Source organism: Mustela erminea, chromosome 15, assembly GCF_009829155.1.
Source record: "Mustela erminea isolate mMusErm1 chromosome 15, mMusErm1.Pri, whole genome shotgun sequence".
NCBI lineage: Eukaryota > Metazoa > Chordata > Mammalia > Carnivora > Mustelidae > Mustela > Mustela erminea.
Window position 1 is genome coordinate 30,733,568 of NC_045628.1, and position 144,179 is coordinate 30,877,746.

At 43.1% G+C, this 144,179-nt stretch overlaps 1 protein-coding gene and 1 long non-coding RNA gene across 4 annotated transcripts; both read left to right on the forward strand.

Moving 5' to 3' along the window:
• The first annotated feature begins 1,551 nt into the window (after positions 1-1,551).
• On the forward strand, positions 1,552-72,678 carry LOC116573981. Of its 3 annotated transcripts, none has more exons than XR_004279086.1 (4): positions 1,552-1,744; positions 52,373-52,481; positions 54,347-54,538; positions 70,596-72,678. It is a non-coding gene; the product is annotated as an uncharacterized LOC116573981 (long non-coding RNA). The 3 variants fall into 3 exon arrangements; XR_004279088.1 differs by having other exon boundaries at positions 54,347-54,454; XR_004279087.1 differs by lacking the exon at positions 1,552-1,744 and adding an exon at positions 37,936-38,196.
• On the forward strand, positions 2,189-8,721 carry KCTD12 (potassium channel tetramerization domain containing 12). The gene has a single exon (XM_032314458.1). The coding sequence runs from the start codon at positions 2,603-2,605 to the stop codon at positions 3,584-3,586; it is 984 nt and encodes a 327-aa protein (XP_032170349.1). The 5' UTR covers positions 2,189-2,602; the 3' UTR covers positions 3,587-8,721.
• Positions 72,679-144,179: the final 71,501 nt, after the last annotated feature.

A 144,179-nucleotide genomic window follows, 5' to 3' on the forward strand; every position in this document is an offset into this window, starting at 1 on the left:
GCAGAGAGTGAGGAAGGGAAGGAGGCTCCCCACCGAGCAGGGAGCCCGATATGAGAGTCGATCCCAGGACCCTGAGATCATGACCTGAGCCAAAGGCAGAGGCTTTAACCCACTGAGCCACCCAGGTGCCTTGAATCCTGTAGAGTCTTGTAGGCCAATGAAAGGAATTTGGTTTTTATTCTTTTGTCAAGTGGGAAGCCACTGGGAGGCTTTGGGCACAGAGACATGATCTGATTTAGGTTATAATAGGATCCCTCCTTTTGTTCTGGTGATAAAATATTAAATAAAAATATAAATATTTTAGGGGGCAAGGGGGGGTGCAGTTAGCAGACCAATGCAATAATCCAGGTAAGAGATGATGGGTGGCTTGGTCCAGGGTGGTGATTATGGGCAAGGGAGGACTTGTTGGTAGTCTGGATGTATTTTAAGGTGGAACTGAAAGGATCTGCTGGTACAGTGAACAAAGTAATGATACAAAAATATATATAGAAAGAAGGCCTTTCTGGGGTTTATAGAAAAGAGACTGCTTTTGTCAGTCTTGTGACGCTGATATACCAAATAGTAGCACAACCATCTAGAAATTCAGCTTCGGAACTTGGAACTTTTTGTGTCATCTATTATTTATCCGAAAGAACAAACAAAAAAGAGCAGTCAAATATATTCAGTATCAAAATCTGTACTTGCAATTAAGTGAGCTAGTTTGGGGCTGGATCCTATTTCAGCACTCTGACATGAATGAGATAATTGTTCAACAGACATAAACATTTCAAAGTAAAAAATGACACTTATCCGTGAGAAGACTGTAAAGTTCATTGGGTAGTTACAACACGGGAAAACATTATTATGGAGAACAAAGATCTGCCCTGATTTATCCTGACTGACGGTATGTACTTCAAACTGATCTGACAACCGCTCGGACTTCTGACCCTTTGCCTGCTGGGCTGCGCGGAAAGCACTTTGGATCTTATGTCAACCTTGCATTCTTCGCTATAGGGCCTTGGCAAAGAGCGGTGCAGAACTATTCATGGACATGGGGATTTCTTAAGATCCTCCCTCCGCCCTCTCTTCTGTTCTCGTTCTTCAGTGCTCAGTAGCGCTCTTATTTTCCGAAGTCAGGATCAGATCATCACCAACATGAAATTTCTGAATGTGTTGGGCCTGGCTGGGCTGGCACGTGGATGGAGCAATCCAGCGGGCTGCTCGGCCTTGCGAAGCCAGGGAAGGGTTGGCGAGGTGCGGCAGAAGGAGTCCTCTGGGCTGCAGCGCGCCGGGTGAATGCGGGGAGGGAGGATTCAGGGCACCAGGATCCCAGAGGGGCCTCCACAAGTCCAGAGGCCCTGAGACTTAGAGGCAACCTTCAGAGGACCGCCTGGAAGGACGGCGGTGCATGTGCCCTTTGAGAGGAGAAACACGCAGGGGCGGAAAGGTGGTTTTCCCAAATGACGTTAGATCTGCAAAACCTGCTTATTTTACCGCGAGATTCAGCGAAGGCTGAAGGGGACCGGGAGGCTCAGTGGTTCCTTCGGCCTCACCACACGCCGGCAGCCTGGCCTCGAAGGCGCCACGGGAGAAGGCCGCGACCTCCGCCCTCGGCAACGCGCCACCAAGTCACTCCTGCAGCGCACCCGACTTCTCCGGGAGCCACAGCAGCTCATTTCCTCCCACCTTGAGGTCTCTCAGCCAGAGTTTGCCTCCTCACCCATGGAAGAAACTGTCGGAGAGAGTTCGACGGCTGGAGCGCGAGGTTAGTTTTCTGTTCCTCGGCTTTTCCGAGACTACTCGTTAACGCCCGTAGTATCTGGCTGCCTCGGGCCTGGGGCGGCCCCTTCGTCCCTCCAGCTTTCTGGCCTCTCTTGAGAACTTTCGGGAACACAACATCCGACTAGGGCAGCGCCACAGCTCCGAGGTTTAAAGTGGCCAGTTCCGGAGGCGGCCGGGCCGGGGCGGCCACGCACTGGGACTGCCCGGGCGGGGGGAGCCGGAAAGTTCACGTCCTCCTCCCAGGCGGGGTTAGGAGGGCAGAGGGCGCCGCGACTGCCCCTCCGAAGGAAGCTGGTCCTCCGGAGCGGCCGGTCCCAAGCTCCATCCGTTTTGCAGGGGAACAAAGTTGGGCGGGAGCGCGAAGGGCTGGAGCGCGGGCCCGGCGAGGTGGAGGTGGGGCGGCGGGGGAGTCGGGTCGTCCCCGACGCGCGCGAGCCGGGGTGGAGCCAGCAGCCGGGCGCGGCGTCAGCGTTTAGGATGCAAATCGATTCCTGGCTCCGCCGGCGCCCCCTCCCGCCCGGGGGAGCAAGGCTCCGCCGCTCCACCGCCGCCCACGCCTCCTGCGCGCCGCGGCGCCGGAGCGGGCGGCTCTACTTAAGCCGCGCGCCGGCCGAGACCCGGCACTCGCCTGGAGCGCGCGGGTGAGGCGGGCCGAGCGCACCGCGGTCCTCGGGGGCGCACAGCAGCGCGCTTGCACCGCTGGGCTCTGCGCGGCTCCCGGCGGCTGCGGCGGCGGTGGCGGCCGGAGCGCAGGGCTGAGCCAGAGTCCGGCAAAGGCGGCGGCGGCTTCGGTGCGCGGCCCCGCTCCCTGCCATCACCCCGGACCGGCCCCCTCTTTGCCATGGCTCTAGCGGACAGCACACGTGGATTACCCAACGGGGGCGGCGGCGGGGGCGGCAGCGGCTCCTCGTCCTCCTCGGCGGAGCCGCCGCTCTTCCCCGATATCGTGGAGCTGAACGTGGGGGGCCAGGTGTATGTGACCCGGCGCTGCACCGTGGTGTCGGTGCCCGACTCGCTGCTCTGGCGCATGTTCACGCAGCAGCAGCCGCAGGAGCTGGCCCGGGACAGCAAAGGCCGCTTCTTTCTTGACCGAGACGGCTTCCTCTTCCGCTACATCCTGGATTACCTGCGGGACTTGCAGCTCGTGCTGCCCGACTATTTCCCCGAGCGCAGCCGGCTGCAGCGCGAGGCCGAGTACTTCGAGCTGCCCGAGCTCGTGCGCCGCCTCGGGGCGCCCCAGCAGCCCGGCCCCGGGCCGCCGCCTCCGCACTCGCGGCGCGGAGTGCAGAAGGAGGGCTCGCTGGGCGACGAGCTGCTGCCGCTCGGCTACGCGGAGCCCGAGCAGCAGGAGGGCTCGTCTGCCGGGGCGCCGTCGCCCACGCTGGAGCTGGCTAGCCGCAGCCCGTCCGGGGGTGCGGCCGGCCCGCTGCTCACGCCGTCCCAGTCGCTGGACGGCAGCCGGCGCTCGGGCTACATCACCATCGGCTACCGCGGCTCCTACACCATCGGGCGGGACGCGCAGGCAGACGCCAAGTTCCGGCGAGTGGCACGCATCACGGTGTGCGGCAAGACGTCGCTGGCCAAGGAGGTGTTCGGCGACACCCTGAATGAGAGCCGGGACCCGGACCGGCCTCCCGAGCGCTACACTTCGCGCTATTACCTCAAGTTCAACTTCCTGGAGCAGGCCTTCGACAAGCTGTCCGAGTCGGGCTTCCACATGGTGGCGTGCAGTTCCACGGGCACCTGCGCCTTCGCCAGCAGCACCGACCAGAGCGAGGACAAGATCTGGACCAGCTACACGGAGTACGTCTTCTGCCGGGAGTGAGCTCCCCAGACCCCCTCGCGACTCCAGCGCTCCCATCCCCCACCTTCCTGCTCCTACCCCACGCCTTTCCATGCCCCTGTCTCCCACCTTTAGTAGCTGGGCCAGGCCCACTTACGCCCCACTTGAGAACCTGCAGCCGCAGATCCTCTCGGCTTCTTCGTCTTCTTTGGACCCCGCTAACCGAGAGAGCCCCGATGTACCCCCTCCAGTGCTTCCTCTGCCCCACTGACTCAAACCACCCCTCCCCTGGATTGTCCTTCAGTCTGGATCTAATGAGGCAGTGTGGCCACAAAGTCACCAAGTATCTGGGAATGGCAGAATTGTTCAGAACCTGATGGGACTCTGTCCAGTGTGTAGAAGATTCCCTGAAATCCCAAGCTCTTTTGACTCTTTTCGGGGCTCGAGTGATCAGAATTGGTAACACTGGGACTAGTTAGTGTTTTCAAAGGTCATTACGTAGCCTTTGTGACCCTCTTTAAAGGTAGAGTTTGAGAGAGCTGGATGGAAGACTCTGGACCTGGAATTAGGATCCCGTGGAGACAGAGACTACGGAATGAATAAAGTTTTGACACGTGAATAGGTAGAAGTAGGAAAAGAATCTAGTGCTGGCACAATGAAGGATCGTATCTTTTCCGTGCACAATGAAAAGTCTTCGCCTGTGGCTTAAACTTGTAGAAAGTTACCCTCCTGCGTGGGGAGGCATCCTTTCTCCTTGGCTCCAGCGCCCGCTTCCCTTAGTTCGACAGGTCGACATGGCTGCCTTTACCGGCGAGAGGGAGCAAGAGTGCTGACGCCGGCAAGGGCGAGACAGCCCAGGTCACCCGGCACTGCGGGAAGCCACCTGGCTGTGACCGTACCCGGAGCTGGGTAGCCATAATGCACGTCGTGGGTATTAGGAAAGCCCGTATTGTTGCAGTGAATGGCAGTAGGACCTTAGCTTGTAAGACTTGGGGGGTGGGATGGGGAGGGAGGAAGGAGGGGTGAAGGGGTGGGAAGGGGGGAGCAGACACATTCCTTTATTATTTGAAAGTTGGAAGTTTGTGCCATCCGTTTGAGTACACGCACATTTAAAAAAAAATAGTACACACAAACATGCAAAGCATTTTGTAAAGATTAGTAACAGATCTACTCTTATCTGGCAGTTTATTGAACTAACTGTTTTGAGTCCTAAACTTAGAAGTTGCTGATACTTACATAACCTAACCAAAGAGTTACCCAGTAGTTTTTGAACTTTAGTTTAGGTTTTTCTGAACTTTATTTTCTTGTTGATTATACATCCTGATTTTAAGATCTATTAACGAGCAAAATCTGTTTGGTCTTGGTTACTTAAACTTAAGATCTCTTCTTAAAAATCCTTATTTTCTTCAAGCCCAGCCAATGTTGACTTCTGGGCAAACCCCGAAAACCTGAAAATGCCACTTCTTCCTGCAGATGGTTTGAAATTAAGGTGGAATCTCTTCGGGTGACAGAGCTGCAGAGAGACAGAAGCACCCAGGGCTGCCCATCTGTACATAGCTATACAATGAAACGTTTGTAAACAAAGGCAAGAAAGTGCTTACAAGTGGGTTCAGCAATAAAATCGTGTTTTTAGGTAAATGCAAGAGAAACAGAAGGAGACCTGGTTGCCTTATACCTTTACTCTAACATGGAATAAATCCCCACTGCATATTCTATCTACACTTTAGGTGAAGGGAAGTGCATCCTTGTCTTTTCATGCTGTGAGGCTCCTTTGGATATTCTGTGATGACAGAGAAGCCTTTCCTTTTTCATGAGTTACAGCAGTTCCTCTGAAGTATGTTTTTAAAGATTTTGTAAGAGTCGTTTTCAGTGTTCAAATTAGTGCTATTTTTTCTTCTTTTTAAAAATGAATCTTGTACTGTATCTTACTATGTCCGTAACAGATACTAAGAATTGGAACAGTTTTATTCTTACAACTCATGTGATCCAACCTGTATATACCATATATAAACATTTTACACGAATCATTTAGTTTTTTAATTCATTTACTAATGCTAAATAATTTCCTATATTTACTCCCAGTAACGTGCATCAGATGGTGTATATACTAAAGCAACATGTTTTCATGAGTTTCTTAGATCCTTGTCTCTGGGGACACTGGGTTAGGAAAAAAGATGTGATTATAAAACTGAGTTTGCTCCATACTTTTTTCCTTGGCTATTAATTATGTACTAATAATATGTCAGTTAACTGTCCACTTAAAAAGAAGGTACTTTTATTTTTAACCCACTAATTCTTTTTTTTTTTTTTTAATTGGTAAACAGATTTGAGGTCTTTTCATTGGACTTACATTTTTAGAAAGGTAAAGTTAGGTTGGTATATAAAGACTATAATTGTAAGGGAAATGGAAGTAGAAATCCAGGAAGTTGTGTTTGCGTATAAGTTGGGTGTGTTCTCAGAGTAGGTAGTGCAACAGAGCTTATCTCTGTTTCAAGCCTGAAATGATTTAGCAAAGTCACTTTCTGGACAAAAGAGCATCACAGATTTCTCTACCCTATGTGGTGTTCTGTTAGATTGTTTGGCAAACAACAAATATGTGAGAACATCTTAGGACAGTTCAAAGCCACTGAGAGGTGGCAAGACTCGGATTCTGATTTTCTCTGTTAAATCTGCACAATTCCAGGAGTCGTGGGACAGTGCTAAAGTTTTGTTTGTGCCACTCAAGTCTTAATGAATTTTCTGTCGTAAAACTTTGAGTTGAACTATTCTGCGTCTTTGGGCACATGGATTTTACTTTCCCTCACATTCTGGCTGCCCAGCAATGTTCCCCTCCCTTTGCATTATGTCAAAGACTGGGAATTTAAATGATCAGAGATCATATACTGACTTCTTTTCCTAGGAATGACTGTTTCCTCTAAGGTTGGCAGTCGAAAAATGCAAATATTCTACTTTCAGCCCTACGTGAAGGCTGGGTGGGAAACTCATTCTGTGCTGGGTGGCTTAGATTACTGTGGCTAGGTGACTTAGCATGGGTGCTTTTGGGTCCCTTCTCTTTCCTGTACTGTGGGCCACAGAAGGACCCTTTGTGATCTACAAAGTGGGCTGGAGTGTTATTTGTCACCTCTGATCTTGGATGGGATATCAAGGGTCCGTACCAGTAAGCCCTCCAAAGACACCATTCAGATAACCCGGGAGAATGTTATAAATTCTTCACGTAATTATGACTGCATGAAACTGACCCAGTATAGCGTGCAATTACCTATGTTATGGCTTTAATGACTGTTTGGTTCATCAGTACAAGTGAGTGACATGAGATTTAACAAATTTTATTAAAAAAAAAAAAAAGATCGTTGGCAGTGGTGGTTAGAGACACAGGTAACCTGGTCCAGTGCTTTTGCACCAGGAGTTGGATAAGTTGCCTATTTTTAAAGTACATGTAGACCATGAACTATATTCAGTCTAATTTTTCAGATTGTATGTTGTGGAAAATATTCCTTAGAGGTGTGAGACTTGGAAATTTTTGGAAAATTTTTTTTTCCCTTTCTGTACTGTTTTTATTCTTGTGCTGCTGCTGCTTTTTTTTTTTTTTTTTCCTTTCTTTCTTTCCTTTTTTTTTTTTTTTTGTGGTAGTGGTGGTGGCATTATTTTTTGTTTTTTTTTTGGCCTTTTTTTTTTTTTTTTTGGCATTGATAGCAAACTGAAAATTTGTGAAACTAGCCAAAATTGTCTTCATTTCAAACCAGATCCATATATGGGGCCTGTTGCTTCTCTGAGGAAATGCACAATCTGAATTCTCAGACAAAAATGGGCAACTGGCAATTCTCAAACATATCCCAATTTTTATTGGAATTTTCCATGGAATGTCATTACATTGAAGCCATGTAAGGTGAAGCTTTGGGAATTTTTTACTTTTTAAATTATGGTAAATTCTAATATTCAAAACATTTTGTACTCCACATGAAAAATGCTAAATTTTAGTGCACGTATTTAGAAAAGTATTGACTGGAGTGGTTGAATTCTGTAAGAATTTCTTTTATAGTCTCAATCATAAGTACTTTATTCAATTGACTTACATTTCTAAAATAGTAGACTGAATATTTTTTATTGTAAACTTAGCAGAGTAAATCCTTCAGAATTTCTTTTGTTTTTTCCTTATGATAACTCATTTAAAAAACTGAATTAGTTTTCTTAGATGACCTGTCTGTCTCTTGAGAATAAATAAAATACTCTTGGGTTTTCAGTGGCTATAGTACCTGGCACAGGGTTTCCTAGAGCCAGAAACAAGTTATGTTGAAGTTAATTTTTCTTTGTCACAATTTTGGACAATAAAATCTTAAAGATCTTTGAATTTGAAGATTTAGATTCTCTACTGGGGCCTTTGAAACTTAGATGGAAGAAATCCAAGCAGACTAATTTATATTAGAGTTTAATCTTGTGTGGTAGGAAGATGAATAGTTGACCAAGAATTCTTGTCATCTTATACATCTTGTGGGTCCCCCCCCCCGCCAAGTTTTTTTGTATTTTAAATGTATTTTGAGGTATGTGAACATTAATTGTAATGTAAAGTATTTTACAGCTGTGTTTGTGACTTTATAGGCAGGTGAATTTTGCCATTACTATTGATCACAAATGATGATAATTTGTGACCACTTACACATCATTAGTGACATTTAATGACAGAAGTTTAAGATGTCCACTGTGGATGTTAATTTTGAAGACCTAAATTATATGTTATTTAAATTTTTCCCTACATCTGAAAACTCTTAACTGCCAAACAATGTAAGATTCCCACAGAGCTCTCTGGATTATGCAATTGTTGAAAACATTACATGCTAAGTGATACGTATCACTTAGCCATTTTCTCAAAATAGAAGGGGAAAAGAAAAAAAAAATAACGATTATCAGACTTTCCTCATGAAACAGAAAGCCAAGAAAAAAAAAAATCCCTCTGTATTTTAAAAAAGACAATTGAGACGTGCCCAAACTTTAAGTGAGGATTTCTTCAGCCGTCTAAATGCTCTAGAGATTTTTGTTTTCCCTGTTCACAGCCAGTTGTATAAGAGACCCACTTGATACTGTTTTCCTCCCTGTGTGTGAAGTAATGAATCATGGATTATGTGACTTGTTATGTATTCTATTAAACACTAAAGAATTAAACATTCACTCCTTTAATTATTCCTTTTGGCTCCTGGGTATGGATTGGCTTGAAGAGTGGTCTGATTTCATTTAAGGGGTTAAGTACTGGGAGGGAATGCTTCCCAGGTTGTTGTGGGGCTGTTGATGAACACTGGGCCCTCAGAACTCCTCACGGTGTAACTGGCCAGCTTGGCCAGGAGTGAACAGGCTTCTGCCCCAGTTTATTGTCTGTTGAATGCCTGTTAAGGTGGGTTGTTAGGGTGGAGGAAGAGTCCTTCCCATTTTCTTGGACCTCAGTCTTAGCAGCACATGCCAATTATTTTCGAACGTGGGGAATGAAGGGAAAGATGCCTTTTAAAGTTTGTAGGGGTGGCTCAGTGAAGTGTCTCACTCCTGATTTCAGCTCAGGTCATGATCTCTGGGTCTTGATATCAAGCCCTGTGTTGGGATCCATGCTGGGCGTGGAGCCTGCTTAAGATTCTCTCTCTTTCTGTCTGTCCCTCCCTGGCTCATACTTGCATTCTCTCTGTCTCTCTCTCTCAAAAAAAAAAAAAAAAAAAAAAAAAAAAGTTTGTAGGGGAAAAAAATAGAAACTTCGAGACATGCCTTAATTAAAAGTAGAATTTGTGAAGATAAATTTCCACAGAATGTTGGGAGAGAATCTGCATTTTTATGATAGGGTCTCTCCCCTGTATCCCCTCCATCACTGGTGACCCTCCTCTTGAAAGAGAGCACAGAGTCTTCCAGACTGAGAAATCAGCCAAGCTGAAGGCCGTGGGCAACAGCCTGGTCTGCTGGGCTGTGGCACCGGAAGCCAGGAGTGGCGCGTGGAGAGGGAGCTGGGCTTCGCCCTTCCTCTTTGCTTTTGCCTGTACTTCCTCTAGATAGCTTTTGTTCTGAAAGTGTGTGTGTTTATGTACAAATACACACATAAACAATTTTGTTTTTGGAAAGTTTATGTGGAAACTTTGAGCAATGTAATTTTTGTATATCCTAGCAAATGAGTCTCCCTCCTCCAGTAATCCCTGGAGGGGTTTTTCTCCCCAGGGGGAACCATTGGTGTGTTGTTACAGAGACATTCTATATATAATATATATATTCCTCCCTTTTTTCTGTTCAGCAGGAATTATACCTGCCCCGTGTCCTGCGTTCTTTGAACCACACGTTCTGGAGCTCTTGCCATGCGTGCCTGAATGTGTAGCAATGATGCACCTCCTTTGACTTGATAGCTCCGTGGTATTTTGTGTGGTGGGTCATTGTCTGGATATGCTGGCATTTATTTCACCAGTCCTTGATGGGCGTTTAAGTTTTCAGGTGTTTTGTTTCTGCTCCAAAGAGTGCTGTATTGAGTATCTTTTCACGTAGATGCAAATATATGAGTCTTTTTTGTATGAAGTTATGCCAAGACAGAAATCACCTGTAGGTACTATTTTCTGTAGTGGCTATGGAAATGGTAAGATTCACTGGGAATTCTCAAGGGAATGGGGATATGGTGGATGGAGTAACTCCAGAATCATTAGATGTACAACTATGAAGTTTTTTTTTTTTTTTTTTTTTTTTAAAGATTCTATTTATTTGGGGCACCTGGTTGGCTCAGTGGGTTGAGCCTCTGCCTTCAGCTCAGGTCATGGTCTCAAGGTCCTGGGATCGAGTCCCGTGATGGGCTCTCTGCTCAGCAGGGAGCCTGCTTCCTCCTCTCTCTCTGCCTGTCTCTCTGCCTACTTGTGATCTTTCTCTGTGTATCCAATAAATAAATACAATCTTTAAAAAAAAAAACAAGATTCTATTTATTTGTTTGACAGAGAGAGTTCACAAGTAAGCAGAGCAGGAGGCAGAGAGGGAAGCAGGCTCCCTGCCGAGCAGAGAGCCCGATGCGGGGCTTGATTCCAGGACCCTGAGATCATGACCTGAGCAGAAGGCAGAGGTTTAACCCACTGAGCCACCCAGGCACCCCACAAGTATGAAGTTTTATGTGTGTTCTTCATACTGAGGACAAGTCCTCCCTCCCATGTCCTCCGTTTTTTCTATTTCTCAAGGTCACCCTTATCCATTTTTATTCTAGGGCTTTTTGCCCCCCATGAATTAAAGATGACACTTGGTTTTTAGGAATATAGTGTAGAAAGAGGAGCCTTAATGTCAATGTATTCTCTAGGGGGGAGTTGAAAAAGGATAGGAAGCTATAGAATAAATATGGGGCCCTTTCCTGGAATATCAGTTGGACTAAATGAGATGCATATACTTGAGTTGGGAAATTAAGTCATTTAACTGTCAGGTAATTTACAAAAAATTCGGTTTCGTTTTATGGAAAAAATGATAAATTTACAAAAACTTCCAAGAGAACCGTAAACATTAAAGATATTCTGACCTGACCTTGTAAACAATCCTCAGGACAGTTCACCTTCCTCTGTCATTAACAACTTGGTGGTAGGGTTGAGAACTTCTGCAGGTATGTGCTGGGCTTGTTTCTTGATGAATAGGGAAAATGCTAACCTCTTTTTTTTTTTTTTTTTAAGATTTTATTTATTCAGGGTGCCTGGGTGGCTCAGGTCATGATCAGGTCATGATCCCAGGATCCTGGGATCGAACCCCACATCGAGCTCTCTGCTCAGCAGGGAGCCTGCTTCCTCTTCTCTCTCTCTCTCTCTGCCTGCTTCTGCCTGCTTGTGATCTCTGTCAAATAAATACATAAAATATTTTTTAAAATTTTTTAAAAAATATTTTATGTATTCATTTGAGAGAGAGATGGGGGGAGAGAGAGTGAGAGAGAGTGTGAGAGTACAAGCAGGGGAGGGGCAGAGGAAGAAGCCAACTCCCAGTGAGCTGGGACCCCAGTGTGAGGCTTGATCCCAGTACCTGGAGATCACAACCTGAACTGAAGGCAGGCGTTCAACCATCTGAGCCACCCAGGTGCCCCAAATGTTAACCTCCTAAGTTCTTAGCTCTATTCTGCTCATATAAGAAGTTTCAAGGTCAGTGTCTCTTTGGGGCCAAAATGTACCTCTCTCTCCAATCACAGATCCCCCTGAGAGTGGCCTATGGGGCGAGGTAGAAAAGAGGCACTCAGGGGCCACTTTCGGCCATTAATTCTTAACTTGGCTGCTGCAACTTTTCCCCATGTACAGCCATCCAGCATTCATTCATTTATTCAGAATCTCTTGAGTATCCACTATGTGCCGGACTGTGCCAGTTCTGTGCCAGAATGAATAAGCAGTGAACATGAGAAGGGAGACAAATAATAAGAAACTTGGAGGTGCAGTGCTGGGATAGTCTGAGTAATTGTTGGAGAAAGGAAGGGGGATACCTGACTCAGCCTTATGCTTCCTGGAGGAGGAGGTGCCAGAAACGAGGCTTACAGGTAAAGAAGAGAAAGGGCAGAGGCCTTCTAAGCATAGGCCAGCTTCCTGAGGAAAGACCTGAACACAGTGAATACCAGAACCTCATGGGGGAGAAAAAAGCCCTCCCCCACAAAAACAAAAACAAAACAAAAAAACCTAGCCAACCAACAAAGAAGCTGGAGTGGAAGTGAGAGCCAGAGCACAGTGAACCTCATATACCGTGTTCAAAGGTAGAGATGTTAATTCTTAGTGTTTACTGAATAATTTTAAGCAAGGTGTGAAATAATAAAAAATAATGCCACTTTTTCAGAGATCCCTGGGAGCTTCGTGGGGGATGGTTTGATGGGCCTCGGGAGCTGGAAGCCAGTTAGGCAACTGTGTGCGCGGTCAGGTTTATGTACCCTGAGCCCCATGCGGAGCACCTGGTTGCAAGTGGGGTAAGGTTTTGTTCACCTTTCTCCTCCCGTTCTACCACCCAGGCTACTCGGTTTTCTGTGAGATTTGCTTGCAATGTATTGGGAACACCATGTTTGAATGAGGAATTCTATTAATCCCTAGATCTGAGGAGCAAGGACATTTTATGGAATCTTGGCAAGACCTAATTATTCACTAGGCAATTTATGGAGCACCTGTTAGAGTACATCAAGAGCTCTGAAATACCAACTCAACTTTTAGCTGCAACAGGCATTCGTTGAGTCCCCGAGTCCCCGATATGTTTGAGACACAACAGTCTCCTTTCAGGTGTATTTTCTTTACCTTCAACAGTGGAGAGCGAAACGGTAGACTGGCCAGGTGAAGGGCCTTTACTTCTGACACTACCAGAAATCAGGGAAAACTTAGCACTGATGGGCCGTATATACTTTCCATGTCTGGAGTTTTATGAACCTGACTTTTCCCCCACAGTTGTTTTGAATACACTTACTAGCTACTAAGCATGATTCACACCCTCCTCCCCCTGTTTTTCAATGGGAAAAAGTTTCAAAGGGAAAAAGAAGTACAGGATTGCTGAGCTGGTGGTGATGTGTGTGTGTGTGGTGGGTGGGTGTCCACCTTGGGCACTGAAGGGGTTTGGAGTAAGGGACATCCTGGACCGAGGAGGGGGTCCCATTCCTCTGGACTGGCCTTGACATGGAGGGAGCAGGAGAGGGCGGAGGAGAAGACGGTTGCTCCTGGTCGTGATGGAGAAACAACGACCACTCCAACCTGACTGAAGACACGTCTTTTTATTCATCGATGTGCAAAACCGTAGTGCAAGTAAAATTAAAGCAGAAGAACAAGAAGGAAAAAAGAGGAAGCGCAGTAATGACAGATCCTAAAATTAATTATGTGGACTTCCCCTTTGTTTTAGTAACAGACATTTCCCAAGTGATTTACAAATTGTTCCTCATACATTCATTCCCTCTCTCCCTTCGACTACTTTCCAAGTGGGTGAGGGAGAGAATCTAAGGTTAGAACAAGCCCTTGTTTCTGTATATGGAAGGGAAAGGGGAGTAGAAGTATCTTCCTGTTCAGCCTTTATCTGTCTCTGAAAAACAGTGAATGAAACCACGTGGTTTCCAGCGAGAGGAATGCGAGGGACGCTGGGCGTTCAGGCTGCCTGCTGACGGGGCTGCTTGCTTCTCCTTTATGCTGTGGTTTTTTTTTGTTTTTTTTTTTAAACATTTTATTTATTTATTTGACAGAGAGAGATCACAAGTAGGCAGAGAGGCAGGCAGAGAGAGAGAGGAGGAAGCAGGCCCCCTGCTGAGCAGAGAGCCCGATGCGGGACTCAATCCCAGGACCCTGAGATCATGACCTGAGCCGAAGGCAGCGGCTTAACCCACTGAGCCACCCAGGTGCCCCTATGGTGTAGTTTTTAGTCTTCACTCAGCCTTGACATTGATTTACCCCATTTATGAGGGATGGTGGTGGGGGGGAACATTTATTTCTTTGTATTGGCCTCAGGGCTCAACACAGTACCTAGCCCATAATAGATCATCGATAAAAGTTTGTTGAATAAATAAATGGATGCTCACATCATTCATCCTTTCTCAGGTGTTCGGGAGAAAAAGACCAAACTTAAAATTTGCCTTTTTTTTTTTTTTTTTTGGTAGTGCTTCTAAGAATCAATAATCCCTCTTTATACGTATATATTTTTTGAGAAATTATAACTGCAGTTTCTTAAATAAATAAATAGAAATGACTATGCCTCTATCTGACTTGAAAGTTACAAAGGTTACAAAAAGACCTAAACTAATGTGGGCATTTTTATTAGGTGACAGCTGCTCTGAAACCCCAAATCTTGACAATGTTTCCATTTTATGGTGGAAGTCAAGTTCACTGAGAGCCATGTTACAGGCTTTCATCCAGGGCTATTATTTATTACAAAGTTTTGAAAACCTTAACTGGAAAGTTTCAAGGATGCCTTTTAAGAGCTGTAGAAAAGAAACTTAACCTCCCTGGAACACTGGAGTATAAGGTTCCAAATGTTCTGCTGGTGAGGGTTGTGAGTTTTTAACATGACAGTTGCAAGGACTTAAAAAAAGATAAATGGTCTGTGCCATGATGCTCTGACCTTACAATTCTGCTCAGAACCACGTGTGTTCCAAGTATTAAGTAGTTTCCATGAGCTAATATAAGAGCCACTGCTAGTAGGTCACAGTGTGGCCTGCTCCATCTGGAAGTGATACTTGTAAAATATAAGTAAGAACAACAGTGCTGTGGACTGGATGTTTGTGTCTACCCCCAAAATTTATATGTTGACATCCTAACGCCCAGTGTGATGCTGTGCGGAGGTGGGGCCTTTGGGAGGTGACTAGTTCATGAGGGTGAGGCCCTCAAGAGTGGGATCCGTGCCCTCAGAGAAGAGAACCCGGGGAGCAACCTTGTCTTTTCCACCATTGGAGGACACAACTGGAAGCTGGATGTCTGTGAACCAGAAGTGTCCTCTCCTCAGACACCAAATCTGCCAGCGCCTTGATCTTGGACTTCCCCACTTCTGGAACTGAGAAGTAAATGTTTGTTATTTAAGCTCCTCCAGTGTATGGTATTTTTGTTACAGCAGCATGAACTATGACAAGTAACAGTGAAATTTGATTATATTGTTGTTGTATCTCTCCTCTGGAATTTAGAGTCTCCTTCTGGTATCTGAGAAGAATTCTCAAAACAAGTTTCATGTTATTATCATCGTATAGGTTTTTTTTGTTTTTTAAAGATTTTATTTATTTGACAGAGACCGTGAGAAAGGGAACACAAGCAGGGGGAGTGGGAGAGGGAAAAGCAGGCTTTCCGCTGAGCAGGGAGCCTGATGCAGGGCTCGATCCCAAGACCCTGGGATCATAAGCTGAGCTGAAGGCAGATGCTTACCAACTGAGCCACCCAGGCACCCTCATCAAAGAGTTTAATTCTAGGTTTGAGTCGATTTGGGGGATAAATAAGAAAATCAGTGCTTTGTTTTAGTTTTTGGACCTAACAGATGAAGAGAGTCTTTAGGGCTTGAATCCTTTGACATTTGTCTTTGATGCACTCTACTATATGACATAACTAATAAACCTGCCAGCAACTTCTGGTTAAGAGGATGGTATTAATTCTCACTTAGTTACAGCAAATTAAATAAGAATAATCATTAAGAAAGAGCAGAGAGAAGGAAGTCATTTTTTTTAAAAATGTTGAAGTTAAAATTGTCACATGCTGTTGTGAGAAACTATGGAGAACTCAACTTTTTATTGTGATATACAGCTTCCTTATCGAGAAGTTTTTAAACAAGAGCTAGAGTGTGGTGGGGATGATTGTTCGTGGTTCTATGAAAGACATGGATCTTGGAGACATGCCTTAGTGATTATCAATGCCGTCCACTTCAGTCTTTGTCTCTCACAAAATGAGAGTCTGCAGTTCCGGTATAAAAATCAATGTAGCAATGTTTTCCTCAATCCAAAGTTTGGAGTTTTGTGATAGTTGGGTAGTATGTTATGTTCCAGAGAAGCTGCTGTAGCCTTTAAAAGAGATGTGTGGCTAAAACAAACTTTATTAATAAAGCTAGGGTTGTGGGAGGCTAATGTAAACTTTATTAATAAAGCTTTACAAAACTTCTGTCTTCCTTAGTGATTAACACTTTGTACCTGTTGAACCAAAAGTGGTTTAGTCTAAAAGCCAAAGGGTTAAAACACACACACACACACACACCCTAAAAAGAAAAACAAAACCTCCAAATGAGCATGCTTTTGTTTTAGTATCCTATAAGCAATATCCATAATACTTTTTTAAGCAAAATGAGTTATATTTGTTAAAAATAACTTTCTAGGGGCACCTCGGTGGCTCAGTGGTTTAAAGCCTCTGCCTTCAGCTGAGGTCATGATCCCAGCGTCCTGGGATCAACCCCGGAATCGGAATCGGGCTCTCTGCTCAGCAGGGAGTCTGCTTCCTCCTCTCTCTTCCTGCTTCTCTGCCTACTTGTGATCTCTGTCAAATAAATAAATAAAATCTTAAAAAAAACTTTCTAATTTTGCAGATATAAAACCATAGTTGTCTAGTCAGCCACCTGTACTCTATGTACTGTTGGAGGCAACTGGAAGCTCTTGCACATGTTGATTTCCCCTGGAGTGCTGAAAGGAAAATGGTGAGGGGACAGGGTTAATCAGGCCTTGGGTAGCAGGAATGTATGAAGCATAACTATGAGAAGACAAGAATTCTTTTTATATAGGAGCATCAATAAACCCATATAAATCCTGTAGGTAGACTTAACTTTATTGCAATAAGAGCTACCACAAATTAACTTGAAATGATATTCAGCAGGTTATTAGTAGACAGAAGGGAGGGGCTATCTGTTAAGATATGTTGGACAAGATTAAAAAAATTCTGGAGACGGGTGGTAGCAATGGCGACACAACGATGTGAATGAAGTTAATGTCACAGAACTGGATATTTAGCAATGGTGAAATGGGGGGTGCCTGGGTGGCTGGGTTGGTTGAGCCTTGGACTCTTGGTTTCTGCTCAGGTGTTGATCTCATGGGTTGTGGGATTGAGCTCCTGGGGCTCCACACTCAGTGGGGTGTCAGCTTGGGTGGAGATTCTCTTCCTCTGCCGCTCTGTCCGTTGCACCTGTGCAGACCCCCCCAATAGATGAATAAATCTCTCAAAATTATGGTTAAATCATACATTTTCTGTATGTGTATTTTGTCACAATAAAAACAAGCGTTTAATGAAGATAACACGAAAAAATTATGACGAGAATAAAAATTTTATATGAAGCTACTGAAACAGCATTGACATTGAAATCACCTCTAATTACAGTGAGGAACTCCGGGAAGTTGCTCTTCTGGTTGTCTTATGTCAATAACATAATGCTCATATGTATTTGCAGTTCTTCAGTTGGAAGAATTCTGAATCATGCAATAAAATCAGCCTAATAACTTTAAGTCACCTTTTAATTTCTGAAAAATTGAGAATACATGTTTGTGTCAGTATGAGCTTAAATTTGTATAATATGAATATTCTATTTTTGGTGCTTTGTCCCTCTCCATTAGCTCAAGTAATTAAGAGTTGGTACTCGAATTGAAATGAAATTCCACCCCATTTGGAATTTCGGAGGTCTTTGCAAGAACATTACAATTCCCATTCCACAAGTCAGAGGCAGGAATAAATAATTGTTCAGGAGGGTAAGAGTGTTCAGAGTCAGGAATCAACTTGCATTTCTAATGTTAAGAAAGGTCCTGGTTTGGGGTGCCTGGCTGGCTCAATGGGTACAACTCTTGATCTTGGGATTGTAAGTTTGACCCCCATATTGGATGTAGAGATTACTTAAAAATAAGATCTAAAAAAAAAAAAAAAAAAAAAGTCCTGGTCTATGTTCTGTTAACATTCACATTGTTACATAAATTCATTTAGTGTTTGCAGGGTTTATAGCTTACGACCAATATTTTTTTTAATAGATTATTCATTTATTTATTTTAGAGAGAAAGAGAAAAGTGGGGGGAGGGGCAGGGGGAGAACCAGCCTCCCCACTGAGCTTGGGACCCCCGACACAGCTAGACCCCAGGACGATGGGTTCATGACCTGAGCTGAAGTCAGATGCTTAACCGACTGAGCCACCCAGGTGCCTCAGCATAAGACCACTCTTTATGCAACAAAGCTATGTAATGGAAAAATCACAGTAGTGATTTTTTTTTTTATAAAGATTTTATTTATTTATTTGACAGAGAGAAATCACAAGTAGTGGGAGAGGCAGGCAGAGAGAGAGAGAGGAGGAAGCAGGCTCCCTGCCAAGCAGAGAGCCCCATGTGGGACTCGATCCCAGGACCCTGAGATCATGACCTGAGCCGAAGGCAGCGGCTTAACCCACTGAGCCACCCAGGCGCCCCAGTGATTTTTTTTTTTTTTAAGATTTTATTTATTTATTTGACAGAGAGATCGCAAGTAGGCAGAGGCAGGCAGAGAGGGGGAAGCAGGCTCCCTGCTGAGCGGAGAGCCCGATGAGGGGCTTGATCCCATGACCCTGAGATCATGACCTGAGCTGAAGGCAGAGTCTTAACCCACTGAGCCACCCAGGTGCCCCTACAGTAGTGATTTTAAGGAGATTTCCGAATAACTGTATGGATTGGAACTCTGTGTTGGGATACGTTCCACAGAATTTGCCCAGTGGTCATCTGCGCAGGGGAGTTAAGGATGACCAGAGGATGTGAGAATCTGTTTTAACTGCTTTGGGGTTGGCATCATTTGGGAAGTGAATCAAAGCTGAAGGTTATCAACTCAGGACGAAGGAGATGCTTCAGAATAAATGGATTGTAAACTTGGATGAGAATTAGTACTGGAAGACTGTATATACCAGATGACAGACAAACCAACTTGATCGAAGTAGTTTGGGAGATTAGACATACAGATGGAGCAGTGGTTCTGAATGGGGTAGACACTGGGTAATTCTTCCCTCCTCCCCCAGGATCACTGGGCCATGTCTGGAGACATTTTTGTTTGTCACAAGTTGGGCTGCTCTCCTGGCATCTGGTGAGCAGAGACCAGGGACGCTGTCAAACATCTTAACATACAGGATAGCCTCCCACAACAAAGGGTTTATTTGGCGCTACATGGTGATAATTCTGAATGCGTAGGTAGGCAAGGGTATAGCCATGGTAAGGTGTTCGGTTCAAATGTGTACTAAGGCACAGAATGTCATGGGAGTTCCAAGGAGGAAAGGATTATGTGACTTATCAGATTTGGGATGTGCTAAAGTGAAGGAGGAAGATAGCCGGTGGGCAGGCGACTCTTGCTAAGGTGATTTTTGTGATCTTGGTGGATGTCCCATTGGAGCGAGGCGGGAGAAGCCAGGATCTGGAAAAGAATTGAACAGAAAGCCTTGCCAGGCAATGTATCCAGTCTGGAGAAGGGCAGGATAGTTCCACCACTTCAGGCAGCGAAATGAAGTTTAAAGGGCTCTAGAAGTGGATACATACGGTGGGCCTGGGGAGGTGAATGTGGAAGAGAGTCTGGGAAGACAGGACTGGTCAAAAGTAGTGGAAGCCAGCAAGCAGAGCAAGGCTTCTCAAACCTGCTTGCATATTAGAGTCACTTGGGGAATTAAGAAAATAGTGATGCTGGGGCCCCATGTCAGACCAACTCAATCCATGTTTGGGGGAAGGTATGAGACTTCAATTATGTTTATAGACGTTTCCCATATGTTTCTCATGTGCAGCTGGGGTTGAAAACCGCTGTCCTCATAGGTCAATAAAATCAAGGAGGAATAAACCGTGTGATAAGAACAAGGCTGAAGTAAGCTGCCCTGGGAGTTTAGGGGCTGCCTGTCCTCTGCCCACAGTTTTTCTACCTGCCCTTTGCAGGCACATGTACGGCTTGCTGCTGGCCGGCTCGGTGCCCAGAGCTGCAGGCTGGGTTTCGCTTCCAATTTGCTGAAAGGGAAGCCGAGCCGGGCAGGCAGCGGCTCACTTCTTACCAGTGACCAGTGACAGAGCTTTGCATTAAACTTCCAGAAAGACCTCAAATAGTCTTCTGATGAAAAGGAATCACTTAGGAGTAAAAAAGAATCTTTAGTTTTATGAGCAATTAACAATTAGTTCATATTTTATATGGATAAGAGAAGAATGACATTCTAAGAGAAGAAATGAAAAGCCATCAAACTATGGCTATCTTGGGGAAAGTGCACAATTTTCTTTACAGGTAGTTGATGAAAGCAGCCCATTATCTCACCTCGGTGCCCAAGGAAGTGGGACGGACTGGCCAGAAGGAGGCCTCCTTTTCAGAGGGCATCCCCTATCTGCCCTTTCCTGTGTGGAAACATTCCTGAGAAAACATCCCTTTCTAGCAGAAAGGGAATATGGGTGAAAGCATTCTCTGTCTCCAGATTCCTGGGACATTTTCAAAGGGATTGAGTAAGTGACTGGTGGTTAGAATCTGCTCTGTTTTCATTTGTCTCTGGCAGGGCCTGGTGGCAATTTAATATTCTTTATTATTATTTTACATGCAGCTTCCTTCCTAGCTTATGATTCCTGTCAGGACTGTGTCCTATTACCCATTAGTCATTTTTCTTGGGTTGGTCTAGAATGCTTCAGAAGAGGGCTGGCGTGTTTCAGTAATTTAGCCTACAATTTGATTTGCATTCTCTAGAATCCCAATTTAGTTTCATCAGCACATTTCCACATCCAACAGCTGGGCCCCTGGATGGGATCATTTACATACATTAGCCGCTGAAAGGTGAGCACCGGGCGACCAAAGCTGGCCTGACATTTTCCAAGCACCTCACCTGACATTTTGAGAAGTAAACTCTGCCTCCCTATTTGTAACCCTGTCAGTGACAATATTCTGTGGCCAAAAAAACCTGGTGGTCTCCAAGGCAACTTTTAAGCTAAAACACTTTGCTGGAAGGCACTGAAGGATAATCAGAGAACATGTTCTGTCCTACTTCAGGGTCAGGTCAGAGGATCGCTCGCTCCCATTACATGTATCTTTATTATTAGATAAATGGCCGAGAAATCGGCTTCCTCACTGACTGATGACTGCCTGAGGGCAGATAATCTATTAATCCATAAACGTCATTGTGACTGAGACCCTAAACGACTCTCTCTAACGCTGCCGTCAACAAGGACTTGAGAAAGATGTCGTGTGAGACTTGGAAAACTCAGATTTTTTTTTTTTCTTCATCATTTTCTTTACTCACAATTAAATTCTTGAGCTATGGTCTTGGTCTGTACAGTAAATTGAAACTGCCTCCCCACCTTCCCTCAGAGATCTCTCCAACCGAATTTCTGGAACTTGTACTTGTGAAGAGGAGGTCTTTGCAGATATTGGGTGAGTTAAGCATTTGACTTGAGATCATCTTGGGTTATGACAGAGGTCCCTAAATGCCATGGTGATTGTCCTTAAAAGAGAGAGGCAGAGGGAGATTGGAAGACAGAGAGAAGATGAGTAAACCATGCAACCACCGAGGCTGAAGTTGGAGTGGTGTGGCCACAAGCCAAGGGACGGCACAGCCACTGGAAGCTGAAGAGGCAAGGACAGGATTTTTTGCTAGAGCTTCTGGAGGGAACGTGGTCGTGCCAACACCTTAATTTCAGCCCAGTGAAGCTAATTTTGGACATCTGGCTGTCGGACTGTGAGAGAATTGCTGTTGTTTTAAGCCACCACATATATGATAATTTGTTACGGCAGTTTTAGGGAACTAATATGGTCTGTAGGAGTCTATCCCATGGATCTTGGACAGCTTACTTTTTATTCTAGTATATAAAAGTCAGTGAGGGGGGGGGCCTGGGTGGCTCAGTGGGTTAAAGCCTCTGCCTTCGGCTCAAGTCATGGTCCCAGGGTCCAGGGATTGAGCCCCACATTGGGCTCTCTGCTCAGCAGGGAGCCTGCTTCCCTCTCTCTCTCTCTCTCTCTCTGCCTCTCTGCCTACTTGTGATTTCTCTCTGCCAAATAAATAAATAAAATCTTTTTTTTTTAAAAAAGTTTTATTTCTGGAAATAAATTACTAATTTACTTGTTATTTTTCATTCAATATTTCACTTATGACCCATTTATTCTACTAAGTCCTTTCTGTTTAGGCAAATGATCTCCTGAAGAGATCCCCAGACACGGGGATCAAAAAAACATTTGTGAGCAAGTAACCTAGAAGACTCAGTGTTCCAGGAGAGAAAGAGAACATTCTCTGCTGTATATTGAACATTTCTCATTTCACTGTTTTACTTCTGTTCCAGTTTCTATGAGATAGATAGATCCACTCACTATATTTTATCAGTGTTGAATAGTGGTGTATAAGATACCATAGGATTGGAATTACACTCAACTATTCTCAGACTGTACCTTTACTTCCTCTGCTGTTATTTGGTCGTGATTCACTGGGCTGACTCAGGAGTTATGGGACACTGTGGTATAGGTGTCACTGAGGATAATGTGGGCCCTTGGGGGACCTATTTCTATATAAGTTGTAATGCCCAGTGAAATGTTTCAAGAAATGGTAATGGATTTTTGATTTTAGCTAAAGGTCCTAGAAATGGATGAAATAAACTGCTAGAGATTTTAAAAATGCTCTTCATAAAAGCACTTCATGAATTTTTCTATTAAAAACCAGAGAAACATAATTCTTTTTATAATCATTGACCCTCTCATATGACAATAACTGCTTCTTGAAGGGGATAGGACATAATCAAGTTGGAAAGCTGAATGGTTTCTTTTTTGCAAAGAATTTCAGTACATGCTATATGTGTGCATGTATGTGAAAGTGTATCAATAAGCAAGTATTTTTTTGAAAACTTACAATTTTATAGCAAAATTATAAAGTAAATTTTCAGTTAAATGTAAATGACTCTGTTTTCCCAAGTACCTTCCCGATGGAGATGGGAGAACTCTTCAAAATAGGTTTGAGTCATTTGTACAGGAAATCTATATTTAAAGCTTAATTTTGTTTGTGGGTGTAAAGGAGCAAATTTTGCCACCCCAAGATCTGCCTCTTTGGCATATTGACTGTTCCGAGCTGGTTATTTTAAGAAACTGCAGAGGCAAGAGAAACTCTGAAAACTGAGTAGAAGTTAGCTGGTAGTAAGAGACATTTACATGTGTAAGAGAAATCCCCATTCGTAAGTTTCTTCCTCAGTATCAAGAAAAAGGGGACACTCTTAAGTCATTAGAAATTTATCAGCAGAGAAGATGGGGGCTTAAATTTGCATAACAACCTAACTCTTCTTTACTGTGCTTTTCCTGGTAAGCTTCTGTAACTCACTCCCCAACTGCTTTTGCCTTTAGCTGGAGGTGATATTTAAGATGATAGCTTCAGCCATTTCAGTGAGTTACTCAGTTTTCCTTGATCTCTCTTATGTGTACAGGAGGTATACATATTATTAGACTTTGATTTTTTTCTCGTTTTTCTGTCTCCTGTCAGTTTGATTCTTAGCCCAGCTAGAAGAATGTTGAAAGGTAGAGTTAAGTTCTTTTCTCCCCTACACAGGCAAGCACCTATTTGTTTACAGTTTTCATATGCTCTCTGTTCCTTCCACAGTTCATTCCAAGGAACTGTGGTAGATACTGATTGAGGCAAATAAGACACTGTCTTTACTACTAAATGTTTTATTACGGATTCTGTGGATTTTCAGAGACATACAGCAATTGTGAACAAGGTGAGCCTGAGATCAGTTTGGGGAGAAGCTGTTCACTTCAGAATGAATATCTAAAATCTCTAATAAAGCCCGAGGATAAGTTAAATTTTACAATGTTGGGAAATGGGTTATACATGTATCATTTTTATTTGTAAAATAAACCTTTGATAATGAAAATGTTGAAGGACAATTGTAGGCTTTGCTCTGACGGGCCAGTGTGACTATTAACCAGAGAGATGGCATATGAATTATGAATTTTCTTTTCTAGTAAAATGTCTTTTATCACAATTCCCTGAGAAAATTTATATTGTGCATATTGAAGAGGATGAGAACTAATTTAATTATCTACTCTCTTGTTTATTTATTTTCTGTCTAAAAGAAAACACCCCATTTTCTTATATGACAAATTCAATACAGTTACCATATGACTCCTCAAATATTGTGTCAGAATACCATGCTACAGATATGTACTTTATATGATCAGTATTTCTTTTTATTTTTTATTTTTAAAGATTTTATTTATTTATTTGACAGACAGAGATTACAAGTAGGCAGAGAGGCAGGCAGAGAGAATGAAGCAGGCTCCCTGCTGAGCAGAGAGCCCAATGGGGCTCAATCCCAGGACCCTGAGATCATGACCTGAGGCAGAGGCTTTAACCCACTGAGCCACCCAGGCGCCCCATGATCAGTATTTCTAAACAGGTATAAATACAATTCTGTTCATGGACACTGGATTAAAGCAGAAGGAATTTTTTGTTACTCAACATGTCCTAATTTTTTTTTTTTTTTAAGATTTTATTTATTTATTTGACAGAGAGAAACAGCCAGAGAGGGAACACAAGCAGGGGGAGTGGGAGAGAGAGAAGCAAGCTTCCCACCAAGCAGGGAGCCCAATGTGGGGCCCAATCCCAGGACCCTGGGATCATGACCCGAGATGAAGGCAGATGCCGAATGACTGAGCCACCCAGGCGCCCCAACATGTTCTAATCTATATAGAGAGTGTGTTCTCTTTACCTGAGGCAATGCATACCGACTTACCTATATTAATATACTAAAAATATAAGAAGGTGGACAGTGAAATAATTTTGTGTAAAGTTGGAGTTTGCTAAGCTCAAGTAATTAGTTGATTGGGTTGTGGAAAGAGACTGTAAAAAGGGAAACAGAAAAGTCATTTCTTTGAATTTGAGGTAAAATGGCTTTCATGTTCAGAGAAGTAATGTGGGTACGAGGTCTGTATGTGGAGGAGAGGGGAAGGAGATTTGGTTGTGGGGAAGGTGAGAAATCACAGGGTTTTAAAAATCAGACGTAAGTGTTTCCTTGTTACTATCCAGCAGCCCTGCCTTCGCCACATGCTGAGTCCCCCTATTCATTTCTCATTTCACCCAGTTTTGAATTCCTGACATTGGCACCTCTCAGCTCCCACACTTTGTCAGAAGTCAAGGCTGTCTAAGAAACAGGCTGCTGGAGCTGAGATTCTCATCTGATTGTCAGTCAGAGAAGGTGTGATAGAGTGAAAAACCCAGGATTTCCATACAAGAGACCTCTTTTGAATCCTGGCAACTAATACTTATTAAATCTATGACCTTGGTAAGTCCTTTGTCTTCTTTGTGCTTCAGTTTTCTCATTATAAAATGGAAGTACTTCACAGTTTTCTTAGGACGCTACATAAAATAGCGTACATAAAAGCAGCTAAAAGTGATCTGTAAGTAGTAAGGGCTCAGTCTTCTTCTTCTTCTTTTTCTTCTTCTTTTTGGTAAAGAACACTCTGTTTGTCCAGTCATCAGAGCACCTCCTCTTGGTGGTGGGACAGATTCTAAAGATTGTCTGGAGATACATCACTAATATTTTATGATTTGGAAATAATAACAAATGAGCAGAAGTATAAGGAAGTATAAGGAAGTATAAAGAAGTATAAGGATTTTGTATGTGCACATGCCTCTGTGTGTGTGTGTGTATGTATATATGTGTATATATATGTATATATACACACATAAATATATATATATTTTTTTTTGGGGGGGGGAGGGTACATCTTAACTTTTCCTTTCTTCTTTTTTCCATATTTTTTCTCAGACTGGACTAACCTGGGCTGAGGTTAGTGAGATTAGTTGGCATAGGGCTGCCAACATGGGCCCTAGATGACATTTCAAATTTTATTTTGGTAGCAATTTTTGGGTACATCTTCATGCATGAGCCCCACTCTTGCTTCTTACCATTTCCCATTTATATCTCTAGGGATGACCAGCATATCATACTGCTTGTGGTAGCTGACCAGGCCAAAAAAATCTCGAAATTCATTTGTCAAGAGCTAGGATGTGAATTAGGTTAACATTCCTTAAGAGGAATTTCTTTTCATAAAGAGGAGTGGCGAGCCCAATGAGGAGGATAAGCAGGGATGGGAAAAAGCCTTCTCCAGTTGTTCTAATCCTCCTAACTGTAATCTCTTCCAGGCTTTGCAGGTGGAGCCAAGCATTTGCAAATGTAAGTAACAGATGTGATTTATTTGACTGGCATAGTATGCCCACCCAAATCTAGATTTAGGTGCTCTGAAAATGACCTGGCAACATTCCGACAGAGTAAGGATTGATAGACAATAAACAGCTGCCTTTAGAGGGGCAAGTGATCCCCAGTCTGGACAGTTCCCTTCTGCCTTGTGTAATTGCTTAAATTGGCTGTTTGGTCCTTGTAGGCATTTGGACTTGCCACATTCACCCTACACTTAGCATTGTATACCCGCTACCATCTCTGGCTGGCCACATCTTCCCTCTTCCTGCCCTGGCATCCCCCCACACCTATGGTATTCCAGCAGAGCCCATGAGCTCCATAAAAACAAGAACTGGTCTTCAGAGAAAGACAGGGTTTACCATAGCAAGCCAGTGATATTCAAAACCACAAACCATGATTCCAGAAATACCAGTTCTGTTTCTTGTTTCTTTTGAGAGGTGAATAATCTTATTTTGGAAGCCAAAACTGTAATTAGAACACAACAGAGATAGTAGTTTTATGGAATCATTTAAAAGGCAATGGATATGATAAAGAAAGATTGGATTAAAGGATTGAAAAAAACAAATCAGGCAAATTCTCACGAAAAGAAAGCTTATGTATTTATATTAATTTATTAAAAAAATAGGCTTTAAGGCAGAAAAGTATTACTAGAGATAAAGGTCACATGTTTAATTCTCTTGAATATTATAACAAATTTGGATGCTCCAAATAACTCAGTTTCAAAATATATAAAGCAAAATCCACAGAACTGTTAAGGGAAGTAAACAATTCTATAGTCATAGTGGGAAATTTTAATACGTCTTTCTAGGAAGTAATAGAATTAGTTAACAAGAAAGTAAACAAGGATAGGGTGTCTGGCTGGCTGAGTTGGTTGAGCATCTTGGGGTCCTGAGTTTAAGCCCCACATTGAGTGTAGAGCTTACTTTAAAAAAAAAAAAAAGAAAAGGACATTAATAAAGAGAAAATTTTGAGCAATAGATTAACAGATTTGATCTAATGGTCACATATGAGACATCTAAGAAATAAAAAATGCATTTCTTTTTAAGAACAGATGGGTTTAAAAAAAATTGATAGATCCCATATCATAATGGAAGTCTAAACAAATTTAAGATCATAAAATCATACAGAGTATGTCTTCTAACTACAAATGCAATTCAGAGAGAAATCACTAACAAAAAGATGTCTAGAAAAAAAAAGTCAGTATATGTGAAAACTAAAAAAGTTCTAAGTAACCCATGGGTCAAAGGAGAAATTGTAATATAATTAGAAGGTATTTCGAATCACAGCTAAATAAAGATACTGTATGTAAAAACTTATTGGGATGAACCAAAGCTGAAAAGAGGGCAATTTTTAGCTAATACATTTGAAGATATAGATGAATTCCTAGAAAAATAGAACTCCTCAAAATTGACTCACATAGAAATAAAAAGCCCTTTTCCAGTGAACATTTCAGGTCCAGATAAATTTACCAGAAGTTTTATAAAATCTTTAAGAAACAACTATCTGTACTATGCAGACTCAGAGAATAGAAAAAGTCGTGTCTAGTATAAAACACTTCTTAGAAGAAATATGAAAAAGATAATTCCATAGAAAAAGAGGCGGACGACTTGTACATTTTCGTAAAAGAACTTTCTTTTGTATTTTTGTTTTTAAAATAGCTTTATTGAGGTATAGTTGATGTATCAAAACAGAACAACAACAACAACAAAAAAACCAACCAAACAAAAATCCCTGAACACATTTAATGTATACAATTTGGTGCGTTTGGACATAAGCAGAAACTTGTGACACCATTACCACAATTAAAGCAATAAAATATCTATATCTCCAAAAGTTTTCTTCCTTCTGCTCAACCCTCCATTTGTGTGTGTATGTGTGTGTGTGAACACTTAGCATGAGACCTATCCTCTTCACAAATTTTTAAATGTGCAATACTGATTTCTTAACTATAGATGCCATGTCGTACCATAAATCTCATAAAAAGACTCATGAAAGATCCTCAATCCTCTCTCCTCCCTTGTCTTCCTTCCCTCTCTGTTGTCTCTCAGTGGTCTTATTCATCAGCATATTCCCAGAGCATTAGAAAACGGAACAGGATCTGGCTCATAGTAGACTTCCAGTAAATATTTATGTGAACTATAAATAAATATGCATAGTTGAAATCATCCAAGTGGAAGAGAGAAAGCACAAAGAGAAAGTGAATGGAATAATGAGGCCAAAGGTGACACTCTCCAGAACACTGCCACGCAAAGTGTGGTAGAATTCAGGAGAGGGCCCGAAGAGTAGACGGGGTATCGAAGGGAGGCCAGAAAGGAGAGTGTATCAGGGTTGACTAGAATATCTTTGGCAGCAAGGAACTGAACACTTTACTAAGAGTCACTTAAATAATAGGCTTTTATCATCTTACATAATAGTTTAGGGGAAGATAGTTCCATGTCAAAGCTGTATGTTAGCTTCTGTTAATTCTCCTGGCTTTCCTCTCACGATCACAAAAAGGCTGTCACAGTATCAAATACTAAAAACTGTGTTCAAAAGACAGGAATCATGTATTGTATACCCGCTACCATCTCTGGCTGGCCACATCTTCCCTCTTCCTGCCCTGGCATCCCCCCACACATATGGTATTCCAGCAGAGCCCATGAGCTCCATAAAAACAAGAACTGGTCTTCAGAGAAAGAGCAGGGCTTACCAGGTCTCATTGGCCAGTACCACTCCTAAACCAATGTGCAGCAGAGGAGAATGAGATTTCCTTTATTGGTTTAAGCCAACACAGTTCATCTCCTGGGGATGGGGGAGAGGCCTACTCCCCTTGAGTATCCTGCTGTCCTATGCCTGAACACAAATGGCACTGTGTAGCAAGAAAGTGTGTGGGCACCTGAGTATAGAAGAATGAGTGATGGGGGGGGCCAAGCAACAGTGTGTCTGCTATGGGATTCTAAGAAACAGATGCTCAAGGAAGCAGTCAGTTGGCAGCTTCGGGGTCATTCATAGAAGACAAGAATGGGATGTGACTGTCGGATTTGACAATAAAGAGAATGTTGGTTGCAGTGATAACAGTAATTTCCATGGTGTGGGGGAGGAAGATATGGGGGCAGGCCGGGTTATGGTGAGTTAAAGAGTCAATGGGGATGAGGGAGTTGAGGTAGGGAGGGAAGGCAAGTTGTTCAAGGGTCTTGGCTATAAGGGAGCTGAGAGATCCCAGGGCTGGCCTGGGCCTCTGTCCTGTTCCTGACTAAGGATTCTGTCTAGTATGCTCCCCAGCCAGGATGGACTCAACTGGGACATTTCCTGCCTGTATATTTCAGAACATTTTGAACCATTCCTAGAGCTGATAATACTCGTTTATTATCCCTTCCTCTGACCATTCTAGTTACTTTATTTGACCCTTTATAGTTACAAACATTTCCTTCATGAGAGTGTGGAATGAGAACTCTATATAGGCTTCTGTTGAATTTAAAAAATGACTCTTTCTCATTATAAAATATTTTTCATCACAAAAAATAGATGAAGAAAGTAAAAACAAAACAAAAAAAATCCTAATCCAAGAGACAATCAGAGGTATTGCTGTGTTTTTCTTTTAGCTTTTCCCATCCCTCCCATATATATATATTTGAGAGAAAGAAAGCACATGCACAAGCAGAGGGAGGAGCAGAGGGAGAGGAGGAAAATCTCAAGATCTCAAGCAGGCTCTCCACTGAGCGTGGAGCTGGATGCAGGTGCAGGGCTCCATCTGACCTGAGATCATGATCCCAGCCCAAATCAAGAGTCAGCCACCCAACCGACTGAGCCACCCTGGAGCCCCCATCCACATATATGTCTATTTTGCACTTTTGGTTTTATGATCTGCTTTTTTGGGGATATTATATCATCAATTTCTCATCTCGTTAATCTTGATGAATACAAACTTTTGACTGAAAAATACTCTATCCTATGAATAGGTCATTTGACGTTGCTGAACATCTACATTTTTTCCAGTTCTTTTGTTGTATTTGTGGCTACCTAGGACATAGTATCTTGGGGTAGCTTTGTAGCAGTTGGACGAGTGGTCAGAGAGCCTAACTGATTTTAAGGTTTTTGACAGGGCGGCCTTTGGTTAAATGTTGGTGCTTTGTGGGTCATGCTTATGTTTCAGCTCAGATCCTGCCATTTTCTAGCTGTGTAACTGTGGGTAAGTCTCTGATCCAGACTCAGTTTCCTAACGTGTAGTGTAGATCATACTTTTTATCTCTTAGCGTTCTTTTTTTTTTTTTTAATTTTATTATTTATTTGACAGAGAGTGAGAGAGAACACAAGCAGGCAGAGCAGCAGGCAGAGGGAGAGGGAGAAGCAGGCACCCTGCCAAGCAAGGAGCCCAACATGGGGTTTGATCCTAGGACCCTGGGATCATGACCTGGGCCGAAGGCAGTTGCCTAACCAACTGAGCCACCCAGGCACCCCTCTCTTAGCGTTCTTAATAGTTAAATAAAATCATTTGTGCAGAGCTTTTATCATAGTGTCTAACAACAAATGAGCTATTTCTAGAAATGATGCCTCAATTTATGACTGTAAGTAGAGTCTATTTTATTTTTAATCTGTTATCTGTGGAGTTTGGCATATGGATTTTAAAAATTCTACAATAATATATATGGCTGATGTGTTCAAAGACAAGTATCTTAATACATTTGGGGTCTGTAATCTTCAGCCTTTAGTTCTTCCCCCTCAGGCCACATATTTCAGGTTCAAAGGTAGTGTTGTGTTGGCCACAGACCGTTTCCTAGAAAATATTCATTTTGCTCTCACTGCGTGTCTCTGGTTAGTGCATTCTTTCAGAACTCTTAAGTTTGATTAAATCATTAGAATGGATGGGAGTGGTTCTTAAACTATTTATTTCTCGTAGGACTTTTCCCACCTCTAAGCTACTTTAGTTTCTATTGTATATGAAGCCATAGCACTAAACAAAGCTATGAATTGGCTTTAAATAAAAATAATGCTTAGATCTGTGAAAAACCACTGATTCCATATGTAACCTGTAGGTCTTCTGGAATCTCTTAGAACAGAAAGAAGGCAATCTTTTAAATTTGCTGAATACCAAAGGGTTTTTTAATAGCTAGTAAAGTGATCTATAGCTCTGATAGCGTCTGACTTTTTCACTTTATGCCCTGAGGCTCACATCCAGAGCTTGGAAGTTTCCTGGCCGGTGGATTTGTTTTACTGTGGCAGTCATGGAGCCTGGAGTCCTAACCTTGCATAATAATGTTCTTGGGATTTGAGAATGATCTTTGGGGGAAGAGAGCCAAGTTAGTACCAGAAATAGCCCCTACGGAAACTTCTACTTACCAAACAGAATCTTTGATGTTATTATTTTCATATAGAAGCTTATTTTCAATATCTACTTATTATTTAATAAGCTTCACATAAAAGTTTTCTTTCCATATATATTTACAATATAAGCTTATTTTCCTTTTATGATAAAATACAAAATTTAAATAATTAGAATATTATTATGTGTTTTGTTTTTCAGAAATTTTATTTTTGTATCTCAGCAAAGGGTTTTGCTATGCTTTGCTGAAGCTAGCTCCTGTTGGCTCATCAGGACGATTGTTAAATTTTCACAGATCAGTTGAAGTCATATTGGTAGCTTGAAGTTATCCATGGTGAGACTATTAAACCACAGAAATAAGCAAACACTACAAATCAGGGTTCCCTACCTCCAAAGCCAGTTGGTAAATATTTACCAGCAACCTGAAGCTTTTCAGAGATATATATTTTAAAGGTTTTATTTATTTATTTGACAGAGAGAGAGAGACAGCAAGAGCTGGAACACAAGCAGGGGGAGTGGGAGAGGGAGAGGCAGGCTTCCCACGGAGCAGGGAGCAGAGAGCCCGATGTGGGGCTCGATCTCAGGATCCCGGGGTCATGACCTGAGCTGAAGGCAGACGCTTAACGACTGAGCCACCCAGGCACCCCAGCTTTTCAGATATTTTTAAAGGCACTAAAAATTTTAACCTATCAGACTAAGTTCAATATACTATATTTGAGGTGGAATAAAAAGGTTAGTTATCGGTGGTACACATTCTGCCAGTGGTTGTTTGTGAAATGCTATCATTTACTCAAAAACAGTCCTTTAGAACATGACAGACAAATTGAATGTGGGAAGGAAGGGAACCATAAATAGGAGACACGTATTACAGTAAATGTAGGAAAATAGACAACAGAGGTAAGAAAATAGAAAGCCAAAGGGAAAAAGTCTTGAAGAGTGAAGGACAAGAAGAAGACTGCGCTAAGCAAAATTGACACTAAAATTGAATTTGAAAAGGACAGAGAGGTTAAAAAAAGGCATCGGAATGAAATAGTTTTGAAAATGGCCAACAATGCCAACTTGGTGAAGTAATGTCTTTCATCCAAGGTGACATTTGCTGAGATGGAAAGTGGCCCTAAAACCACCAGACTTTGAAAACAACACATTTGCCCTTGGCATTTTGGAACACATTTAGAGAATAGCATTATGGGTAGGTAGCCATATATCTATTGTCCAAATTAAGACTTCTGTGAGTGGAAGGGGGCTCTATTAATAATTACGCCTGAACAGGAACATAAACCAGAGCCGCTGAGGCAAACCAGGTTATGTGTACACAGGAATTCAAGGCTACACTCAGGCCACCTGCTTTCTAATCCAACAGGTTTAGAGACCTTGACTAATAAATTTGACCACACGAAAGATTAAAATATGTATTCCTAGAGGCTACAATTATATGTAAATAGTGTTTGCCCATTGTAAGAAGGTTTAAAAGAGTAAAAGGAGGGCGCCTGGGTGGCTCAGTGGGTTAAGCCGCTGCCTTCGGCTCAGGTCATGATCTCAGGGTCCTGGGATCGAGTCCCACATCGGGTTCTCTGCTCCGCGGGGAGCCTGCTTCCTCCTCTCTCTCTCTCTCTGCCTGCCTCTCTGCCTACTTGTGATCTCTCTGTGTCTAATGAATAAATAAAATCTTTAAAAAAAAAAAAAAAAGAGTAAAAGGAGGTGATTCATCACACCGTGAATAAACAAGAACTCTGTGAGGACCGGGTCTTCACAGAGCAAATCCTCTTGTCTTGCTCTACCTTTGGTGGGATCCTCTGTCTGCCCTCTAACTGTCAATGCTGGAAACTGTAGGCTCAGAAGCTGTGCAACTTCTGGTTGATTATTCAGTCCTCTACTTTGTACTGTTTCCTGTACTATTTCTGGACTTTTTCCTTTGTTCTGGTAGAGGTGTTAGATTTCTCACAGCCCCCAACACCTGGCTAGGAATTCTCGGTACCAGGCGAGAACATGGCTGCCTTCAGGAGAAAGGCTTGTAGACTCTCTACTGAATTCCAGGGGTTTTCCTCCCTCAGACTTGCCATTTCCCCATCTTAGCTGTAATTGTTAGACAGCTTTCAGATGGCTTTGTCAAAGGCTCATGCAGGATTTCTCTGGAGAAAACACTGATTTTCTGACTTAATTGCTGCTGTAAGGGTCTTGTGCTGAGCTAGGCACCTTCTTCATGGCATACGTTTCTTATGAGATCATGGGGCTTGGGAGTGCAGGGGCGTTTCATGCTCTGGTGTTTGGCCACATTTTACAGTGTATTCATTTTACTTTCTAGGAAATGGGTCAACTTCTTTAAAAATTCGAGTATAAGGCAGGTACCAACAATTCTTTTCCTGGAAATCTCTTCAGAAGTACCTTCCTAGAAATGTTAAGATCATCCTTCTGTAAGGAAAGGTCTAATAGCTGTGTTCTCGTTCCTTTCACTTCGAGTATCACAGCAAGCGTGCCATTTCAGGCACTGTCAATAGACATTTCCGTGATAACAGAGGTGGCCTACTTCTCGGCTGTCCACTCTTCTAGCCATTTGCCACTTGAAAATGGGCTATTATGACTGAGAAGTACATTTTTAATTTAATTCAACTTAAATTTATTTAAATGTGCACAGTCATGTATAACCAGAGGCTGCTGGGTTGCAAGGTACAGCTCCATACCCACCTGCTGGCTTTTCAGTGAAGCCCTTGTCACCGTTCGGTTAGCTGTGTTTCTCAAGCTAGGGATGACCTTTAAGGTCCCACATTAATCCCATGGAGGTCATTTAAAAGTCTCACTGCAATTTCCACAACATCAAGAAGCCCAAATGTCGGGGCGCCTGGGTGCTCAGTGGATTAAGCCGCAGCCTTCGGCTCAGGTCATGATCTCAGGGTCCTGGGATCGAGTCCCGCATGGGCTCTCTGCTCAGCAGGGAGCCTGCTTCCTCCTCTCTCTGCCTGCCTCTCTGCCTACTTGTGTTCTCTGTCAAATAAATAAATAAAATCTTTCAAAAAAAAAAATTAAAAAAAAAAAAAAAAAGAAGCCAAATGTAAGGGGCGCCTGAGTGGCTCAGTCTGTGAGTGTCTGATGCTTGGTTTTGGCTCAGGTTATGATCTCGGAGTCATGGGATCGAGCCCTGCCATGGGCTCTGCAGTCAGTGGGGAATCTGCTTGAGATTCTCTCTCTCTCCCTCTCCCTGTGCCCTTCCCATTGCTCATGCTCTCTCTTTCTCTCTCTAAAATAAATACATCTGAAAAAAAAAGAAAAAGACTGAATTTAAGAGGGGTCAGCAAATCTATGGCACAGATAAACATTATGCCAGAATTTGGCCTGGTCCTGGTCAAACTCCTTCTCCCCCAAAGATAATAAAAATTTCTGAAGGTTCTCTAATCTAATGCAAGAATAAAAGCTTAGAGCTCACGACAGTGCTGTGAACACTGTGAATACTATGTTTATATTACTCAGAACAACACTGAATGCTATCATTATCTTACAGTCCCTCTCATTATTATAACCAGTGGAACTCCCAAGGTTTTCTGTCCCCGATAGTGACAGAGCCCAGGTCGGAAGTAGTCTGTACTGTGGACGTGGATGGGCTGGTTGTTCCCTCCACAGGAGTGGGAGAGAGATCCTGCTGTCATTAGCTTGTGGCTGCTCTTCTCTGCCAATGCCTTGTCCCCTTTTGTAGATGTGTCACCGTATACTCACAGCTCTTCAAAGGGAAACTTTGTCATGGTTCTCTATGAAGAAATGGTCTCAGATGGCCATGCATGGCATCACAAGACTCGTCCCCAGCTGTAGTTCACTGTTCCAAAGTCAGCCAATTCACAGGCTGTCCAGAAGCCTATACTATGATCTGGCCCCCAAAGATGAGTTGTGCCAACTCAAGTCTCTCTGTCAGGAATGGGATCTGTGAATCACAATGATAGGGAAGAGGCCAGCTGTGGGAGCTGAAACATAGGTCGCTTAGGAGAAAACCAGGGAGTCGTGTTGGTGCTGTGAAGTCATGACTTAGATCAAGGTCAGGAAGAGGCAGAAATGACAGGGAAGATGGAAAGGCAGAAACTGAGTCAGCAGAAGATACGAGCCAGGGAACAGATGAGCAGATCAGCATATGAGCAGCCTGTCTCCAGCTACTGGAGAATGGGAGAGGCACGGGAGCAGTAGCAGAGCCACACTGATGGCAACGTCCAAGGATGAGAAGTACTAGTGCCTGCTGCTGAGGCTCTCAGTGACTGGGCCTCCACGGTCTCCATGAGTCTGAGTCTATCTTTCCTTTTTTCTGTGAAGGAGGACTGTTGACTTCTCCTGGGTTCCCTAATATGGATCTGTGTTAGGAAGGGTTGTCCAGAGAAACAGAACCAATATTACACACACACATATATGAGTACATATGCATATATGTATATATGTGTATATAGTATAGAGAAGTATGTATATATACCACGGGGGAGATATTGATTGATTTATTTGATCTATGAAGAACTGTTTCACATGATTGTAGGGACTGGGAAATCTAAAATTTGTGTGGCTTGAAATTCAGGTAAGAGTTGAGGTTGTTGTCTTGAGTCTGATTGCACATACAGCAGCAGGTTGGAAACTTGGGCATGGTTTCTATGTTTTAGTTTTGAAGAGAATTTCTTCCTCTTTTGGAAATCTGTCTTTTCTCTTAAGGCCTTCAACAGATTAGATGAGGCCCACCCACATTATGGAGGGGAATCAGCTTTACTCAGAGTCTACTAATTTAAATGTTACTCACATCTAAAAAATACCTTCACAGAAACATCTCAGTTGGGTTTGACTTTCTAGTTGGGTACCACAGCTGAGCCAAGCTGACATGTAAAATTAACCATCACAGAATCCTTACTAAAGATCTCCTATTACTTGAGACAACTTTAATTTCTGTACTTTTCTCAAGTTTCTTTCAACTAGTAAATATTGAAGAAGGATCCAAGCCCAGCAATGTGACTGAAAACTTGCATTTTTTAAAAGATTTTTATTTATTTACTTGACAGACAGAGATCACAAATAGGCAGAGAGGCAGGCGGTGGGCGGTGGGGGGGAGCAGGCTCCCCGCTGAGCAGAGAGCCCAAAGTGGGGCTCGATCCCAGGACCCTGAGATCATGCGGTGACCCAAAGGCAGAGGCTCCAATCCACTGAGCCACCCAGGTGCCCCAAAACTTGCATTTTTAACCGCTGAGAGCTTACATCATTTTGTCTTACATCTATCATTTACTAATTCATTTCTTTATTCAAGAACATTAGTTGGGGACCTCCTAGATGGTTGGCATGCTTTTAGGTTCTGAAGAGACAGAGAGTAAATCATTAAAATATGTAATACTATATATTAAATAAAATAAATATGATTAAAGCAATTCTTACATAATGTAATATATTAAATATATTTAAATATAATTAAAATATTTTATTTATTTATCTTTTCAAGATTTTATTTACTTATGAAATAACATAAATTTTAAAATGTTTTATTTATTATTTTTTAAAAAGGATTTTATCTGTTTATTAGAGAAAGAGAGCACGAGTATGGGGAGGAGCAGAGACAGAGGGAACAGACCCCTCACCAAGCAGGAAGCCTGATGCAGGGCTCCATCTGGGACTTTGGGATCATGACCTGAGCTGAAGGCAGATGCTTACTGACTGAGCAACCAAGGGCCCCCCAAATAAAATATTTTAGATGTAAAGTTAGAGCTAACGTGATGGTAGATGAGAGTGGAAGACACAACGAGGAGGGACCGCTACTGTGGTTGGGAGGTGGGTTTAGGGAAGATTGCCTCTGGCGACACTGGGTGTCAGATTTGAAGGATGGATCAGTGTTAGCTAGGGGGGAGGAGAGAGCGGAGAGCGGCAGAAGAAGGGTATGGGATGGAGGGTGCCTGCAGGCTAAGGACAGAAGCACACGGCCCGAAGACAACAGAGCACATCATGGGGATGTTAGCCAGAAATCTTGATTTCAGTTCCTTGAAATAGTAACTTGCATCCCTTTCTTTCTCCCTTCATTCCATTTAGCCCCCACCTACTTAACTGAGGTCTCCTGTATCCTACACTCTTTATTAAAATTATTGAATAAATGAACAAATAGCTAATAAGGAATATACTTTATCTTGATAACCAAGTTCTTCTACAAGCCTGTTTGCTGCCTTCAGAGACCAGAAAACTGAGATCGACAGGTCTCACCTGGTTTAATACTTATTGTTCTTTCTTTCTTTCTTTTTTTTTTTTTATTTATTTTATTTATTTATTTGACAGACAGAGATCACAAGTAGGCAGAGAGGCAGGCAGAGAGAGAGAGGGGGATGCAGGCTCCCCACTGAGCAGAGAGCCCGATGCGGAGCTCGATCCCAGGACCCTGGGATCATGACCTGAGCCGAAGGCAGAGGCTTTAACCCACTGAGCCACCCAGGCACCCCTTATTGTTCTTTCAACATGACCTTTTGTGATTTACATTTTTGTGATTTACATTTTGTGATTTGTGATTTTTGTGATTTTGTGATTTACATTTACATTTGTGATTTACATTTTTGCATAGGTAGTCTCCTTCCTGCATAGACAGTTGAGGACTGGTTAAGGCCATGAAGTTGGCAGGGAGAGGAAGAGCCTGAAAACTGTGTTGAGGCTAGGCCCACGCCGTGCATAGCTGTAGGTGACCACGGGGGACAGCTGCCACAGACAGCTTCAGCTGGCAGCCAGCAGTTAGGAAAGAGGAATCTTGGAGTTCATTGTGAATAGAACCAGCGGACCATCTGGAGGGCCAAAGAGCAGGGTGGTGAATGGTGATGAAAACTGCAAGAAACAGTGCCTATGCGCCAAACATGTGTGAACATACATGCAATATGTGATGTGTGAGGAATGTTTGTGGTCATCTGTGAGGTCATGGACGTTTTTTACTTAAAGGAGTGTTAATACAAAACAGTGATATAGGGACTGCTATCGTGGCTTAAATAATATTAGAAAGCTTTGATCTTTTCATGATGGGTTTTAAAATTTAAAAGGAACTGACTAATTGTGTTTAATTCAATTGCTTAGAGGCGATCGGCTAGTAAAAAAATGTAAAATTTTTTCCCCTCATATCCCAAAAGGCTTGCACTGGAACATACACAGATACATATACAGTATTAGAGCGATACAGAATGATGAAAATAATTAGCCATACATAACTGATTTCACCTAACTGCGGCCTTATAGTAAAGAGTAGCCCGCAGGTTCATACAGGATTCCAAATTCTCTCAACTTGATATTTTTTTAGGCTCTAAGCTTGGAACCGCTATTGACTATTATTTCTGAATAAATTCTTCAGTTTTTCTGAGCCACAGTTTCTTTATCAGTAGCATTAGGGCCAAAGTTGACCTTACCAATTCATAAAATGGGTTCATCCAGGAAGTTCATGTTTAAATATATATATATATATATTTAAACATTATTTTATTTTATTTTATTTTATATATATACATATATATATATTTAAACATTTATTTATTTTATTTTTTTGACAGACAGAGATCACAAGTAGGCAGAGAGGCAGGTAGAGAGAGAGGGGGAAGCAGGCTCCCTGCTGAGCAGAAAGCCCGATGTGGGGCTTGATCCCAGGACCCTGCAATCATGACCTGAGCCAAAGGCAGAGGCTTTAAACCACTGAACCACCCAGGCACCCCAGGGGAGTTCATATTTTAAAAAGTACTTTGGAAAGTGCATGATCTTGTACATGTATAAGAGGTAGAGCTAGCTTTCACTCATTTATTTATTCAATATATTGAATATAATATATAGGGGTTCCTGGGTGTCTCAGTCAGCTTAGCATGTGCCTTTAGTTTAGGACATGATCTCAGGGTACCAAGATCCAGCCCCACATCGGGCTCCCTGCTCAGCTGGGAGTGTCCTTCCCCCCTCTCTCTGTCCTTACCTACCTCCCCCACTCCCACTCATATTCTCTCCTCCCCAAATTAATCAATAAATAAAATCTTATATTGACCATATTACAATGATCGTTTATGTATAATTATGTATGTATAACATAAGCTATGCTAATTGCTGAGGTCACACTGATGAAAAAGAGAGATGTTGTGCTTGCGTGGTCTCCTTAGAGTGGGTGAAGGCAATTGGAAGAGTCTCGCAGGTGTCTGTATTACCACTTAATAGGTGTGTGGTTTCAGGTAGGTAGAGAATGGAAGCTTAGAATGGAAGGCAGTGGTACCTTTTAGGACTATATCGTAGGATGGTTGTGAGAATCAAATGTGCTAACTGTTGCAAAATATATAAAGTGATATACAGATGTGTTCTACTGTGAACTACCAAGTGGAGAGAGAAAAGAAATTGAAAGAAGTTTGAACCATGGAAAACTTCCCCAAACAAAGGATAGGGATAAAGAGGGAAAAAGGAGAAAAGTAGAAAACTGACAAGGAGGGAGGAAATAATACCTGGGAAATATAAATAGCTGTATTAAAAATACTTTTCAGGGGTGCCTGGGTGGCTGATCAGTTAAGCCCCTGACTCTTGATTTTGGCTCAGGTAGTGATTTCAGTTTTGTGGGATCGAGCTCCCTGTCCTCTCTCCCTCCACTCAAGCCCCCCATAGAGCTCCATGTTCAGCGGAAAATCTGCTTAAGATTCTCTCTCTCTCTCTCCTTCTGCCCCTCCCCCAGCAAAATAAATAAATCTTAAAAAAAATTTTTTTTTTTCAGATTTTATCCTGTTAAATGTAGTAAGTTCACAGGTCTTATTCCAGCACCATTTCCTTCAAAACTTGGGTAAAGAGTACATTTAAAAAAAAAAAATTCTCTAAATTTTGTTTTCAAATTCTAATTTGGTTTATTTCTAGTTTAAAGAAAGAAGAGTCAGTTCTGCAAAAATAGTCTGCATTTGCAGTTTATCATGAGCCTATCTTTTTGGCGACTTGGCTCACAGAGATCTTTTTGCTGGGAACTTGGGGAAAGGGCAAGCGATGTTGCAGTAGAATGATTCTACCCTATGGACCACAGATTGGCAGCCAGGCCTGGGAGCACACGTTCCGGCCAGCATTTGACAACCAAAGCTTCACGTTTAGAAAGAAAAAGTCTTGCTGTTTAAGATAACAGTTTCACTGGTTTTGTTGAAGGAAGTTAGGCAAGAACAAAAATAAGCTAGGAATCTGGCAAATCTCGAACTGCATATTTTCAAAGTGAACATGATACCTTGCTTTTCAAGTTTTAGGATTCTGTTAGTCACATTTTGGTTGAAAAGCTAATCTTGTTCTGAGGCCAAAAGGTTAAATTGGTAACCCTCTTGGCAACAAGGAAAATGTGTAAAGGCAAAACTATTTGATTATTTCTACTCCGACAGGTAGAGAAACTGTCATTTTAATAAATAAAATTAATTAGCATGACATTGTCTTCAAAGCTTTCCTATAAGCAAAAAAACATGTTTGTGAGTAGTTTTGCTGACAGCTTTCTAGTCCCTCCTCTTTCTCTGCCATCAGCATTTTGGTTAATGCTTTATAGTCCTCTTGATTTAAACTCTAATCATTATCTACTTTGATTCAGTCATGAATCTCAAAATATGTTGTGGAAAGAAAACCTTTCATATTTAGGGCAATTTTTAATGGTTTTCTTCCTCTGGAATGACCAATTATAAAGGAAAAAGTACTGACTCATAGTCACAGTTGCCATGCGTATGTTATTTTATGACACATTTTCTCTGGGCATGAAGAATTTCTTCTCAGAGCCCAAACTTGCAGGAATGCAGATGTCAGGGCCCAAGAACCTACAAGTGGATTGTCTACAAGGGAGCAGGTTATCTTAAATTTATGCTGCAATCAAGAATAAAGGTAGATAAACCCTTTTTATATTGTCACCACAGGGAGGAAAAGGACAAATGAATACTTACGGCTTTGTATCTTTTCTTACATATCTCACCAGAAAAAAGATTTTCCCAGTCATGCTATCTTTGCTAAATTAATCCCCAGAGGGACACTGCTGTTCCATTGAATCTTTGCAAGATTTTACCCTGGTGTTCTAAAAAGAAAAATGACTCAGTGTGATATGTTTTATTATTTTTTTGAATAGTACGAGGAGTAGTTCATGAAATATTTTGGTCAGCAAGTGTTCCAGAGCCAGTGCTAGAGATTAAGTTGTCAAATTAAGACAGAGAGGTTATAGAATATTTGTCTGAGATGGTTTCACTGTTCCTGTGTCATGCTGAAAAGTAGCTTTATGTTAATGTATTTATTTCAGAGAATGAAACATGGAATAACTACAGTTTTGCTTATGCTCAGTTTTCTCATTTTAAAGTGAGAGGATGATCTTTTATGGAAAAGATTTAAAAACATTGAATTAATCTATGAAACCTGAAGTAGAGAGGTATGATTTTTTTCCCCTATAGCACACACGTTAACTTTTTCTTTAGTATATTTTGTTCTGTGAAAAAGATATATTTACATTTGATCTGTTTTTGTTTTGTTTTGTTTTGTTTTTGGCTCCAGTTTTGAAGCTAATTGAAAAGAAACCCATTATACCCCCTACCCAAATTTCAGTGTGAGAAAAATATTGGCATACTTTTATGTTACCCAAAAAATAAACTGACCGCTAGCATCTGCGTCACTTTGGGATTTAAGAGAATGAGACAAAAAGTTGTGTGTGTGTCAATGTGTGTTTTCTCTCTCTTTTTCCTCATTATTTTGCACAATTTTTGCTTATAATTTTAAAACTGAAACTCATTTCAAACATCAATATCAAAAGTTGACTTTCTCGTTAAGATGTACGAGCCCTCAACAGTTACATTGTTTTTATTTTTTTAAGAGATTTTTGTAGTTTCAAATTGAGGTCTCAATTCCTATGTACAAAGATGAATAAAAATTGATTATCAAAATAATGATAAACCCAACCACAGCTTTAAAAGAGGGACCTGCGTAGGAAGACAAATATTAAAAAATGGTTTAGTTAGGAATTAATTTCCTGCCAAGAATCCTGGTTCTCCCAGAATTATCGAAAAAGGTTTGTACTCTCCATGGTAAAGTAGTGGTTGGTGACACGGATATTAGGGGAGGAAATTAGTGGGTGCAGACCCTGATTCTCTGTCTTAGCATAGGAGGTGGGTTACCAGTTACTCCTCTGTGTTCTCAGTTGGATGTCATATATGGTGTAGAACCTCACGATGTTAGAGAGTTTGACATATCAACGAGCAAGACGAGTGGAATTTTACTTTGTGGAAGAAATTAAATGTCAGTAAGTCAAGCATAGTTTGCTCAATCTCTTTTCCCCCAACCTAAGAGTCCATCTCTGGGTTTTATAAACTTGGTGGATGAGTACTGATCAGAAAAATGCTTGTGGGCTCTTTGTCGAGAAGCTTTTACTTTAACCAAAACTGTGAAGGGTCCTTCTTTGGATCTAGTGGTGGGGCCTCAAAGCAATGTCATTTAACTCATCATTTTTAGGTAATGGACTTCCGTGGGAGCAAGTTGGAACTTTTAACATGAAACTGGCCTTCCAGTGTCACTATTATTTATTTATCAAAGGAAGTAGGGCCAATAGAGCTTTACCTTTTGCTTTTCCATGCATGAGTTTTTAGGTTCTGTTGGCTTTTAGAACTTCCATGCTAAGTGCAAATGATATATGGAAATGGAATGCCATTCCAAGGAAATCAGTGGGTGATACTGGGGAGGCTACAGTAACTGGCATTTCTCTATGGCATGAACTTAATATTTTATAATTTTGTTGTTGTACCAACTTACTATCCCAGCTAGAACCAGTGTCATTTTTTTTTCTTCTGCCATTTTCTTTTTCATTAGAGGTGTCATGGCTTTTAATGATTTGTAAATAACTTTCTAAACTAATGAAATTACGTATGTGCCAAGTATGTATTTTTTTCTACTTTAAGTTTTAATAGTTATCCCCTGAGTTCATTTTCTTGCTATGCTTAAAGGTAACTTTAGGGTGGGTTCTATTTCATTAATGTTGAAATAGAAACCTCTGGAAACTCACGCTGTGCTGCTGTACCACCTGAGCTGCACTGTTCCTACCAGGGAGCATGCTTTCATAACTGTTCTTGGTGAAGTTAAATTTGTATTTGTAGAGTTACCCAGAGTGTGTAAACTGAGAATTCCTTTTATCTCCCTGTAGTTAATCTTAGACATGGAAGGATTCTTGACAGTTCATGTTTCTTTTTCCTGTTCTGCGTCTGAGTGGTTGTCCTTATATATATATATATATATTTTTTAAGATTTTATTTATTTATTTTAGAGAGAGAGAGAGAGAGATGAAGCACACGTGGAGGGAGGGGCAGAGGGAGAGAGAAGCCGACTCCCCGGTGAGCAGGGGGCTTGACAAGAGGCTCGATCCCAGGACCCTGCGATCATGACCTGAGCCAAAGGCAGATGCTTAACCTACTGAGCCACCCAGGCACCCCTCTAAGTGATTGCCCTAAATGAGCTAATCCCCCACTCATTCTGAGAGAGGCTCCATTTTGCCCTGTGACTTTGGTCCTTCAGTGAACCCTTAAGCTGTGCCATATCCTGGGTGACTCCAGATGGACTTGAATGACAACAGCCACTCAGAGTTCTGACTGACTTATCTCCGCCAGTTTCCCCTAGCTCCCTTTTCATCAAGTCATTAAAAAGCCGTAATTCGCACTGTCATCCTCCATACCTCATCGCTGAAATCTCGTATCCAGATGTCCTCTCTCTGGACATAGCCTCCAAAAAGAGCTTCAGGCTCTTTGTTTCATTAGGCTTTCCAGACTCTTGATTCCTCTACATTTTCTTTCTCCGTCACCCATATTATATACTTAATTCATTTCCCAGCCCACTTAGATGCTATGTTCCATCACTTCAGACTCTCTCTGGAAACGATCAATTCTTTTGTTCCCATGTCCTTCTCTCATATCTGCTTGGCAAAATATCAAGCCTGGATGAATCAAACCATCAATCTTCTACACCTGAGTAGTCTTCTGATTGGAGAATCTTCCCATGAGCAGATTGGTCCTGCCGAAGGTTTAATGGGTTCAACTGGGTTTTCAGTACTTCCTGGCTTTGACTCTTTGTTACCTCCAGGAATAGGGCCTGAATCTTCATTTCTGTGAGACTCCTTTTATGCTGTGGAAGAAGAAATTGAGGTTTTCTTTACCCACGAGTTTGCCTATTTCTTCTTCAAGCTTCCATTTAACATTGGCAATCCTAATATTGATGTTGAAAGACCCAGGGCAAATTTGAGCCAATTTTCCAAGGTGGTGGGAGGTCCTTGGTCAGGGAACGGATACTGAAACTCTAGTGGGAGGGGGCATGATGGTGCTTGGAGGTCTTTCTGGTTTATGACAGGATCTCAGGTGGTAACTCATCTGGAAGTGGGCTGGGGAAGTTGTCAGGCCTCAGTTAAGTGTCTGGACACAGGCAAGGGCTTCAGCCTTAGTAGTGGGCCAGGAGGGCCTCGTCAGAAACTGAGTTAGAAAGCCATGCATAGTGTGTTCCATGGTCGGGGAGAGTAAGCATCAGAGAACGGCACATCCCAGCTGTGGTTCCCAGAGCTCACCCAGGCACACCAGAAATTGGCTGTCTTACCACAGGATTGATTTGAGATCTTACTTACAGCCTCCTTTGTCAAGAGTGGTTTGGAGAAATGGGTTGAACTGAGGTCCAGGTGGGTGTGGCTGGTGAAACTCTAGGGGTGACAGATGCAGTGTCATCAGACATGAAGCAGAAGAGCTAAATTAGGGCCAGCCCGTAGAAGGCTTTGCCTAAGGACAAGGAATCATATGAAATGGAAAGGAAACAAATAGGAGTCAACTCTAATGGTTCATTTTTCTTAAATATTTTATTCATATAAAGGGGATGAAGGGAAACGTTTAAGTCAAAAGAATCTACTCTTGGTTTGCCTTGGGAGGATAGTATACCTTATGGACATTTAAAAAATCAATTAATTAATTAATTAATTATTTTTCATCTTATGGACATTTCAGACCTGGACATAGCTTTCTGGTCTGTGGCTTCCTGGCCTTGTCTTCTGCATGCTAATCTTCCGGTTTCAGTATATTCAGGGAAAATAAACTGATTTGAGTATTAGCCTAATCAAAGTACAGGAGGGCAGATCTGTTCTAATAACACAATATGCTATAATCCAAAGCTTAATATATTTGTATCCTGCTTTAGGCAACTATAATATGTTAGTAGATATTTACATAAAAAATCAATCAAAGGATAGCTATCTGCTTTACAAAATTTTCATTATAAGATTTCTGTTAAAAAAAAAACTTAATTTCCTCTAGGCATTTAAAATCTGATTTGGCATACTAAGATTCCATTTGCACACACATTTATCCCGATTAATAATAAAGTAGGATTTATTAATAAGGATAAATAGACATTTTTGAGTTCAGGCTTAAAAATGTTAATGTAAGGGTAGAGCTCAGTGCTCTGGCTTTTTCAGGAGACCAAGAGGCTAGTTTCCTTAACTGAAAGCTGGGTGACATGGGTACCAAAAGCTGGGCATGTGATCCAAGCCTCAGTTTACTAGAAATCAAGATCCAGTAGAGATTGTCAAAGATGCCACACAGACCACAGCGGGGGACATCCTCCCCCATTTTTCTGAGGGATCTGACAGGCTGAGTGCCTGTAAAGGCAGACGTTGCAGACACTGGAGAAACTGGCCGCATCCAAGTCATAAAGGATGAAAGATGAAGGCATAAAGGTGCTCAGCTTGAAGAAAAGGAGGAGGGAAGGGTGGTGATGGCTCCTTAAAGAGGCGTGAGCTGTTGCCATATGGAGGGGGTTGGATTTCTCTCCTGTGTTGGAGACTGAGGATTCCGGGTGGGCGGTACGGAGAGGCAGTCTTTTCTTCCTCGCAGTGTGTCAAAGGTCTGTTGGTGCGTTTTAGAGGATTTTTGTAATGAGATTAAGAGGTTGGTCTGGAGGGTTCCATGGCTCCTTCCATTGAGTGCTTCGTTTAAATTTATCCCATCAAGTAAGCTACTCAGTTGTTCTTATTCGTTATTTATCCTGCGCATATCACTTACGATGTGTCTGGAACTGTTCTAAACATTGTACAAGTATCAACCACTTCACTTATTTTAACAACCCTACAATTTAGTTATTACCCACATTTTACAGATCTGGATACGGAGGCCCAGAGATGTTAAGTTACTTGCACAGAGTAACACAGCAAGAGCCAGATCCCCATACAGGCTGTCTGCCTCTTTATTTTAGGAGTATGTGTCTTGAGGATGATATCATACTTGAATTATCTATGTGGTGACTCTATTCTTGGTATATTATTGAGCTATTGCCTGAAAGTGACTTTTATCTTTACTATTATGATGATTTAAAGTTTTCTGTGTTTTTTGTTTTAAGATTTTATTTGTTTGTCAGAGTGAGACAGAGAGGGACTACAAGCAGTGGGAGTGGGAGAGGGAGAAGCCGGCTTCCCACTGAGCAGGGAGCCCGATGCGGGGCTTTATCACAGGACCCTAAGATCATGACCTGAGCTGAAGGCAGATGCTTAATGACCGATCCACTTAGGTGCCCGATGATTTAACATTTTTCTTATCTGGGAAGAGTTTCTGATCACCTCAATTCACATATACATGTTTTGCTAGAAAACAAATATATTGTTTTGTGTCTCCTGTTGCCTAAATCATTTTCAAATAGTAGTTTGGATAATTCAAATACTTCATCAGCCCAGCCTCTCCCCGTTTTGTAAGTTCTAGTGAATTTTAAAGAAAAATGACAGTTCTCCTAGTTTCTCCTTTCACAATCCATGTAATTTCTTTACAATCACAGGATCTTACGTCATACCTCCATGACTTGGAAGAACTAGTTATTTCCAAATCTTAACTCCCTGTCAGGGGTAATCTCAGTACTGGAGGGTATATGGCTTATTAAACACAGAATGGTATTTGCTATTCCTTGGGCTCACAACCTCAAAAGCCTCATCTGTTGGCAGACAGCTGTAACACACCCATAACAGCCTTCCCAGTGTTTATGTTTAGTTCATGAAGCAGAAAATATGACAGGTTCTGTATCTTTCAAAGCATCTCCCCCAAACGCTAGTTAATCCCCTGGCTTTCAAAGGCCAACAAAATTTATCTCTTTGCTGGCAGCAAGAATATAGTTTCTTTTTCCCCCAGTCCTATCTAGATGCTATTTACTGACACTGCTGTTTAGCCAAGGTGACTATAATTTTTCATATGATATTAAATGGACAAAACTTTGTTTCCGGAATGTGAACTAATTTTATGAAGAAAAATTTATCAATTACATAGTCTGGGTTCCAGTGTCTTCATTTTTCTTTTAATTGAATTGGTGGGATAATTTTGGAGCTGAAGTAGTACCATCTTATATAAGTCCATAGACAAGTTAAAACTAGTTTAATGATGTATTAATTTCAACGAGCAGCTTGATTGTCTAAATAACAATAACACAAAAGGATGATTGGAAACCTTCTCCGCTGTTCACAAGCTGCGTAGCTTTTTTTTTTTAATTTTTTAAAAGATTTTGTTTATTTATTTGACAGACAGAGATCACAAGTAGACAGAGAGGCAGGCAGAGAGAGAGGAAGAGGAAGCAGGTTCTCTGCTGAGCAGAGAGCCCGATGTGGGCCTTGATCCCAGGACCCTGAGACCATGACCGGAGCCGAAGGCAGAGGCTCTAACCCACTGAGCTACCCAGGCGCCCCGAAGCTCCATAGCTTTTACCAATTTGATTGTGTCTACAACTCGAACAGACTGTAACAGAGCAGGAAGGGACCGAGAATTAGCTGGCCAGGAGCACCTTTTTGAAAACCAGCGGAGCCTGGAAACACCGGCCACCAGAATAAAACTGACGTGGTGGAGGGAGACAAGTGATGGGAGATGTGTGCCTCCCTCCTGGGTCACACTTAAGAGAAACCTTGTGATGCTTGCGTCAAGAGTTATGGGTGCACTGGTGACAGGTACACTGGTTATCCAGGCCGGGGCTTCCTGGGCGGCCGGAAGTGGGGGGCTGTACCCAAGAGCCGGAGGATGGAAACGAGGAGACCTGAAAGGAAGGGATTTCTGGTTATTTCTGGGATTTAGCATATGCTGGCTAAGGCGGAAGGCAGAACATGTGGAAGCACCAGTGCTAAGGACCCAGTTTTACTCTAGGAAAAGAATTTGCCACCCTTCCGTGGCAGTGGCTGAATCTGGTGCGGAATGGCACCTCTCCGTCTGTCTCAAGAGCAGTGTGGAGTCTGTACAGGTGTCTGTCAGGGGCACTTTTGGCCGCATGTATTGGAAAACCTGAATATGATGTCTCACTTGAGAAGGAGTTTGTTTTTCATGCCCTGGAGAGAAATCTGTAGGGGGGGTTGTTGCTGGCCTTGGTTCAGGGGCCCGGTGGTGTTAGTCCTGGCAGTTCTGATTCTTTCTGCATTTCCTTCACTGGCCAAGGAAGGTTCCTGCAGCCCAGCCATCATTTCAGTAGGAAGAAGGGAGAAGGCTTTTCCTGCTGAGCTGTGTCATGTGGGCATTTCAAGCTGGGAGGGGACCCAGGGAAGAGGCTGGAAGTGGGGTTGATCATTTAACCAACCATGTCTGCCCCATCAGACTTTCCTGCTAACTTTGTAATACAACCTCTTGAGATGAGTCCCCCCCACTCCCAACCCCAGGAAAGGAGGGGTTGTGTGAATATAAAATAGAAAATATCCTGTGATATTCCATGGCACTATTTTCTGAGAATTATCGAGATTAATCGATTATGGTGCCTTTTAATGATTATGATGATGACAGTGATAATAGCTAACATTTACAGCTTCCTATGTGCTAAGCTCAGATTTAAATGCTGTATATAAATTACTTTTTTCTTTCTTTTTTTTTTTTTTTTAAAGATTTTATTTATTTGACAGACAGAGATCACAAGTAGGCAGAGGCAGGCAGAGAGAGAAAGGAGGAAGCAGGCTTCCCGCTGAGCAGGGAGCCCAATGTGGGGCTCCATCCCAGGGCCTTGAGATCATGACCCAAGCTGAAGGCAGACGCTTAACCGACTGAGCCACCCAGGTGCCCCCCAATTTTTATGTTTTTAAGGATCACACTTACCTGTTTAACATTATTCTAAGTTTTATCATCACTATTTTTCCTAAAGAATTACTTAATTCTGTGGTCCTGAAAAGATTTTAAAAAATGTAAATATGTGCGTTTGCCCCATCCCCCAAAAGTAGAGTCCCTGCTAGAAGAACAGAAGGTGCACAGGTGACACGGAAGGATGGGATGTTGCCTCCAGATACCGTGAGGTTGGGGGAAGGAAGCCGCGTTAATCCAGTTTCACCCATTTTGAAAGTCTGGACCCAATTAGGAGCCATCAGGGAAATCAGAATGAAAGTTTCAGGTTGGAGACATGACATGTTTTAAAGGCAGGCAGTTGAATGATTCCAGCTTATGTGTAACTTTCGGTATAATTCATTTTGTCACCTGCCTGAGCCAAACCGAATTACTTCCTGCTGGTGTTTTTCATCTGTGTTAATGGTTTTGAACATGTAGACCAAACAATTTACTTTTTATACAGAGGCAAACTTTCACAAAATGCCAATATTCAAATCAAGCAGCTTCTCACCTCACAAAATGGGGTAAAAATCTGAGTGTGTATGTGTGTGTTTAAGTATAAAGCAAATAACTGAACTGGTTGGTTGCAAAGGAAAAAAAAACCTACTAAGTATTTTCAATTAAAACACTAGAGGTAAAGAAATAATAAACATATACCATATGCCTGACGTGATGAGCTGTTATTGGAGGGAAAGTGTAGATTGCTGAAGAGAGCTCTTAGCTAGGGCTGAGAGGGAAACAGGCTCTTGTCCTCAGTTGTCCTTTAATTCTGTGGTTCTTATTTTATTACCACACCTTGGTAACACTGTGTATTGTTCTGTGATATGCGTTAGTGCCTTCAGGAGAATGGGGCTACCACAGAGGTCCATAGTTTTGTCAGTCATTGGGCATCAGAAAGTAGAACCTGGGCTGGAAGGGATTTATCTTGGATCATTTTCCCCAGTAACCACTTGCAGAGATGATCCGAGAAAGTTTGGAATCAGTGTCTCAGCCATGTTCACAAGGACTCCATGGTCCTTAATGTGTGTGGTTTGTGTAGAATCTAAGCTGTTCTTACTTTCTGAATTAGATCTTGGAAGCTACAGGGAGGCCTTCAAGCCTAGCTAGTCTCTGTTTGCCTTCAGGACAAAGTTCAAGGTCTTTTGAAAAGGAGCTTATCAGCTGGAAAGTTGTCACTGCCTCTGTGAAGGGAACTTCCTCACTTCCTGCTTCTTATTCTGCAGAACAATCTGAGCTCTTTCCACACACCATGGTGTCAGTTACCTCTTCCCTCCCCTGCGTGTCCCCCTTAAATGGAATATCTTTCTTCTTTCCTTTGACTAATACCTTTTCCAACACTACCGCTCAGCTCAGGCTATCACCACCTCCAAAGTGCCCTCCTTGATTGCTTCAGGTTGAGTTAGGCAACCCTTCCTAGTGTTCCAATAATACCCTCTGTATGCTGCATGCTCCACGTTGTGTTAAAATGATCTCTTTATGTCTCCTCCCACTAAGACTGAACAATGGAAGGACACGTCTTAGTCATCTTTGTGTCTCTATGGCTGGATACATTGTTAATTCTCAATAATATTTATGGACTTTGTGAAAAAAATAGAAAAAAACCTACCCCTGAATTTTCCTGCTGCCATGTATGGGGTCATTCAGTGGAGGAGGGGAATGAAATGAGTTTGGGGACAGTCTGTACCCTGCTAGAAATCCTATATGCAGGAACCTGAGATGCTTTTATTTGTACATTGTGGGTCTGGGATTGTTTGCCAGTGCATTTTGGTCAATGGCAGCTGTTGGTGGCTGCGGGATTTTATTGGATTAAATGTCCTTAAAAGCAATGACATGAAGTATTTCTTTGTGCATTGTTAGCTGGTACCTGCGTTTATGTTGTCTTGATTATTTATTATTTATTTATCAGAGAGAGAGATAGAGAGAGAGAGAGAACACAAGCAGGCAGGGTGAAAGGCAGAGGCAGAGAGAGAAGCAGCTCCCTCCTGAGCAAGGAGCCCGATACAGGATTTGATCCCGGGACCCTGGAATCATGACCTGAGCCGAAGGCAGCGAGTTAACCAACTGAGCCACCCAGGCATCCCTTGCTTTCATTTTTGATAATTATTTTCTCTAGTTATTTAAAATAGTTCAGTATCTATTTATATACTGGTCATTCTCAACTCCTATGTTGAGCATATTGGAAATTTGAATGCCAGCAAAGCTTAGAGGTTGTAAATTTTTTACTAGTTTCCAGACTCAGATTTGTAGGTTTTATGTATCATGTAGTTTTCCCTCAGAGATCTAAGTCAAAGCCCAACACCAAATATTTGTTGACTCTGTTAGTGCAAAACCCCACGGCAGGTACAAAGGCAAATAAGTGATGGGCTAGTGGGATGGACTGGACAGAAATACTTGGAAAGGCAAGGGCAAAATAAAGACTGAATAGTAAAACCAGAATAGGCACGCTGTTGGCTGAGTGTGTAGCTAGACAAGTGCCATCAAATGAGAGGCATCAAAAGAATGCTGGGTGGGGAGATGTACACACATTCTGGAGAGGAGAGACTCGGTGAGGTCTCGGAGAAATGGGAATGCCGCTTTCAGGCAGAAAGCGAAGAGGGTTTAGCAGATGGTGGAGAGGGGGGTTGGGAGAGCAACATTCTGGAACCTGGAGGTGGTCCGGTGTGGGGGAGAACAGAGGATTTATGGAGGGCCAAGGCCGTAGAGGCAGGGCCTTGAAAGCAGTGTTCTACCACCGAAACGGATCAAGGCAGTTTGCTGGGTAGTGCTTCTCACACTTGAATGCCGCCGCAGGTTCTCCCGGGGCTCTGGTTAAAATGCGGATTCTGATCCAGTTGGTCTGTGTTGCTAATCCATGGACCTCACAGGGAATAGCAAGGGATTGGAGGACGGGGTAAAAAACTGCGAAGATTTAATTGGGAAAATGGTTAATGACATTCTTATTATGTAACCGACTGTTTCAGGGTTTCACATGTGAAGGACTTCCAGCTTCCCAAGGTCAGCCGGGGAGTCACGTGATGAAGTCTGTGGCCAGAACGGCATGATGCAGTTCGACGAAGACTAAAAAATTGGGTTAGTTTTTACAAAATATCATTACAAAATATGTATTTTACTGAATGTTAGGCATACTAAAATATCTGGAGGGATTATTTGTTTAATTTAAACTGCGATATCTTCTTTAGTATTTGTCCAAGCCATCATTTTTTTTTTTTTTAAAGATTCAATATATTCATTTATTTGAGAGATTGAGAGAGAGCAGGGGGAGTGGCAGGGGGAGGGGGAAGAGAGAATCTTAAGCAGACTTCCCGCCAAGTGCAGAGCACAAGGTGGGGCTCAGTCTCTTGACCCTGAGATCATGATCTCAGCTGAAATCAAGAGTCAGATGCTTAACCAACCGAACCACCCAGGCACTGTAGCCAGTTATTTTTTTGCATGTGAAAGGGAGCTCAGCACTGTGTATTTGTTGGGTTAGATCATAACCATGAGTCCCCTTTGAACCAGGGCAGGGCTTAAAAAAACGCGGCTTTACCACAGACCGATGAAATCAACATCTCTGGGGAGGCTGTGTATTAACCTGGGGACTTAGTAATTTTTACAGATTTCCGGGGGATTCAAACGAGCTTCAGGATTGCGATCCACTGGGATCACGGATCGGACTATTTAATGCTGAATTAAAACTCTAGAACTGGGGGTTTTGACTAATATACTATGGGCTTGGCAGGATGAAAACCAGAGTTGGTGCTGAGAGTCAGTCTGGGCTCGGAAGGCAGAATCCCTGGGATCCACCCCCAGGGGGGTTCACCAGGGAAGCTGCAAGCGGAGGTGGGTGGTGGCAGGGGTGTGCAGGAGATGGGGAGCGCTGGTAACTAGGGAAGCAGGCAAGGTAACCAGAGCCATGGGCGTGGGAGTGGGAGCAGTTGCTAAGGAGAGGCAGAAGCATCTTGCCAGATGGTGCCTGACAACTCCATGAAGCTGTTTTAACAGGCCAGACTTGCTCTTGCAACAGTCTTACAACTGCCATCCCAGGGAGGTACTTTTTTTTTTTTTTTAATTGAGAGCCAGAGAGAGACTGAGCAGGGGCAGGGTGGGGGTGGGGGGGGGAGTAGAGGAAGGAGGAGAGAATCTTAAGCAGTTTCTGCACAGTCCAGAGCTGATGTGGGGCTCAGTCTCATGACTCTGAGGTCATGCTCTGAGCTAATAGAGAATTGGACGCGTCACTGACTGAGCCTCCCAGGACCCCCTGCACCTCTCCCCACCCCCCTCCCCCATGCTGGTACTTTAAAGTCTAGAGCCCTTTGACACAGAGAAGCAGCATGAAGATGAAGTCTGAGGATGGAGAACAAAGAGAAGCTTCCAAGGGGTTCTGTGAAGTGTAAGAGGGGGCGAAAACAGAGAGGAGGAGACCCCAATACAGACTTCCTACTTTCTGGCTCTCCTTAGGGGCACTGAGGTGAAGTCCTCGCTCGCTGCTGGAGGCTGTGTCCCTGTGTGGTCATTCATAAAACACAGATCCTCGTCTCCAGATTCTTGCCCTGTGAGCTGACGGGTGTCAGGCCTTGGCTCACGATATTTCTCAGGTTTTAATGAGCTTCCTGTTGGAAGATATCAAGCTGAGTGATTTTGGTACTGAAACAAGCCTTTCAAAATAAAGTGAAGCTAGATGCCTTTGTGAAATTCGCTTGCTATTTATGCATTTATTTGACAGAGAGACAGCGAGGAAGTCATACAAACAGGGGGAGTGGGAGAGGGAGAAGCAGGCTTCCTGTTGAGCAGGGAGCCCCAGGCGGGGCTCGATCCCAGGACCCTGGGATCATGACCCGAGCTGAAGGCAGGCCCTTCATGACTGAGCCACCCAGGTGCCCCACGAAATTTGCTTTTTAGATGTAAACGTCTTATTTCTTAGTTCATATAAGAGTAAGTTGTTCTTATTTTTCGAGGATTTATGGCGGCGACGTTGAAAAATACTCACCTTTACTGGCACCAGTACCCGTGAAGGGAGGTCGAGGACCCAGCGCCAGGCGCAGACGTCGTCTGCAGGCGTGGTGGTGAGGACCAGGGCCCAGCTGAAAGGAGAGGGTCCGATTGCTAGGGAGCGGATGGGACACGCCGCTTCCACTCAGGGGTCGCAGGTAACCCACGCAGGCAGAAGGATAAAGAAAAGCACTTTCTGAGCTGTGGAGGAGTGAGGCAAACATAAATTATTATCTGCTCTTGGTTTGAGACTGAAATAAGCACAGGCGAGACCCTTCTTATTCTTGGCAAAAAGCTCCCACTCGTAAAATGTGTTTTACACAGAGTCGCCTGAGCGCTCCTGACGTGGGACCCTCGATCTGACGTCCTTTATGGCAGGAGAAAAATACCCGTGACTTCGGTTTGGTGGGAGGGTCCTGGCCGGGAGAGGAGCTGTGGCGGTGCCCTGGCCTTGGCTACCTTCTGCCAGGGGTTGCTGGGGGTGGGCTCGGAGGCTGCGAGTGGACCGCGCAGGCTGCAGTGGGGGAGACCATTTCTGATAAAAAAAATTTAAGGATGAGAAGAAAAATGGGGGAGGATTTGTCACACCATCAGCGTCTGACTTTACTATTAAATGTCAGGCCAACTATAAACTCAGTAGTTCCTCAGCTATGAGGCCTAGCTTTTTTTTTTTTTTTTTTTTTTTTTTTTTTTTTTTTTTAAAAGAAAACCTCCTACAGTTGGAAAGAACATAGCTGTTTAACACAATTATTTAGGAAGATGTTCCAAAGTTTGGGATAAGTAGCTGTTCTCAGAGAATAGCACTTCTGCAGAATAGGCACAGACAAAAGCAGACAGCCGAAGACCCGCGTTCTCAGACCTCTCCCCTCCGCATGCACTGACTCACCTGTTCTCCTTATGGAAAGGTGTTACTGGGACGAGGTATGAATGATGGATAGGAGTTTGAAGGGTCCTCTCTCCCGAGATCCCTTTTCACAGGAGTCCAGACTTGACCACAGGTCAATTCTGAATCTGACCCTGGGGCTCTTGCCCTGATGGCTTTCCTTTGCTCGAAGGTGGAAAGTCCTCAAAGGGCAGAGGGGAGGCTGTGGGACCGATTCATGCTGTTTGTTCCAATGCCAGAGTCTTTGTGGATTATTGGATTATCTCGGCTCTCTCGTTTCCTTTCTTGTGTCCTCGGGGAGTTCAATTTTTATTCCCTTCCCAACCCTAGCCCTCCGAGAGGCTGCCATCTTTGACACGTCCAGCAATTTCTCCAAACCTGAAGTGAGACCCTTGAGGAAGAGAGGCTCTTTGGGGTTTCAGGGAGTGTAAAACCCCTGTAATCACAGGCAGATATTTTTGTATATTTTTTAAAGAAGAAGATTGATTAAATTTGTTAGATTCTCAAAAGTTTCTGTGACATCCTCCCCCCTCCCCCACCCCCACCTCTCCACCATGGCGGATCTCCATGATGGCACTGCAGGAAGCAGGGAGCAGGGGGGAGAGATTATTTGGAGTCTCTGGGGTCTTGTTGGTACACAGCTCTCACGGGACACAGGACCTCCCAGTGCACGGTCATCCATTACTGTCCTTCCACAGTGGCTCTCTGCTGAGGGTGGGCTCAGCAGTGACCCTGTGAGCCTCTTAATGTGGAGCCTCACAGCCGTCCTGGGACTCCCAGGATTGATGTCTGAATTATTCAGCACTCTTTCAGCTGCAAGTTGGTTTAAACAGAAGAAATACTTATTGTCTCACATAAATGGGATATTTTGGGGGGGGGATGAAGTGGATTTCAGAGGTGATTCAGCTAATATAACCAGGAATGGCTTTCCCTTTCAACGATAAAGATGGTTACCAAGACTGCAGGCTTCCATCCTGCTCATTTAATACCCACATTGTGGACACCTTCCTCCTTCCCTCCCTCCCTCATCCGATAGCTCCAGCTTGCGTCCTCGAGAATTCTCTTAACATCGCGCCATCCATGTGGTTCCTTGTGGCCATGGGAACGGGGTACGCTGACTGGTTAGCAGGCTTGGGTGATGTACCAGCTTCTGGAGTTGGGAGGGGGCAGTTGGTCCCCTTGTGTTGACATATATGGAAGAAGAATGGGAAAGAGGTGGTTTCGCGAGGAGGCTGGTGCTGTTCCCGAAATGAATGGGAAGGGAGGCAGAGTAAAAGCAATGGCTATCTATCATGATAGCCCCCCCTTTTAAAAGATTTTATTTATTTATTAGAGAGAGAGAGTGACTGAGAGAGAGAAAGAGAACACAAACTGGTGTGGGGACAGGCAGAGGAAGAAGCAGACTCCCTGCTGAGCAGAGAGCCCAATGCGGGGCTCCATCCCAGGACCCTGGAATCATGACCTGAGCCGAAGGCAGACGCCTAACCGACTGAGCCACCCAGCTTCCCCTCTCATGATATCCTTCTAATATAAGGAATGGAAGGGGTCTTAGAACATCAGAGCGTTGAGAGACTTACGATTTCCTGAAACTGTATGGGGAAAATAGTCTGGCACGTGTGTAATAGGCACCCAGGCATGGGGAGGACATCCACAGCTTTTACCAGCTGCTCAGCCAAGAACTGCCAATTGAGGCCTTTCATCTCTCAGATGAGGAAACAGAGGGCTCAGAAACCCTGGGTGACCTGCCCTCTGAGACACGTTGTCCAGCATTCACCAACGGCCCCAGCGTTTCCTGACAGGACACCGGTCGCCGGATACTTTTAAAAACAGGCTTTTCTTCTCCAGCACGTGAGGGGAACACGGCACAGGACCCACCTGTGAGGGGTTGTCATAACACATTTAGGCATATCAGAAGCTCTGAAAACCTCTTTCTGAAGAAATATTTTAAACTCCGTTTAACCCAGAAACCTATTTGAATACTTCTTATTTTCTTGAGCCACCTGGAACCTACTTTGGGAACCTGTGTTCGGGCACTTTGCCTTCTCTTTAGGCCCCGTGGGATCCCGTGGGTACTTGCTGACTATCGAGGACGCTCATTTCCAGTGCCCCGGGGCTCCCTATTTCTTTGGTTCAGTGCAGAGATTCTGGGACACAGTCCCTCTCTAATTTATGGAGGCCTCTCCCCGCTGCAGTCGGCTGCGTTTTATCACACCTTGACTACGGCAGAGCAGTTAGACAAATGCTTCTGGCTCAGTCCAGGAGGGAAAAGAGGGTCACGGGTCAGTGCCAGGCTCTCAGCGGGCTTCTGTGAGCACCATGTGCCCGGGACACAGGCTGTGCTCACAGGGCTGTTGTCCACACGTTTGTGCGCTGGGAGCTGCTGGTCCTGCCCCCCTTTCCTTCCGGCCCAGCACCCACTTCCTCTCAGACCCCTCCTCCCTCCCGCATCACCCCCTGGGGGCCTTCTGGTGTCCTTTCTCTAGCCCTTTCTCCTTTGCTTGTGTGTTTTCTCAGTCATTAACAAGAATGATGATGATGATGATGACAGTCAATATTTACCAGGATCTCTCTCGTGGCCAGGAATTGTTTTAAGCATTTTAGCTGTGTTAATCATTAACTCTTCACAGCAATGTGATGTGCTGGGTGCTATTTGTTCTCACTCTGTAGAGGCAGATGGATATGCCATTTCACACCCAGGGCTTTGTACAGCTCTGAGGACAGGGCAGAGAACAAAACCAACGCACGTCCAAGGTTGGATTTGTTCCCCTTGGGGATGGCTGATGGAGGCGACCACCAGGGAATACAGTCTCCTGGTGCCCATGAAATATTCACGGGCACTAAGGACTGTGTGTTCCTCCCCAGAAATGTTCTGCTTTTATCAAATGTTGTGGGAGGATAGGACGTCTTTGACCTAAGAGTGGTCCTAGTGATGGGTGTTTTAGACCCTGATGCGGGGGGGAGTTGGAGAGTTGACCTTAGACAAGGGAATTCAGTACCTTCGAATGGGGTGGAGCCCCGCATCGGGCTCTCTGCTCAGCAGGGAGTCTGCTTCCTCCTCTCTCTCTCTGCCTATTTGTGATCCCTGTCTGTCAAATAAAATAAATAAAATCTTTAAAAAAAAAAATAAGAGTCTTCAGAGAGTTGGGTTAAAATGAGGTCTAATGACCCTCATCTAAAGATTGGCCCTAATGCAGTATGATGGGAAATTTCACCATAGAGACAGACATGTGCAGGGAAGACTAGATGGACAGACACAGGGAGAGGGCATGTAAGGATGGAGACAGAGGTGGGAACTGTGTTGCCACAGGACGGGGAATGTCTGCGGTTACCAGAGGCTGGAAGAGGCAGGAAGAATCCTTCCCCTGTAGTTTTCGAGAGGAAGCGGGGTCAAGCCACCATCTTGATTTTAGGGCTTCTTGCCTACAGAACTAGAAGACAATACTTTTCTGTTGCCACAAACCCAGTTTGTGGTTCTTTTTTTTTTTTTTTTAAAGATTTTATTTATTTATTTGACAGAGATAGATAGAGAGCACAAGTAAGCAGAGCAGCAGGCAGAGGGAGGGAGAGAAACAGGCTCTCTGCCGAGCAGGGAACCGAATGCAGGGCTCAATCCCGTGACCCTGGAATCATGACTTGAGCCAAAAGCAGCTGCTTAACCAACCAAGTGCACCCTGTTTGTGGTTCTTTGCTACAGCAGCCCTAGGAAATGAAAAGAAGTGGGGCAGGCAATCACATTTGGTAAGATTTGGGATGCGCCGGGCACCGTGATGAGGGTGCTCATATTAGTGCTTCTTTTTATCCTCCCAGCAGCCCTGGGAGGTGGGCATTGTTACTCTAGAGGTTAAGGAATTTCTCGAGGGCATATAATGGGGCCTGGCGGTTCACAAAAGCCAGCTCCTCTGCCACGGCCCTCCGTCCCTGGGACAGTGGTGAGGGAACTGATGGTTAATCTGGGAGGTTTGCAGTTTGGGGCCACCCTGGGAATTTGGTCTGAGACTTTACTCCTTAACTGTCACAATGCTCACTGGTCTCTCTTATGTTTCTGTAAAGTTGCTGTCTTCTGCTCCGTCACACTAGTCGGAAAAATCTCTGTTCCATCTCATAAAATTTTCCATATCCATCTTTACCCATCTCTCTGTGTTTAGGATCTCTTGAATCAGATGCTAGCCTGGGGCAGGTCAGGTGAACTTCAGGAACCATGTAGGAAAAAAAAATTTTGACTTGAGGAGCACAGTGATGAACTATTATTATCATGGGTCTATCAGTTGGTTATTTTTGGTACGAATCTCTAAACTTCTAAGGGTCCTATTTCAGCTGTTAGAAAAGTCTAACGTGGGATGGAAGTACCTAGGATCATTAGTCTCATTATCTTTGTCAAAAATAATTGGTTTACTGCATGGAGACAGATGCCTTTCTGGAAAGGTGCACAGCAAGTTAAATAGGCATGACCCTCATTTGCATAGACATTTCAATTCATTATTGGCCTTGACATTCCACAGATAGTTTTAGAGTAAAGAAAGCATATACACAATTAAGTAGTGAAATCTGAATTTTAAAAATAATAAAAATAATAGAACTGGGCGCCTGGGTGGCTCAGTGGTTTAAAGTCTCTGCCTTTGGCTCAGGTCATGGTCTCAGGGTCCTGGGATCGAGGCCCGCATCGGGCTCTCTGCTCAGTAGGGAGCCTGCTTCCTCCTCTCTCTCTCTATCTGCCTCTCTGTCTACTTGTGATTTCTGTCTGTCAAATAAATAAATAAAATCTTAAAAAAAAAATAATAGAACCGAGGGGTAAAATCTGTTTGAGCAGATGTCAGAATAGGAAGAAAATATAAAGTGCACATACGCTGAGTGTATCAGTGTGGGTCTAATAAGAAGAGAAGAACCATAGTCCTTTGAATGCAGAAAGTTTAATATAAGGAATTACTGACTCTAACAGGGAAATGGAGCAATAAGGAGTTGCTGGGGAAGAAGTAAAGAGAATTCTATAGAATAACAGAACGTGGGAGAGGGAATCACCACTATCCCTCAGGCTGAGATCGGGTTGGGGGAGAGCGCCCCTGGATCCAAGAGACCCAGGTCTCCTTTGGAGGGTGCAGCTGTGGCTGACAATAGCAGAGAAGTCAGTGTGGTGTTGTGCTGTTGGAATTTTCTAGAAAGTCACCCTTAGGCATTTGCTGGCAACCTGCGATCTAGGACGCTGGAGAAAGCTGCTCACAGGGAGCTGTCTCGCCACAGAAACTCTGCTACAAATCTGCCCAAAGGGGTGTTGGAAGAGCCGTGGGCTGCTCTGGGATGCGGACTACTGTGCCCTGCAAGAGTCTGGCAAGGGAGAAGCTGCTTCTGCTGCAGGTGCTGGAGAAGCCACACAAGCTGGGAGAGACCCCTCAAGACGCTGCGAGCCCTGCGGGAGCCTGGAGATTAAACACCAGAACCAGGAAAGAAAATCTTTTCCTCCTGAAATGTTTTTCCAAAGGTTAACGCAGTGCCAGCTGGCAGAGTAAAAACATTTAAAGGGACCATATCCATTTTTACAGAGCAGAAAAAAGCATGGATTTGGAGCTGAGAGGCTGTAAGTGGGTAAGTGTCCTACTGAGTCGTAAAATTCTGAACAGCTTCAATTCTGGTTGCAGCTAATGGATCCAAACATAATTGGCCTGCAAATTGGCACCGAGTTTCCTGGTGGCCAAAGTGAGATGAGCGACATGACTAGTTTTCATTTTTGGGAAGACAAATAATTTCGGCTCTTCAGGAGAGGCAGAATATTTTCTAGAACACAAATTTAGAAGCAATTCCTCATGTAATACCCATTTCTGGAAAGGCACTGGAAGATGGAGGGCACAAAATTCCCAAAGGAACATTCCATCCAAGATGAGTTTCCTATAGTTTTATGGTATCTTCAGTGAGAGCTGAAAACATTACATTTATAAGGAAATCCGACTATTTATCAGACACGGATGTTTAGAAGGTTATCCTATTAAGGAAACGTAGAGGTAGATAAAAATAAAGTCAATTATATTTCTGATGGGAGAAGGAAGTTGAGTACCTAGCAATAGAGTACTAAAAATACCTCCCCTGAGTTGAACACAGCATAATAATATGAAAGCAAAAGAGCTTTTTGATTGGGGCCATTGGAAAATTTTAACCTTGCCATATAGCTTCATAAATATTCAAATAAGAGAATTTGATTTCTAGGATGTAGATACACATCTATATTAGACTCTTGGTATCTTCTTGAAAACTGTGGCTTTCAGAGTTTATTCTCAGACATGCCTCAGATAGTATGATTAGCATACCATTAAACTGAAGAGGCAAGGGAAAGTTTGGTTTCTTCACAGAAGATTTTGCACTTATGAGACATTCCTGTGTGAATTTCTGTGCCACAGAGAGGCAGATGTTTCTCTAACCTGCCTTAGCTGACTTGACTCTTTCAGGAGGCGAGAGGAGCTGTAGTGTGAAATCCCCTCAAATAAACTTAGGGACAGAGAAATATTGGTAAGCTTCTTCTGTTAAACATTCTCCACATTAAAATTAAAGAGTTTGTGAAAATTTAAAGTTCTTAGAATATACTCCTTCTGAGGAGACCATGATGAGGTTTGCCATATAAATAGAGTATCTCCGTCACTGCCTGTGGAGCCACCTTGCCTGGGGTCAGTCCTGGGCTGGTGCCCAGGATCAGAGACTCCCCTACCTGAGAGAGCTACCAGTTCCCCCTGATTCTTACCCAGCAGCCCTCCAGTTAGGGTATAGACATGGGACCTAGGTCCCACCAATCAGACTTTATTCTGGAAGCCAGTGAAGCTGGGGCTGGTGTGGGGCCGTGTTGGCTAGCACAAGGGGAAGAGCATCTAGTTTCTGGAGACCGTTGTGGCAGAGGGTCTGGAGCAGGATGGTGTGCACATGTTGCCAGTGCTGGCTGTGTGGACCTAACTCTCCTGAACCGCAGGGCTGGATGAATTCAATTTGGGCATTTTATTGGTTGCTTAGTCCCTAAATGTACTGGCGAGGTTTTCTAAAGGTCCTAGGAAGGAGCTCATCTCCATTAATTAATTAATTAATTGATTAAAACTATTTAGAATTGGTTTCGGGTCACCTAAAAGTAAACTGACATGGGAAGCTATTCGGGGGAAGAGAGGGACAGACTCTCTATTTTGCCATCACTGCAAGGGAATAGTCATATTTATTATTTTTTTATTAAAGATTTATTAGAGAGAGAGCATGAGGTGGGGAGGGTCAGAGGGAGAAGCAGACTTCCCGCTCAGCAGGGAGCCTCATGTGGGACTTGATCCTAGGACTTCAGGATCATGACCTGAGTCAAAGGAAGCTGCTTAACCAACTGAACCACCCAGGCACCCAGGAATAGCTATACTTTTTGCATCCTTTATTCAAACATCCTATGCCCTCTTGGTCCCTCTTCCCCTGACCTTTTGAACAATGTGTAGATCCAGGCCCTATGGTAGCTTGGGTCCGCCGTGTTTGTGGTCAGTGCTCCCACAGCTCCTGCTGATTGCATCTTACCGTGTTTGACACACCGACTTGAACACAAAGTATGTGGAGCCCAAACTTTGAATTTAGGGTTCCTGATGATTGGAACTTCTTGTATGACAGAAGTTATAGAGTAGACAGATATGCAGGAAGGAAGATGGAGAGAATGACAGGGTATCTGAAGTCATTTAGTGCCTGAAGCAGAGTGGAAAGTGAGAAGGGTCAGAAGCATGAGAAAAGTAGAAGGTAAGGAAGCAGGCAGTGAAGACAGGCCAGTTTGCCTCTTGCCCTGGTTCTTCTTTGATCCTCTTTATTGTTAACCCAGGGGGCATGGCCCAGTGGGGAGCTGTGGGGGCAGCCCGCCATGGTGCTCTCTTGCCAAAGATTCAGTTAGTGTCTCATTAGGGTTTTCTTTCTCATGCCATCACCCTGGCAGAAGTCTTTCAGGGAAAGAAATATCATCTCGCTACTTTTACCAAAACAAGTCTACTTTTATTTTTAAACAGAGGAATCTCAGTTAAGGGGACCAAAGGACAGGGTCAGCATCTAGGACTTAATGAGCTTCCAAGACCTGGGCTCTGTGACCCTTTGTAGGAATGGCTGGTCTAAGAGGAGGCTCCTGGGAGAAATTGCCCTAAGCAGACTTTGGGAGGAAGACAATTAGAGAAAGCCCTGGAACCAGCCCACCAGCCAAATGGCTGGGCCTGGAGAAGTCATAGCTGTACTGACTTCACTGGGGATCTGGAGGCAGAGACTTAGAGCCTGAAGCCTAAGAGCACATGGTAGCAGAAAGTATCCCATTGTAGTTTTCTTCCTTACTGGATATAATCTCTAAATAATATATATTTTTGCTGTGGTAAAATATGCATAAGACGCAGTTTACCATTTTTACCATTTTTTGATGTACATGTTAGCGGCGCTAAGCTGTGCAACCATCCCCACCATTCATCGCCAGAATGTCGTCTTCTCCCCAAATCAAAACTCTACCCATTAAAGCCTGTCTCCCTATTCTCTCTGCCACCCAGTAGGGTAACCACCATTCTTCTTTCTATCTCTAGGAGTTTGAAACCACAGTGGTTACCTCACATAACTGGAATCATGCAGTATTTGTCTTTTTATGACCAGCTTATTTTATTTAGTGTTACGATGCTCAAGGTTCATCTGTGTTGTAGCATGGGGTAGCTTGTCCTTGCCTTTTTTTTTTTTTTCAATTAAATTGATTTATTTATTTTCAGAAAAACAGTATTCATTATTTTTTCACCACACCTAGTGCTCCATGCAATCCGTGCCCTCTATAATACCCACCACCTGGTACCCCGACCTCCCACCCCCCGCCCCTTCAAACCCCTCAGATTGTTTTTCAGAGTCCACAGTCTCTCATGGTTCACCTCCCCTTCCAATTTACCCCAACCCCCTTCTCTCTAACTCCCCATGTCCTCCATGCTATTTGTTATGCTCCACAAATAAGTGAAACCATATGATAATTGACTCTCTCTGCTTGACTTAGTTCACTCAGCATAATCTCTTCCAGTCTCGTCCATGTTGCTACAGAAGTTGGGTATTCATCCTTTCTGATGGAGGCATAATACTCCATAGTGTATATGGACCACATCTTCCTTATCCATTCGTCCGTTGTCCTTGCCTTTTAAGGATGAATAATACTCTCTTGTATGTGTATACCATGTTTTGTTTATCCGTTCTTCTGTTGATGGACATTTTGATTGTTCCCACTTCTTAGCGATTATGAATAGTGCTGCTGTGAACATGAGAATGTAGATTTGTCTGTGGGTCCCTACTTTCAGTTCTTTTGGGGTATATACCCAGGAGTAGAATTGCTGGGTCATGTAAGAATTGTGTATTTAATTTTTTTATATTTAATTTTTTGAGGAACCACCACAGGGTTTCTAAATAATATATTTTTTAAAGATTTTAGTTATTTCTTTGAGAGAGAAAGCATGGGGGAGGAGAGTGAGAGGAAGAGGGAGAAACAGACTCCCCACTGAATAGTAGGCTCAAGGTAGGGCTCGATCCCAGGACTGTGGGATCATGATCTGAGCTGAATGAAGACACTTAACCAACTGAGCCAGCCAGGCACCTCTCTCTCTCTCTCTCTCTCTTTCTCTCTCTCTCTATTTATATATATGTATTTTTTAAAAAAGATTTTATTTATTTATTTGACAGATCACAGTAGGCAGAGAGGCAGGCAGAGAGGGGGAAGCAGGCTCCCTGCTGAGCAGAGAGAGCGATGGACCCTCAGATCATGACCTGAGCTGAAGGCAGAGGCTTTAACCCATCAAGCCACCCAGGCGCCCCCTAAATAATATTTTAAATTAACCTTCTTGTTAAGGGAAATTTAAATGCAATAAAATAGAAGGCAGAGTACAATAATTCTCTTGTGTAGCACATTTGGTTTCAATAGTTGTTTACTTTCAATAGTTGTTTACTCATTAACTTATTGAGAAGTTGAGTATCTAATGATGAATCAGATATGATTCCCGTCAGTTGAGGTGACCCCAGCTGGTGGCAAGGGCAGGTGTGCAGCTCTAGGACCCTCCTCTGGGAGCATGGCTGGCTGACTGTCCCGGGTGTCGCCCCGCAGTGAGTGGGCTGCTGTTAGCATGGTGTGCGTACTGTTGCTGATTGTGATGTGCCTGGACTCCTCCAACAGTGACTTTCACTCAAGGACTTTCCATCAGCCTCATCAGATCTTTCTTAGAACTCTCTGTGGTTTCCCCTGGTAAATCTCTTACACATCCAATCCTGTCTGTTTCTTGGAGGACCTTAGCCAATTTATTTAAGACTTTACTTAAGTTTTGGGTCTTTTTCATATCTCAAAAATGCAAACAATTTAAACTTCAAGAGGCCTCATTCCTTCTTAAATATTTTCTCCAGCCCCAGCTGCCAGGCATCTCTCTCTGGCCATCTTTTTCTGTACGTTGAAATCATTTTGGCCTTTCTCCATTCACTGAACTTATTTTCCACCATTCACCCAGTGTATGTGTCTTTCTCGCATGGAGGAGTTAGTCCCTCCTTACAGTAAGAATCTTGGGACTCATCTTTCTTACCCACATTTGCTTATTAAGGTATATCCCAAGTGAAGATGATTTCCTATCTAAGTGGGCTTCTGAAATCAGCCTTTAAAACATGTGTTTTTCAGCCCCACTACACATGAATGTAGATGGATAAAGAAAATGGTTTAAGTGTCGTGGGTGCTGGGATGGCTGTGTCTCCTGGGTAGTGTGAGTACCGGGGGGCGGATATCAGACTTGATCTGCGGCTGGAGCGGGCAATGGTGGTGTTGGTGGTGGGTGAGCAGAAAGCAGAAAGCCCAGCTAGGATCCTACTTGCTGCAGTTGCTCGGAGGCGGTGAGGTGGGGGAAGGGGTGGGAAGTAGGTGTGGAGAGGAGTGGAAGTAGCTGTGCTCAAGAAGGCCTCAATATGAAAGAGAATCATTGTCCTCAAAAGACCTGATGCTTAGGTGCCAGCCACTGTTCTAAGTGCTTTCCATGCAGCTCCATGAATCCGCACAACAGGCAGTGATTCTTGCTCCATTTTCCAGAGGAGGAGAGTGAGGCACAGAGTGAGAGACAGGGCAGCTGGTCAAGGTCTAATGCTAGTGAGGGGTAGGGTCAGGACTCCGGCTGGCTCCCGACTGTGTGTTCATACCCCTTTTCTCCCACTCCCACCACCGTGGCTCAGGCCTGTGAACTGGATGTGGGTGCTAGAGAGAAGGATGGTCAAAGTTCATCATTCTAGAACCTGGCACACTAATCTTTCCATTTGACCTCAAATGCAGAGATAGTGGTATCATTACTAATGCTTACTCTAATAGAAAAGACAATATTCAATATTTATAGCAAGCCGATGCCATTTATTTAAGCAGATGCAATCCCTGACGTGCGGGTTATCTATCTGTTGCAATACCACATGCAGAGAAATGATGGGTATTCCTGCACCGAACCTTCATGAATCTTTCTGTGCTCTCATCCCATACTGCTCATAACTCACTCAACCTTTTTCTTTCTGAATCGTAATAAAATGTCTTCACTATAATGTGTCATCTTTACCTGCAATTAAAACAGAATAAGGATAGATGAGTCAAACGGTACATTTTCATTCTTTTCCAGTCCTCATCTCTGTGAGCTCTGGAATAAAATAACAAAAATGACAAGAGAGAGTTGAAATATGTCTGTGGATTGATTTCTGTGTCCTATTTCTAAAGCAAGCAAGCAAGTGTTCATATTAAAGTAGATTTCCTTTCCGAAAATGTACAACTTCTTAAAAGACTCTAAGTTATTGACATACAATTGCTTATAAGTGTAAAATTATTTTAAAAGTAAAAAAAGACTTCCCATTTAGAAATTTCCTTGGCTATTCCTTCAAAGTCTTATTTATTCTCCCTGAAAGCACTCAGCAAACCACGAATGCAATAAAGAGCAAATGTCCTAAATGCAAGACGGAATCAGGGCGATAGCTATTAGTCTGGGATACGTGATATATTGACTCGATGTATAATGTAAGCTATTTGTTTTCTTTATTTACAATCACTTAGGTCTAATTGCTTTAGAAGATAAAAGGTAATTTTTGATTTATGCAGAAAACCTGGGGGAATAGCTTCTGAGCATTTTAACCTGGCGGAGGGAGAGTAAAAGAGAATTTTTTTTTTCCAAAAGATTTTATGTATTTATTTATTTGTCAGAGAGAGAGAGAGAGAAAGCATAAGCAGGCAGAGGCAGAGAGAGAAGCAGGCTCCCTGCTGAGCAAGGAACCCCACATGGGACTCGATCCCAGGATCCTAGGATCATGACCTGAGCTGAAGGCAGCAGCTTAACCGACTGAGCCACCCAGGCATCCCAAGGGTGAGAGAATCTGAAGCAGGCTCCACACCTAACCCAGAGCCAGTGTGGGACTGGATCTCAGGACTCTGATACCACAATCTGGGCTGAAATCAAGAGTTGGGTGCTTAACAGACTGAGCCACCCAGGGGGCCCGGAACATTTTAAAAGATATTCACAGCTAGGCTCTGAGTGCCTCCTGGAAGAAGTTCCACCCCGTGTGACAGTGTCTCTCCAGTTATTACATTGTCATTGCTGCCCTGTTCCATATGGGATCATAGCTATTGCTGCTGCTTTCCAGGGGGTGAGGCCCTGTGCTATGGCACTGACCCTACTCAGCGGGCCGGACGGTGGGACGCAGAGCCTTCTCCAGGAGGGTGGGGGAAATGCAGCTGGCTCACTTGGGGGCCTGGGCTCTCTGTTCCAGCTTCTCCCACTTAGAGCCATGCTCAGCATATCATGACGGAAACCAGTAGTCCTTGGGCCCCATGTGAAGGTGTGTTAACTTCTTCCTCCCGCCTGTCAGCTTGGCTCTGAGCTTGATAATGATGACTCAGAGGCATTTGGTTCCCTGTCGTGGAGAGCAGGTGATGCTTCTGGTTACGCACAGGTGCTCTTCCTGGAGCAGTGGCCTCCTGCTGCCTCTGAGCCTCTCGGGCCCTCCCCCGTCCTGGGGTTCAGTGCCCTGGGTTGGGGGGAGACGCCAAGCCCTTAGCTGGTACTACTGGGGAAAACCTGCTCACAGAGACTCTGCTGCCCGTGTCTACTGAGTCCTCTGCGTCGGCTTGCTGGGAAATCTTTACGGATCATTTTGGAGATGCTTTACGGGGACAGAGCGTCCCAGGCCCTCCTCCTCCTCTTCACCACCATCATCTTCATTAAGTGCCCAATCCTGGGTGATTTTTTGTTTGATACTGAATCAAAAATTAAACAGCCTAGGTTTCCTCTGCGTAGGATTATAACTTAGGGTAAACACCATCGCCAAAGGGACGGGCACAAATTTATAAATATGACAGAGGAAACAAACTTGGTAGCAGCCAGCATGGGTGGACCCCGACTGGCATATCAGAAGGAGATCTGTAGGTGACACGCGGCTCTCAGGGAAAAGGAAGTAGTTTGCCTTTCTCGGGTTAGTATTTCATGGGGACAGGGACAGCAGAGCTCCCCTTTGCTGAGTCTCAGTGGTCAAAGAGAGTGTGGGGGTGGAGGGTGTTCCAGGGTTCTCTGTGCTCAGCTTTATGGAGCGGGGTCATGAGGTGACTGAGTTCCGGCCGCTGGTACTGGAGGTGGGTGGAGGGAGCCACGGCTGGGAATGAAACCAGCTTCGGACTCAAACCTGTGTTGGAATCACAGCCCTGGGACCAGCTGTAAGATCTGAGGCAGATCATGCAACCGGTAATTCTCAGCCTCATTTTATTTGTCTGTAAAATGGGAATAATAACATCTCCTTTGCCTGATGTATCTGAGATCCCTGGCCTGTAGCACAAAGAGCAGTCTCTGCTATCTTGGTACATTCTGTGTACCAAGGCAATAACGACATCCGGAGGACCCACAAGAAAAATTCTGGAGTATTGGATTTCACCGTGAATCTGCATTTCTTATGAGGTGGCATGGCCCTGAGTTAAAATTCTAGGTTTTTGTGCTATAAGAAGATCCACAGGGGCCCCTGGGTGGCTCAGTGGGTTAAGCCTCTGCCTTTGGCTCAGGTCATGATCTCAGGGTCTCTGCTCGGCAGGGAGCCTGCTTCCCTCCCCCTTTCTCTGCCTCCCTCTCTGTCTACTTGTGATCTCTGTCAAATAAATAAATAAAATCTTAAAAAAGAAAAAGATCCACAATCTAAAGAAGATGAAACTTTTTTTTTTTTTCTTTTAAAAGCTCTCGAAACCCTGTAAGGAGAGGCAAAGAAATCGACCTTATTTCACACTAGCTTTTCTGGACAGCGGCTTTGGAGATGGTGGGTGACATAGGGATCTAAGCTGCGGGTGAGCTTCAGCTCTCAGCCCTGTGTCTCTGTATGCTGCCTGCTAATGCTAAGCCACAGCTTCCTTTTTTCTAAGTTTCCACATGTTTCCTCTGTAGCTGCAAGGCTGTCCAGGCTGCAAGAAGGAGACCCTGGGGTCCAGACATGGGCTGAGCTCTGTCCTGGCCCCACTCCATTCCAACTGGGCACGAGGAGATGAGGACATGTCTTCGGAGTAGAACAGATGAAAAGCGCACAATTTCTGATTCCGAAGACCCTGGAGCTAGAGGTTCTCAGATGTTCCTGCTCCGTGATCCTCTTCCTTTTTCTTCTTACCCGGCACACAAGAGAACTGTGAGGAGTAGTGGGCAGAGAGGGCCCAGGAGACCTGAGTTTGAGTTCTGTGTAATCTTGGGTTCCCACGACTCACTCTGAGCTAGGGCTTCTAGCAGTAAATGACCAAAGCAGACAGAGGTCCTTCCAAGTTGCAATTCCTGGGGCCTTAAACTTCAAGGGCTTGCAGAACCTTCCCTGCAACACCACCTTCCCTTCTGCCCGCCCCGCAGTGGCCCACATGCCCAGCGCTCTGTTTCTCGTGTCTCTGCTGCTCTGTCTGCGCCAGAGCCTGGCTCTTTGCCACCTACCTTCTGGGTGGAGTGGAGGGTGCTGAGGGCTTGTGTTTAGAAGGGAAGTGAGAGAAGTCTGAGCCTGCTGCAAGCCTGGGTCGCTTGGGGAGGGTCGGGAGGGTGAGGTGGCTCAAAGTTTGTGTTCATTTCTGTTTGCCTGGTGGAAATGGAGACTGGGGTGCTGGGAGCCAGAGACGATCCAATAAACACGATTTGTGGGGCTCTACTCCCTGAGCATTTCACTTCTCTGCTTCAGGATTTTTGCCTGAAACCTTTCAACACCGAGCTCTTAGCTAAAGCTTGGCACTGTTCCTCAGCCGCTGGCCTTCCTGTCCAACTGGCCGGGCTGCCAAAAGCGGCTCATTGTGTTTTGGGGCAGTGGGGTTTAGTAAGACCTATGATCTCATTCTTACATTTTTCTCCTCACAGCCCACACTGGAACTACAAATCTCAAGCCCGACATGGAGCTGAAGAAGCTGAAATGACAGCGGGGTCCACACTGGGGAAACTAAGGAGGGGTATTAAGAGAGATGTTATAAGAAACATCAGTGTGACCCCTCCATTATCTGGGTATTCCAGAGGAAACCTCCAGAATGGCCCACTCCCCAAACATAGAAACATCTAAAGCTAGTGAGATTTCGTGACCCGTAGTATTCTCTGCTTGGTGCCTGGTGATATGCTCAGTGGAGGTAAAAATGCAAAGTATGGCCTGGAAAGAATTTTTTTTTTTTTTAACGGTTTTTAGAAGTGACTGCCATCCATAGCACTCCGCACGTGAAGCGGCAGATGGAGTTGCACGCGCCCCCGGGGAGGGAGGATGTGTGCCGCGAGTTCTTTCTGACTCCAGTGTGCTTCTTACTAAGACACAGGAAGGCTCGCGCCATTCGATGCCTCGGCTCATCGCTGCTCAAGACTCAATTCAGCCCAAATTACTCTTGTTGGAGAAGTGAACTTGGATGGTTCCTTTAACGAGGCAGGAAGGGGAAATTCCATCTTCTGCCTGAGCTCCGCGCAGCCTGCCCGAAGGCTGAGGGGTCCGGATGCCGAGCCGGTGACCGACTTGGATCCAGGAGCAGCGGAGTCAGCAGATCTGAAGGCTCTGGCTCGCTCTGAAGCAGATGCCGTTAAAGCAGAACAGAATCTCCTCCAAACAGGCTGCCACCCCAGCTCACATGGCCACCATCTGCTGTAGCAGTGTCCCCACTGTGCTGTGCTCCCAGTTTCTTCTGGTTACCTTCCCAGGCAAGGGGTGCTGCCTGGTTGGGCAGGCTGTAAGCTAGAAATAATGGCTTTAGCTCCCTGACTCAAGCCAGGAGCAGACCTCTCTACTGTGGAGTCGGGCCAGCGCCGGGAGAAGTTGGTGGTGGCCCCATCTGCTTCCTCCCTCTCACCAGTTCCCTCCCTCCGGTCCCCGGCCGTTCTTTCTCCAGGCCTCTGGGGCTCTCTCTTGCTTGGCAGCTACATCTGGTGGGCCGGCTTGGAGCATTGAGCTTCTGCCTCCCAGCTCAGTGCGATATGCAGTTTGACAGAGAGCCCCAGGAAGAAACAGAGCTGATTCCAGAGGAATGGACTTGTGAATGGTGCCTGGGCACGTGCCCAGCTTGTTGGCTCCCAGGCCAGGGAGATACTATTGCCGAAGGTGGCCTTTGGAGTGTCCGTCCTCTGAATTAGACCATCTAGGTCATTGGCTACGTTTTTGGGAGTAGGACTGGCACTGACACAAATTAATTTCTAATTCTGCCCTCCGAGTAGCGGAACCCAAGATCTGGGACTGTTGGCATTTAGTAGGCTGCCCTGGGGGCGATTTCTTCAGCCATTTGTGCCACTTCTTTTAGCAAAGGGTTTGGACCTGGTCCTAACTGTAGGGCTTTGGGTGTCTTACAGAGCTAAAACAAAATATCATGGACTATGTAGCTTAAACAACAAATGTTTATCTCTCATAGTTTTGGAGGCCGGGAATCTGAGATGCTGCTGCTGGCTGATCTGGTTCCTGGTGGGAGGTCGTGGATGCTGGCCTCCTTCTGGCCATCAGAGGGTGAGGGGGAGGTTGAGAACCCAGGTACTCCGAATTCTAGTCCATTGTTATTTCAGCAACGTTCTTGTGTCGCAGGTACCAGTTGTTCTTTTAGTTACAATGTCTCCTCCTCCAGACTTCCTTTGGCAAGAAATCTGTGCTTCTGAAGTCAATTTAATAATAAGGATATCTGTCCTCCAATGGAATTTGAAACCTAAGGACTTACAGATGACACCATCAAACAAGTAACATCTGCCTCAAAAACCAGGCCTAACATATATATTCTGCTCTGGGCAAAAGCAACAGGACCTCTTATAAAGAGAGCTGACAACTTGAATAACTGTATCGCATGGTCGTGGAGATCAAACGGTGGCAAGAGTCACCTGAGACAGAAAGCATTTCACATGCTGTCAACAGGAAGCTTGAGACCCTTGCTTGACCCGATCGATATGATGAAGAATGAGAAAGACTGTGCCATCCAGTTGGGGGGGGGGTGGCGGTGGGAGGCAGGAGACCAAGGGACAAGAGAGGCCAAGGGTGGCACAGTAGGAAGGCAAAAGGCGCCCATTTCCCCCAGCTTGACGCACTGACTCCTAGAGGCAGGTGTGTTCTGTGCTGGAAAGGGACGGACGGAAAGGCTGTCATCAGAATCCTACAGCCCGCTCTTCGGCGGGGCACACCAAGCGAACCACCTTTAGGCTGTATTTCCGGGCTGGCCTGATGAGACACGCACGAGGGTCCTGAAAGCCGCAAGGCTCAGTGTAAGTGAATATGTTGCCTTTCTTGTTTCTCCCTCTATCTCCTGTGAACTTCCGTCCTCAAGAGCTGAATTCGTTGCGTGTGCTGACAAGACGGAATAGCAGATCTTTAAAGGGGACGACTGGCCTTGTCCGAGGGAGGGAGCCCCAAAGTAAATGTCACTTTGAGGGTCCTTTGGCCTTCAGCTGGACAGACCCTCCTGGTGACACTTCTAACGTGACCTGCACCTTCTTTCAAACTTCTTTAGGTGTGTAACCAGGGCAATTATTTATATACGGTGTAATTGAACTACATTTCCTCCAGCTACGTCCAAGTTTAATTTCAACCTATTTTTCTCATTTAAGCTCTTGCCCCGCCTTCTCCTCCCAATTCCCGTTTTTCATTTCAAAAGCAGTTTATGAGTCTCCTCATGGTTGAAACACTGTTAAGAAACTGAAATGTGACTTATCACCAGGTAGTCACTGGCGTGCGATTCAGCTATGTCTTGGACAAAGTGGAGTGCTTTATGACCTTTTCGAAGAAATGAGTCATTTCTGGGGGTGTTTCCAAGAAATGGACAATTTAATAATAAAAATATTTGTCTTTAGGTAAGATATTTGTCTTGATGTAACATACAGTAGAAGAGTATTTGTCTTAATAATAATGTTTTAAAGTAAGACATGGCCGTACCTTACCCAGGGGAAGAATGGGACACAGCATCTCCCACCAGATGAAGGGAAAGGACGAACCCAAGGTACTGACGACAAAGAAGACTGGAGGGGACTTTTGTAAGAACAACCATAACGGTAACAGCATCTCTCCATATGTGTAACAGCATCTCTCCATATGTGTATATCATTTCACATCGACTTTTTTTTTAGTACTGTTTTCACTTTTTAAATGACAACATCAAAATTAGAGGCACTGTTTCTATTTATGACTCTGGAAATTAGGGAAAGATGATAATTATTTTGTGACATAAAGTAAACTGGTGATATAGCAGTACCAGTCCATTTCCCAGAAAAACTTGCATTCTATCAACTTTTTTGCACTAGATGAATTTCATGACAACTTTTTGAGGTAGCTGGTTAGGCTATATTGTGTACTTTTAACAACACAGTGGGAACTAGAGAACGCGCCATCTCCAAAGAATGTTCTGGTGGTTGTGAGGAGCAATGCCCCATATGTGGTGTAGGGGGTCTGGGAACTCCAGGCAGCTATTGATTTGGAATCCAGATCGCCTCACAGACTCACCTGCTCTCTAGTGACCCCTGCCTCCCACCAGTCCCCATGACCAGAATCACATCAACTACCTACCAGAGAGAAACTGGTTTATTGATTTAATTTATATATTTTTGAGAAATTAGTTTACTAATTACTATTGCTGAGGGCCTAGTATATATAGGCCACCTTTCTAGATTCCAGAGAAAGATTTAACGGACACCATCCTTGCTTTGGAGGTGAGAGTTAGTAAGTAAAAATATTAATACTAAGGATAGTTTCCCTGCATGAAGTAACCATCACAGTTCTGGGTGAGGGATGCAGAGATAAATTTGACATAGTCCATGTCTTCTGGGAACTCATGTTTAATGCTGAAGTTAAAAGGATGAATCAGATATTGTTCCTGTACTTAAAGGGCACAATCGAGCAAATACAAGTAAATATAAATAATAATGACATTAATAGCTTCTGCATACCTGGCACTTAATACAGTGATTCTACTTGATTCTACTCCTTAAGCCTTACTCTTTACAACTGTATCTTAATAATTAATTGGGCTAATTAGTTGTCCCAGTTATGAGAAGGGTGTAGGCTCAGAAAGATAAAGGGAGTGGTATTAATCACCTGGGCAGAATACTGTGGAAAGGAGAGCAAACCCAGTCTGACTCTATAGCTTGCCCTGTTTCCTTTGCATAATATCAGACGCCAGTTGCTTAGCAAAGTTTTGCCATCAGTAGGGAAGACTCTCTTACATCATCTGCAGTGTTTTCAAAAGCATAATTGCCCAATGAAATGCTCTAGCGAAAACCAGCGTGGGAAAGCACACAGCGTCCATGGTGGGCACCTCAGAAAGAAGGTGTATTAAGATAGATTCATGGCAGTAAGAAAAAAATTGGAGTCAAGAATGTGCAATGGCTCAAACATAATAGTTTATTTCTTGCTTATATAATACCCTGAAAAGTGTTCTTTGATTGAAGCTTCCTGGTGGTGATTCTGGGACCCAAGCTCTGTCTACCCTGTGGCCCTGGCATGTGGCTCTGCCGTCCTCTCTGCGTGGCTTCCTATGTGGTTGTGTTGGTTGCATCAGGCTAGTGGGTGGGCCAAGAGCAAAGATTCCTGTGCACCGAAGTTCCATGTGCCAGATGGACGAGTGGCTTGTGTCCCTTACTGTCCCCTTGTTAGGGTTCCATGTTGTGGCTATAGCCAACTCTGAGGGAACTGGGGGTGAGGTCCAGCTCTATGCCCAGGAAAAACAAGGGCCTTTGTGGCACTAGGCTGTCCTGTGAAAGGGGACGTGTTCTTTTTGTTATAGCCCCAGCACAGTGGCCTGAAAGTTCTGACTAGAGTGGCTTGTGGAGCAGAGCAGAGCAGGCTTCTGAAGAACAGAGAAGCCAAGGTGTGGTCAGGAGAGAGAGCTTCAGCACCGGTGACATTTCCAGAGTCCTTTTCCGATCTGTAAACTGATGAGACTCTAGGGTTGGCTTTTAGTGGGTGCAGTCTCTGCATCTGACCCAGCGTCTCAGCAGGGGGAGCGTCTCCTTCACAGCTTTGCCCAGGATCAGGGGGAGTGGTGGAAGGCCAGTGCGCCTTGGGCTCTCATTTTTTCCATCTAATGTTTGCTTGGCCTTCGGGATAAACATAGAGGACTCAGCAATCAGCGGGTTAGATAAGAAGAGGGTTGCTGAGGGATGAGGAAGCCAACCATGGGAGCAAAAGCAGAACACATTTTTTCTTTTCTCTAGATCTCTGTTCTCTCCCTCATTTTCCTTCACTGAATGGGACTTTCTTCTCTGTGAGAATATTTGTGCAGTTCTCCTGCCTCACGGGGCCCCTCCATCATCCACGTTATGTAAGATGTCCTCGGGAGACATGCTATGCAGAGCTCCACGGGAAGAAGAGTCCCAGGGCCGGCCCCTAGGACAACTATGAAGGAGGTGACATGATTAGGCACCTTTGCTTTTCATTTGGTTTCTTTTTAGCAGATGACTTTCCTGGGTTTACTTCTAGCTCTCTTGGTTGGAAACATACCCGATAAAGGGCTCTCCATAAAATCTTCACTTTTTGTGTGTGTGGGGGTATTTCCACTGTGTCAGGCTGTTCTTTGGTCATCTTCAGAACAAATCCCTGCTGTTGGGATTTCTGGCTGCCCAACAGTTTCTGGGGGTTGTAGCCTGGGCAAATCCTCCTAGGTGCTCTCAGAAGCTATAGATGGGGTCTTGAGATTCATATTCTTGAATCCAAGTTTTTTCTGGTGAAGTTGGGTGATTTTATTCAAGCCCTGAGCGGGATCTATTTTCCTATACCCGTGGAACGAATCACTGGATAAATTTGAAAAAGCACTCAGCTACCACAAATCATTTCCTTTATAGGTCAGAGGTTTTCATCTTTAGACAATGCACAGAGTGAGGAAATTGGTAAATTACAAAGGTGTTATTTAGTGGGAGAGGTGCTGGAGTTGGAACATTTGATCTACACTTAAAATTGAAAACAGAGTTTCTTAATATGTATGCATTCTAAGCATTAACAGATTTGAAGGCATACTGGAAGAGACTGAGAGTCTCAGAACAGCGTAACAAATAAGTGATGATTACAGTCTGGCTGCTACCACGGTATAGTCACACCTCCCAGCATGTAGGACATTCTTCCTCACTCCTACAGTGCTCACCAGTGTCAATGTTGCTCATCTTGGTGGACCTATGGATTGCCCTAAACTCCTTCTCTGATACACCGACAAGGCAAAATTCTTGTGGGTTATAGTGAACAAATGGCCTTTATTTGGATCCAGATGAATTCTGTTCTTTACCTCTTATTCACAACACATTGTCCTCTACCCTGTAACATTTCAATGAAATTATGGCAACACACCCACACAAGGGTACACCATGAGTAGTTGAGTAGTTGCCACTGACTGTGGACCACTGTGAGTTCTAGAAAGTGTTGAACATACAAAGATGAACACTGAATAGCATGGGAATAGCACAAGGCTACTTTATTTATGGAGGGCACCGTGGGTTGAATTGTTTTTCCCAAAAAGATATGTTGAAGTCCTAACTCTCTTTACTGTGAATGTGAGTTTATTTGGAAATAAGGCTTTTGCTTATGTAATCAAATTAAGTTGAGGTCATCCGAGATAATGGTGGGTCCTAATTCGCTGCTGTCATAAGAAGAGGCAAATCTGTGCCCAGAGATACATAGGGAGAATGCCACGTGATGACAGAGGCACAGATTGGAGTGAATCAGCTGTAAGCCAAGGAATGCCAAGGATTGTTGGCAAGCACCACCAGCCAGTAGAAAGGCATGGAACGTATTCTCCCTCAGAATCCTCCCTCCCTCCAGAAGGAACCAGCCCTGCCAACACCTTGATTTCAGAATCCAAGCCTCCAGAGCCGTGAGAGTAAAAAATTCTGTTGTTTTAAGCTCCCCAGTTTATGGTGCTTTGTTATGGTGGCCCCACAGGAAACCAGCCCTGAGGGTAATGTCGAAATCGGTCATTTCCTCCACCACCGTTTTTATGTTACAGTTACACCTTGTTTAGTGGAGACCCTGGAGATGCCTACTGGTGGGAAAATGACTTTGATGCAATATTGCTTCCACTTGGAGCAGAGAGAAATTCTCTCTCTCCCTGGCCCAACTTTCTCCCTCTCCCCACATCTTGAAAATTCCCTCATTGTTAAAAGTGTCACCATGATACCCATACTTTCCTAAAAAATATTTGTTGACAGGGGCCTGTGTTCTTCTCTTTCATTTTCAGATGTTGAGATTTTTAGTGAGCCCTTTCTGGTCAATACTGCAGGGTTTCTGTTAGATAGCACTTGTAGTCTTTTCAAAGACCTGCAAGACTGAAAAGATTCCAGCTTGTTGAACGGGGAGTAATTGGTGCCACACATCCTCCTCCTTCTTACAAATGTCGCCACTTCCCTTATGTGCAGGAACAGGAAACGGAAGAGGTGCAGGGGGCGTGGCAGTGCAGGGCAGAGCCCCTGAGAAGAGGAACTGGCATTTTGTGCATTACTCCCATCTGCTGGTTGGCCACAAGCCCTCTGTGGAGTCCAAGGGACCTGTGAAACCACCCGAGCAGTCCCAAGGCTGCCTTCCATATTTGGAAGGGAAGAGGTTGAGGTAAATGTAACCCAATTAAGCATGTGATACTTTAATCAAATAAGGATTAAGGGCAAGCAAAGATGAAAATAGTACCTTTACTGATTTCTGGGAGATAATTAAATCAGACTTACTGCGCAAGGAGAGAAAGGATATGATAAGTTTATAAAAGAGAAGACCTTAAGTTCTGCAACATTAAGTTAATGCTCTGCATCAACAAAGCGAAGAAATCCCCTCCTGGCGGGGTGAAACGGGCTCATCAGGACAGTTAGTACTTATTAAAAAGATCGCAAAGAGTGAACAATAAAATATCCATAGCTATTTGAGCATAATAAACTCATATTGAATAGTTGGATGAGATGATCTTTTAATTGGCTGCACAAAATACAAAATTTTCCAACACAGAAAGGCAGCTCACATTTTTGCTGTTAGGAGTTCTCACTGAACATCCCGGCTGCCAATTTTAATTGATATTCCACTGAAGGTACTAATAAAATTTCAGAACATACCACTAGTTATATGTATATATAGTATCTGAAACACACAAACACATACACACAGTGTCTGAAAAAGATGTTTTCTCATTTCTTACTTTCCTGGAGAGAGCTCATGTCAACCTTCCTGCCTGAAAATGCAACTTCCTTTATCCTCTTTAGTCATTGATCAACAAAATGCATCTATAAATATATACTAATCACCAAGAATATAAATAATACATTTAATGTGTATTCTTTCTTAGTGTTTATTTCAAAAGTAACAGTCATGATCAGGGTCCTTGGGTTGCAGGCAACAGAAGATGACGTTGGGCAATTGAAGAAGGGAATCTCCTGGAAATTTACCAGGAACTCAGCAAATCACTTGGAAAGCTAAGAATCAGACTTGGTAATAGTCATTACTTAAGGCTGCTCTGGGGGCTGGGAGTGTTTACAGACCAGGAATGATCATGTTTGGGCACCACAGGTGGGAAGTGTGGAATTCCAACAGCTTCTTCCATCCCAGTATCTCTCACATAAGTTGCAGATCCTAGGAGACAGCAGCTGATTCCCCAGGCTTCTGGCTTTTCCAAGGAAGTGTGGAGAAAGCTTGTTAATTTGACATTCTTAGTAGGATGCAGGCACTGGATTTACTCTTCCACCAAAGCAATAAAATGGGAAAGAAGTAATTCACCAAAAGAAGATTTGTGTCCTATAGGAAGGAGAAGTGAATATTGAGCTGTCAAAAATATTAAACACACATGCACATAAATCTCTACTGCAATAGTTTATATTTATGTCTTTGCATTTGATTTAAGTCATTGTGCATGCATACTCAAATGCATATCATATTACATGGACCTATGCTACTTTTAAATAGTATCTTGAAATGATAGTGCCTAGCCAACACTTCACTATCAAAGTTTTACAGATCTGATGTAGATTTTGAAGGCCATGAAACACTTAAAAAAAGATTTATTTATTTATTTGAGAGAGAGCGAGTGAGCAAGTGAGCATGGTAGGGAAGGGCAGAGGGAGAAGAGAGAGAAGCTCAAGCAGACCCCATGCTAAGCACAGAACCCAACTTGGGGCTGGATCTCACGACAGAGAAGTGAGATCATGGCCTGAGCCAAAAACAAGAGTGGGATGCTTAACCCACTGAGCCACTCAGGTGCCCTTTTGAAACACCTTTTTGATGATTCTTTTCTGGAAATAATTTCCCCTGATCTGAATGATTTCTTTTTTAGGGGCTAGCAGAGAAGAAATGAGGGTGATGTGTTGAATCAAAAGCACAACTCTTGATTTATGGGGTGCCTCAGTAGTGACTTGGAGATGAACAGCTCATTAATTTGATACTTGTTGAGAAGGTGTATGGAAATGCATAGAGAGAGGGGTGTTGAAATGACAGAAGGACCACTGGCCTTTTGACATACTCAGGAAGAGGATCACAAGTATAGAATAGTCTGGTTTGTGATGCAAAACAGGTAGTTGGAAAGGAAGAAGGGAATGAACATTTAATCCAATCTAGGTCATTTTTGAGACTTGTGAAGCTAAACTAAAAATTTGTCAGATTTTATACTTGACAAGTATATCTTTCATCTTGACTTTGTTTCTAGAGTTAGTTGTTATCTAGCTATATTTATGGATAAACATCTTGAGCAAATTCAGTATAGATACAAATTTTATTTAATTAAAAAGTGGGGCAATCACATTCATCTACAAATACAATTGATTGTATTATTTATACAAGTATAAAAAGCCTAACTTTTTAAAGAGACTCATGACCCCAAGATCAAAAGGCGAATGCTGTAATTACTGAACCAGCCAGCTGCCCCAGAATTATATTCTTTTTTTTTCTTTTTTCTTTTTAATTTTTTATAAACATATATTTTTATCCCCAGGGGTATAGGTCTGTGAATCGCCAGGTTTACACACTTCACAGCACTCACCAAAGCACATACCCTCCCCAATGTCCATAACCACACCCCCCTTCTCCCAACCCCCCTCCCCCCAGCAGCCCTCAGTTTGTTTTGTGAGATTAAGAGTCACTTATGGTTTGTCTCCCTCCCAATCCCATCTTGTTTCATTTATGCTTCTCCTACCCACTTAAGCCCCCATGTTGCATCACCACTTCCTCATATCAGGGAGATCATATGATAGTTGTCTTTCTCCGCTTGACTTATTTCGCTAAGCATGATATGCTCTAGTTCCATCCATGTTGTCGCAAATGGCAAGATTTCATTTCTTTTGATGGCTGCATAGTATTCCATTATGTATATATACCACATCTTCTTTATCCATTCATCTGTTGATGGGTATCTAGGTTCTTTCCATAGTTTGGCTATTGTGGACATTTCTGCTATAAACATTCGGGTGCACGTGCCCCTTCAGATCACTACGTTTGTATCTTTAGGGTAAATACCCAGTAGTGCAATTGCTGGGTCATAGTAGTGCAATTGCTGGGTCAGTTCTATTTTCAACATTTTGAGGAACCTCCATGCTGTTTTCCAGAGTGGTTGGACCAGCTTGCATTCCCACCAACAGTGTAGGAGGGTTCGCCTTTCTCCGCATCCTCGCCAGCATCTGTCATTTCCTGACTTGTTGATTTTAGCCATTCTGACTGGTGTGAGGTGATATCTCATTGTGGTTTTGATTTGTATTTCCCTGATGCTGAGTGATATGGAGCACTTTTTCATGTGTCTCTTGGCCATCTGGATGTCTTCTTTGCAGAAATGTCTGTTCATGTCCTCTGCCCATTTCTTGATTGGATTATTTGTTCTTTGGGTGTTGAGTTTGCTAAGTTCTTTATAGATTTTGGATACTAGTCCTTTATCTGATATGTCATTTGCAAATATCTTCTCCCATTCTGTCAGTTGTCTTTTGATTTTGTTAGCTGTTTGCTGTGCAAAAGCTTTTGATCTTGATGAAATCCCAATAGTTCATTTTTGCCCTTGCTTCCTTTGCCTTTGGCGATGTTCCTAGGAAGATGTTGCTGCGGCTGAGGTCGAAGAGGTTGCTGCCTGTGTTCTCCTCAAGGATTTTGATGGATTCCTTTCTCACATTGAGGTCCTTCATCCATTTTGAGTCTATTTTCATGTGTGGTGTAAGGAAATGGTCCAATTTCATTTTTCTGCATGTGGCTGTCCAATTTTCCCAACACCATTTATTGAAGAGGCTGTCTTTTTTCCATTGGACATTCTTTCGTGCTTTATTGAAGATTAGTTGACCATAGAGCTGAGGGTCTATTTCTGGGCTCTCTATTCTGTTCCATTGATCTATGTGTCTGTTTTTGTGCCAGTACCATGCTGTCTTGATGATGACAGCTTTGTAATAGAGCTTGAAGTCCGGAATTGTGATGCCACCAACTTTGGCTTTCTTTTTCAATATCCCTTTGGCTATTCGAGGTCTTTTCTGGTTCCATATAAATTTTAGAATTATTTGTTCCATTTCTTTGAAAAAGATGGATGGTACTTTGATAGGAATTGCATTAAATGTGTAGATTGCTTTAGGTAGCATAGACATTTTCACAATATTTATTGTTCCAATCCAGGAGCATGGAACATTTTTCCATTTCTTTGTGTCTTCCTCAATTTCTTTCATGAGTACTTTATAGTTTTCTGAGTATAGATTCTGTGCCTCTTTGGTTAGGTTTATTCCTAGGTATCTTATGGTTTTGGGTGCAATTGTAAATGGGATTGACTCCTTAATTTCTCTTTCTTCTGTCTTGTTGTTGGTGTAGAGAAATGCAACTGATTTCTGTGCATTGATTTTATATCCTGACACTTTACTGAATTCCTGTACAAGTTCTAGCAGTTTTGGAGTGGAGTCTTTTGGGTTTTCCACATATAGTATATCGTCTGCGAAGAGTGTTAGTTTGACTTCTTCTTTGCCGATTTGGATGCCTTTAATTTCCTTTTGTTGTCTGATTGCTCAGGCTAGGACTTCTAGTACTATGTTGAATAGCAGTGGTGATAATGGACATCCCTGCCGTGTTCCTGACCTTAGCGGAAAAGCTTTCAGTTTTTCTCCATTGAGAATGATATTTGCAGTGGGTTTTTCATAGATGGCTTTGATGATATTGAGGTATGTGCCCTCTATCCCTACACTTTGAAGAGTTTTGATCAGGAAGGGATGCTGTACTTTGTCAAATGCTTTTTCAGCATCTATTGAGAGTATCATATGGTTCTTGTTCTTTCTTTTATTGATGTGTTGTATCACATTGACTGATTTGTGGATGTTGAACCAACCTTGCAGCCCTGGAATAAATCCCACTTGGTCTTGGTGAATAATCCTTTTAATGTACTGTTGAATCCTATTGGCTAGTATTTTGGTGAGAATTTTCGCATCTGTGTTCATCAAGGATATTGGTCTATAGCTCTCTTTTTTGATGGGATCCTTGTCTGGTTTTGGGATCAAAGTGATGCTGGCCTCATAAAATGAGTTTGGAAGTTTTCCTTCCATTTCTATTTTCTGGAACAGTTTCAGGAGAATAGGAATTAGTTCTTCTTTAAATGTTTGGTAGAATTCCCCCAGGAAGCTGTCTGGCCCTGGGCTTTTGTTTGTTTGGAGATTCTTAATGACTGTTTCAATCTCCTTACTGGTTATGGGTCTGTTCAGGCTTTCTATTTCTTCCTGGTTCAGTTGTGGTAATTTATAGGTTTCTAGGAATGCATCCATTTCTTCCAGATTGTCAAATTTGTTGGTGTAGAGTTGCTCATTGTATGTTCTTATAATTGTTTGTACTTCTTTGGTGTTAGTTGTGCTCTCTCCTCTTTCATTCATGATTTTATTTATTTGGGTCCTTTCTCTTTTCTTCTTGATAAGTCTGGCCAGGGGTTTATCAATTTTATTAATTCTTTCAAAGAACCAGCTCCTAGTTTCGCTGATTTGTTCTATTGATTTTTGGTTTCTATTTCATTGATTTCTGCTCTGATCTTTATGATTTCTCTTCTCCTGCTGGGTTTAGGGTTTCTTTCTTGTTCTTTCTCCAGCTCCTTTAGGTGTAGGGTTAGGTTGTATACCTGAGACCTTTCTTGTTTCTTGAGAAAGGCTTGTACCGTTATATGTTTTCCTCTCAGGACTGCCTTTGTTGTGTCCCACAGATTTTGAACCGTTGTGTTTTCATTATCATTTGTTTCCATGATTTTTTTCAATTCTTCTTTAATTTCCTGGTTGACTCATTCATTATTTAGAAGGATGCTGTTTAGTCTCCATGTATTTGGGTTCTTTCCAAACTTCCTCTTGTGGTTGAGTTCTAGCTTCAGAGCAATGTGGTCTGAAAATATCCAGGGAATGATCCCAATCTTTTGATACTGGCTGAGTCCTGATTTAGGACCGAGGATGTGATCTATTCTGGAGAATGTTCCATGTGCACTAGAGAAGAATGTGTATTCTGTTGCTTTGGGATGAAATGTTCTGAATATATCTGTGATGTCCATCTGGTCCAGTGTGTTATTTAAGGCCTTTATTTCCTTGTTGATCTTTTGCTTGGATGATCTGTCCATTTCAGTGAGGGGAGAGTTAAAGTCCCCTACTATTATTGTATTATTGTTGATGTGTTTCTTTGATTTTGTTATTAATTGGTTTATATAGTTGGCTGCTCCCACGTTGGGGGCATAGATATTTAAAATTGTTAGATCTTCTTGTTGGACAGACCCTTTGAGTATGATATAGTATCCTTCCTCATCTCTTATTATAGTCTTTGGCTTAAAATCTAATTGATCTGATATAAGGATTGCCACTCCTGCTTTCTTCTGATGTCCATTAGCATGGTAAATTCTTTTCCACCCCCTCACTTTAAATCTGGAGGTGTCTTCGGGCTTAAAATGAGTTTCTTGGAGGCAACATATAGATGGGTTTTGTTTTTTTATCCATTCTGATACCCTGTGTCTTTTGATTGGGGCATTTAGCCCATTAACATTCAGGGTAACTATTGAGAGATATGAATTTAGTGCCATTGTATTGCCTGCAAGGTGACTGTTACTGCATATTGTCTCTGTTCCTTTCTGATCTACCACTTGTAGGCTCTCTCTTTGCTTAGAGGACCCCTTTCAATATTTCCTGTAGAGCTGGTTTGGTGTTTGCAAATTCTTTCAGTTTTTGTTTGTCCTGGAAGCTTTTAATCTCTCCTTCTATTTTCAATGATAGCCTCGCTGGATATAGTATTCTTGGCTGCATGTTTTTCTCATTTAGTGCTCTGAAAATATCATGCCAGTTCTTTCTGGCCTGCCAGGTCTCTGTGGATAAGTCAGCTGCCAATCTAATATTTTTACCATTGTATGTTACAGACTTCTTTTCCCGGGCTGCTTTCAGGATTTTCTCTTTGTCACTAAGACTTGTAAATTTTACTGTTAGGTGACAGGGTGTGGGCCTATTCTTATTGATTTTGAGGGCCGTTCTCTGAACCTCCTGAATTTTGATGCTCATTCCCTTTGCCATATTGGGGAAATTCTCCCCAATAATTCTCTCCAGTATACCTTCTGCTCCTCTCTCTCTTTCTTCTTCTTCTGGAATCCCAATTATTCTAATGTTGTTTTGTCTTATGGTGTCACTTATGTCTCGAATTCTCCCCTTGTGGTCCAGTAGCTGTTATTCCCTCTTTTGCTCAGCTTTTTTATTCTCTGTCATTTGGTCTTCTATATCGCTAATTCTTTCTTCTGCCTCATTTATCCTAGCTGTGAGAGCCTCCATTTTTGATTGCACCTCATTAATAGCTTTTTTGATTTCAACTTGGTTAGATTTTAGTTCTTTTATTTCTCCAGAAAGGGCTTTTATATCTCCCGAGAGGGTTTCTCTAATATCTTCCATGCCTTTTTCGAGCCCGGCTAGAACCTTGAGAATTGTCATTCTGAACTCTAGATCTGACCTATTATCAATGTCTGTATTGATTAGGTCCCTAGCCTTCGGTACTGCCTCTTGTTCTTTCTTTTGTGGTGAATTTTTCCGCCTTGTCATTTTGTCCAGATAAGAGTATATGAAGGAGCAAGTAAAATACTAAAAGGGTGGCAACAACCCCAGGAAAATATGCTTTAACCAAATCAGAAGAGATCCCAAATCGTGAGGGGGGAGAAAGGGGATAAAAAGAGGTTCAAAAAGAAAGAAAGAAAAAAGAATCAAAAGAAGAAAACAAATAAAGAAAAGTATAAAAAAGAAAAAATATATATATTAGATAAACTAGTTAAAAAACATTAAAAAAGGAAAGGGTAAAAGTTAAGAAAAATTTTAGCAGAAGAAGAGAAAAAAAAATGAAAAAGGAAACAATTAAATTAACTGCAAGACTAAAAAATCACAGAGAGAAAGCCATGAGCTCTGTGCTTTGCTTTCTCCTCCTCTGGAATTCTGCTGCTCTCCTTGGTATTGAAACCGCACTCCTTGCTAGGTGAACTTGGTCGCGGCTGGATTTCTTGTTGATCTTCTGGGGGAGGGGCCTGTTGTAGTGATTCTCAAGTGTCTTTGCCCCAGGCGGAATTGCACCGCCCTTACCAGGGGCTGCGCTGAGTAATGCGCTCGGGTTTGCTTTCAGGAGCTTTTGTTCCCTGAGCGCTTTCCGTAGAGTTCCGGAGGACGGGAATACAAATGGCGGCCTCCTGGTTTCCGGCCCGGAGGAGCCGAGAGCCCAGGGCCCCACTCCTCAGTGCGCCCTCAGAGAACAGCGCCCAGTTACTCCGTCTGCCTGACCTCCGGCTGCGCTCCGAGCTCACCGAGCCTGCGACCGGTTCTAGGTAACACCGAGCTGCGAGCTTACTGTCGGCTCTGTCTCTGTAGCCGGCTTTCCCGTTCCAATACCCGCAAGCTCTGTGACACTCAGACACCCCCGATCCTTCTGTGACCCTGCGGGACCTGAGGCCATGCTGGCCCCGTGGGGGCTTCGCCCCGGTTTAGCCTCTGGAGCGATGTCCCTCAGCGGAACAGACTTTTAAAAGTCCTGATTTTGTGCTCCTTTGCTCCGCTGCTTGCTGGGAGCCGGCCCCTCCCCCCGGGGTCTATCTTCCCGTCGCTTTGGATTCACTTCTCCACCAGTCCTACCTTTCAGAAAGTGGTTGTTTTTCTGTTTCTAGAATTGCTGTTGTTCTTCTCTTCGATCTGCCGATGGATTTGCAGGTGTTTGCAATCTTTAGATAAGCTATCTAGCTGATCTCCTGCTAGCTGAAGTAGTCTCAGCCTGCTACTTCTCCGCCATCTTGACTCCTCCCCACATTATTTTTTTAAATTAACATATAATCTGTTATTTACTTCAGGGGTACAGGTCTGTGATTCATCAGTTTGACATAGTTTACAGTGCTCACCACAGCACATACCCTCCCCAGGGGCCATCACCCAGCCACCCCATTCCTCCATCCCCCTCCATGCCAGCAACCCTCAGTTTGTTTTCTGAGATTAAGAGTCTCTTATGATTTGATTCCTGAGTATTTGTTAGTGGCTTGACCTATAATTACTGATACACATTCTTGGCAAATAGTGCTTTCAGTAAAGTTAAGCATTATGAATTTGGGTTGACCAAGAGAAATGTTCTTTTTGTTCTATGTAATTTCCTTTTAAATCCAATCAAGCAATGGCTTCATTTTTTTTCATAATTCTGCCGTGGTGGTGTTCAGCTGAGGTTTCTTTTGTATTCCTTAGTTCTCCAGCGATAGGTGATATTTTATTACCTCTGAGGCTGACTGCGGATGTAGCATCCCAGGAGGGTCGGCCCTGTAGACTGGCTTTGCCTTTCCTGATATGGGGCTCTGTAAGCTTGTCAACCTTTGTTAAACTAGAGCCGGAAGTAGATGGTGATGTAATGGGTCTCTAAGATGAAAAGTCAACAGATTCAACATTACTATAATTTTCTTACTGCAAGAATCTTTAGCCATGGCATTAACGTATTTTGGGTAGTCTGGAAAGCAGGAAGGCACATATAAAAATGTGAGATTCTTAAACGAAATCTTAAGCAAGGGGCCTTAATGTGGAAATAATAGTTCCCTGGGACCTGGAGGAGGTCTGATGGAGAACCTGCTGGGTCAGAAGAAGAGCTAGATCTTGAAAGAGTGCTTGTATTAGGAGAAGAGAGGCTAGAATGTTATGACTTGGGGAGAGGTGGGCCGGGCTTCTTTCTCGGAGTCTCCTCCTATCATCCTACTCCCTCTATGCTCCTTCCCACTCCTCCCAAATCCTTTAGAAACCTTTGTCTATGGGGGTGGTTGCTATAACTGGGTTTAAAGGCTTTTCTCTATTATTCTTACAAGATTTCCCCGGAGTAGGGTAATATTATCACCATTTTGTAGATGAAGGAACATATGTCACTAGCCTACAATTATAAAGCAAATGGCAAAGTAGAGTTTGTTCTGTGCTTAGTTATCCCCCCCCCAAAAAAAAAGTTCATGATGTTCACATGCTTAATAGTGGAGTAAGTGGTATGAAGGTTCAGAAATACCAGAAGGAAAACTGCATCCCCACCCCAAGGATTTTTTTTCCCCCCTACAAACATCTCAGAGGGAAGCTTCCCAATTCTCTCAGAAAGTGAGAAAGAAAAAAATGGTCTCCCCCTCTCCCCGGAGCATTTTTAAAAAACGGGTTTTCAGACCTTGCCTCAGAGACAGGAAAATTGGGTACTGTCTCGGGGCTGCCATGTTTTGGAGGGTCCTATATTCACAGTAAGGCTGGGTTTGGAGTCAGGCTTCCGCAGCAAGCAGCTGAAGGAAGGGTGGCCAGCAGCAGATGCCAAGGCAGCCTGGTGGTGTTCCTGTGTGACAAGCACCCTCGAGTCACTGAGGCCAAGATCAGCGTTGGTGGCAGGCCTGGTGACATATCCTTCAGGACATATGTTGGCAGCCTTCTTGGGATCCTTACTCCCCTCTGATTGTCTCTTTTGTCTGTATTAATAATCAAAACTTAGGGCAAGCAAAAGCAGAGATTAATTTTGTCGTATTAGGTCTCGGAGAGGAGGAAAGATGAGAAACACTTGTGTTGTACCGACCTAGTGATTGATTTGTTTTCTACCTCAACTCCATTTGACACGGGAGCTTTGACGAGTCACAAGTGTCCACAGGGAACTCATCTGCAAAATGGAGCCCATCCTCCAGGTGTGGACAGGATGTTTTGAAGGGTAGGTGAATTAAGATGGGTGAAGCCGATATACACAGTAGAAGCTGGGTCTATATTGGGTACTTAACAATCCCGGGTCTTTCAGATGAAGTCTGAATTCTGCCATTTGGAGTTACACATTAGCGTTATCTGTGTAAATATCCACCTAGAAATGTGCAGACAGAGCACCTCAGTGTCTGGAACTCAGGTCTGTGGTGTTCGTCGATGGGTCCTTGCTCCACTCTCCCAGCTGGTGGGATTGCCACAAAATGACGTAAAAGTGGTATCTCGGGTTTTCCGTTGGATAAATCATTCCTTACCCACCTAGGGCTTAATAAATTGGAAGTTTTACTGCTTAGAAAATAATCAGGTGTTAAGAGAAGCACCAAATGTACTATCATTTTCTGAAGGTTAATGGGCTTTTTCTATTTCCGTGTTTCCCTCCACAGCAATACCATCGAACATGAGGCTGCTTCTCCCGATGCAGCAGAGATTGAAATGTCACAGCAGCATGATCAATTAGATGATGGAGAATAGAGGCATTTGCTACCTGACCTTAATCCACCGGGCCAGAGGGACTGCATGGAGAAGACTGAATGTGGAGAGACTCCCAGGCAGAGGAAAGCGGCAGAGGAGAGTTCAAACGGGTGCTGAGCCGCTTAAATGTTGACTCATGACGAAAAGGATATCCTCAGGATAAAGGCTTATGATGACACGTATTGGTTCACTCATTCAGTTCTGAGTGAGGACAAAATAAACATAAGCACCTTTTAACAGCAGCCAAAAAAAAAAAAAAAAAAATGGTAGAAAAGGAAGCAGGTAAGTTTTTGCAAAAAGTCTGGATTTTGGATCATGTAACCTGCTGAACTGAAGTGACAGGGAGAAAGACGCAAATGATATGCAGCTGTCAGATGCTCTACGAAGAAGACAGTGGGAGATGTGACTAGGCACCAGGAGAGCTGTCTTCCTCTCTTTAAAGCCCTGTCCTGGGAAGGAGGGTTAGACATCTTGGGATGGGAATGACAGACAGGAGGGGTGTGACTTACTCGAAGGAATGGCTCCCCAGTATTTGGAACTTGACAATGGTCGCTGGAGCCACCCTGACCGGCTTCCCTGGGGCTGCTTCCGCGGATAAACACGGTGGTAGAGGGATTCTTGCGTTAAACTAGATGACTTCAATCACTCCCTAATATGCCTGCCCTGGAGCTTCATACCCTCCTTGGAGAGGTCTAAGATGGCCCTGAGGCTTGTTGAGGAACAGAACTAAATGAACTTCGGAGCTGCTTAGGCTTTGATAGAATCAGTCCTTCTCGGCAGCATGTGTGCGCATCACCGTGGGCCTGGGAATGGTTGCGAGTCTATTTTGATTATGGACAGCTGGTGTTCGCTAAGGGCTTTATCGGATTAGTCATCCGCAGTAACAATGATATGAAGCCTTTCCCCTGGATGATTAGTCGAGATCTGTTATGTTTACTCTTTCAGTTTTATACTTATTTTTCTTTTCTGTTTAAGGACAACTCAATGTAAAAGGGTGTTGTGGTTGGGAATCTGTTTTCCCAAAAAAAGCCACTATTTTTTCCTAGGATCCATTTGGTTGTTTCTATTTGTGGAGTTCCATTGCGAGACAGCAGTTTATCATAGCTGTGGAAAACCAGCAGGAGGTTCAGAGGAAAGCCATGGAAACGATGAAGACCAGGAAAATGAAATGCAAACATGTATCCTGGGGAGGTGAGGTTGAGGATAATGTTTACGCGTGTTTGCATGTCACTTTCCCTAGCACAGCGACTCAAATACATATCTGTTGATTAACTTGTGTGGGGCTGTGCACGACTGTGGTCTTCTAGTTTACGAAGGCTAACGGGGACAATGTTTTCTGTTGAGATCTGTCTCTGAGCTTCAGGAGGAGCACGTAGTGGGCCCTCCACACTTCACAAATATTCATGGATTAAATGGAATTCAGTGTTAGTTTCAATACAGGCATCCTGCTGATAGTAAAGATCATTAAACTTTAAAATGTCTTCCCAAGGAACACTGTGGCATCTTCATTTGAGAACATCTTTTAAATTGGATAGCTAATTATCTGTTTAGAATAAAAGCAGAGAAATAGTTCTGAGTACTTCTTAAGGACTCATACAGTTCTTGATTTCACTTGTGTGCTTTGCTTGTGTGTAAGAAGAGTGCTAGCTCCGTAACTCGGGGTGAAATAACACACGCACAAAAGATGAGTAGGTAGACAGAGTCGTCTTATTTGAAATCATTATTTTTCTCTCATCAAAAAGTATATGATTGTCCTAGTTCTGCACTATCAAATATCCTCATAAAAAATGATCACATATGTTCCTGAGAGTACCCAACATGTATTACAAACCGACTGTTGTCCCCAGGAGAAATCGATTCTGGAGAAGAGAGGTTAGAATAAAACTTAGACTTTTCTTGAAAAAGGAACTGCAGGGAGGACATATTGTTTCAGAACAGATAATGCCAATAAGACTTAATAGTGTCAAGCTGAAAGATGATTATAATTGTACCATTGGAGAAACTTTCTGTTCTTCTTTTTCAGGTGGTTGGATACTATGGTAGACATTTCAGGGAAGACCACCTTTCCAGGATCCATGATCTCCCTCCTGCTACTATCTCCATTCTCAGCCAGGAGGTTTAGGTAATATCGACCCTCCCTCCAGGTACATACTTAGTTGGCTCTCATCGGGTTAGTCTAATTGGTATATCCCAGCCTCCCTGTCCTCGTAGTAAGAGTGTGTGACACAACAGGTCAATGAGTGTGTGAATTCCAGAAGAGACCTTCTCTTCCTCTGGATGGGGTAGGAAGGAGATGTGAGGGCTGACACTGCTGCAGCCATTAGCTACAAGGAGGGAGAGCCCAGATCCTGCCAGATGAAACTTACTAGCTCTTTGGTCTTTAGTTTCCTCATCTTTAAAATGAAGATGATAATATTACTTTCCTGTAAGTTTATTGTTGAAATTAAGTTGTTTAACTTGTATAAGATGCTTAGGGTAGTAAGCACCAATAAATGATACGTATTGGTAGATATGGTATATTTCCTCTATTTTAAGGAAAACCCCCCCCCCCCCCATCATTTCTCCTCCCTGAGCTCAATAATGTTTTGGACCTAAGCTGTTTGGCTAATTGTATTTAATCTCATAAATTATTTTCTTTTCTATTACCTCCGTACTTCAGCGATCTCTGCAAAACCTTCATTGAATTTTAGACTTCCCAGAAAATTGGGTTTTCCAGTAATACATTGTCCACATCAGCATTTAAATAATGAAAGGTCCAGGACTGATCTCTAATCAGAGAGCCATCTCTGGACTTCTTGTACCTCTGAAATGCCTGATTCTTCTTAAACTGTAGTTTTGGGAATAGTTTTGCAGAGAAGGAAGAGTTGAGAGAGGAAAGAAAATCAAGAAAGAAGAGCTGGGGTGCTAGCTCCCACAGCTCCCACAGACTGGATGGGTTTTCACATGGTAACTGATCTGGGGCATCTGTTGAGCTCTCAGAGTCTGAGCTAATAAGGTCTGCACGGGCAGGTCTGGGAAGTCAGAAGCTGCACACACCCTCAGAGTCTTCTCTGCTGTTCTTGCTGTCCCAGTAGCATTTCTGCCTTTAAGATTCATGTTGATCTGCTTATTATTTCAAAAATAAGATTAGCAGAGTTAGAGAATAATGCTTGGAATCCATTCAGAAGAGATTAAGTAATGGATTTTTCTTTGGAAAGGAACTGTTCTATTTTAGTAAGAAATTTCTCCAGTTTTTGGTTAAATTTGACAAAACAAAGACCTCTGATAGTTGTGGATATTTTTGTAGGGCTTTGGGAGGTATAGAGAGGAACTATGCAAAGATGGGCACATTTAAAACAAAAAGGGTCGGGGGTATCCGGGTGACTCTGTTGGGTGTCTGTCTTCAGCTCAGGTCATGATTTCAGGGTCCAGCCCCACGTTGGGCTCCTTGGTCAATGCTTCTCCCTCTACCTCCACCCTCCCCCTCCCACCAACTCATGCTCGTTTTCTCTAGTGCTCCATGTCGCTCTCTCTCAAATAAATACATAAAATCTTAAAAACATAAAAAGGATCAACAACATAGGTCACCTGTGGGCAGAGCTGTGGGCAGGGGGAAGACTTGGAGGGAAACTTCCATGTTTTTACTTTATATGTAGAGTACATCTGTATGGTTTGAATTTTATTTGACGGCAAATGTATGACTTGCATAATTTTAAGAAATTAGCTAACATGTCAGTAATCTCGTCCAAGTTGAAGGTTATATTTTCTATGACTAATTGTTCAGATTCAGATTATTATAATCATACCAGGGGTTTATACTTGAGTCACCTAAGGATTCAGGTGAATTCAGACTCTCTTAAACTTAAATGTTGGGTACATAGTTAACTCCTTATTTATGTTTGGGACAGTGTATAATTTATTGTTTCTTTTCCTTTTTCCTTTTTTTTATGATTTTTTTTTTTTTTTATTTCGACAGAAAGAGACATAGCGAGAGAGGGAACACAAGCAGGGGGAGTGGGAGAAGCGGGCTTCTCACTGAGTAGAGAACCCAATGTGGGGCTTGAACCCAGGACCCTGGGATCATGACCTGAGCCAAAAGCAGACGCTTAGCAACTGAGCCACCCCGGCGCGCCTCTTTTCTTTTCTTTTTTATTTTATTTACTTATATGACACAGAGAGAGAGAGAGAGAGAGAGAGATCACAAGTAGGCAGAGCAGCAGGCAGAGAGAGAGGGGGTAGCAGGGTCCCCGCCAAGCAGAGAGCCTGATGCGGGGCTCGATCGCAGGACCTGAAATCGTGACCTGAGCTGAAGACAGAGGCTTAACCCACTGAGCCACCCAGGTGCCCCTAATTTAATGTTTCTGAAAGCCCACCTCACTGATCTCTTCTCTGAGCTCCTTTACACACACCCCCGCCTCCCCCCACCCCGCAATTTTTTATACTGTAGAGGTTTGGGCTGTATTTATATCCGTAATGACTGTTTTGCCTGAGAGATTTGTTCTGAGATAAAACAACACATATTTATGGGTATTTATGACTCTTGGCTTTCACCATTTCCTGTTGAATGAAAATCATTTGCCTTGTGAACGGAACTTTGCAGTCACTGCACACTCATGGTGACTGGAACTTTCTGGTGCAGTTAGATCCAGCAACTCATGAAAAGTAGAAGTTTCGGGGGGGAGATGGGCCCTTGGGTTGTCCAGCCCAACCTTTCAGTTCATATATGGGGAGAAGTTGGCCCAGGGTGCTCAGAGGAATTTCCAAGTTTCTTGCATTATTCTTAGGAGCAGGATGGGGACCAGCAGTCAGTTCCCCCCGCTCTTTCTGCTTCGTGATTCCTGACCTGTGGAGGGGCCACCCAGAAATCAGCTTGCTCACGTCATTTGTGTTATGGATGTTAGAACTGGAGTTGAGCCATGTGGGTGGGACTTGGAGAATCTGAATGATAGGGCATGGAGTTAGTGTAGCAGACTGTAGTATAAACAATGAAATGCAGGTTTAAACAGAGGAGTATTTTATATCCGTGTAGCAGTTTGAATAGATTCTTTTCTTTCTACGTATAAAAATAATACATGCTCAATTTAGCAAATTTTTGAAAACCTAAAGAAGAAAATTAAGATTACTCTTAACTGCATGGTCAAGAAATGATCAAGATTAGTATTTTGGAATGACACACACATACATTCACGTACAATCCAATCAGATCATGTCGCATCCATAATTTTGTATCCTGGTTTTTTCACTTGCTATTATATGATGAGCCTTTTCCCATGTCACTCAGTGTTCCGCAAAGAACTCGGTTTTTAAATCCCTAACCAGCTAATATTCTTAGGTCGTTCTTTTTGGTTTTTATTGTTTTAAATGACGAGCCCTGAGGACTGGACGGAGTGGAATAAATCCTGCTACCTAATGGAAAGAAGGGCGCTAAGGCTTGGTTCTGCGGTCTGAGATTCAGCCTGGAACGTTCAGGGACAACGGCCATGGAGAGCTGTCAGTCTTCTGCCAGCAGCAACACAGGTCCTCAAGAGGCAGGTGACAGAAAGTCAATTCAAAGACACACACTAAAGACAGTGTAATAGATCCCCCCCCACCCCATCAGCACAAATTGATAATGCAAAGCACTGTTCAGACCATAGACTGGTCCACACAGATGCGCAAGCCACATTTCTGCATCAGACGCCGATTACCTAGCCTGTCCCCCCTTTGACACGTGGCTTTTCAATTGTCCCTGTTTATTACTGTTTTGCCAGAAGCAGGGCCATTAAAGGAAGAACAGGAAAAATTGCAAACTGTCCACCCTGTTCCTCGCTAATCGGTTCTGCATAAAGGGTGTGATGAAAAATGGGGTCAAGTATTCAAAGGGCTCGCCGCCTTCTACTTCATGAGTTCTGTGTTGCCATAGATAATTGAGAAATTTGCAGGGTTAGAAGCACCGACATAACCTCAAAGGTGTAAGTCAAACTCAGCATCGTGGCCGGTTGATCCCTTGGGGCTAGGCGGCAGCTTTGCCTGGTAGAGAGGACCCCACTTCTGAAAAGTGCAGAGTGGATGGGGCTGAGACGCAGGTGACCCCCAGCCTCCCTCCGGTGCTCGGAGCGCAATGATGCCGTTTCTCCTCTCTTCCCGCACTTCCTCAGATGCCTCCGATGATGCTGCTCATTAGAGAAACTAATTATACCTCTATTCCAATGAATTAAACAGAATTCAGGTAGGGAGCCTGGAACTTCGGGAGAGCAGAGAGTTTATGTAATGATTCCAGGAAATGTTCCTGAGTCTGATAAATACTCACAAGGTATTGAATGCAATAAAGATGCAGGGGTGTTTTGCTTTCTTTGTGTTTTCATTGTGAGTTGGGTTGATGATGAGTCTGCTGCCAGCAGGGATGGTTTCCTCCCGTGCAGGAATGCCAGATTTGCAGCGCTTGGTGGAATGAGCTAGGAATGTGATTTCTTCCTTTCTCCAGCAATTTTCTGCCTGCCTGCATGAAATGCTAATGAACGTCTCACACATGACAGAGCAATGAGATATATCCTTCCTTTGCTATTTTTGGCAGGTTCTGACTTTATGAAGTTTAGGACTTAATGTAATGGTGACGAGACACTTAGAGCAGACCCTTCCCCCTCCTCCCCCAAACTTGTGTGTTGGCTGCTCCTCTCCCTGCGCGAGCAGATGTGTCGCATCTCTGATTTGAAATGGGCTCTGTATCACTGTGGTGCCCAGGCATCCCGTCTTCCTCCACCAGGACTTTGTGTCCAAGAACTGGGAAAAGTCTAGCTCCAGCCAAGAAAGACTTGAACTTTAATCTCAGACCAATTCAGGCATTGATCATTAGTTGTAAATGAGTAGCATTAAAGCCTGATTCTATTTAATTTATTGTTTTAACTAGTCAGTGGTGGGATAGGGTGAAAATAGGGAGTTGAACATGCTTATGGGCTGCAGGTTAAATGCTTACGTGAGTTGGTAATTATACCAGGAAATGAATGTGCTTGTGGGAGGGACTAAATGGAAACGACTTCTGGTAATCAACTTTGGATTTAGGGACTTGGTTGACTGATGGAGCCAGTGGGAGAGTGTAGTGTGGGGCATGGTGGCCTTTGCTGGTGGCATTGATGGGTGGTCCTCTGATACTCTTGCCACCTCTGCAGCAGGTCCATGTCAGCTTTGGGAAGTGACTGAAGGTGTATGAGGCCCTGGAATGGAAGCTTGTGAACTTCAGAGACAAATGGAGATGCTGCTTTGGTAGTGTTGAGGATGAAGAGCCCAAGCGTGGAAGGTTGGGTTTATCCCGCTTCTTGGTTGCAACCCAAGACTGCCTGTGGCAATGGGTCACGATTTATTCCGGCTGCAAAAGCATGAGAGAGAGAAACGAAGAAAGAAATGGATTTTGCAAATGCAGTAACACTTAGAAAGATCCGGGGCAGAGAGGAAGAGGGGTCTGGGAGTACATTCCCCAGTGTGAATCCAGCTGGTTCAGATTCGCCTGGTTCTGACGTTCAATTCGGCTTCCGTATCTCCTTGTTTCCGTACCATCTTCACCTTCTGCTCTACTCATTCATCTTCTGGGTGACCTCAGAAATTCTCATGTTTGGTATTAAAGTTGCTATCCAAAATCCCAAGGTTGCAGAAAATGCCAGTTAAATCGCCCTTTCTTTGATCACTCAGATGCCCAGAAGAAGTTCTCTTAGTTTCTGTCACATAGGAAAGAAGTGGGAAAATGTCACGAATGGTTAAATGAATTGGGGATATACTTGGTCTGCGATAGACCTGATCTCAGGATGGTCTTGGGTGGTGAGCTCAGAATAATTATTAAGTACCAAGAAAGAGGAGTTGGAAAGGTCCTTAGGTTTTCTGAAAGAGCTTCAATATTTGGAGAAAGAAAACCTAATAAACTAGCATTTGTGGCTGGAATACCAAGGCTGTGGAAGTTTTATTGAAGATTATGGAAGGGTGAAGAATGTGGATTGCGTTGACCTGCACTGGCCAAGCCAGCAACACCAGACAGGAGGTAGTGCTTGAAACTTATGAATCTATAGGATGTGCTTCCCACAGAAGAAGAAAGATATGAAATATAAATGGATTCAAAAAAGATTTAGATGCATAACAATAACAGCTATAAAGGAAGTTATTAGGATCAGGGGGATACATTCCCATCTCTGTTTTTAATATTTGAAGTATTATTTTGTAGCTAATTAAAAAAATGCATTCTTTTAGCAATTTAGAGAAGGAACAAGAAAATAGAGATTAATCTCATTTTACTTTTAACATTTTGATATATTTGCTTTCACTTTTCCACACTATTTTAAAATCATCTTATCATGGCTATGACTGAAATTTTGTTTGCTGCTTTTATATTTTTATTGAAGCCCAAAGTTTTCTCAAGTCTCCAGGGAATCTTTCTTTTAAATGTGATTTTAAGATGCCATTGACTTTAGGACACATGATTATTTTACATACTGATATGAAAGGACCATAATGTTTTTAATTAAGCTATGACACAAAGCCTTAATGATCACCTTCCATGAAAAATTTGTCATAGTACCAGCCTTTTAATGCTTTGACATTTCTTTCTAGTTCAGGGATTTGGCAATTCTTTTCTGTTTATTTGTATTATGTGGCATGGAGAAGAAATACACACACACACACACACACACACACACACGCACACACGCATATGCATTTGCATATGACTTAGAAAACAAAATGCAACATCTCTTCGTCTACTTATGTCCCATAAAGTACTCACATGATTTATCGCTTTGGAACAAAATGTGAACCAGTGATCATTCCTCCTGTGACGAATATTTGCCTCACCAATACAAAATTTACCCACTGCTGTTCTATTTACATGCCTGTGTACACAAAACTTCTCTTTGCAGTGCTGAATCACAGTGTTACTTCGAATACATTTTAAGTAGCAGTGAAATCAACATGTGTAGTACCAACAATGTACATAATTCAACTGAGGAAATGACAAGATGAACACCTGTGACCATGTTCATGCGTGCCTGGCAATGACAGCTACTTCTTGTCTACTGCGTGTCTGACGGGGGTAATAAGATGCTGGCTGACTACTTAAAAGACATATTTCAAGTTCAGAGAGGTTAAAATGTGGAAAAAGGTGAATCTTACCATCATTGGATGCACCTGAATTTTAATTAATCATCTTGTTATGCTGGGTCTTTTATTTATAAAAGTTATGTGCTTATTAAAAAAACCAAACTTTTTTCTCTCATAATACAAATGTTTCTTTACATTTGTGACTATTTCTGAAAAGTGGAATGATATTCTAGAGGAAGCCAGGAGTCTTGTTAAAGGAACACTGCAGCCTCCAGAGATGCCTGTTTAGGGCGGAGCCTTAAAATAAGAACTGACTTGTGAATAAATCACCTTGAAAATGGATTCTTTTGTCCCAGTCAGGTCTTCAGATGACTGTAATGTCTTGCAAAGAAAAAAAACACTGAGAGACTGCTTCTGGATTTCATGAAGGAGAAAAGTCTGTGTTAAATCCGGATTAACATCGTGTAATATTACATCCCTCTATCAAATTGCATTATCTTATATTAAACAGGGCCATTTATTCCATTTAGAATAATGCACATTCCTTTTGATCTGGAATGTTTCCATTTTCCTTGAGTTGATTGTCTGATCTGTGTGGCTTTAGGTCTTTGCCTTGCAGATGCTTAATATGGATGGGATCCAAATGTATGTCAAATTGAATATTGCTAGATATTGAGAGTTCAAGACAAAACAGGAGGGTCAAATTCTGTGTGCTATGGGGGAAGATCACAGTAGCAATTTGACTGAATTAAATTCAAGAGTACTTACTGAGTGTTAACACAGCATGGGCTAACTAATATGAGTACAGTGGACACACACACACACACACAAAATGATCATCCTACCTTCGTGGAGCTTACAATCAAGAGGCACCATGACTCACTCCAAATTTCCTGAATTGTACCCCCATCTTCTGTACCAAAATGTAGGTATCAAGGTGTTTGAGGGGTGCTGAAGTTGGGAAAGGAGTATAAATGTTTCACTGGGAGGAGGAATTTTTCTCTTTCCTTTATAGAATTTCTTAGAATTCAGTAGTTGGCTCATTCTTTACCCTCAGTCCTGTGTGTGTGTTCTTTTGTGTGTCGGGCACTGTTGGTCAGAAACTGTATCCGCCCCATGATGTCCAGCTGAACAACAGGTCACCGATATGATTTCCTAAAATTCTGAGTGTCCAACAGGATCTGCCTGCTTTAGGTTACCCCGGGACCTCAAAGGTCTGGATTTCCTCTCAGGAATGGAAATACTGTGTGTGTTGGTGGCTTGTTTCTCTGTGGCACCTGCATGTAATCCTTGTCACCCTCCCAGAGGTGGTGTGGCACAGTGGACAGCTATGGGAACTCAGAAATTTGGCATTATAAGAACTAAGTTTGAATCTGGTTCTTTCATCTCTTTAGCTGACTATGATCTTAGGAAAAATGCTTAATTTTTCAAACATCATCACATCGTTTCTGTAGGAACCTTCTGATATAGATACAATCAAGTCCATTTTACACTTGAGAAAGCAGGAGTTTAGCAAGGTTAGGTAATTTTCCCAAGAGCCAGGGTTCAAATACATGGAGTCTGACTTTAGTGTCCATACTTTAGGACTCCTTTTGTCAATTAATAAGGGTGCAGCACAGTATTTGGTGCCTAGGAAATTTGCAGTAAAGTATAGCTATTGTGGCTATTATGATTGAGAACAGAGATAGCGGAAGAATTTACTAATGGTGGAAAAAAAACCTTAATGGCAGACCTGTGCTGGAGTTAGGTGGGAGTACAGAATCATTCTCCTTCGACCTCTGACCTCAACCACATGTAAGGCTAATCTTGATGAGAGTGGTAAATGTCAGTTGTAATTGAAAGATCTAATTTTTATAATTCTATTTCCTCTGTGATGAAGAATTACACTTTTGACATTTTCAGTTAATGCTCTAGATAGCCATGGATTGACATATGTGGTACTAGGGGTTTTAAACCAAGAGCTGAAATACAGAGATGAATCCATAATGAGTTATGGATCCTGTTAAAAGTCTCAAGTTAAAGAAAATATCTGTAATCAGTGCCATTCTGAGGTTTTAAAAATGCTCATATTCTACATGCACAAAAATAGGGTGAAATGTATGGAACTCCCCATAGATGGCAATACATAAATTCTTGGCAGTGAGGTACTGTTATCTCTGGCTCAGCAGGAGAAAGGCAGTGGAAATTCCTTATCCTTTCCTTCCCTATCTTATTAGCATTTCAGCACGTCTTCTTTGAGTGCTTTCCTTTTCCACTTTCAAGTTTTATTTATTTATTTTTATCCACCATAGAGAGATATTGTCCTCCTCTTTCGGGTTGCATTTAGGTAAGGAATTGATGTTGTACAAATATCATATTTAAGAACGGCTTTCCCGTTCTTTGTTTTTTTTCCCCCAAGTTTTCTCTTGCATCTGAAATAGTCTCTAAGTTCCTAGAGAGGATTAAAAAAATCATTTTATGGCCATAATCAGAAAAAAAAAAAAAACCCAACAAAACTACTGCAATTATTTTTCCTTCTTTGAAAGAGAACCAAACCTCTTTTTTTCCCCGTATGATTTTGATCAAAATCATCTTGTTTGGGTAGCCGGACAGGACAGTGACTTGGTCATAAACATATCCATGCTTATAGGTCTCTGGAGAGGTTGAAGAGCTTGATCTATGACTACCAAAAGATGTGCTCCGGTTACCAGCTGGACTATGAAAAGTTGAATTCAAATAGTACCTGTTAATGGACCCATTCGAAAAATGATTCTTTCAAATTAAGCTAATCAAGATCAACTTCTCCAGGGGCTGCTGGCGACACCTAACTGTGTGGCTTTGCATCTTTGTGTCAGATTCCCAAGGGACAATGAAAAATAAAAAATTCAATCAAAATATTTCTGTTTTTAAAGGAAGAGGAGAAGAGAACTCATTGTGTTGTACTTACGTAAACACTTACAAATGTGCAAGAAAACCAGTTTTGTTTCTGGAGTATGAGACAAGTCAGACTTTTGGCCTGGGACCTAATTGAAATCATTTATTGTTCATGACTTAGTGTTTTTGTTTCTGTGTGTTTGTTTTTAGAGTGTGTTAGTCTTCAGGATCAAATAAATCAAATAAAAAAGAACTTTTCCTTTAATTTTACACTACTTAAATGAGAATGTGCTGTGGATTTTGTCAAAAAAGAAATAAGTAAATTTGAAAATTTAGGACATTCTGCTCATTTGAAATGTGGCTAGGTCCAGTCCATCATCACCCTTTAAATATTTTTTCTAAATAGATTTAGACAAGTGAATGAATCTAAAATATTTTGTGGGAGAATTGTCAAGCAGCTACAAAGTTGTGACTCACCGTGTGCATTTATTGAAAACTGTAAGGGCAAAGAATGGCAGAGCTGATTTTAGGAGCCCAAGAATGTATAATTAAATCACTCTGCTTTGTTCATAAAAGTGACTGAGGACTAAGAGAATCTGCTTTCATCTCTCATGGGATGCTGTTTGTGAAAGAGACAATTCATATGATACAGAAGTTAACCTGCCCCATGAAAAAAGTGTAATTCAGTTTTCTGTTTCTGTTGCTGAATCACAGTCCTTCAGACTCTTCAATTCCCTCCTGGGGAACTCGATCAGATCCCCCTGTAATCTGTGAGGGTAGACAGGCATAAAAATACCACGGAGTTATTAATGATGGGGCAAATGGAAGATTAACTTCCTTCTTAAAAACTGAAAGGCATCGCAGAATGTGGTCTTTGATTTTACCCAGGTAGGAGGGGTCTGGAAAATGTCTTATTGAAATCACAGGTATTTTTTATGGGGCTCTTAAATCTGTCTTATATTGTTGTTTCCTCCCATATGTTTATTGTCAACTAACAGCTTAGAACTGATGAGCTGTGTGGGGATGTTTTGTAAAGCTGTAGCCCTTGCTTTCTGACAACTGTTTCTTTTGTTTAGCTCAAACTTCTTCTTAAAAAGAATACAGCTTGGTGACCGCATTGATGGACATAGAGGCTATTACGCTAAGTGAAATAAGTCGGAGAAAGACAAACATTGTATGGTGTTTATAGGTGGAATCTGAAAAACAAAACAAACAAACAAACTAAGCACAAGTGAAACAGACTCCCAAAGACAGAGAACAGACTGGTGACTGCCAGAGGGGAGGGGGTGGGGGATGGATGAATGAAGAGACGGAGGGAATTAAGAGGTACAGACGTCCCGTTAATGCAATACGTAAGTCATAGAGATGTAAAGTACAGCATAAGGAATATAGTCCCTAAAGTAATAATTTTGCATGGTGACAGATGGTAACTAGACTTATCGAGGTGATCATTTTGTATTGTATATAAATGTCAAATTACTATGTCGTACCCCTGAAACTAATATAACATTGTATGTCAAACCACGCTTTGATTAAAGAAAGAATACCATTTATGTGCATATCTCTTGTCTACAGAGTATGGTCAGTAAGTGTACTTTTATATGATGCGAAAGGGGGTTTAGTTAGGTATAGTTTCTTTCCTTGTGATTAAAATAAGGTGACGTGCTTGTGTTTGGGGAGGATCGCTCAGGCCCTAGAGAGGGAAATGGGTGAGGAACAGCAATGACCTGAGTGAACGTGGCAGGAGGAGGATCGATAAGAGGGAACAGAATTCAAGCATGTTCTAGGCAATGGATTTATTGGAAGGATGTATTGAGAGGGGAGAGAGGATTTTCTTATGGCTCCAAAGTGCCTCCCTTGGTTGATGGTAGATTCCATTCACTGAGCTCAGGGATGCGGTGGCAAGAGGTCACTCTGGCTCTTTGAGATTGAGATGCCTCTGATGCATGCATGTGGTTCGGCTAGGACTTGAGCTTGAAACAGAAACCTGCACTGAAGATTGAGCATGGGTAGTGTTCGTCTACGAGATAGGCGCGAGTGTGTGGTGTGGGAAGAGAAGGAAGGAAAGGAAGGAAAATGAGAAAACCCAAACACAAAAGGTTGGGTCCAGGAGGAGGAGGTTGGGAGATGACAGTGTCAAAGAAGGGCGACGAGGATGTTTAGTCTCCGCACCCATCACATGAGGCATGGTTGAGTGAATGGGCCAACTTTGGCTCTAGGGAGAGCAGATCCTTTCAAGAGTGGAATAGTATGCCTTTCAGTCTTTTAATTTATTATTATTTTTATTTTTTAAAAATTGTATTTATTTATTTGAGAGGGCATGAATGGGGGTGGGTAGTGGTGGGGAGGGCAGAAGGAGAAGCAGGCTCCCTGCCGAGTGGGGAGCCCCACTCAGGGCTCAATTCCAGGACCCTGGGATCATGACCTGAGCTGAAGCCAGATGCATAACCCACTGAGCCACTGAGACTCCTTTCAGGCTTTTAAAAGAAGGACTAGATTCAGTTTGTGTTGCTCCCAAGGAACTTTGTAGAGGTCAATTCTGCTTTTGTTTATGGAAGTATTTTCAGAGCAGAAACACACAACACAGGAGGTAATTACCTCAGCTGCCTCTCTGTTAGAGGCGCTCCAGCTAAGATGTCAGTCCTGACTGGAAGGGGCTGGGTGGGGACGTGAGGTGACATCTAAGATTCTCTGAAGCCTGAGAGTTGATAAAGAGACAATAAATTCATACTTTTTATGAAATTATTTTTGAAAAATTTAAGCTCAGCTTTAAGGGGGCAGTACCATACTGTGGAGATGCGACAGACATGCGCAGTGAGTGATGCCTGAGTCTCCTTTCCCCCCATTGTAATATTCAGGCTTAGAAATTACATGGGTCAATCATTCCGAGGAAAGAGCAATTTTTCTTGCATTGTTATCCTATTTATGTTTGAAAAATGAAGTATTTTTATAGTTGTTTGTACTCTAATAATGTATAATTGATGAATATTGTTTTTTTTCCCCCCAGCAAAGATACCATCTTTTATAATACAGACTTGTTCCTATGCTGATTCTACATCAGAACCTGAATATATCTTTGAGAGGTTCACTCTTAATTATGGCACCATCATGCCTTAGCTATTGTACCAAAGAAGACTCAAGACAGAAACATCCATTGTTCATGGGGAATCTTTAAGAATATATTATCAGGTGGAAATAGCTACATGTGTGGACCACCTTTGATCTTATCAGTGACAGGCAGGTGTGGCCGTGTTAGGAAGGATAGGACTTATTTTGCAGAAAAACATCTCTGATGCGACATGTTGGCCGAAGGTTGGGATGAGGACTAGGAGTAGACTTGACTGGGAGTGGAGTTGTTCATATAATTTCTCCCTCTCAGTTCCAGACTTTATTATACTAAATTATAATTTGCATCATTCAAATGCAAATGAATTCTCAAAAGCCCTGTGTGGGTTTCATGTAATTCTTTTTGGGCAAGAGATGCTCAGTGTTTCACTTATTTGAAAGAATTCCGTGATGCAACCGATTCCAAGGGAAAAAAAAATGTGAATTTGAGAGTGTTTGTCCCATTGGAAGGGCTGGTATAATCATATCAAATTCACATCTGGTTTTATTTTGCTGACTGTCTCTCCTCTTGGCTTCCCTCAAGTGTATGTGACTTACGGGCTAGAATGCTCTTTACCTGACTTTCCCTTCCACTATAAAAGTGAGGAACACAGCGGAAAGTTTTGAAAAGCATAACAAGCTAACGATATTATGAAAATGTGGAAATTCATTCAATAGTAACACTTCATTTTTGGCCTTTCTGAACCGCTCTTGCAGCCGACCAAACTGCTCGTGATGCGGGACACTTCATAAGTCACCAAACCTCCCTTGGCAGTTTAATGTCTTTTGTTCTAGAAGGTAAGAAAATATTCCCACAGCTTTTAATGCTCTCCAGCTGTTCGTCGGTAAAGACCTCAACAGGAGGCTCTCAGGGAGAAAACGGTGCTTGCTTTAAATTCTAAAGGAGACTCTACAAAAAACCCGACTCCCTTTGGCCTCTGCTTTTGGGAAATGATCTTCTCTCATCAGCCCCGTGACACTTGTACTGCTTCACAGAGCTTTTCAGTGGTGGTCCTGTGGTCACTGGCTCAGGTCACTTCATGCACAACTAACTGGTGCGAGCTCCCCTTCAGATTTTTTTTCTGACCAGGCTCTTCTGGGTAGAGAACATGGTGTAGTTCTCAACAGGTTCTGTGGGGAATTGGTCATGCCGGATGCTTCGTGGTGAAAAAGGTGGCATGGGACAAATCAGGCTGGGAAACACATTTAGAGCTCGTGTTTATATTTTATTTTTTATTTATTTATTTTAAAAAAGATTTATTTACTTATTTGACAGAGAGAGAGAGAGAGAGAGACAGCGAGGGAACACAAGCAAGGGGTGTGTGAGAGGGAGAAGCAGGCTTCCCACTGAGCAGGGAGCCCAATGCGGGGTTCAATCGCAGGACCCTGGGATCATGACCTGAGCCAAAGGCAGACGCTTAACAACTGAGCCACCCAGGCTCCCCTAGAGCTTGTGTTTAGAGATGACATATTTAAGGGCCTGAGAAATTCTGCAGTAAAGAATTCTTCTTTAACTCTGTTTAACCCACTAGTAGGATGTAGTAATTATGAACACCGACTTAGAGCACAGACTTGGACTGAAATCCCAGGCTCACTATTAGCCATGAAACCTGGGCAAGTTACTTCCCTATACAATGGGAATCTCTTTTTTTTTTTTTTTTAAGGTTTTATTTATTTATTTTTGAGGGGGTGGGTGCAGAGGGAGAAGGAGAGGGAATCTCAAGTTGACTCTGGGCACAGAGCCTGATATGGGGCTCCATCTCATGACCTGGAGATCATGACCTGAGCTGAAATCATGAGTTGGACCCTCAGCGAATGAGCCACCCAGGCTCCCCTGATGGGAATCTTCCAGCTCCATTTTAGCAGTTGGAATAATGAGTTTCAGCTCATAGGGTTTATTGTGGATGGCAAATAATATAACATTATGTAGAACATTTGGCAGAATGCCAGGATCAGAGTCCACACACAAGTTTCTTGTTTCTAGTATAATATCATTATCTTATTTGAATGCGTGACTCTGAGGGCAACACATGAGAGACTACTCTTCTAAGGAAACCAGATGGGGAATGCTGATCTGATAGATTGAGACGTGTATCAATATTTTTAAAGAACTGAGGGAGCCGGTACCTGTGATGTGATGAGAATTCTTGAAGTTGGCTGATATCTCTTTCCCAGTGCTGTTTCCTAGAGAAAATATATAGAATTTTGGGTACCTAATGTGAAGTTGACTTTGAAATATAATACTCAAAGGTTGTTATAAACAAGGCCTATTTTCTGTCTTGAATATCAAAAGCTAAATGCTAGGATGTAAACGTCCAGAAAAAAGCCCCAAGTGAGTGAGGATGAAGGAAAATCTGTTTCCTCATGTAAAGACGAATTTGAACACTTGTGCAAAAAGGCTTGAAGCCGACTTTTCTCTTGATAAGGGACGAGGTATCAAGGCTGATTATGACCAAGTTTCCATTAGATAATTAGTTTTTAAGCTCAAGTGAAATGGAGAGAAGTTTTGTGTTCAGTTCAGTAACTGCCCTTTTTAGTTTTCTGCTCACCCTTTGAGCGACCTCCTGCCCTTTTCTTAATTCCTTCTCACCCTAGGCACCTTGTTCAGATGAGATAAAATCTTATGGAAACCTGCTTTTAGCTTAATGTTTGAAAGTATCTGGTGGTTAATTTGTGTGGAAGTGTAAAATGGTGTTTCTCAACCTTTGCGCTAGTGACATTATAGACTGGATAATTCTGGACTGTGCTGGCCTGTCCTGTGCTTTGTAGGATGTTTAACCAAATCTCTGGCTCTTCTCCCTAGATGCCAGTGGCACCCTTCACCCTAGTTGTGACAACCAACCGTGTCTCTGGACATTGTTGAATGATCTCTGGTGGGCAATATTCCTCTCTCCCCTCACAGAAGACCACTGAGTACAAAAGTTTTACAGCAGTTAAAAAAAAAAAAAAAAGGATGCCTGGGTGGCTCAGTAGGTTAAGGTGCTGTCTTTGGCTCAGGTCATGATCCTAGGGTTCTGGGTTCGAGTCCCACATCTAGCTCCTTGGTCAGCAGGGAGCCTGCATCTCTCTCCACCTCTGCCTGCCACTCTGCCTGGTTGTGTGTGTGCGTGCTTTCTCTCTGATAAGTGGATAAAATCTTAAAAAAAAAAAAAAAGTTTTAAAGCAGTTAAATCTCTACCACTCTTGGAGTTAGATTCCCTTTTCATCATATGTCATTTCTTAATTACCCAAGGTGGAACGGTGAACAGAAAATTCATTTATAAGATGCTAGTCAGGGAAGAATGATTTTATGCAATCCAGTCCAGAAGGTAGATGTCTTCTTTACTTAAACCCCATGGGCTAACCCTGTGAGAGTGAGTCAGCTCTCCTCTTCAGTGGATGGCTTGACACAGGTTTGAGGCTCCATCCTCATCGGTATTAAAATCTGAAGTCTAGGGCATCTGGGTGGCTCAGTCAGCTAAGTGTCCTAGTCTTGGTCTCAGGGTCGTGAGTTCAAGCCCAGGTTAGGCTCCACACTGGGTTTAGCGCCTACTTGAGGAAAAAAAAATTGAAGCCCATTTCCCACCCTTCACTTCAAATATTTTTAATGGTTGAGCATTAAACAATGAATAGTCTCTGATCGTCTACCTGACTTAGTCATTAACAAAGCAAACTAGATGGACAGCTAGTTTTTTGCCCTCTGGTAATCGAATTAGGCTTATTGTTCAACAAGCCCTGTGGCAGAGCAGCATTTCAAGAAAGGCAAGAAGTACATTCTAAATTGGTGATATTTCAGGGTGTCTTTAAATACCCATTTGGCATTGAATCCCAAAGAACAAGGGCTGAAGTCCAAAGACTGCTGTTTTTTCTCTAATTTGCATTTGGCTTTTTGCATGTGGGATCTTTCTGCCTGCCTGCCTCCCCTTCCCCGCCTCAGTTGGGGCCTGCTCTGGGAACTTTTGTTTTAACAAAGAGGAACACGTACTGTGCAATGAAAACATTGGCTCTAAATCATTTCAGCTATAAAATGTAGCTGTTTGGAGCCCCGTAATTGGGCCCGTGGTTCTGAAAATAAGAAGGACTGCCAACATCTGAATGTGTTGGTTAATTGGTCCACGGGGAGAGACCCAGGGAGTGTCCAAGAGACCGGTTTTTGACTTTTTTATTGTTCTAGTTTTTCTATGGGACCTGCAGTAGTCCCTTGCTAATCGTTTGCCACCACTAACCGTTTGTTTTGTGTGGTAGAATACCATCGGTACCACAGAATTCATAATTCTGACATGGGGTGGGGGGGGAGGCTTGAATGCTTGGCAGGCAAAAATACGTGTGCTTTGTAGATTTAGCGCAAAGTAAGCAGGAGTGTTTCTTTATGGTGACAGCATGGCTTGGGACACCAGCTACAATGTTATCTGTGAAAAGCAGGTTGGTAGCTGTGCAAAATCCTTGTGTTGGTCTCAGAGCAAATAATTAACTCATTTATTTTAGATATTTAAAATGTGCTCAGAATTCGCATTGCTTCGTGAAATCCATAGTTTAAGGATGTATATGAATGTGCAGACTCGTAAAAATAGCCAAAGCTTTAGTGATCTGATATTTGTTTCAATGATTTGTTCTCTGAAAGTCAGATATTAAGGAGATAGTCTGTTCTGTGAAGTTTGAGAGTATGAATTCCTTGCAAGGAGACGGAAAGAAGGTTTAGTCCTCTTTCCGTTTTGCCACACCTGAGAGAATGTGTTACAATCTATATAACCTTGCATTTTTCTTTTTTAATTAATAAATGTTAATCCTGAAACCAAGAAATGTGAGAAATGTGGCTCCAGGGATGTTGAGGGTGTCCGTTCTGGAAACAAAGGGAGATTCTGGGGGAGGTCAGAGTTGAAGTGAGCTTAGCCAGTGGTTGAATGCCAACTTCTTGGGAGTATGGAGGGTAGTCAGAGGGCATTCCAGGGGGCGAGGTCTGATATCTAGCACCCAGCATCACAGAGTACTCAGTAAATGCTGACTGAACTAGTTAATAGCCATCACCTCCTTTACTATAATATTGTTTCTTGGCTAAAAGGCTAAGAGGGCTCAGGAAAGTAGACAATGAGGGGCAGGTACGATGCATCAACCTCTTGGAGAATGGATCATAAAGATTGATTCCTTGGATGAAATTGGTAGAAAGTTTATTTAAATTCGCTGAACTAAAAGGGGGAATTTATTAAATACTGAGGGGGGTCTTGCTAAACCCAGGGACAGGAATTCAGTCAAGACTCTGGAATTAACTGGAAGCAGAGAATTAACAACCACCCAAACATTCCCTCCAGTCCTGATTCTGCTTGTTTCTGTTCAGCTGCTCCTTCCTCTATTTGAACATTAGATTTTTCTGCCTCTTTTTTACCCATAGTAGGAAACATGACTGATATTGAGATATCAGCATCCAAACCTTTCTTTTTAAGGTCTCAAATCTCTGGGCACCAGGTCTAAAAATCCTACAGAAGGATCTCATTAGCCTTGTTTAGATTAAAGTCAGGCTTGCTGCATTGAATAGGTCAGTGGTGAGATGTCTTTCTATCAACAGGGTGGCTCAGGCATTAGCCTGGGGCAAAAGAAAGAAGGACAGTGTGTAAAAGGCAACATTGGATTGATGGAATCCTAAGTGTCCACAAGTTTCAACACAATCCACATCATAAGTGATGGAGATGAAAAAAATAACTCTCAGTCCTGAGAGGTTTACTCTTTGTAAAGAGAGAAATTAGGGAATGCGTCAGTCACTTCATAGGAATTTCTTTGGGGCTACCATGTGCTGTTGAAGAAGTGAGAAGAAATCAGAAATGGCTTAGATGGAAGGAAAGGTTTGAATCTGGCCTGGAAGGATCTGGATGTGGATGTTGATCCGGAGAGGTGGAAGAGAGAGAAGAAGGCTTTCCAGACAAGGACTGCACCGAAAGGCCAGGGGCGCCATTGAGCTCCACATTGGTGCTGGGCAGACTGGCCTGGTTGTATTTAGATTTGCCTGTGGCGAATGTGCAAGATACATTCTTTTCAGGAAAAGGGCACGTTGAGCCAATGGATTTCCTGTTTCTCAACCGGAGTGTCTCAGAGAGGGCAATAGCTTCTTCCTTTGCACTCCTTCAATGAGCTATAATCCATGCCTGTCATAATACTAAGGAGAAGGGCCAGATAAGTGAGTATGAATTATGGTTAATGTACAAATTGGTGAAGTCACCAGAGGCCAAGAAACAACTATACGTTTAGGCTACTTTTCTCACATATAATATACATTTATAATATCTTACCTTTATGTAAAATACTGCTTTATACAATATGGCATATTGTTATGGGCTAAATTGAGTCCCAACCCCCCACCCCAATTCATGTATTGGGAGTCCTAATCCTCAGTGCCTCAGTGTGCGACTGTATTTGGAGACAGGGTCCTAAAGAGGTTATTAAGTTTAAATAAGGTCCTTGTTGTGGGCCTTAATCCAGTATGACTAGTTTTAAAAAAGAGAATGGACACAGACGCACACAGAGGCAAGACCATATGAAGACGCAGGAAGGTAGCCATCTGTAAGGCAAGAAGAGAGACCTCAGAAGACACCTCCCTTGCTGACACGGTGATCTCAGACTTCCAGGCTTCAGAATTGAGAGCAAATAAACTCCTGTTCCTTAAGCCACCCAATCTGTGGTATTTTGTTTTGATAGCCCTAGCAAACTAATACACATATAATTTCTATTATGACTAGTGTTAGCATGACAATTAAAATAATAATTCTATGACTAGATTTCATGGTTCAAGTTCTGGCCTCACCATTTAGAGTTTATAATACCCTGGAACGTTCCAGTTCCACCAAGAAGGGGTAGCCTCATTTCTATGAGGTTTCTCCCCCTCCCTATCCCGTCCCTTATAACGAAACGTCTCTGGACGTAATACAATGAACAAGCCTAGGGAGTCCCTGAAAGGTAAATGAAGAAGGGCCTCCTGAGGCCACAGGACTTGAGGAATGACACATGGTGGTTTTCTGGGATACCAAACATCTCTATACTTTGTATAGACCCCTCAGAAGCCTCCAAACCAGAGCCATCTAGAGGCATGAGAAGCTCCAAGAAGACTCTGTTTCCCCTAGGTGAAGGACCAGGAAGCATTTTGAAAACATTTACCCTACTCTAGCCAAGCATCAAACACCAGTGGTGGAATGACCACTCTATCTTCCACCCCCGTGTTGTGTGGAAGCAGGCAGCATGCTCCCATAACCCCACAGGAAGGCATCAGCAGGACTGAACTGGAAGCTAACCTTCTGTCCTGTGTGTTGAGGAAGTAGGCTGTGCCTCGATTCTCCCACTGGCTGGTTCTGGCAGGACCAAGTGGGCTGCTGATCTCCCATGCCCTGCCCAGAGGAACCAGGCAGTGCCAATCTGTCAGGGGAGGGTCAGTAGGACCCAGTGCTGACCTGAGTCTTCCTTTTCAACAGCAATGGGACAAAGGCTGTGCACCCTGGGGCCATCAGCACTCCACTTTCCCCACCAGGGAGCTAAGCCTCCACTCCTTCCAGTAGCAACAAGACAGGATTGGATGTTGGGAGGCAGGGTTTGCTGGCACTCCACTTCCCTCCTGCCCCTCCCCTGATGGCAGCTAAGCTCAGGGTGTAGGAGTTAGTGCTCCACTTTCAACAAGAAGGTGTCAATCAGGCAGAAGGAGAGCTGAGTAGGAATGCCTTTGTCTTCAAGGAGGCAGTGTGAGTTGGTGTTTTTCTCTTGCTCTGATGGCGTGGGCAGGCCCACAGGGCATTCGAACATTCACACGCATCCCACCTTGTACTACATCTCCCTGGGGAGCCTGCTTGCTAGAAACAGAAGGTAATCTAGGATATGAAGTCTCATCATAAACTATCCAAAATGCCCAGCATATAATAGGAAGTCACATGTCATACCAAGAAATGGAAAGATCAAAACATGAATGAGAAAAGACAATCAACAGATGCCAACACCGAGATGAATCACATTTTAATATGATCACACAACTTATAGCAGCCCTGTAAAAATGCTTCACAACAAACGAATTTTCTTGAAACAAATGAAAAGTTAGAAAATCTGGGCAAAAACCCAAAAGTTATAAAAAGGGAACCAAATGGAAATTATAGAACTGAAAAATATAATAGCCAAGGTAAAAACTCATTGGATGGACTCAGTTGTAGCCTAGAGAAGACAGGCTAAAATCAGTGAATTTGAGGACACATCAGTAGAATTTACTGAATATGAATAATAGAGAACAAAGAGAAAGAGAGAGTAGACTTGCGGCCCCTGGGTGGCTCAGTGGGTTAAAGCCTCTGCCTTCGGCTCAGGTCATGATTTCAGGGTCCTGGGATCGAGACCCACATTGGGCTCTCTGCTCAGCGGGGAGCCTGCTTCCCCACCCCTGACCCCCCGCCTGCCTCTCTGCCTACTTGTGATCTCTGTCAAGTAAACAAATAAAATCTTAAAAAAAAAAAAAGAGAGTAGACTTCAGACAAGTTACTTAAACTGTCTGGATTTCACTCTCCTCCTTTAAAATAAAAGTCCTGACTATAGCCATGTCAAAGGAATGTGGTGATGATTGAAATGTGGATAAAGGACTTAGTAGAGTGGCTGGCACATACATGGTAAGTACTCAATAAAACTTGACTATTATACTCATTAAAATCACCCTGTGTAGTTAGTCATGTGATTTCATCTCTTTACACAGTTGATTCCCCTCGATATGTCATTCAAAATGTAAAGGTTATTCTTTTTTTTTTTTTTTTTTAAAGATTTTATTTATTTATTTGACAGAGAAATCACAAGTAGATGGAGAGGCAGGCAGAGAGAGAGAGGGAAGCAGGCTTCCTGCTGAGCAGAGAGCCCGATGCGGGACTCGATCCCAGGACCCTGAGATCATGACCTGAGCCGAAGGCAGCGGCTTAACCCACTGAGCCACCCAGGTGCCCCTGTAAAGGTTATTCTTGAGAGCTGAGGGAGTTTGGAGTTAGGGGAGGTTGGGTAGGGAAGGTCTCGTGAATGAACGTGTCAGGGCTTGGAAAACGTTCTGGGCCTCGATGGTGGAGGTTGGCACCTTCCTCACTCATACAGACGTAGCAGGGTGCCTAGAAGAGAGAGCTGGTCGGGAGCTCATGACGGATACTCCTGGAGTTCTTTTGCCTTCTTGGGCTAGGAAGGATAAAAAGAGCAGTGAGCAGATGGACAGGAAGGTGGACCTCAGCCTCTATGGGACTACTCAGGAAATTACTTTTATAGTGAATGTGGTGCCGGTCTGAGGGATCTCAGAAGAAGGAAGTTGCTATGCTAATTACCCCTTAGCTACCTGTACTCTTTGTCTCCTTCTAGGCCATGGAAATGCCTCACTCCTTGGGTTTATTAAAAGTGTTTTGCTCTGGGCAACAGCCTCCTACATATCCTCACACGTGCCTGCATGCATGCATACGTACACACCCACACTCATGTATACACTCATACACAATTTCACACATCCTCACTTCCCCACTTACAGGGATACTCACACATACGCTCACACAGACTTGCGAAGACTCACACATATCCAAAACCACATCCCCCACCCCACTCAACGCATGCAGTCCCATAGAATCACACATTCACAGTCACACACATGCCACACCATACACATACACTGCGGCACAACCACATGGCACAACCACAGCCATGCACACACTCAAGTTACACAACAGTGCATGAACACACCAGCTGGCTGTGCAGTTGCTGGGACATAGGGTAGCTCTATTTTCACCTTTTTGAGGAACCTCTATACTGTTTTCCAGAGTGGCTATGCTAGCATTCATTCCCATCAACAGTGTAGGAGGGTTCCTCTTTTTCCACATCCTTGCCAACACCTGTCGTTTCCTGACTTACTAATTTCAGCCATTCTGACTGATGTGAGATTGTATCTCACTGTGGTTTTAATTTGTATTTCCCTGATGGTGAGTGATGTTGAGCACTTTTTCATGTGTCTGTTGGCCATCTGGATGTCTTCTTTGCAGAAATGTCTGTTCGTGTCTTCTGCCCATTTCTTGATTGGATTATTCTTTGGGTGTTGAGTTTGATAAATTCTTTATAGATTTTGGATATCTGATATGTCATTTGCAAATATCTTCTCCCATTCCGTCGGTTGCCTTTTGGTTTTGTTGACTGTTTCCTTTGCTGTGTAAAAGCTTTTGATCTTGATGAAGTCCCAATAGTTCATTTTTGCCCTTGCTTCCTTTGCCTTTGGTGATGTTTCTAGGAGGAAGTTGCTGCGGCTGAGGTAAAAGAGTTTGTTGCCTGTGTTCTCTTCAAGGATTTTGATGGATTCCTTTCTCCCATTGAGGTCTTTCATCCATTTTGAGTCTATTTTTTGTGTGTGGTGTAAGGAGATGGTCCAGTTTCATTTTTCTGCGTGTGGCTGTCCAATTTTCCCAACACCATTTGTTGAAGAGACGGTCTTTTTTCCATTGGACCTTCTTTTCTGCTTTGTCAAAGTTTTGTTGACTGTAAGAGTTGAGGGTCCATTTCTGGGCTCTCTATTCTGTTCCATTGATCTATGTGTCTGTTTTTGTACCAGTACCATACTGTGTTGATGATTATAGCTTTGTAATAGAGCTTGAAGACTGGAATTGTGATGCCGCCAACTTTGTTTTTCTTTTTCAACATTCCTCTGACTATTCAGGGTCTTTTCTGGTTCCATATAAATTTTAGGATTATTTGTTCCATTTCTTTGATAGGAATTGCATTAAATGTGTAGATCGCTTTAGGTACTGTAGACATTTTCACAATATTTGTTCTTCCAATCAATGAGCATGGAAATTTTTCCATTTCTTTGTGTCTTCCTCAATTTCTTTCATGAGTACTTTATGGTTTTCTGACTACAGATTCTATGCCTCTTTGGCTAGGTTTATTCCTAGGTATCTTATGGTTTTGGGTGCGATTCTAAATAGTATCGCCTCCTTAATTTCTTTCTTCTGTCTTGCTGTTAGTGTATAGAAATGCAACTGATTTCTGTGAATTGATTTTATATCCTGAAACTTTACTGAATTCCTGTGTGACTTCAAACAGTTTTGGAATGGGGTCTTTTGGGTTTTCCACATAAAGTATCATATCATCTGCAAAGAGTGAGAGTTTGACTTCTTCATTGCTGATTTGGATGCCTTTTATTTATTTTTGTTGTCTGATTGCTGAGACTAGGACTTCTAGTACTATGTTGAGTAGCAGTGGTGATAGTGGAGAGCCCTGCTGTGTTCCTGACCTTAGGGAAAATCTCTCAGTTTTCCCCCATTAAGGATGATATTTGCTGTGGGTTTTTCATAGATGGCTTTTATGATATTGAGGTATGTACCTTACATCCCTACACTGTGAAGAGTTTTTTTTTTTTTAAGATTTTTATTTATTTATTTGACAGACAGATCACAAGTAGGCAGAGGGGCAGGCAGAGAGAGAGAGAGAGAGAGAGAGAGAGGAGGAAGCAGGCTCCCCACTGAGCAGAGAGCCCGATGTGGGGCTCGATCCCAGGACTCTGGGATCATGACCTGAGCCGAATGCAGAGGCTTTAACCCACTGAGCCACCCAGGTGCCCCGACTGTGAAGAGTTTTGATCAAGAAAAGATGTTGTACTTTGTAAAATGCTTTTCAGTAACTATTGAGAGTATAATATGGTTCTTGTTCTTTCTTTTATTAACATATTGTATCACATTGATTGATTTGTGGATGTTGAACCAACCTTGCAGCCCTGGTATAAATCCCACTTGGTCGTGGGTGAATAATCCTTTTAATGTTCTGTTGGATCCTATTGGCTTGTATTTGGTGAGAATTTTCGCATCTGTGTTCATCAAGGATATTGGTCTGTAATTCTCCTTTTTGTAATTCTCCAAAAATGGGATCTTTGGTTTTGGGATCAAGGTAATGCTGGCCTCATAAAGTGTGTTTGGAAGTTTTCCTTCCATTTCTATTTTTTTAATAGAATAGGTATTAGTTCTTCTATAAATGTTTGATAGAATTCCCCTGGGAAGCTGTCTGGCCCCAGACTCTTGTTTTTTGGGAGATTTTTGATGACTGCTTCAATCTCCTTACTGGTTATGGGTCTGTTCAGGTTTTCTATTTCTTCTGGTACAGTTTTGGTAGTTGATATGTCTCTAGGAATGCATCCATTTCTCCCTGATTGTCAAATTTGCTGGTGTATAGTTGCCATAATATGTTCTTTTAATTGTTTGTACTTCTTTGGTACTTCTTTCATTAATGATTTTATTTATTTGGGTCCTTTCTGTTTTCTTTTTGATAAGTCTGTCCAGTGGCTTATTGATTTTATTAATTCTTTCAAAGAACCAGCTCCTAGTTTCCTTGATTTGTTTTCCTGTTCTTTTGGTTTCTATTTCATTGATTTCTGCTCTGATCTTTATTATTTCTCTTCTCCGGTTGGGTTTAGGTTTCCTTTGCTGTTCTTTCTCCAGCTCCTTTAGGTGTAGGGTTAGGTTGTGTATTTGAGACCTTTCTTGTTTCTTGAGGAAAGCTTGTATTGCTATATACTTTCATCTCAGGACTGCCTTTGCTGTGTCCCAAAGATCTTGAACAGCTGTGCTTTCATTTTCACCTTTTCCATGAATTTTTAAAATTCTTCTTTAATTTACTGATTGACCCATTCATTCTTTAGTAGGATGCCTTTTAGCCTGCAGTATTTGGGTTCTTTCCAACTTTTCTCTTGTGGTTAAGTTCTAGTTTCAAAGCATTGTGGTCTAAAAATATGCAGGGAATAATCCCAGTCTTTTGGTACCGGTAGAGACCTGATTTGTGACCCAGGATGTGATCTATTCTGGAGAATGTTTCTTGCGCACTAGAGAAGAATGTGTATTCTGTTGCTTTGGGATGGAATGTTCTAAATATATCTGTGATGTCCATCTGGTCCAGTGTGTCATTTAAAGCCTTTATTTCTTTGTTGATCTTTTGCTTGGATGATCTGTCCATTTCAGTGAGGGGGGTGTTAAAGTCCCTTACTCTTATTGTATTATTGTTGATATGTTTCTTTGATTTTGTTATTAGCTGGTTCATTTAGCTGGCTGCTCCCATGTTGGGGCATATATATTTAAAATTGTTACATCTTTTTGTAGGATACACCCTTTAATATGATATAGTGTCTTTCCTCCTCTCTTATTATAGTCTTTGGTTTAAAATCTAATTTATCTGGTATAAGGATTGCCACCCCAGCTTTATTTTGATATCCATTCGCAGGGTAAATTATTTTCCACCCCCTCATCTTAAATCTGGAAGTGTCTTTGGGTCTAAAATGAGTTTCTTGCAGACAGCATATCAGTGGGTCTTGTTTTCTTTTTAATCCACTATGATACCCTGTGTCTTTTGTTTGGGAGCATTTAGCCCATTTACATTCAGGTTAACTATTAAAAGATATAAATTTAATGCCATTGTATTGCCTGTAAGATGACTGTTACTATATATTACCTCTCTTCCTTTTTGGTCTGTTACTTTTAGGCTCTTTCTTTGCTTAGAGGACCCCTTTCAATAGTTCCTGTAGGGCTGGTTTGGTGTTTGCAAATTCTTTTAGTTTTTGTTCATCCTGTAAGCTTTTTCTCTCTCCTATTTTCAATGACAGCCTAGCTGGATGTAGTATTCTTGGCTGCATATTTTTCTCATTTAGTGCTCTGAATATATCATGCTGGTTCTTTCTGGCCTGCCAGATCTCTCTGGATAGGTCTGCTGCCAATCTAATATTTCTACTGTTGTATGTTACAGACCTCTTGTCCTGAGCTGCTGTTAGGGCTTTCTCTTTGTCACTGAGACTTGTAAGTTTTACTAAAATAGATGACAGGATGTGAACCCATTTTTATTAATTTTGGGTTTTGATGCTTGTTCCTTTTGCCAAATTAGGGAAATTCTCTGCTATAATTTACTCCAATATACCTTTTACTCCTCTCTCTTTCTTCTTCTTCTGGGATCCCAAGTATTCTAATATTGTTTCATCTGATGATATCACTTCTTGCTTGAATTCTCCCCTTGTAGTCCAGTAGTTGTTTGTCTCTCTTCTTCTCAGCCTCTTTATTGTCCATCATTTGGCCTTCTATATCACCAATTCTCTCTTCTGCCTCATTTATTCTAGCAGTTAGAGCCTCCATTTTTTATTGTACCTCATTAATAGCAGCTCTTTTTATTAAAACTTGGTTAGATTTTAGTTCTTTTATTTCTCCAGAAAAGGATTTTATTTCTCCAGAAAGATTTCTCTACTATCTTCCATGCTTCTTTTGAGCCCAGCCAGCACCTTGTTAATGGTCATTCTGAACTCTACTTCTGACATCTTACTATTGCCCACATTGATTAGGTCCCTAACAGTTAGTACTGCATCTTGTTATTTTTTTGAGGTGAGTTTTTCTGCCTTGTCATTTTACCCAGATAAGAATAAAGAATAGATGAATGAGAGAACAAAACACTAAAAGTGTAGCAATGACCCCAGAAAAATATACACTAATCAAATTGGAAGAGACCTGAAATGGGGGAGAGGAAAGGAGGGGGAAAAATACACACACACACACACACACATAACATATATATTAGACTGGTGAATAGAACAGAGCCACACACTTGATTTTAGGTGTATTTTGGTCTGTTAGAAGAAACTGCTTCTCAAATTTTACACACACACACACACACACACACACACACACACACATAAGGGTAAACACGATGAAGGGATAGAATATGAGTGTAAAGATGGAAATTTATTTTTATTTTTTTTTAAAGATTTTATTTTTTTTGACAGAGAGATCACAAGCAGGCAGAGAGGCAGACAGAGAGAGAGGGGGAAGCAGGCTCCCCGCTGAGCAGAGAGCCTGATGCGGGGCTTGATTCCAGGACCCTGAGATCATGACCTGAGCTGAAGGCAGTGGCTTAACCCACTGAGCCACCCAGGCACCCCAAAGATGGAAATTTAAAAAGGCTCTAAAAAGGAATTGATAAGATAAGAAGTTGTTTGAAAAAAGAAAAAAAAAAGAGAAAAGAATGTGAACAGGCTGCATATTATAATGAAGCCATACACTAGATTTAGGGTGTATTTTGATCTGTTGGAAGAAACTGTATCCCAAAATTTTAAAGAAAGAAAAACCTATATGTATACAAAAAATAAGGTTAAGTATAATGAAGGGATAGAATCTGACTATAACAATGAAATAAAAAAAATTTTTTTAAAGATATTAATAAGATAAATAGTTAAAAAGGTTAAAATAGGAAAGAGGAAAAATAAAAAAAATAGAATAAGAAAAAAATGAAATTAAAAAAATTTAACTTAGAGACTAAAGAATCATGGGAAAAAAGTGATGAATTCTATGTACTGTATTCCCCTAGCTCTAGAGTTCTGCAGTTCTCATTGATCAATAGACCTAGTCTTGGCTGGATGTTCTTGCTGATCTTCTGGGGGAGGGGACTTTTGCAGTGATTCTGAAATGTCTTTACCTGAGGCAGAATTGCACCACCCTTGCCAGGGACCAGGCTAAGTAATCTGCTCGGTTTTGCTCTCGGGAGCTTTTGTTCCTGAACACTTTCCATAGAGCTTTGAAGGACAGGAATGAAGATGGCGGCCTCCCAGTCTCTGGCCCAGAGAAGCTGAGAGCTCAGGGCCCCACTCCTCAGTGGGCCCTCAGAGAAAAGCAGTCAATTCTTCCATCTCCCTAGTCTCTGGGCCCGCTCTGTGCTCACCTGGCCTGTGACCGAGCATTTCTCTCTCTGGCGCACGGCCCCATTTGGAGTCTCCAAACCCAGTAGATTCCTGCAGCATGCTCGTGCACCACTCCCCCGGAGGAGGAAGGAGTAGGGGTCTCCTTGGATCTGCCACTTGTGGGGTCCCTGCTTGAAGAGCAGTGGCTTCACTGTGTCTTGGATCACAGTTTAAGGTAATCCCGAGCTGAGTGTCCCTCCTTGGCTCCATCTCTGTAGCTGCTCTGATACCTGGGGGCTCTGCCACACTCAGATACCCTCAGTCTTTACGTGACCCTGTCCTGAGACCACACTGTCCCCGCAAGGGCTTCACCCCCAGCTTAGCGTTTGGAGCTGCATCTCTCAGTGGAGCAGACATCTAAAAGTTCTGATTTTGTGCTCTGCTGCTCTACTGCTTGCTGGCCCCTCTCCCCGTGGTCTGTCTTCCTTTATATCACCTTGGATTCACTTCTCTGCACATCCTTCCTTCCAGAAAGTGTTCACTTTTCTGTTCCTAGTATTGCTGCTATTCTTCTACTCGATCTCCTGTTGAGTTTGTATGTGTTCAGAATGGTGTGATAACTATCTAGCTGAACTCCTGGGACACCGTGATATTTAGGTCTCCTACTTCTCTGCCATCTCATTCCTCCTCACTCTGAGATTTTTTTCTTAGAATCAATTACTTTCATTTCATTCTCTTTCACTTCTACTTACTTTTATAGAAACATTTTTTTTTTAAATTTTAGTATTCCTTTAATATTATCACATGTTGTTTTTGGCTCTGGCTGTGAATAGCTGCACAGGCAGACAGACAACTAAAACTCTTGATAAAAAGCCTGACATGATTTTCACAAGGTCCAAATATACATTTGTCATGCTGTGCTCCTAATGCTGGTATCCATCACCAACGCAATAAGCGGAGCATATTAAGCAGATATATTGGTGCTGAGGACAGACGCTTTGGAGAGTCTAAGTAAATACAATATTTCTCAAGCAGATAAACACCCGCTCAGTTTTCATTTTACCAAAGACAATTGGGAGCCCTAACGTGAACCAGGAATTGCTTCTTTACGGGTTTCTTGGTTTTTAGTTAGGTAAAGAAGGGTCTGTAATTTAGATCAAGGCCATTGGCCTCCATTAATGGTCAGACAGGGACCTATAATGGCAGTTAAACAAGTGATATACCTTATCTCTGACCCAGAGTAATATTCAGGATAAGAAAATAGTAGATGTATTTAGCTTTTTTGCTAACTGTCTGTTAGGACAATTAGACTAGCTCACTAGGTAAATGTGCAGGGACCTGGAAGTCAAATTGTACTTTCCGAGAGGTAGGGGAAGGACCAGTGTCTGCATTGTTTGCTCTAGTGCTGTTTCCAGCCCCTTAAATGTTCCCAGGTGACATGGTTGCAGGGTGCTGTCAGTCCCTAGGTGCCCAGCCAAACAGGGTGGCTTGTTCCATTGGCAGAAACTAGTCCAGGCCCATCATGCTTCCATTCAGTTTGTATGCGTTCCTTTGGTGTTGCTGTCATTGGTGGTTGTGGTAGAGATAGCAATAATAGTCTTTTCTCTGGCCCTTTGCAGAGAATAAGGTCTTCTCTGCAAGTCTTCTTAACTTTGTGAGATAGCTTGAAGGACCTTTTCCGTTTGATCCATGAGAAAATGGTCTCAAAAAAGTTAGATCACTCATTCAAGAACCACGTTCTTCCCACTCATTGGCAGAAATATTTACTGAACATCCATGTTCCCCACATTTACTAGCATTCTCAGGGTAAATGGAACATGCAAGAGCCAGTGCATGACCCTGCAGTCCCTTGCCCTATGGACTTTTGTTGCCATCTGATCTAGAAGCCACAGCTTGAGATGCTCTGGAATTCTAAGATGATTCCCTGCTTAAAGGGAGCTTCCCTAGGGAGCTACCACACTTGCTCGCACTTTTGCCTTAGTGAGAAATAATCCTTGGATGTATTTAGTCTCCATGATTTTATTTATTACTTATTCTGCAACATAGCTTAGCCCATCCACTATAGTAAGCTGATCCTTATTTTTTATCTAAGTATGTAGAGAATTTTAAAGATTTTTTTTTTTAATTTGACAGACAGAGGTCACAAGTAGGCAGAGAGGCAGGCAGAGTCAGAGAGAGGGGGAAGCAGGCTCCCTGCTGAATAGAGAGCCTGATGTCGGGCTCGATCCCAGGACCCCGGGACCATGACCTGAGCCGAAGGCAGAGGCTTAACCCACTGAGCCACCCAGGTGCCCCGTATGTAGAGATTTTTAATTAAAAAATTTATTTCATTTAAATTCAATGAACTAACATGTAAGAATTTTGAAAGTTAAATAGTACATTGATTTTTACCTGCTCACCATAATAACAATACTGATATGTTTAGATTATTTTCTGCTCTTTTAGGAGTCTATACCATTCATTCATAGCATTTGTCACAAGCAGGATTTCATAGGTATTTATATAATTCTTTGATCAATGTCTGTCTAAAATTCAAGCTCCTGGAGGATATTGTATTCCTAAGCCTGAATTAGACCGTTAATGCCTATTTGTTGAATTCAGTAAATTGATGAGTCCTGGTGTCAGCATCAAGTGCGTCTTACCCACACAGACAAGCTACAGAGATTCTTAGAATCAGGGAATTTAGTTGCATGATTTGAGCAATCCATGGCCTTTGGCAGAGAGAGTTTGACTAATTCATCTTCTTGATATGGATATATCCACCTTTGGGACAGGGTGGACCATGCACTGGGGCCAGGACATCTGCCCTTCTGGCTGTTGGATATGAGATATAATGATCTATATTGGCAAATAGCGTTCATTCCTGGTTTATTAATAGAATAAATTCTGGTGTAATGCTGAACGTTGTCACGGTGACTCTGGGGGAAGAGCCAGTGTCATTGCTTTGTATGCTTCAAGACATAGAGAAAATCCACAAAAGCTTTGGTTATGGTGATGTCATTATGTGTGTGAACATTAGACTCTGAAATTTTTTTTTTTAAAGATTTTATTTATTTATTTGAGAGAGAGACAGTGAGAGAGAGCGTGAGCGAGGAGAAGGTCAGAGGGAGAAGCAGACTCCCCATGGAGCTGGGAGCCCAATGCGGGACTCGGGGATCATGACCTGAGCCGAAGGCAGTCGTCCAACTAACTGAGCCACCCAGATGTCCCTAGACTCTGAACTTTTGATATGTAGGTATTAATTACATATATAAGTTTTAGTACAGGTGCTGGCTTACAGTTTTATATAAATATTCGTTTTACATAAATAGGCACTCTTAAGGAGCCATGATGTATGCAATGCAGCTGCTTACATAAGAAAAATGACCCCCTCCACCCATGGTACCTTTGAATTGCTTTATGTCTTGGGGTCCTGGATTTATGATGATCTAGTCACTTTTCTTAAGTTGGTCTTTTTGGTAACCTATAGTTATTTCTGGGAAAGTTAACTAGAATGAGTACAATCTGTGCCATGGAACTGAGTGACATTAATTGACAAATGAACCAGTTAATGGCTCTGGCGTTATTACGATTGCATGCTAATGATCTAACACAACAAGTGCTGACTTCAAAGAAAGCCCGTGGAGCCAAGGAGAGCTACAGGGATAAAACGCAAAACTCAACATCAGCGTATGTGTTCTCTGGAATCAACCAGCAGCACAAACCCTGCCCAGCTGTGTAGATCTGGCCACCACAGGCTTACAACACACCCATAATTAGGCAATTTGATCACTCAATCTAATGAAGAAAATGCGACAGCACTCTGCTTGCTTGGACACAGGTCTTCTTATCTGTGCCTGGGAACAGGATGTGTGATAACAGGACGTCAAAGCAATTGCTGCACTGTTTGCTGAAGGAGGGCAGTCTCCTCAGAGCAGACAGAAGGAACAATCAAGGGCATGTGTGAGAGCCATTGCCAGGGAGGAGGCGGTGGCTCCCATCAGACCCGCTGACTTGTCACCTGCGATGGGGACGTCAGCTGAGCATGTCCTACTTGTGGGGCAGGATCACAGGGCCCCAACAGTTGGTAGCTCCGTGTCTTTTATGTCAGATCCAGTCCAGACATCTGGAATGGAAGTATGGGTCTAAAAGCCGATTTTTTAAAAACAGTTTATTTATTTATTGGACAGACAGAGATCACAAGTAGGCAGAGAGGCAGGCAGAGAGAGAGAGAGAGAGAGGGAAACAGGCTCCCTATGAGCAGAGAGCCCAATGCAGGACTCGATCCCAGGACCCTGGGATCATGACCTGAGCTGAAGGCAGAGGCTCAATCCACTGAGCCACCCAGGTGCCTCCAAAAGCCAATCTTTTAATCAAGCTGGTAATTTGAGGGGAGTTCCTGTCGTCCAGGCACTCATCCCTAAGCTCAAGGAGTAGCAACTCTTGTCCTCCAGCTCAGGGGAAGCAGAGTGTCTTAGGATATCTTGTTTAGGAAAATCTCTTCATTTCTAACCATGCAGGTATTTCACCATTTATCTGGCTTCTTTCATAATTTCCTGAGCAAATCCTTTTGTTGGATTGAAAATTGCAACAGGTCTTGTACTGCTGGAGTCACTGCCATAAATAATCACGGAAGCATGTATTCGGGTAGGGAATAGGGAACAGGATGTGTTTCCCGTCTATAAGTTTCGGAGCTTCTCTCAGAGCACAGTGAGACAAGAGTTAAATGAGGATATTTAAAATTCATGCTGTGGGAAATAGCTTCTGAATGAGGAAGATGAACAATCCCATGCAAAAGTAGGAGGAAGCATAGAAGTTTCCAGCAGGTGAGGTGAAGACTATCAGTGGATTGTGCAGGGAGAGGGGATAACTCTGCTTAGTGGGCTGTTTTTGCTAATCTCCTTGGCGGGAGTTACAGAAGCAAAGGAGGCCTTTCTTTTATTGCACTGTTCTCTTTCTTTTTCCTTCTCTTAAATTCCTTTTAAAAGAAGCCTAAAGAGCACCATGCAAAACATTCAGAATAATGCAAATTTACTCTCAAATGCTGATAAATGTAAAATAGCCTTTTTTTTTTTTTTTTTTTTTTTTCATTTGAACAAAGTCCATTTCCTTGTCTTGTGGAAATTCTTTTTTTGGGGTAGTTTGTGTCACATTTCTCACAGTAAACAGACTGGAAGCAGCTTGGCCACTCCTGAAAACGAGGCCCAAAACATTTCTTTCAAAACTTCCTTTTAAAGAATCTCTGTTTGGTCTCATGCAAAGTAATGTTGGTTGCACAGAGGTTTTTTAAGGAAGAAAAACACTATATGAATAGCAAGTATTATTAAGTCAACCCAGTTCTCCACTCCACAAGGCATAAAACAAGCTCTCTTGAAAACCAGTGGCAGGAAAGATTTCTAGATGAGAGGAGTTCGGGAATGGAGGAGGGGGGAAAGCCGCCTTTCTCCTTCCTCCTTCCTTGAGGCCGCCATGTTGGGAAGTGTGGAGGGCATTTAATAAGAGGGCTAATAATAGCAAATGTTTACATCGCACTCACTTTTAACCAAGAACTTTTCTAAATACTGCTTTCTGTATATAGCTCAAAGAAGCCTCTCCCACCCGCCAAGGAGTAGCTATGTTTTAATCTCCTTTCTGGCATGGGAAACTGAGGTACAGAGAGATGATGTGACTTGTCAGAGATCACACAGGCAGTGTGGCTTTGCCAGCTTTGCTTGAAGATAAAAACAAGCGCTCAAAGGATGTGATTTGTGGTCTACCAGAACGGGACCTCTGCCCCCACCCCAGTCAAAAGTATTTCCATTATGCTTTCTGAGATTCTTATCTTGGCCTCTGAAACCTGATAGACAAAAACTTCTTTTGAGGTAAGTAGTGGACTGTTAAAGGGAGTCTCAGTAATAGATGGATGCACTTTCTTTCCAACATGATTAGGGGAAGGTGATTTGAAGGAAGGAGGAAAGGGAGGCTAGTTGGTGTGTATGTAGCACTGTAGGCTGGGAAGCTGCCCATGAAGGTGGGCAGCCCATGGACAGAACCCCCCCCCCACCTCTCCAGAGTTCAATGTAGAAAATGAGGAAGGAGAGGCCAGAAGAGGCCGCTTAGAGGACTTTAAGAGTCGGATGTCCTCAACTGGAAACCCTGCCTACCACTCAGCAGGCTGCTTACTTCAGCTCTTCAGTCGCTCTTGGGTGGTCTTAAACATTTAACACGATAACGAGGGGGACATATTTTAGCTCAGATGTTAACACAAAGTGAAGAGGCAAAGTGTGGAACACAACTCCGGAGCCAGGCCGCTTGGGTTCGGGAAGCGCAGGGCCTCACTCGTTGGCTGTGTGTCTTTGGACATGTTGCTAAAGCTGTCTGTAACCTGGGGCCCATGACAGTGTCTAACTCTTCATGGTATTGAGGGGGGATTGGTTGGGCTAATATGTGTAAAGTGTTTAGAAAAGTCTTTGGTACATAATAGGTACTATATCATTACTGGTTATTTTCATAGCAAGCACTAAAGAAAATAAAAAAAGACATCAGTAAGCAAAGTAGAAATAAGCCTACTTAAAATATTTTTTCCTAGCAAGTCTGTGTCATGTAGTAGTACCTGTTGGCCTATTAGCAAGCTCTCCTTCTTGGCTTTGAACCTTCTTACACATGCTATGAACTCTTTGCCTATTGTTTTTGGTTTAAATTCTCTCTCTTACCAAGCATAACTTTGGCTCAAAGTGGAATGCAGTGGGTAATGAGGTAAAATTCTATTCTTTCAGGCATTGAGAATCAGTCATTACAGGAGTGAAGGAGTCTGCCTCTGTGTTCGGATTGACAACCAAAGGGTGGCTGTAAATGGTATGTGGCTTTCTTCTCTAGGTTTTCAGGGAATGAGCTTGTGGCCTCCTGAAATGTGTGTTCTGATAGGACATTTCAGAATGGGGGCAGATCCAGAGTTTTGTTTTAGAGATGCAGACATGCAAGGACTCTGGCCCAGTGGCGCAGTGCATTATTGATGTGGCCATCTACAAATATGCATTTGTTCTTATTTTCTGGGAACATTTGTAAATGCTTTTGGTGTTTTGCTTTGACCTCCATTTCAATGTGCTTAAAATGGTGTTCTACACAGGAACACTGTGAACAAATGTGGGGTGCTGGCGATCATCTTTTTCTAGTTAGCGATTGTTCATTCCTCCACTCATCCATTCACTTAAAACATATTTATTGAGCATCTATCATGTACCAGGAATTATTTCAGACTCTGGGAATTCAGTGGGGAGCAAAACTGACCAAATCCTTGCCTTCCAAGTGTTTGCATTCTAATGAAAGGTAAGAGATGGCCATCAATGCAAGTCACATGTGTAGTGGTGATAATGCACCAAGGAGAAAAACAAAGCAGGGCAGATTGGCGGGGAGGTAGGATGACTAGGAAAGCCTAATTGGGAGGAGTGTTTGAATAAAGACTTGAAAGGAGTATGGGAATGAGCTGTGTGGAAGGGCTTTTTAGGAAAAGAGAACAGCAAATGTGAAGCTGACAAGAGAGGGCCTGTCATGTGCCGACAGAGCAAGGACACCATTGTCATAGCGGCAGAAGAGTGAGTGACAGGAGGAATAACTGGGAACAGAGTCAGAGAAGAGGGAAGATGAAATTCTATCATGGTAAAGAATTTGACTTTACTCAGGGTGCCATGGGAAACTAGTGCGTAGTCTCACCCAGGGGAGTAAAAGAAACTGATTTTCATCCTACCAGGCTCACACTGGCTGCTGACTAAAAATAGACTGAAGGGGTGGGAAAAACCCTGGATTGAAGGAGAGATGGCCGTTAAGGTGCTATTCAAATGATCCAGGAAAGGGAGGACTGTGACTTGGATCTGGGTGCTATCCTGGTGGTGAGAAGTGGTTGGATTCTGGAACTATCTCAGAATGTAAAATGGTACAGTCACTCTGGAAAGTAGTTTGGCAGTTTCTAAAACGAAACAAAACCACCCAAACATGAAACCCTAAACATCCACTTACCATGTAGCTTAATAATTGCACTCCTGGGCAGAGAAATGAATGCTTATGTGTTTTGTTTTGTTTTGTTGTTGTTGTTGTTGTTGTTTTTTTTTAGAGGGGAGAGAAGAGAGTAAGAAGGGGGGAGGGGCAAAGGGAGAGGGAGAAAGAATCTCAAGCAGTCTCCATGCTCAGTGCAGAGCCTGAAGTGGGGCTCGATCTCACAACACTGAGCTCATGACCTGAGCCAAAATCAAAAGTTGGATGCTTAACTGACTGAGCCACCCAGGCTACCTACATAAAAACCTGTATAGGATTATTTACAGCACTGTTATATGTAATAGTGAAAAACTGGAAACCACCAAAACGTCCTTTGATAAGTAAATGGTTAAACAACCATGGAATAGCCATAGCTTAGGATACTTCTCAGCCATGATAAAGGAACAAATTATCAATGCACCCAATTACTTCTAAGGACTTCATGGCTATTATGTCAAGTGAAAAGCAGCCAGTCTCAAAGGAGCACATGTTATATGGCTCTGTCTATATGACTTTATCAAAATGACAAAATGGAAGAGATGGATAACAGATTAGTGATTTGTAGGGGTTAGGGGTACAGGGAGGTAGATGTGATAATAAAAGGGTGTCACAAGGAAGATCTTTGTGGCAATGGAATCGCTCTGTATGTTGCTTGTGGTGGTGCTTATGGCAATCATCATATATGGTTAAATGACATGGTACTATCCATGCATACCAGTGTTGATTTCCTGGTTTTGACATTGTGCTACAGTTATATGTAAGATGCAATACTGGTAGAAACTGGGTGAAAGGTACAAAAATGAAATAATATTAGCAGATGTGGGGAGACACATCAGGGGGAACAGGGAAAAAGAGGATTCTGAGGGTTAAGCAGAACTGTGGCTTTTCTTGGGGTCTTCTGCCTTCTTTGTCATTCCTGATAGCATTCATGGTTCCTTTTCAATTTCTGGAGTTGTGTGAGGCTTAGAGCCCTTTAATAATAATAGAAGATGCTGATGAAGGCAAAAAGTAAGCAGAGTCAACAGAATTGGCTGACAGAGCTGATGTAGGGCAAATGGAAAAAGGATCTAAAGATGACTCCAAGAGTTTTGGCCTGAGTAACTGGAAGAATTCAGTTGCAATTAACAAGAAAGGAGCTAATTTGGGGGTATGTGTTGAGAGCTTAGTTCCAGATATGATAGATTTAAGATGCTATTAGATATCTTTGGAAATCATTAAGATAAAAATGACAGTTCAAATGATAAATCTAGATGAGATTACCAAGGGAGTGAGTATAGAGAATTCAGGAAGGAGTTTGGAGTACTCTTAACATTTAGAGATTTGGGAGATGAAGGAGAGCCAGGAAGGACGATCAGGATGGAGTGTCTAGGCAAGGAGGAGACAAACCAGGAGTGTGAGGTGTCCTCCAAGCCAGTGAGGAGGAATCAGAAAAAGTAGTTCCTGCCTTCACAAAATCTGCTGAAATGTCAATGAGGCAAAGCCGGAGACTTGGCCACAGCTTTAGTGTTGTAGAGGGTGTTGGGGACCTCGATGGACTTCTGAGGGTAAAAGTGTGACTGGTGTAGATTCAAGTCACAACACAAAGGGTTAAGTTGAAAACACTGCTCCTGATGGCTCCTGGGGAGCAGTGCTAGAAAGGAAGTAGAAAATGTGGAAGGAACTGGGTAGAGACCTACCTTCCTTCCTTTCTTCCTTCCTTCCTTCCTTCCTTCCTTTTTCCTTTTTTAAGATGGGAGGAAAAGACTATGTTGTATCTAATGGAAGTATCCAGTATAGAAAGAAAAATGGATACTGTGCAAGAGAGGAAAGAAGAGCTGAAGAAATGCCCAAGAAGAGGCAGGGAGGCTTGGGATCTGATGCACAAGGGCAGCGGGCAGTGTTCGCCCTTCTCAAGAAAGGAGAAGAGTCTGAGGGTGCAGATGAGATGGGTGAGGCAGCATGTGAGGGCGTGAGCTCACGGGAGGACTCCTGGGCGGACTCCATCTTTCCAGTGCAAGGTCACGGCCGCTGAGGGAGAGATGGAGTGCTGGGGATGGAGATTTGGGGAAAAAGAGAAAGTGGGAAGGAAATCTAGAAGAAGGGGGCATCTGGGGTACCTCATGTGCTCCTTGGGCAGCCCAAATTGCTGCCCAAGAGAGGCGTGGAGTGTGGTGGTGGTGATGGCATTTTCAAGGGTACCTTTGCTCAGCAGCAGCACGTGTGCTGTTCACGGTAAGAGCTTTCTCCCCTTTTTTCGGTGTTATCTGTCACTGCAAGGACTTCCCGTGCAGTGAGTGATTTCGTACCATGCAACCCGTGCAACCCCAAGTCTCTCTTAACTCTTTGAGTGGAGAGATTGTCTTCGAACTTGTAGATTTTGGTGGAAAGAACAAAGTAGAAGAGGCAGTGCCTCATGAAGGGAGGTAGGGAAATCAGAATCAGGAGAAAAGAAAAGAAAACAGTTGCTTCGTTCATCAGTGAAAGAACCCATGAAAGGGTTTTAAGTCACTAACATGCAAACAACAGCAGTTTTAGCTAAATGAAAGAGTTGGGATATTTTTACTTGTGTTACATTCATTCAAACAAATATTTATTGAGAATCCAGGCACTGTGCTATGTCCCAGGGATGTGAAAGCAGATGGTCACTGCCCTCGAAGAGAGTGCGCGCAGAAATGTAAAAAGTGTGGTGAGTACAAGGAAGCAAGGATAGAAATGCACATTTGGGAACCAGCAAGGGAGGCACTTGAATCCCATCTGGGCAGTGGGTGGGAGTGATTCAGAAGGATGCAGAGCTCCGGATGCTGGAATTAAGAGTTGCAGAAGGAGGGAGGGATAGTCAGGTGACCAGGATGGGGTGGGGGGGAGGAAGGGAAGAAAGACATTCATGCAGAGGGTGAGAGCAAAGATGACTGGGTGGAAGGTGGGAGAAGCAGGGAAATGAAGGCTCCTTGGGAGTCTGTCTGTAGGGCTTGTGGTCAAAAAGCCCCGACGTAAGGGCCAGAACAGAGAGGAACCGTGGGTGAGTAAGGAAAAGAGGAGGTGGGTGGGAGTAGGTTTTGACCTTGGGCCCTGTGTTTTATTGCAAAAGCCGTGTCTGAGCTGCATCTTCTTGCAAGGCTGGCTGGGACCTGGGGAGGGGTTCGTGGGGGAAAGAGGAACTGATCTAGAAGGAAACAAGGAGAGAAGGGAAGCACATCCGCTTATTGGTTGATCTAACTGTGATAGCCCCGGGTGAGTGAGTGAGGCTCCCCACGGAGCCTGCCTGTCCCTGCTGCCCAAACCTGGATCAGAGTTTGTAGAACTTGTTAGTGTGCTGGGGACGCGGAAGAGCCCTGGGTCAGAAAGACAAGAGGAGGCTTGGCTTCCTGTCTCTGATGCAAACCCTGGTAGGCAGACCCTTTACCTCTGTGCCCTACATTCCTCCAGGGATTTGAACCAGGCCAAAAACGATCTAGTGTATAACAGGAATGCAGATTTCCTATTAGTTATAAGGAAATTTCCCTTGTATGTCCAACTCAAGATGTGGCAACAGGACTGTTTTAAGTTTTCAGTTTTACTGGGGACTCGAACTACAATTTGAATGATGAAGAACTTGCTCCTTCATTTGAAATCAAAACCTCCTCTATTCCACAAGAAATCTTTGTTAATCCTCAGGTCTCTTCTCTGGCCTGCCATAAGCCACTTTTGTAAATAATGATATCTTTGTTACAAAAGTCCTACTGAGGAGGTCAATGGGTAAAGGAAAGAAATGACACGTTTCTAAAAATCAGCTTTCCTCTTTCAAGTTCTTTTCTGGCCACTTCGTTTTCCTGTTGTGTAATCAGGCAATTCTCGGTCTGATGAGCCAAGTCTGCCTCCTCTTGCTATTGATTTTGGTGGCTGGTCTTTGTTGATGTTTGGGGGCTGAAATTAGGCCAAGGGCCCACTTGGCTGCCTTCGTGTCTGCTAGGCACTGAGTGTCCCCTTAATGCTTGGTAAATGTTAATTACCAATGATGATAACAAGTCTACAAAATCAGCTGTCCCTGCTGTTCCGCTTCCCTCTTTGGGGACAGCACCGCGTGAAACAAAATGGAGGCCACTTCCCTGTTTAAAACAAGGCTCCTTGGGTGCTTCAGACGCCCATTACCATGCGAATGATCTATTGTCCTAAGGATGGAAGAACTAATTTAATTTCTATAGTGCTACCAGGATCTGTGGTAACTCATTTTAGGATGCTACGGTTGCTTGCAATTGTCTTGCTAGAGAATGAATACGAATTTGGAAAATTTTATCCTTTGTGGTGATGCTGTTCAGTTTGGTTTTCACTCTGCTGTATGATATTCCTTTCCCGTAGCCTCCAGAACCCTCCATGAAGCCTCCGTGTGTGTGTGTGTGTGTGTGTGTGTGTGTGTGTGTGTGAGAGAGAGAGAGAGAGAGAGAGAGAAAGTGATTCCAAATGTAAGGAAATGAGTGCTCCATGCCTTTCCTTTTTTTTTTTTTGTTTTTGTGTGTTTGTTTTTGTTGTTTTGTTTTGTATTTTGTTGTTGTTGTTGTTCTCTGCCTCCCGATGAGCCCTGCAGCTTCAGGGACCCATTTCATGTGGTGGTTCCTGAGCCTGAGATGGGTCTTACCTCTGTTTTCGCTCTGCTATCATTTCTGTTATCAAAAACAGCAGAGAAAGGCTTTCTTTAAAACTCAGAGTAAGCTTAGAGATTAAAGGAACCTATTTCCTAGTATGTGTAAGTGTAGAGCTGCTAAAAGTGCCCAGTTTTTACACAAAGTGGTACCAATCTGGGGATCTCTGAGTGATTTATAAATATCTCACACTGTCTTGTTGGGATGTCTGAGAGACACAGCCCAAAAGTACGGGGCAGGTGGATTTTGTGACTGCACTGATAGCTCAGTTCAGTGCTTGCGTTTCGGGCTTGTGTCATGATCCATGCACAGGTATAGGGAATGGGAGCCCATTTGGCCCATTTTCCATGTTCGGACAGGGTGTGGTGCTCTGTATGGGAGAGATCTGCCCTTAGGGTTTGAGGGGGCTAAGAAGTATCTGGAACTGTGGGATCCCTACCTAAGTTTGGGATGAGGCCATGGGGGGTGACTTGTACTTGTGCAAGGTGGACTAGCTCCCATGCTAAGTGACCTGGTTCTAGAGCTTGGAGCATCTTGGTGGAGAGTCCAGGACTCTTGCTGGAATTTCCAACCTGCCAGTCTGTCCTGGACCTGCCCAGCTAATATAGTCACTTGAGTCAATTACTTAAAAGAAATTGCTCTGTCTGTGTTGTCTCTACCCTATTGGTTCCATTTTTCTGGAGAACCTCTGGAAGACTCATACAGAAGCCTACTGGATCCTCAGTTGAGACTTCAGCTTGTGTTCTCCAGACTCCAGACTGCTGGAGGAAATGTCCCCTGGACCTGGCAGCAGCCATAGGGATTTCAAGTGTGGCTGCCCTTCCAGGGTGACCTCAAGTCCCCAATTTACCGAGGCTGCCTTGTGGTTTGGGCTTCAGTGGATTGTGGTAGCTTGTGTCTTTTTGGCTTCCAGGTCTCATGGGTGACAGATGGCTTGTTTGTTTTTGCAGACCAGGATTTAATAGGCTAGTCTGAGTATATGGCAATGTCTCTGCATCTCTGCTTCTTGTCTCTTAAGGATTACACAGAGAGGCATCATTTGTTTAAAGGAGGTCAGTTGGAAGAGTCCTTTTAAAATGTTCCAGGAGAGCTAACACGGGTGATAAATATTATGCCTATTTAAATGGCCTGAAGAAAATCTTCCTTTGTAACGGTGGAGAAATAGTAACCACTCAGACAATTCCACTGGCAATGTCTGCCTCAGTTCCCCTCATCTGCCTGAGGGGGACCCATCTTGGCAAGGCCACCTCCTGCATGGACCTTTGGAGTCATTGGAAAGCCCTGAATGTGGCTGCAGGAGTTGTTTCCTCGTGATAGGAAAACTTCGGGAAAGCTCTCATACTTTCACCTATGACTGGACATAGAAGTTCTCAATTAAAATTGTCTTTCAGAGGCAAAAATCCCAGGCTGAGAGGGATGCTCCCACTTGCTTTTAGGGGAATGTTGACTGTTGCAAAAAAAAAAAAAAAAAAAAAAAAAAGGACTTATTCCCCCCAAAAAAGCATAATACGTTTTATGGTTCTCTGGGGAAGGATCCTTTCCCAATGCATTTTCTTTGCTGTGTTTGATTTAGAACAGGCAGCATCTATCTTGAGTATGTTTATTTCTTTTGGTTAAGTGGCGCCTATGACATTTACAGCCTGAAAGAGTAAACCATATCTGTTATGTCTTAAAAAAAACTAACCGACCAAATTATCTTTTGAGGTGTCTTGATTCCTTAAAGTGCTTCATATATTATATTACATACTTCAAGTTTGAGACAAAAAAGTTGAAAATCCCAGATTTTTAACTATGTATCTCAAAATAGTATTTTATGTCTTTCAGGAAATTTTTTTTAATGGATTAGTCTTGCTTAATAATGTCTTTATTTTCAAGTTTTACATTCCTCGAGGACCAGCCTTAGGATATTATTACTTATTAATAATGTTCATACCAAATATTTTCATCTGTATCCCTAGGACCTGAATAGCTCCCAGATTTCACCAGTTTACAGGAGTTGCCTGGGTCTGATGCCTTCCCCTGTAGTAAACTTCTGGTCCTGTGGATCAACAGCCACTTCTTTCAAGAGGCAGTCCTTGACTTCTCATGATCAGGGAACCCTCCAGAAGACAGAGGTGGAGAGGGGCCCTTATAATACGGTCAATGCCTGGGGGGCCGCTGTCCTTGTGCTCTGGCTGCTGCTGGTCTCCCTAGGGAACCCATCTGTCTTGGCCTCTCTGGTCCAGTAAAGTGGCTGCCGCATCTCTACTTGGCACTCATGACTTGCCCTTGATTTATCCTCTGGGTTGCCATGGCCTGGAATTCTGCCTCCTGACCCTGGTGCTCATCTCACCCTTTGTCCACAGTAAAATGACTCTCTTTCTGGAGCCCAGCCCATTCTTGGTCATGTGGGTGTGTGGGAGCTGTCTTGTAAGAGAGACTCCAAGAGATACAGCTGTTTCAGTTACATTACCAAGCTCTCCAAAGGCAAAGTGCAGAATTCGCTTAGGGTCTTAAAAATACAGCTTCTCACATTAAGGAAAGGTCTTCCTATATATTTTTCTCCATTTTAGGGAGCATAACCGTCCTGCCCCCAACATTTTTGTGGCCCAGGAGAAGATAAAAATGGGAGGCCCACATATTGAAGTCTTAAGACTTCAGAGTATAAATCAAGTGAACATGTTCTAGAAAAAATATCTTTTCCTTCAATTTACAACAAATTTTTATTTTTTAAAAATTTTAGCCTTTTAATTTATCTGAGTTTTTTGGTGTATTTTTATCATGTTTTAGCTTGTTTTCAACCTCAGTAATCTAAAGTATAAAATAAAGTATAGTTTTATTAACAGCGTACAAAATTTAAACATACTTAAAAAATAAAATAAAGGCAAATACGGAAAAATAAAACCTTTTTAAAAATTTCAAAGACTACCTTTTCTACAATATTTAAAAAGATATACTGAAATTAAGAGCTAAAATTCAAAGTGTAATTGTTGAATATCATAAACTGCAGTCAATTTTTAAAATAGAGCTGGCATTTCAATTTTCCGGATGTAAATTAAATCATTTAAATTTATCTGTAAAAATAAAACTATTACTACTTCTAATGTTCAATGTCCATCTAGTTGTCAATATTAAGAAAGGATATTTTGCTTTATGCACGTTATGTCTAGATCTTTAGGTGTAGTTTAAGAGTGTAAATTTATATATGTATAAATTAAGAGTAACAGGAACTATTTAATATGGAAGAACGTCCCTCATTTTCCACATGCAACTGTTGTGAATGGTATGCTAATTTGTGAGTGCCGCCAGAGCCTCAATTTGGAATGTGAAGAAAAGGAAGACAATGGATGCTCAGTAGCAGTGGGAAATGATATACTTCATTATGCAAGAATATATTATTTCACAATATTGGAGAAGTTTATGACACATTATTTAATTTGTTTTTCCCTTACTTGAGTACTTTTGGCTGCTTGTGTCCTCCCGGCACTCTGAAGCCTTGTCAATCACTGAAATGGGCAGTGGCATAGCCCCTAAACCTTCCTGGCATTGGGATACAGTTGTCACTTCTTTCAAAGACAGGGCGAGAATGTGAAGAGTTTCCCTGGGGTTTGAATGGCATTAGTAATGAGGGGGGGTATTTAAGATTATGGATTGTGCTGAAATTCGGAGTCTTGGATCCCAAGAGACAGAGATATCCAAGTACTCCTTAGTGAATTCCTTTTGCTTGGGTTTAGGTCCTTAGGTGCCATCAAGAGACCGAGTTTCAAAGGGTGGGTGTCAGTGTGTTGCCTTGTATTGTGTCGACCAGCTCTTTTCCTATGGACACTCAGGTTTTGTGCTACTTCTCACCCAGCATACCAGATTCTCTCTCCATTGACTGGGCTTTTCTCTGAGGCAGTTCCTCCCTGACATCTGGCTTTCTCTGGACTTTTCCAGCAGACATAATTTTAAGGGACCTGAATATCATCATCACCGTTCAGATCTTTTCTTATGGAAATGTGGTTAGAACATTTTTGCTTGTCCTGAAACTTCCTATGATGGTGAAAGACACTTTTTCTTAGGGTTTTGGAGTAAACCCCAAGTACTTCCAGGAAAGTTGCCCATATCCACACACTGGTCCAGCACCATCCCTGTTCTAGCCTACAAAAAAGCATCCTGTAACATTTAAATTACCGTCTTTCTAAGTAATGTCTTCTCAACACTGGCAGTCTAAAAAATGACAATCTTTGTGCCAGAGATTTAATGTGCTTTAAAGATGGGCAGATACCGTTGTGACAGCGTATTGGTCTGTTTCTTGGTTCTTCAACCAGTCTTACTCCTTCCACACAGGAGGTTGTCACCAACCCTGTGTAAAAACAGACCGTTTCTCCTTCTTGGGCAACACTCCTGGTTTCTAGTCTTTGGCGTCTCTGAGAAGGTCTGTCTTCCCAGTTTGTCCAAAGCCATGCAGGGCAGAAACCACTCAGATAATTTCTGATGAGAGTAGAGAATTTGGGGGCTCGGGTGATTTCTGGTTGAGACCAGGCTTTTATTTCCTGGGTATTGCTCATCCCTTCTGGATCTCTCATCTGTTCCAAACTCTGATCCTAGTTCTTCTTCTTCACGCACCCTCTTGCCTCAGGATGAGAGATCAGCCGCTTTGACACCGGGACCATCCCTTCAGTTCAGTTCCTGAAGGGTTAATTTCACATCTCCCGTGGCCCCTTTCCCCTTTCACTCACCCCATGCTCCATACTGAAATTTCCATGATGGTCAAGGGCAGACCTTGAATCCCAGCTCCACCGCTTGCCAAAATGTGACTTTAGAAAACTTACGCAACCTCTCTGAGCTGTCAGTTTCCTCATGTATAAAATGGGGATTATAATGCCTACCTCATTAGGGTGCTGGGAAGGATTCAATGAGATAATGCAGGTAAGGCTCTTGGCAGAGATCTGACATCTGAAGGACAATACATGGTAACGACCTTCACTTACAAATCCCTTCCTTTCTTTTGTCTTCAGGTTGTTTCACAGCTTTGCCTAGATATTGGGTCAATGGAAGGAAGGGAATTAAAAAGGAATTTCAAAGCTAAACAACAGAACCAACAGTTTTGCAATAGCCTGAAGGATATTACTCGAACACAGAAAATCAGGGTGCCTCCTCAGAGATACACAGCCATAAGAAAGAAGGGGCTACTTTTATGGATGTTATCAAACCTTAATGAAATAAATACTGTTCTCTCCAGGTACGGGTTTTGGCACTATTTCCATCTCCGGTGGAGTTGAAGTTATTAATAATAGAACATTATCTTTCATAAAATACTAATAAGCAATGCCCCACCAAATCCTGAAAACAGAACAATTCAAACCCAGTCCATCTGGCTTTCATGCTACTAGTGTTCCTCCCTCACCCTTAGCCCTGCCCGGCCCCCTCTCCCACCCCAGCTATTATTAGGCCTTAGCCCCGGCAGTATGGGTGGGCAGGTGGTATGAGGAACAGGGCTGTGTGCATGTGGTTTCCGCAGTAAAAGAGGTTGTGCTTTGCTTAGGAGGAAGCAGTACTTCAGGTCCTGCATAACGTTCACCAGCCAAAACCAAACCCACCAACCAGCCAAACAACCCCCCCACCCAACTTGCCCGCCCCTCCCCCCCCATTTCCACCAGGAATTTGTTACATTAAAGGAAATAGAACTTGAGACAAATGAAAAGAAAATAAAACATGTACTCCAAAGCATCTGATGCCCTCCTGAGCAGAAAAATGACCCCTTCCTAGAATTAAAATAATTGAAGCTTGTTTTTAGCATGGTAATTGGGTTTCTCTGTTTGCTTCCTCTAAGGTTTACCGGGTCTGCCTAAAAAGTCTCAGAGTGGTCCCTCCCTTCTGCTTTTAATCGTGCTTTTCTCAGGCCGCAGTTCCCTCTCTAGCTCTCCACAAATCTGCTGGCTCAAGGTCTTGCTGGACTTTCTGTCCCTCCTGAGACTTTCCTTCTTCCTGTGGCCTTTTCATTATCCTCTAAATTTTTTTCAGTTACATTTTCAACTGTGTAGAAGCAACGACCATGTCCTGTATTTTCAAAATGCCACATCCCTTACAGTGCCTGGTTATAGTTCTGGGCACACACATGTACGATGTAAATTGAATACATTTTATCTGATGGTTCCAAGACCTTCTTTTTTACTTGCCCAGAAAATAGGAAAAATTTGTCAAGTCTTTTATCCCTTTCAAAATATGATTAATGAGTCTTCGAGAAAAATCCTGCTTGCTTTATGTTTTCAGACTTCTCCTATGATTCTGGGATTAGGGCAGGGCAGCCTTAGACAGTGAACATTAGCTGTCCTTTCACGTCCACAGAGCAGGGGGACAGGTGCAACCGAAATCCGTTGGGAGGAGAGAGGATGGTAGAAACATCAAGCTGGAAAGCAATCCATAAACATCATGGAGCCTTTGCTGTGACTCCCGAATGTACCAGACAACAACAATTCCCAGGACACTGAACAAGCAAAGCTTCTGGAAAATAACCGCTTTTGGCTTGCCTGTTTTTCTCGATTCTGCAAAGAAAACACCACGTAAATGGATGGCAGTGTGGTGGCCAAAGGAACAAGGAAAGCCCCAAACTCAGAAGGCCGTGCGTGTGTGATGACCTTTAGTTACTTTCTCCTGTTTATCTGCTGCAGTTTGTGATTCAGGAAAGACAGCTCTTCACGTTGCCTCCTCGAAACCTGCCGGAGTTTCTCTTTCCATTTTTGAAAGGCTCTCAGCAGATGCTATCTCCTGGAAAACAAAACAAAACAGAAAAGCGCAAACCCACAGATTGCTCTCCCTCCCTGCACGGACCCAGAACACTCGGAAGTCGAAAAAGAGCAGCTCTTTCCTTTTATTTCTCTGTCGTCCAGCTCTGGGTGTGTGTGTCTGTCTCGGAGCACTGTCTTATTTTAGGATATTTACATGATGTTCTTCTTTGCACATTCACATTAGAGACTATAGATAGGGAAGGTTTTACTAATTACAGCATGAATCATTACAGCGGCTACACAACAGAGGCTGTTGATAGATGGGTTATTGAAAAGGAAACGCTCTATCATCATTTTCTATTCTCTTGGCAGAAATGCCGTTTGTATGAGGCAAGCAGGCTTGGTTAGCTCTGTTACTGATTTCATCCTTCCTACTTTTCCTTCCTTCTTGCCTTCTATTTTTTTCCCCTCACTTCTCAGCCTGCTCTGCAGAGATTCTAAAGCATAAGGACCTCCCAGCGTCCAGTGTCTGCCCACTTAATATAGGCAGCAGGACGCAGGCATGGGTCTGCCGCTTTTGTTAATATCAACTTGGCTCTAGCTTCTGGACACGTAACCAGATTTTTAAAAAAAGTTTGGTTTCCATGTTTACGCCGTTCAGTGCGATTCTCCATAGTGTCTGATTCATTTTGTCACATAGATTTTGCACACATTTTAACATGCATTTTCCTCCAGTCCTGGTTGTATTAAATTTCATTGCTCCTTAGTTCTTGCTGACGATTCTTTTCAGGAATGGGTAATATTAAATAACAAGAAATTCCTAGGAAATAATCTTGACATTTGTAAGACATGTTTTGAATTCGCAAGGGAATGAATGTGATTTTTTTTCAGGGCCTGCCCAACTATTGGAGAAAAATCAGAGAGTGGGAGCTAACTAGAGGCTAATTCATGTCCCAGTATGTAATGAGGAATATTAAGTAATCACTGCTAAAGCCCCTGGCCATTTGCCTACCATGATGCAGACGATAATAATGTCTGTGTAGTATCCTATTAGTAATATTGTCAGTAATACTAGCTGGAGTTGTGAACACCTTTGGTTTGGACACCAGCTTTGAAACCCAAGTATAATAAAAATAGAGCAACTGAGAGAGCGAAGGACCCACAAAACATGTCTAGCTTAGAGTGAGGGAAGGACTCACGACTGTTCAGCTTGCAGGAGAAGAAATCAAAATAGGATGTGAAAAAGGGAGCAAACTCTGTCCATTATCCCTCAAGGCCTTCTAGAAATAGTTTAGCAGAGGTTGGGTGACTAAGCTTCAGGAATGTTACAAACAGAATTCCTTCACTGGGTGACAGCATGGGCAGATGGTATCTGTGGTCTGTCCATTAGAAGTGGAGGGAATTCTGGAGGGGATGGGAGGGATGGGGTGTCTGGGTGACGGACACTGGGGAGGGTATGTGTCGTGGTGAGCGCTGTGTATTGTGTAAGACTGATGAATCACAGACCTGTACCCCTGAAATTATCTGCTAACTAAAAAAAAGAAAAGAAAAGAAATTGTTTGAGATTGAAAAAAAAAAAGAGAAATGGAGAGAATTCAAATTGCTTAGTTGACAAAGGCATAGGATGTCATTGGGGCAGATGTTGGAAGTCTGGAATTGAGCTTTTTTTTTTTTAAGATTTTGTTTATTTATTTATTTGACAGAGAGATCACAAGTAGACGGAGAGGCAGGCAGAGAGAGAGGGGGAAGCAGGCTCCCTGCTGAGCAGAGAGCCCGATGTGGGGCTTGATCCCAGGACCCTGGGACCATGACCTGAGCCAAAAGCAGAGGCTTTAACCCACTGAGCCACCCAGGCGCCCCCATGAGCTTTTCTGGTGGCTTGGGGCTCTCACCCCTTTTCATGCAGTGGTTTCCCTTGCTTCCTGTTTGCTGTGAGCTGTGAGGCTGTGGTCTCTGGTCATTGTCAGGGAAGTGTGCAAGCGTGCACCAGGAGAGTGGGCTGCTGGAGCCTGGCACCCTGGCACCAGGCTGCTCTCGGCAAGTCGGGGTTGAATATTTTGTTTGGCCAACCCAAGCGGAGATTCGCTGATTGTTCCCAGGCCTCTTTTATTCTTCCACTAGGATCCCAGCAGTTTCCCTCTCTAATTTTAGAGAAGTCAGGAGGGTGGAAGGTAGACATGTTTGTGGAGATTGTCCAGGGATGCTCTTATCAAAGCTACAGACCCTCTCCACGAGGCCCCGAGAACTGTGAGCAGAATACCAAACATCGGTTCAAATCTGTGTGTCATCCCGGGAGCCAGCTGTCACGGAGATTTTCACTGTATTGTCACGAAGGCCTCATAGAGACAGACTGGTCCTGGAAGGGCTTTGCTGTAGCAAGCTATGAGGAAGAAAAGAAACGGCCAGTGTGAGCTTCAAAGAGGGAGAGAAATGTACGAGAACCACATGGGTGTGTGGCGAGGAGGAGGAGAGAAATCACTGCAGGATGGGAATTTGAAACGTGGAAATAGTTTGGGAGGAAAAGTGGATGTTGTTTGGATGCTTACAGATCCAAGAACTGGAAAATGAGGTTGACTTAGAGAAACAGAGATCCCTATTGACTAAGTAAGAGGAAAAGCCATGGAGATAATTCTGTCTCGTCTAAAACAGGAATCAGCCCTTCTTCCTGTCATCTTTCCTGTGAAATAAGGGTCTCCTTTGATGACAGGGGTTCTCTGGCCAGCGCCCAAGCCGAGCTCTGGAAGTACGTGCTCATTCTAACATAGGAATCAGATAGATTATTCACACTGATACATACTTGAAGTAAGCTTGATTTTTTTGTCCCCAAATCAGTGAAATGATAGTTTCATACCCCAAATTTCATTTTAGTGGAAATCAGAAAGCTTAAGAGGTCCACGGAAAAAGACAGAAATTTTTTGTTTTCACTTCGACAAAATTTGATTTGAAACATAAGAACCTAGAGGTAGTTTTTAAAAACCGACAACAGTAAAACACAATAAAACCCCTGTGAATGATAGATTCAGGCTAACCAGAGACCAGTCTACATTCCAGTCTCCAGTGGAGGGGGAGAAAGATACATTTTTAAAAGCCGAAAGAGAAGTCATGCTTGTCAAGTGATGGCAACTGACTTGGGCACAGGACTGAGCACGTGGTATCTGCAATTTCATTTCTTCACTATGACCTTGACATTAGGTGTTATTACGAGTGTTATGCAAAAGAGGAAAAATATGGTTTTATCAATTAGGAAAAAAGAACATGTATGTACCATAAGCTTTTGAACTGTAGCCTCCATTTTTTGGGTGTTGGGCTTTGGATTCAACCATATGGTTTCTATTCTTGACTTTCTTTTGAGAAATTGCCACCTCCTCTCTTCTGTGAGGGTACATGGATTGCCTCGACTTCCTCATTGCCACCACCTGGATGCTGCTCCTCTCACTGAGGCCGTCAGGAGGGCGGGAGATCTGTAAGCCACCGCTGTCGGCCATCCTGAGTCTTCACCAGTGGCTCTGGACCTCGGCACCTGAGGAAGCTCGGTTAAGCAGAAGGACAGTGGGATGTTTCCTCTGACCCTCTACTGCCTCCAGTTAATCAACTGTTTATCTCGAGGTGGGGAGTCCCTGTGGGAGCAGCATGGAGCTGATGTCTCCTCACCGTGAGGTCTTCTCTTAGATGCTGTTAGGTGCTGAGTCATGCCCTCTCCAAACCCCAGTTTGTATTTTGAAGCCCTAACCCCCAAGGGGCCTATATTTGGAAATAGGGTCTGTGAGGAACAAGGTCATAAGTGTGAAGCCTTAATCCAATAGGACTAGTGTCCTTTCAAGAGGAGGAAGGGACATGAGAGATTTGTTTCTCTGCCTGTGCACAGATCAGGGTCCTTGTGAGGACACAGAAGGAAGGCAGCCATCTTCAAGCCAAGAAGAAAGCCTTACCAGAAACCACCAACACTCGTGGCTCCTTGATCTTGGGCTTTTAGCCTCCAGAACTGTGAGGAAATAAATTTCTGTTGCTTAAGCCACCCAGTCTGTAGTATTTGGCTGTAGCCACCTGAGCAGACTAATACAGGTGGCTTCTCCCAAAAGCTGAATCTGAGTCAAGGGTTGAGTGCGGGTTGCTACTTGGAGTTCTGATCCCAGGAGCAGTGCGAGACAGCGGGGAGGTGAGAAAAAGGGAGGAAAACCACGGAGGGGAGCTGGGGCTGTGAGGAATCAGGCAGCTTCTGAAAGACTGCCAAACACACCTCAGAATCTTCCTTCTGCCCATATTATCCACCGCCTCCTGCCCCTCATTTTTGAGGGTTCCTCCTGGGGCAACCTCCTGCCTGCCAAGCTTCTCATCCATCAGAGACACTGGCACAGGCAGAAGCTGCAGGAACTGGAGAGAAATGTTCACTGTGAGCCATTTAATTTCATTGCATGGCTCTCAGGCACCTTGCTAGAAAAAATAGAATGTAATCATTTTTTAAAACTACAGATTCAAATTTTAGACAGTATCGCTGGACTCCTGGCTCTGTAACTTAGAAAACTGGCACACGTCCTCCAGCTTTCCCCTTCCTCTGGTTTTTATTATTACCTGTGTTATCATCGTTCTGTTGTTAAGGTTCTTGAAATCCATATTTTGCTTCAACCTTGGTCTATTTATTTGTTTATTCATGGAGATATAACCAACATGTATCATTGTATTAGTTTTATGCGTACAACATAATGATTTGATATGGATATATATTCCATAATGACCATCACAATGAACATCTGTTTCAGGGACATCCATCACCTCACACCAAAGCATTGATTAAAAGAGGGAGAGGTCTCTTAGCTTTTCTTCTTCTCTGATACAAAGAAGCTGGGCTGTGGAGGGCATTTTCAAATCTAGGGCTGAAACCTTCAGGCACAGGAGTGTTCATTTTTTCTGCATTGCCATTTCCTGATGTAGATCAGCTGTGGTGATTCACCAGGTGAGTTAGTCCTTTCATAATTTG

Excerpts from the sequence above, each read along its gene's own strand:
- KCTD12 (XM_032314458.1), top strand. The coding sequence starts at position 2,603 with ATGGCTCTAGCGGACAGCACACGTGGATTACCCAACGGGGGCGGCGGC.